This window comes from Maylandia zebra, linkage group LG9, assembly GCF_041146795.1.
Source record: "Maylandia zebra isolate NMK-2024a linkage group LG9, Mzebra_GT3a, whole genome shotgun sequence".
NCBI lineage: Eukaryota > Metazoa > Chordata > Actinopteri > Cichliformes > Cichlidae > Maylandia > Maylandia zebra.
In genome coordinates this window covers 13,266,186-13,378,218 of record NC_135175.1, presented here as the reverse complement: position 1 = coordinate 13,378,218, position 112,033 = coordinate 13,266,186, and the positions used below count along the sequence as shown (strand labels likewise).

Here is a 112,033-nt window from a genome sequence, read left to right as displayed (position 1 = left end):
CAAAGATGAGCGATTTCTCGATCAGATAGATTTATTTATTTTTATTACTTTGTTGTTTCAGCAACATTAAATTTAAAAACTGTACTTTTGAGTCAAAATATATATTTATAATTTTAATAAATGACAAATTAAAAAGGCATGAACATTTTTGTTTTGTATCGAAAAAATATCGAACCGTGACACCAAAGTATCGAACCGAACCGAACCGTGAATTTTGTGTATCGTTGCACCCCTACTTATTACTATATAATCAACTAACCCCGACTACTCACCAATCAGGTACCAATGTCATGTCGTCATATGGCACAAGACGGGCTGCACCCTGGATGGGTTGCTAGACCTTTAAACTGCTAACATACTAGCTGTGTTTATCATATTTAGTGCTGGGGACATTACCAGAGATGGGCAGTATCACGTTACAAGTCACATGTTACTGCCCATCTCTGGTAACAAGTAAAGTAAGGGATTACTGTTGCAAAAAATGTAATTAGATTACTGTTTCTTTCCTGTTAGTACGCTATCTTGCTACGTTACTAAATGCGATTTTGGTTGTGAGAGTGTCTCATGACAATGACGTACAAGCATGTGATGTCCGTGGTAGCAACAGACGTGTGTTGATCAACAATGGATAATATGGAGTGAGGGAGAGAGTGCGACCGTGCAGCGTTTAAAGCGGGGGTGGGGGAACTCCATGGCTCAAGGGCCGGTGTGCTGCAGGTTTTAGATGTGTCCTTGATCCAACACAGCTGATTTAAATGCCTAAATTACCGTCTCAAAATGTCTTGAAGTTCTCCAGAGGCCTGGCAACCAATTAAGCATTTGATTCAGGTGTGTTGACCCAGAGTGAGATCTAAAACCTTGCAGGACACCGGCCCTTGAGGCCTGGAGTTCCCCACCCCTGGTTTAAAGCTTGGAAGTACTGACATTACTTTGAGTTTGAGTCCCTAAAAAGTGACAAAAACATTAGCATCCGCTGAACACTCTGTGTGGGACGAAAACTTGTTTCTATAGTCAAAAATTAAACTTCAAATCTGAGCAAGCACCTAGCATGCTGCCACGGGAATATGAAATTCACAGAGAAATTACTTTTCCTAAAAGTAATTCACTATGTTAGCATGCTGTCTGTGCAGATGCTTTCAAAGACCTGAAGTTGTGTTAGCAGAGAAATGCAACTGTTTCTGTCCTGATTGTGCTCTTGTCCTTTTGTGTAGTAAAAATAAAAAAATAAATAAAATAAAAGTAACGTCCATATGTCCCTCCTCTAAATCTGTATCGCTCCACCATTTTCCTCCTCCCAAACTGGAACTGAAATCAGCTGATTATCAGTGTCTGACGTGTGGGGAAAAACATGTTTGTTGGACACTGTTACTGAATTCAGTACAGTAATGTGTTACATTACCACATCACTGGAAAATGTAATGTGATTACAGTAATGTGTTACATTACCACATCACTGGAAAATGTAATGTGATTACAGTAATGTGTTACTTTGTTTCTGACAATGCACTGTCCTGGAGTTTCCAAAACTTTAAACTATGCATTCATTTTATTCTGTTTATCCAGTGCAGAGGGCTGCAGCGTATCCCAGCTGTCACAAGGCGAGAGGCTGCTGGATGGGCTGCCAGGCTGTCGCAGACCTTTAAATTAATTTTACATACTTTCCCACTGTCTTTGTATTTGGCAATACCACACATTGATGCCTCCTTACTGACACATTGTGATAACTTTCTTGATTTGCTTTTATATTGTCAAGAAAGTTGTGGTTCTGATCTTGTTAACAAGCTAATTGATGCCCGTAGCAACTCTAGTCCATACAGACCTCAGCAAAACTCATACATACATGTGTGGCATACAGGAGCCACAAGTGCACTACACATGCACAGAGGAAAAGGGCGAAGGCTCGACTGTTACTGAGAACATGAACTAAAGAAATGTTAGATAATGATCGCCAAGAGAAAGAGCTGACTCTCAAGCAACCATTCAAGTACACAACAATGTAATAATAGAGTATTGACAGCAGCGCTGAGCGGGGATGGGTAATGTTATCCTCCCCACCATTTGTTACTGTAAACATCAGTTGTGTTGAGATTATGATTCAGTAAGGACATTTTGAACAGACAGATTGTGTGTCCTTGCATGCTGGGAAGGTCTCAGAGAAGAGATGTGTAACACTTTACTCCAATAAGGCTCTCGGTGTGCTCTAATGAAACTGTCCCACTACAAACATAATATTACCTGCAGGACCAACAACAACCTTGAACATAAATACACGCATCTGCTCTGGGAAATGCAGAGAAAAGAAATGACCGCCTAACGCCGTGGATTAAAAAGGAAAGAAAAAAAAGATACAGATGACTCACGTTACCACTTGAAAACATTTTAAGATGTGAGAAATAATAAGAGCATTTGCATATGACCTTGCAGAATGTTTTGCTTTGAGAATGAATGGCGCTTCTCCGCGCAGGCATCGACTCAGACAGCTTGATTAAACCCGCGCAGACCCCCCGTTGCACGAGGGCGTTGCGTCTCGCGAGTGCGAGCGTACACTCATTTAAAAATCACTTATCATATCAAATGAGTGTCAGTCAAGGTCTGAGATACACTACAAAGTCATCTGTCACAGTGTCTTTACATTAATCCTTCCACAAAAAGACACATTTCCACCAGAAGCTGTTTTTCACAGGATCTCACATGGTGTTATTTTCACTGGTACATTTCGCTGTGTTTTTGTATAGAAAAAAGTCGACCGCTCAGACTCGCACGGTTGAATGGATGTATAAAAATAAAGAGTCGGCTAATGGTGTGAAAGTGTTTCACTGTGCCACTAATGCTATGCTTTGGATGAGTCCACAGTGTACACAGTATCTGCTAATTAACCTCCCTTTCTGGCCTCACTTGAGCTCCCACTCCCCGTCACTCTCTTTTTACCCACAAACTCTGGCTGGCTCCGCCGCTCTTCCTCAGTCCCACCTCTTTTTCTGCTCTCTGTCTTACCGTTTTCCATCTCCGGTAATTTGGCCCAAGTTCTTTCTTGTCACCTAACGGATTTCTCTGCAAAGTGAAAAATGACATTTTGGGTCGGGGACTTCAAGGATGGTCAAGTTAATGAATGGCCACCAGATGGCCCTTATTAGGCTAATGTGTTCCCCCTCTCTGCAGCCCCAGTTCTCGCCTGGGGACCTAACTCGCTGGCAGCCTGCATGCGCGCGCGCGCGTGTGTGTGTGCGAGTGTGTGTGCGAGTGTGTGCGCGTCGTTCAGTTAAATCAGGTTAACATGAGAAGATGGAAGGACGAGGCATCTCAGCTGATGGGGTCAACCGTCCACTGCTGTCCCGGTCACTCCAGCGCCCGGCTGACCCCTCGCCCCACCTTGCCCCCCCATCTGACAGCCTGGCGCCGCTGCACTCTAGGCTGAAGTTTACATGCAAAAAAAATGAAGGATTCAGAGAATGAGCAGCGAGGCCCTTTCCCCTCCGATCTGACAGCACGTTAATTGCCTCATTTATAATCCCTGCTCATCAAAATGAACAATTGTTATAATGTATACATCTACCACAAAGACCTTTGTTAAACTCCAGAGTTATGCTAAATACGGTAATTAATTGAGTTTAATTTATTAGATTGTCGACAGTGTGTGCTGCTGCTGCTGCTGGGCCTTTGTGTTTCTGTAGGTGAACGCTGTAGCTGCGAGGGATGAGAGCAGAGCTGTCAACCTTTTAAATGAGGGCCGCCGTTAGCTGCTCAACAAGTTACTGGAGGCCTCAACATCTTGTCTCTGTAGCCACCGTGATCCATTATTCAGAGATCCTCACGTCTAACTGTTTGTGTGCAGAATCTAATCAGTTAAGGAAAACGTCTTCTCGTGTGTGAATTTTTAACATATCTGGTTGTTGCTTAGGGTGGTGAGCCGATTAGTGCCGCTGCCTCACAGCAAGAAGTACCTGGGTTTAAATAGCCTGTGCAGATATTGTGTGCATTTTAATTATTTGTTATTATTAATCTCTCGCTCTTCCCCACATCGTGTCTTTGGTCTTACTTCCCTCCCCTCACCCCCAACCCATCACAGAAGATGGACACCTATCTGTGATGCTGGAGGGTTCTTCCTGTTAAAAGGGAGTTTTTCCTCCTCCATGTCGCCAAGTGCTTGCTCATAGGGTGCTGTCTGATTGCTGGTGTTTTCTCTGTAATGCTGTAGAGTCTTTACCTTACCATATTTAAAGTATTGAGGCAACTGTTGCTGTGATCTAGCACAATATAGAGACAATAAAAAGTAACTGAATTCTCTCCAGGAACTCTGGGTTCCTCCTTTAATCATAATGAGTTAGGCATGATTGTCTGCATTTCCATCTTAGCCTGCAACAGACTGGTGACCTGTCCAGGTTATACCACCATATGACAGGCTCCAGCCCGCCTGTGACCCTGACCTGGATAAATAGAAAAGATGGATGGAGGATTGTTGTTTATTAGATGCTAATTTGGGCCTCTCATTGTGATGGACCAAGAGAATTATCATCCAAATCTGCAGCCAAACTTGTGAGCTTCAGCTCTTTAATAGGCTGTTTTCGTACAGTTCAACTAAATGTGGCAGCTTGGGCTCGAAACGCTCTGAATCAGGGCTGGGCGTTATGAATGATGGCACGCTCGCCCACTGTTGTGTTTAAGAGGATTTAGTGTAGTGAGGCAAATGCTTGGCAAAAAATAGGGGGTGAAAAAAAAGAAAGAAAATGGTGAGCAAACGGCGTATACCATGTGTGGCTACAACAGGCCAAAATGACTTCATCGCCCTGCTCTGTTCCTCTGTGCTTGCTCAGGCTCTGTGGGCACTAGTTATAGGTCATCCTCCTACCTCATGCAGTTGGCAGGTGAATCTGGGATCGCGCAGCCTATCACAGACCATCTGAGCCGCTTTTCCATTTTCTGCTCCCTGCTTACAACAACAATATCTAAATGTTGAGATATTAAGCTTTTTTTTCCCACAGCTCTTTAGTTTGCCGCATGAGGCTCCGTGTTGGTACACAAAGCAGTGCCTGCTGTCAGATCTTTTAAACTGTGTTTTCTTTAAGTGCTTTGCTTATTATATATTTGTAATTAGGAAGATAGTTTTTCTAATTTAAACTAAAGCCACTTTGTTTTCTTTGTTCTAGTCTGGACTCATTTTTTGCTGCAGTTGTTGTTTTTATTTTTTCTTAACTGGCTTTTCCTCCTGTTCTTGCACCCCTGTTACAATCAGAGCTTGTACAATAAACACATACAATATCAAAGCACATTATATACTACAATGTGTCTACCCCTAATCTAATCAACATTTTTATTTTTATAGTAACAAATGAATGCATGTCTCAGTTCAAGAAGAAAGAAACTGAATGAGTAGGGTGTCCATTTAGCTGCCTCACTAAAACAGCTTGTTATTAATTACACCTGTACTATTTTTAACTCAGAAGTCTTCTGCTAAAAACTCTGTAGTGCACAAAACGTCTTAAATTATGCACGGACGGTAGCCCTGACATTTGCATACAATTAGCAGAACCACATTGGTATGAAGCAGAGTTTGGGTCTGCTTTTAAATGCACCGCTGGAGCTAACACATCTGTGAGCAGTGAGCCAGCGCATAAATGAAATGCAACTGAATGAGCAATTCACGCGTGAGCTTGGTTACCACAGCAGACGAAATAGGGCAACAACATCATCATTATCCATCACTCTGAAGATATAAAACTGTAATAAGGGAGTAGGGTGACCTTAGGCAGGGGCTGAAATTTTCCCGTTCTGTTGGTGTGGTACCGTCAGTTGAGGTTGGGGCATAACTGCTGACGCCACCACATTCCCAGGAATGACAAATGGGAGCTGAATACAACTGGAGGTGCTTCAGGGGACACTGGGGAATGGGTGCGCTGTGAATGGCACAATTGCCAGTTGAGGTTTGGGGGGAAGGAGAGAGGCAGAGCGAAGCGTGAGCTAGACTCAAAGACCCCAAAATAGAAGCGCTGCCTCTCACATCTCCATCATCCCTCTGCCACACGGGCTTGGGGGTGGGGGAGGTGGGGGTAGGGGTCTGCATACATATATACTTACCAAGTGTAAGTGCATCATATCAACAACCCTGAACCACAGTCGCGTGTCAGACAAGACGCATCCTCACTGATTCTCAAAGAGCATTTAAAAGTTACATCTAACATCAAGGATCCTCAGACTTTCATGTTTCTTTATGCTATAGTTCAATTCAACATTCCTTCTGAGCAAGCCCTTGGCGACAATGTGAAGGAAAAACTCCCTTTTGACAGGAAGAGGGAGTTTTTCTTTTTCCTGTTCCAGGGCGGCCATCTGTCACAACCAGCTGGGGGTGAAGGGAGGGAGACAAGACAAAATACACTGTGGGAGAGAGAGCCAGAGATGAATAATAACTAATGATGAAATGCAGAGTGGTGTATAAACACCATACATCCATCTTCTTCCGCTTATCCAGGGCCGGGTAGCGGGGGCGCAGCACCTCCCAGAAAGCTATTGCAGCATAACTGAGGGAGGATTCAGAGTCACCTGATCCAGCCCCAGCGACAGACGTTATCAAAAAGGAAAGTTTTAGAGCTAATCTTATGAGTAGAAAAGTAGTCTGTCTCCTAAATCTAAACTGGGAGCTTGTTTCTCAGAAAAGGGGCCTAAAAGCTGAAGACTCGGCCTCCAATTCTACTTTTAAACCATAGGAACTGTGACTATGAGGTGTTTAAGAAGAAATGTGGTCTGATTACTCAAGCCCTGGTATGTGAGAAGAAGAATTTTAAATTCAATTCTGGATATAACAGTGAGCCAATAAAAAGAGAAGTCAATCTGAGAGAGATATGCTATAATATATTCACTATCTGCTGTGTCATATAAGCCAAAATACACGTAAACAAAACTAAGATGCATATTTAAAGGTTTTTTTTTTCTGTTTTACCAAATTAAAAACTTTAATAAGGGCTTATATGTCTTTTTAATATTTTATTAGCAGTATTGACGCTGCATTCATGAACGTCTAGCAAAGCAAAGAGCTGCATGTGCAAGCCCAGCAGCCAATCCCTTCTTCTCAACAGCGACTCCTGTTTAAACGGACACTAGAAGTAGGCTTTGATTGGTATGATGTTATAAGATGATCTGATGGATTGATGTAAAGCGGCTCTCTAATGTTAGCTGATTAGCCACATTTGTTTTCAATAAACGATTTTTCTCCTTCTTCCCTGGCTTTTGAGTCCTTTCATTATTTGCAGCAGCACAGATGTGAAACGTTGCTAAAGTAAAGCCCTAACAGGGACTTCTTGTTATCAGAGATCGAACTGGGTGCACCGGCTGCAGTATGAGGATCTCAAGTACAGAAAACTTCTTTTTTGCTCCCATATCACTTTTTTTCCCCATCGTCTTATTCTTAAGCGTTGATTGAAATATCTGTGACTTGAAACAGATGGCTTTGTGCTGCGTTTGTGTGTCAAGTGTTAACCAGCATGTTTTTAACAGGGCCTCCAGGGCTCTGTGCTTTTCATATTAAAAAAAAACAACACAACTATAAATAGCTGAATTCATCCTCTTTCTTCTTCCCTGTAATTGAAGAAGTACATTACAGAATTAAGGTATTAGCTAAGTGTAGCAGTAAATTGTGTCTCTGCAGCATCTAAATCATAGGGAGGGGGAAAAAACTGAACATTTATTCATGATACTGCCATAATGTCCCCACATTAAAACAGCACACTTGCTCAGAACCAAACATCTCGGTGGAGTAAATGCAATCAAGTGGTTAACATGTCAAATTAGAAATGTGATAGTCATGTAGATAATTGATGTCAGGCAAATGGCATGTCATACCGCCCGTCTGCAGCGTTCATTACAGCGGTGAGGATCCTGTAACTCAAGTTATACGCTGCCGGAAAATCCTTCCAGTCCCACTTCAATATTACAAGGCGTGATGGGCTAATGCAGTTGGAAGACAGGGGCAAATGAAATGTAACCGAGACAGTAGCTTACCACGCAGAGTGAGACCTTCCCTCATCTCCTCTGCCAAATTGGAGTGGATCATTGTGAGCTCCAGCCTCCCGGTACAAATCACAGGGGACGGAAGAATTCCAGGATCTCCCGGAGACCTCTGCTGTGATGAACTTGCACTTGTGCATGAGTCAAAACACTGATTTAAAATTTAAATCCGCTGGAGTGAAAATAAAAGGCTACTTGGAGTTCATTTACACACTTTAAAATTAATGTTCCTAATATTTCTCTTATATTCGCCCTGAGGCGGCTTCAACCCTTTCTAGCCTGTTAACTAACATCACATATATATTCTGTATCTGCGTGTCCCAGCGGTGCCTTGAAGCAATAGCACATTTGTAGTGAGGTAAATATTCCAATCTAAGACACCCATGTTTTTTTTTATGTCAGTGCCACTGCATGAGGCACTGAATTATATTTGCCCTTTAATCCACATTTTTATTTGATATTTTTGAAAACTTTTGAAAGCCTAATAAAAGTTTAAATAAAGTTCTTACTCATCTAAATTATATGAAAGTTTTCGGTTTTAGGGGATCTTATATTGTTGTAAGTGAAAGTGCTAAGGTCAAAAGGTGATCGCATGAGAAAATTCTAAAATCACGTACAAATAAAAATGAGTCAGTCACTGTAAATATATAATTAAAATGGAATTTCATGAATATAATCCACCCAAACTACAATTTTATTCTCAATTTTTCTGCATACACGTTAGGTTGCACTATATGATTGAAAGAAATGATGTCAGGTTGCAAAGCGCTTCCAAAAACTGCAGGGACACAAATGGCCAAAAGGCTTCCTCCAAATTGAGTCAACCCCTAAAGATGCTAAAATACCCATTTCTGATAGTGAAATTTACACGTTTACACCGTGGCATAAAAACATTTAATTTCTCTATAGCTAATTTCTTCTTAAGACACCAAACTGTACTTCTTGACGTCCTCTGTGTTACAGCTCATCCAGGATGTGCTCGCCTCGAGGAAAATCTAATCCACTGCTCAAAAAACCCATTAAAACATGACTTGATCATCACAGTTTAGCACAATCAGTGAAACTTCAGGGATATCATTCAGTCCAGTTAGGAAGCATAAACCATTGTGAAATTATATTATCGGCTTCAGCGTTAAATAAAGTGACAGCAGGCCACATAAAGCCTCATAACTGAATGGTTTTGCAGGTGGTGACCACAGACCATCCCCTCTTCTTGCCCTCAGCCCCAGCCAGTTGCGACAGATTGCCGCCCCTCCCTGAGCCTGATTCTGCTGGACGTTTCTTCCTGTTAAAAAGAAGTTTTTTCTTCCCTTTATTGCCAAGTGCTTCCTCACAGCAGGTCATTTGATTGTTGAGGTTTTCTCTGTATTATTGTAGGGTCTTTACTGTACAGTAGCAAGTGCCTTGAGGCAACTGTTGTCGTGATTTGGTGCTATATAAGTACATTGAATTGAATTCTACTTATCCCACCAAACCGATTTTTCTCGAGTTTTGCTTTTTTTTTGCTAGTGTCCTTATTACTACTAATAGCATGAAACAGTAGGGAAGTAGATGAAGGAATCTCCTCTCAGATCTAGATCAGATCATTAGTGAGCTGCTGGACAGTCTGTGGTGCTATTAGGGGATGTCAAATGCAGTTATATGCAATGTCCCAGAGGTTCGCAATTGGATTCAGGTCTGAGAATGTAAGGGCCGGTCAATGGCATCAATGTCTTCTTTTTGCAGGAAGTGTCTACACATTCTGACCACTGACAATAGTCAGGGTACTGTTGCTGAGAGTCTCCAAACTTTTTCACGACTGTATCTGAATCTGCTCTGATCTGAGGCGAGAACGATTGTATTCTGCAAGAATGTGCACGAGTACATTTTACACAAATGCATAGTGCATGCATGTATTATTTATTTTTCATTTATATATTTTTAAAAGCATTGTGCTTTTCTGTGGTAATTTGCTGTCATGTAGCCATGGTAACACACTGGAATGAGTTAGTATAACTTTAACTGTAACTAGAAAGTGCATTTTCTGAAGAAACTGCAGTGTGAATGCTTGAATCTGAATGTATGCACTGAAATGAATTAATTGCTGAATTTTGAGTTAAAAATATTGAATGAGATTAAAAAAAACCAAAAAAAACCCGAATTTAACCTGAAAACAAAGGTGCTGAACTGCTAAAAGCTGAAGGTTACACAGAAGAAGGAGTTGGAAAAAAACTGAAAATGTTTTAAATGTAAATTAGAAAACCCTAAGAAATGAGAAAAGAACATTTAGAGTCAGAAAACATCTGAATGAATATTAAAAGGTCATATTCTTTGAATCACTGAATGAAGAAAATGTGATCCCTCCACTTTGATCCACACAGTTTAAAAAGTTTAAATGTCTGAGCTTTGAAAGACACTGTGTTGGAAAGAGAACAATAATGGTGACAATTTGAGGGTAAAATGATGGCTGTAACACTGTGGACACAGCAGCAGTTGAAAGAGAAGTGTTTAAGATGAATTTTGGCAGAGTGGCAGAGAGAGCTCGTTAAGCAGGCAGGTGTGAGCCTGGTTGCTATAGTGACTGCACCCAATGGCTCCATACACACGACACAGACATGCACCTCACTTTTGCTGCTTAAAATGAACAGAAAAGTCAGGCCCAAACAAATTCTTCCCAAATGAAAAGTACATGTCGTATTGACAAAATTCTTTCACCGTGAGCGACAGCCATGTCTAGTCTACCAAATTCTCAGTTTTCATGCCTGTGGAGTTTATTATATGGACGTGGTGACAGTGTAAAGACACCATGCTCTTCTGATTTTCAAACGAACCTTCTGAGCCATTTTAACATTAGAGTCTATGGAAGAGTTGGAGGGAGGAGGCTGTGCATTGGTGACATTTATGAAAGAACCATAACACCTAGTACAATAGTAAACACATTGGATGAAAGAGGACAGCCATGGCTACGTTTTGAGGGTAAAATCATACCTGTAGAGCAAACGCTGTGGACACAGCAGCAGTTTTAAAAAAGATTTTAAGATTAATTTTTTTGCTCCTCTCACTCTAGCAGTTGAGCTGTCTCACTCTAGCCCCAACATTCCGTCCCATACACACCCATTATAAACTCTGAAACGGGTGAAAAAACATCATGAAACTTAAACTGGAACTGAAGAAAAAGTATAATAGATATTGAAAAGATAAATACAAGTTTAATAGTTGAATGTTTTGTCTTCGTTTTAAAGTTTGAATGGTGGCTCTATGTCAATGTATGTGGAAGTAGTAAGAGTTTAAAAATGAGTAAGTTGAATGAGGATTTGAAGGGTCTCCCCATTGAAATACATGGGAAATTTTGGGAAATTTTTGTTGAATAAAGTTGAATAAAATTAAAAATATAAATGTTAAAAATGAGAAAAATAGAAGCAGTCATGTCCAAAAGAAGAGGAATCTAATGGTGTTTGAATGGTTTTTCTAAGTTGAACGGTTTTGAAGGAGTAGGAGTACAAAAAACGTACGGAATACAGAATAAAATAGAATAAAGATTAGAAGAACAATACTGTGAATGCTTTTCAAGCATTCACACTAATAATACAGAAGGCCAATATTCAACTGAGTTCAGGTTTGTTTATACAGCACAAGACCAACAATGACAGCAGTCACCTCAAGGCGACTATATATAATCATATATAACCTTCTGCCTCTGTATTACAGCAACCTCCAGACAGCATGAATAGGTCACAGGTGTGATGCATGTGCACATGCAGACACAAACACACAATCATCCCAGGCTTTTCTTGTTTTCATCTTGTTTTTCTTGCAATGAAAAAGAAATGTTGGAGAACGAACTAAAGGGCGTCATCACACTGTAAATACTTGAGTGTGATGACACATGTATTAGAATATAACGGCATGCATCAGCTTAAGATTCTTATTATCAGGTTCGTATTTGTGTTTCAGTACATTTACATCCACACTCCCGGCTACGCGGGAAGCTTTCAGGTTGACCTTGAACGTGGATCTGGAAGGACAAACACCTCTACGACTCTAAGGAGGCTCGGAGAAGAAAAGAGCTGAACCTGTTAAATGCAGCAAGTGTAATGTGGCGAATACATTTTGGAGGGAGTCTCTGAGCTGACGAAAGGATACATTTTTAACCGTTTTGTAACGGCGGTTATTATTGAAGGCAGTTTTTCGCTACCATCTGTCATCGCCGTGTGCGTTGGGGGACGCGCTATAGATTGTTTGTGATTGCATGTGTGAATAACAGCGAAGACTGAGAAGTGAGGCTCTGAAAAGTGCACTACAGTATGCATGAGTGTATTTCGTGCAGGTGTCAGATGGAATAAATGCAATCGCTTTTGTTTCTGAGCAATGCCGAGCCATGTTAACATGCAAGCAGGGCTACAGCAGACATATGTTTCCTTAAAAAACACTGCATACATAACATTTGTAAGAAAATAAGCTAGAGGCTACAATAATGTACTGGCTCCAACCAGTAAGGAAAGCAAGCGTGCGTGTGTTTGTGTGGCTCTGTTTTTTTCTGAATGGACAGGTGTATGTGTGGTTTTATGGTGATGAGCTGTCTGAGTGTGTTCTGTAGACAGCACCTCAATGTTTATGCAGTGCTGATAGTCTCCAGGAAAACATTGGGGAAAGAGTGCTGCTTGATATTTATACACAGCAGCCATACCGTCTGGCAATGATGATGGCTCCCTCATGGCCCCAAAAGACAGCAATAAACCCAGAGAAAGCATGAGCGAGGCAGAGTGAGAAATAGAGCGGGATATGTGGAGTGCAGTCGAAGAAGTCAAAACACGGCAGCTCTTATGAAGGATTTGAAAAAAGAAAAGAAAAGAAAAATGGCTGCAGTGCTAAAGTGAAACCAGTTCAGGTAGTTGAGCAGAGTTTTGAATGGCTGGTCCTCATTGTGTTAACCTAACACAGCAAAAAGGATTAATATTATAAATGAGAAGTAACATTTCTCTCTAAAGGATAAGATGGACTTCCACTGAGCAGGCATCTTTGGGTCTTATCTTTGACAGAAATGAGTCCACCCTGTTTCCTGCAGCACATAAAACAAATATTTGCTCATCGTTAAAATCTCATATCAAGCACGACTACAGCAGTCCAAGAGTTGGGCCTAACATTCTTTCAGAGTGGCGAAGAAGGGTGATGTCATGCAGCCATCTGTCACACTGGTGGTCTAAACCTCAGCTGGAAGTGGACCGGCGTGATCCAGACTGGCCCAGCCAAGGCGAAGCCCACCTGGTGGGCATTTAGTACAGCTTCACTCTCCACCCCTGCAGTGCCAAGGGCACTGGCTGTTACAGCCCGCCACTATTGATCCATTTGGAGACCGAGCAGCAGTGGCAGGTAACCAGGCACCAGATGGCCAAAGAGACCACCGCCCACACACGGGCACCCACATATGCACAACCAAATAAACAAGACCTGATTCAGATCACTTTTACATAGAAGCCACAGCAAGCATATGGTCTGTGGCTTGTACACACAACTTTTGTACACATTTTTTTTGTTGTTTTTGACACCAATACAACTATTCACTGCGTGTTTTTGCACAGTCACAGTACTGGTAGTGTTTACCTTTTTTGTATTCATTTATTACTATTTTTAGAAGTAGAGGCTTTAGAAGTCTGTTCATAATTATCAGCATGATCACAGCAACAAGACCCACTGTTTATCCCCACATTCATTCACACTTATTAGCCAATACGCTGGTGAGAAACAGCACCCCACTGGCTGCAGGTTATTTAAGTCCTGTGGAGGAAACAGCAACAGAATGCGTCAGTGACAGCATGGGAGCTGCGCAATTTAAGCTCCTAATTTCAAGAAAAAAGTCACTTCCAGGCTGACTGAGTTAACAAAGATGAAACTGACCATAGTGAAGTTCACAGGATGTTTCATGTCCTCGTTTATTCATTATTTTGCAAGATTAAAAGAGTTAAACGTGTCAGCTAATGAGCACAGTGTGACCCAGCACGTAGTTAAGCAGTTTCCCACTAATAACACCAATATTCACAATTGTAATGTGTGCCTTAACCTTGAATATTTTTTTCAGGGTCCAATTTATCTGAAAATTCACCAACTCCAAATTATTCATCCAAGTCTTCATTAAAAGTTATGTCTATAATTGTGCTTCTTAGGTATGATAAAAATATATTCAACCAACATGATTCACTTTTTTCATTTAATAAATATAACTCATGCAGGTTTTATGTTTGCTCAGCCTTCTTTGCTTTTATTTGCTTGTATGTGGCCATGAGGTTGCCTGTTAATGTACAAATATCACGATGGAAAACAAGAGAAAGTCCGCCAAAAAAGCTTGCATTAGTAGAAGTGGTAATATACAGAAGGTTTGATTTGTGTATATTATTTTCGATGGAAATACTTCAGTAAAAATACTTCAGTTCCAGTGCAGCAGTATGATTGAGAATCATGTAGGAACTTACAACTTTTAACACTTTTTCAACACGGCTGTGACTTATGTTGCTAAATTAGGCAGACTGCTAAGCAGACTGTGTACAAAGGATGGGCAAAGCTAGTGTGATGTCACCCGTCGCTCTGTGAACTCCTGTGTTGAAGACTTAAGTTTTGCCAGCGTCATGTTGTTTCTTTGGAGCCAAAAAAAAGGTGGAGTGCTAAGTTATCAGCTAGTGCTAGCAAGCGTCAATAGATATGTGCATCCAGACTGTATGAGTGCATCACACAGATAGTAATAGCTCCTAAATATGATGTTACATGAGCTTTCATGGCTGCTTCCAACCTTTAGTGAGTGCAAGGCTACAGTAGTATGACGGTGAAATTTGGCTAACGCGGGAAAAAAAAAGGTATTTTTCCTAATTATACCTAAGTTTACAGTTACCCATGAACACCAGGCTGCTCTACTCCTATCTAACATCACCTGTTACTGTAGGCAGTACTACCGTCACTACACTGTCCAGTCTTCTAATACTCTTACCATAATTTGTTTTTCAAGATTTTTAAAAATGCATTAGCAGATGATTTTAGCAATGCTTCATGTACAGACCCACCATCTGATTACAAAAATTCCAGCGTGGATTAGTATGTTACATGTAGCTTTGGATTTCCATTTTATCAAATGTCACTTGCTATTCAGTCCCTACTTTTAAAAATAACCTTTAAAAACAATAATAACCTCTCCTGCCATTTTTCACGTCTTTCATCTCTGAACTTGTCACATATGTACTTTTCCCCACTCTAAAAAATACACACTGCACGACATTTGTAGCTAGCAGACGGACTGCGATCAAAGCTGCACAGAAACACCTGATGTTTGGTTGCACTTGTTAGACTGCATTTTAAACGACCTACCACTTCAAAACAGGTTATAATGTTCATACTCACTCCCAGTCTGTAGAGCTAACTATATCCTAAAGTACTGTAAACACAAATTTACTGACGTCAATATACATACGTTTAGCTAACCTAAGCTAAGCTAAAATAGTGTTTATCAGTCCTACAGTTGGGAAAATGCACAAAATAAAAAGCATGATCAAGAGGTAGCAGCATCCGGTTGTTCAGTGATGACGCGACGAATCCTACTTCCGGGTATAAAGTAGTCTGCGTTTAATATGGCTTTTGTGTTGTTAACATGTTTAATGTTTTGTATTTTCTTCTATTTAATCTCAAAAAGCTCCTAAAACAGTCAGTGATCACTGTTCACCTCCCTCGGCTTTTATTACCGCTAATCATTTATTTAAGCTCAGTTTTTAAAACCTTAGGATGTAACTACAGCCCAGCCCATGCAGCAGTATATGAATGACTAACCTCGTATTGTGGATGGATTATCTCAGTTGTTCTCCTGGCTGAAGTTTGGTCCTTTTACAGCATCCTGCCATGTGATTACATTTGTTCCTGACCACCGAGAACACTCACGGTAACTTTTATCGAGTGGAAAAAAAGTTAGCTTGTTTATATTATGCTAACATAGCTGTGTCGCTAGCGGTAGCACATCATTATATACCAGCTAGCCCAACTTCAGTAACCCTACAAACGTCACTGCTGTTTAGTTTCCTGTCTTCAGTTATGCTGGAAGTGATAACAGAGCTGTATGTTTTAATTTGTTTCCAAAACCCCGCAGTCAGGACATGCTATATTGTATTTAGATAGAAGCTAGCGAGCTAACTCCCTGCTAACTTCTAACTCCGTTAAATGTCATAAATTCCGTTTTCATGGATGCCTGGATGCTAAACTCAATTGTTACACCTGGTAGAGCAGAACGCTGATCATTTTATTAAAGATGAAAGACTTTAGACAGTTTTTCAACTCTCAGTAATGCCATACTGATCGTTTGATATATGGACCTTCAGCAGAGTTTAGACCCAGACACGGCTAGTGACGTCAGACTGAACAACCGGATTGACATCCACCTGTCATACAAAGAAACCACGCCTCACATAATGCATACTTTAATTCAAATTAAATATAGAGTGACATATATAAAAATTCAACCCCTATAAAGCTGTCATGGTGTAAATATGCAATAGATATAAAAATATATTTTTAATCAGACTTTAAACATCTTTATTTGTGCTGTAAAAATGTGCATTTTAACAGTGGGGATCAATTGGATTTGACTCACGTTTGGAGTCAGCCTCATGTGGACATTTGAGGAACTGACATTTTTGGCATTTGTGTTGTTTCAGCTCCAGGGCTTGACACTCAAACTACAATCTCTCAAAATTAAGAAAAATCTATTAAAAAAAGACATGAAATACAAGTGCATCAGAAGAAGCTGTGTACTGTATATCTTTATTATGTGCTATGTACATCATTTACAGTATAGTACAGCAACAATACAGGGATATGCTACACACTCAGGATTGCACAGTTTTAGAGTTAGGCCACAGCGGTTGGGTACCGTGGTTATGAGACATAACAGTAAGTACAGCATACATCTTTGGCTTCATTGAAATAACAAAAGCATGAACACAGACAATGCAAACTTTAGTCCACAGGAAGTACTGACTAAAAAAAAAAAAAAAACAAGGAAGAAAAAAAAATCCATGTTTTCTTCATATTTGAGTTGTGTTTCAGGTTAATACAACAACACAGCCCTGAATTCAGTCAAAATGATTTTCCCACGTGGGATGTGCCTGTGCATATGGAAATAATCTGTGCATACACCAAGGGGATCACAATAGCGAGAGTAAATTCTAATTCATTCTCTAACTGGCATCATTTCTCCCGGCCTATTAATTTGCGGTAAAATTAAACTAGTCCTCATTTTGCTGGGCTTGTTTTCCGATTGAGCCTCTCTGCCTCCTCGTAATACAGAATCTCCGATTCTCCTCCCACCAACACACAGCGGCGGTCACAGCCTACAGAGCGTCGGGTTGAGGGACGGAATACAGAGAGAAACAGAGGAGACGGAGATTGGATGAAAGATAGATGGGGAAAGAGAGCAGTAAAGAGCGAGTGGGAGAGAGAGGAGGGGAGTGACACGGTGAGATAGAGCAAGAGAGAGGGGAGCCGACAGAGAGATGGATGCAGCAGGGTCGCTGAGGTGAGGAGATGGTGTAATGATTAGATCACAGATACCCTTGAGCCTTCCTCCCGTCCCTCCTGCCCACAAAAAAAAAGAAAAGAAAAAATCTGGAGGCACACTTGGACGAGAGGAAAGCCTGCAGCTGTAAATGGCCCCGCTGTCAGAGTTCATCTGGGTGGAGGAGGGAGAGCAGGAGTGGATTACCAGAGTCTGCGATTAGAGGAGCCCACTCCAGTTCTCCAGTTCTCCCCAGACGGGAGAGAGGTGTGCTCCTTCTGCAGCACAACTCTCTCTCACTCTCAAATCTCATGTTTGACTGTTCGGAGACAGCAGTCGTGCTGGAGAGCAGGAGGTCCTGAAGGCTCTTACTTGATGAGAAGTTTCTCGAACATCAGAAATGATCAATACACGTCAAAAAAATAAAAAATAAAAGTCATGGTGGTATCTGCCCAAGGAGCAGTTTAAACAACCCTCCTTTTGTACTTTGATACTCTGGGCTTGTCTTTCACAGCTTCCTCTGTTTCTCACGCTCGCAGCAGCACGTCTGAGCCTGCTGCCAGCTGTTTCCTTTAATATCGTTCACCTCCTAATCAGATGATGTCATGCCCAAACTTTTGCAGAGTGAGAAGTGGCTGCTAGGCTGTGTTTAAAATGCTTCCATCTAGTGGTCACTTAACGACACTGTTGATGAGCAGAGGAAAGTGTGTCGGGTAGGCAGGGAGACGGCACAAACATATGACAACGCGATCCTTCGGTCTAGTTCTTTAAGAAAACGTCTGCATATAAAACACATTTCTCCTACATATCACAAAAGGCGTGGAGAGACGGCGCTGACAAGGAGTTATTAATGACTTTCAACTATAATGGCTCCATTAAGCGTATATAAATGGCTTGCTTCATAATAAATCGTTACTTAAATTCAGAAAATGTGATACTCAGTGGCATCACCGCAGTGCAGACGTGACAGTGGAAGGGCTAGCTCTGACTGGAAGGATTGCCCTGCGGGCTGATTCTCGAGTTAGCTGAAGAGCGATGGTTTCTTTCATCTCGTCAAATCAATACAAACTCTGAAAACTCAACGTCTACAAGAGAATTTCACCATAGTTTCCACTTAAGCTGCTCCTTAAGCTTCCCTGCAGTGTGCTCCAATGACAAATGCGATCATATTTTAGCTGAACTGCATGGTTAAAAAAAAAAGAAGGAAAAATGAAGAAATGCAGACAAACAACAACTTACTAGACATTAAAGGACTAGTTCAAAGTAGTGTTTTGACCATCCTTACATAATACATGCGATGTGGACTGCTCTATGACAGGGCGACTGTGAGGAAAGACATCACCAACCATCGATTAAATAAAAGTTTCAGTATGTACACATTGAAAAATAGAAAAAAGACATGATTTGAGGTTACAGCCAACAAATATTTCATTGCTAAACAAAGCCAGCTACTGAGGAGTCCTCCATGTCCAGCGTGCATGATCACTATGTTGGATCTGTGTCCTCTGGCACCTTTCTCCTTTCTGCCGTTGATGTTAACATTAAAAGCGTGCACAGCTTGCGTCTCTGTGAAGGTTTTTATTCCTTCAAATGTGGGAAAATCCGCTTTTACTCTTACTAAGGAAGCATTGTGCACAACCGGGGTGAGGGCGGTGGGGGAAGGCAGATATAAGCGTGACAGAAAGGTTTCTAAAAGATGACGTTAGTCCTTCTAGACTACTTAAAATATATATTTTTTATATTTTTTTTCTAGTCCATTTCTGTGAGACAGGTGTCGGTGTTAGTATAGCCTCTCCTGGTCGACCAGTGCAGCCTCTGGAACGTAATCAGCCGTGTTTATCAAACCTGCACACGATGAAACTGGAACAACAGCTCAAAACATGCTAAGAAACGATGAGACGATAAACTGGGGAAGAACAAGGCTGGGGCTGTGTATGTGCTTTTCTTTTCTGCCGTTCAGTGCTAAGGTAGCAGGTGGCTTCCAGGTAGCGTGGTTTGTCCCCTCCCCCTTCCACCGCCACCACCACCCCCGACGAGCCGCTAATGCCTCCAATAAGATAAACCCTTGGCGGATGGGCTCTTGTTGACAGAGCTGCCACCGATAAGAGCGTGGGGATCGCTAACGGCCAAGACAAGTAAAAAACATGAGAGGCTGGTCTGGAGATAAAGAATGTAGGAGGTGGAAGGAAAATAGGAACAACAGCGATCAATTGCTGGCACTGTGCAGCGATGCTATCCGACACCATCCCTCTCTTACATCTCCTGGAAGAGTGCGTGTGCAAGTGTGCGGCGATAATAATCTGAAGGGAGAGGAGAGGTGGGTGGTACGCGCGCGCGTATGTGTGTATGAATCTGGGTCATCAAGTCATCAATATCCACCTGCATTAGTGGAAAAAAACAGGCAGGCAAGGTCAAAACTGACTGAAATCCCTTCAGACATGAGGATGAAAGGGGAAAAAAAGGAAAACTGAAGTGTCTCCCAACTCTCAGATGACTCTATTCCCACACAGAGCGATAAGGGGGGGGTGTAGATGGATGAATGGATGAGCGGATGAATGGAAGAGCGGCGTTTGAGTATCTGCTGCTGACAGTTCAGGCAACGGCCGACTTGGCAAGCGGAAACAGGTGGGAGTTGTGGCGCTGCGGCTGGCTAGGGCAGGGAGGAAGGAAGTGGAGGATGAATTATGGATGGACGTATGAAGTGAGGGGGAGAGGAGGAGGGCGAGGGGGTGGGTTGGGGGTGTCTGGCGAAGACCTGTGCCCTGCTGACAGGCAAGCTGCTAGTCGGTGGAGTCGCTTAGCCACACAGAGTCAAGCAGAAATGACTGTGCATCTCTGCATCTGCAGCGTACTATAGTCCTTTCCTCTCCCAAAGGCTTCCGGGATGGTTTTAGGCAACAGGGCACCGTGGAGGTGAGCGAAGCCGTCTGCTTCACTCTGAAAAGTAACGCGGGAGCAGACGGGGGTGCAAAAGCTCACTCAGTCACTGTCATGAGATCGGTTTGCTTACTCCACCGCTGCCCTTCTTCTTTTATCTTCCTCTTTTTTCCCTCATCCGGGCCCTTTCACTCCTCGCACTCTTCAACGTATGTGGATGGAAACCAGCCCACCTGAGGGGGGAAAAGAGACTGAGATTAGTAACCAGACAGGGGTCGAATGTCGCCATCAGTCATCATTTTCTCAGTCTGCTTCAGCTGTTGCTACTTCAGACACTTTGCAGATGTAACCAGGACCCAGTAAAGAGCTGTTGCTGCTGCTTTGATGCCTTTCTACTGCCCTGTCCAGCTCTCCTCATTTAAAGCTCACCTCCTGGTATCTCCTCCATGCTGATGAGTGTGTGCTGGAAAGCACAGCAAACATTTTTAACAAAAGCACATATAGATGCGCCATCTTGGAGGAGCTGGACTACCAGTACAACCTGAATGGTTTGCAAGTACCATCAAACGCCGTCAGCAGCTACGAATCTGATTGGCCAATAGCAACTTGGTAAAATAAAAAAAAACTGTTGTATTGCTTTAATGATGTGATATTATTGTACTGATATATTGGAATTTTAAATAGAAAGAGCCAACAAAAGTAATACCAACTGTTTTTACTGGCTGCTTGCCCTAAAGAGACACTAGCAGCACTTCACAGACTCTTCTCCCCCTCCTTAGTTTTTTTAAGAGTGGCATCAGTGCACACATCAGGCTTAGTAAAAGTGAAAAGCTCCATTTACTGCAGCTGTTCACTTCACACTCGCAGCACAAACACATTATTTACACACAAGCACGCACTCAGTCCGCCGCTCGCCGCCGACCTAAACTCCAGCCACGAGTGGGAGTCGACGCACAGATTTCCTGCCTTTTCGCTCAGAATTTAACACCTGATTAGAGAGCGCTCCTGGCATTGGAAAAACGTATGCATTTAAGTGATGTAAGAGCAGCAAATGAATCCTTCCAACAGGATATGTGGAAACATAAATACTGCACACAACTGACTAATGAAAAAATAGACTGAGTCTGAACAGCCCCTTCCAGGTAGCCACAGACAAAAATATCTGCCAAATTTTTCTTCTGCAAAACGCCCGCTTTTACTGCTACCCAAAATTGGATTTAAGAATTTAGCAGCTAGAATCATTTCAGAGTGAAGACTGCTAATACAAACTTCTGTGCCTTGATTAAACAATACTGACAGATACATACTTTATATCAAGGTTGATTGTTTTTAAAGGAGAATAATGGCATGCTGCCCACCAACATGGGGATTTTTGGGAATTTTAGAAAAAGATGATATCCTGGAAGGCAAAACCAAGCCCCCCCTCCCACAATTTGCCATTGAGCACCTTAAGGTTTCCACTCACCCTGCCGTTGACCTCGCCCCTCCACCAGCCATTAGCTCCCGACTTGGTGTAGATCTTAACCACGTCTCCCTCCTGCAGAGAGAGCTCCCGGGTGTCGCGTGAGCTGAAGTCGTACCGCGCTATTGCCACACCAATCACTTTGGGGGTAAACACTGCAGGAAGAGAAAAGAAAATGAGGGGGATGCAAAACAGGACGAAAAAGAGAGAATGTGCTCATCCATGGTTTTTGCTGACGACGAGTTCAAACACATCGGTTGCAACATGTAGACGCTCATACGGACAGAGAGGTGGAGAGGCCTGGAGTTACACACGTCTAACTTTGACAACTACAGGTTTCTTTTTGGTCACCAATTTTATTTTTCTTCCTTTCACACAAAGATAGAAAGGACCTTCACCGCCCCTCCCCCACAGCGTCAATAAAATTCCAGCGTCTCTGATCCTTTCATCTAAAGTATTCAAGAAAATAAAACCACAGAGCAAATATAATGAAGGAAAAGTTTTAATTACGCAGCCAAATTCAGCCAGCTGTTCTTCATAAAACTAGCTAGAATCTAGTATGAACAAAAGGAACTATTTTATGTAAAAAACTGCCAATTTTGTACATCACGCTGGAATTTCAGCCAGGTAATTTGACTTCTGGCGACTTTGTACAAACTCACTACTCTGAGTGTAAGAGCTGTGCATAGCTTTAGAGTCATAGCTTTAGCTTTAGCAGGGTTCTGACAGCAGTCTGTGTTAGACTACATGTCTCCTGCTGAGCAGACAGCGGTGTGAGAGACACATGTGGAGCCGGCTAGCTAGCTCCATCCCACCCTGCCGGCTCTCTTCCCTTTCAGACGCTGACCGGTGGTCCGACTGGGCAAAGCTGACATGTGGAAATGGAATGTCAGACCTCTACAAGCTGGCCGTAGGGATAGAATATCTAATATAGAGGAGCTCTGTGTATTTGGACACTTCCACCTTTACTTTGACAGACAGACCTGGACAAGCACACACAAAACCCAGCCACATACCAACTGTGGAAAACATCTCACACACTCTACTCTTTTTCTTAAAGGTGCACCTCACACACACACACACAAGCAGGCACATGCAAAAATGTGGACACACATCGTACAAACATGCAATTTGTACAGAATGGCATGTATGTGTGCAAAACTACACAAGAGGTGAGACGGTTCAATGAGAAGCTACATGAAAGATGGAAAAGGCCCAGATTTTCATGCAGTGACGCAAACGGACAGCCAGCGTTCCCGAGCAGCCATCAACAGGCGAGGTGAAGAGAGAAAGAGACCCAGTGTTAAAGTGACAGGCAAAGACAGGGAGAGAGAGAGAGAACCAATACCTGTACCTGACCAGAAGGGAGCAGAGGAAGGAGGTACAAAGCTGTAGCCGGCAGGAGTTAGAAGAGAGAGGCCGCAGAGCAATGGGGCTATGGCAGGGCGGAGGCAGTGCAGGCCAGGCAGGGGGGTGGAGAGATGCAAGACGGGGTAGAGGAGGGCAGGAATGGGTAGGGATGGAAGGAGAGAGAAGCAAAGGAGAAGGGAAAAAAAAGCATGTTTTGTAAAAAAAATTTGATCTTTCTTTTTCAGAGGTATTTAAAAAAAAAACCACACAGTCGCAGTTTGATGAAAAATAAATGATGACAGGCACAGGGGGAGAGCCAGTGAGACTTATCTACACAGCCACTGGAAGCAGCTCTTTCACTGATGTTCGGTGGTTAATTAATTTGTGCCCCTAAAAGTATTTACTGTGTTTTTGGAACTATAATTATAATTCTAATCTTTTTTCTCCCAAACTCAAATATGAGATCAAACCATAACATTTATCAAAACTTGCAGCAATTTGTCGATGACTAAAGGTGAGAATTTTGAATTCTAAAAGCCTCTCACGTTCAAAAATCTTCTACAGTCACTTGATATGGAATAGAAAACACAGTAACAAGCTATCAAACGGCCGTTATAAATGTGCAAAAGCGAGAAGAGGGTCTTTGTCTAATTGCCATCGCTGAATTAAAGGAAACACTGAAGGTCCTAAAAATGTGCACTGCTCCTAAAATGTTGTTGAGACACAAAGCGATGACATATCTTGTTCCACTTTGCTAAAAGGACTTCTGCCTCGCTAATGAGGGATGACATCTTCGCTTTATTGCATTTAATTGAGAAGAACATGCAGTCTACTCACAATTACAGCGCGAAGGGGGATTTTTGCACAGTTGGAGACGTAGCTGTAATATTCTCCCCGACTTGCAGATGCTCAAAAGACACGGTAATGTACCCCGTTTCTTTATTTCACATTCCACTATTACAGGATTTTTCGAGGGTGCTCTAATTGCTTTTGTGCAGGCTGTTTCTGAACCTGAAAATGTCGCAGATTCTTCGTTACAAAGACTAACTGTGCCTTTATCTCGGCGTACAGCTTGAAAAACAACCCACCAGAGAACCACTGCATTTGTATTTCCGTCTGTCTTCCAGTCTGTCTCCTATTGGCAAAGGAGGCAGCTACAGAAACTGATCCTGTTCCAGTAACGTCTGAGAGTTGGCAGTGTCACTGCCTTGCTGTGGGAAATAGAACCTCTAACCCTGACAGTATTAGCACCTTGGTGTTCGTGGGTTTTTTTTGGAACGTAACTAAAGAAGCAGAGAAAGTTTGGCATGAGAACAGTCAGGGTAAAATGCTAACAATGAAAAGGGTTCTTTTTTGCTCAGTTGTGTTGCTAAAGTACAGAAACAGACCGCAGAGAATAAATGTAGTCGACTTAAACAGATGCCAGTGATTATTTTAGTCCAGAAAAGTTAAACTGTGGTGAACAAAACAACCAAAAAAGAAAGGATCATGGAAAACGTATTCCACATACATATAGTATGCAGAGTGCAGTGTTGCAATTCAACAACATCCAGAACAACAAAAATGATCATACATGAATCCTGAAATGACACAAACCTCGCCTAAATGGAGCTGTGTCATACTCTTATGAGCGGGGTGGCTGTAGAGCAGGTGTACTGATCGGAAGGTTGGTGGTTCAATTCCTGGCTGCCTTTTCTGCATGCCAAATATCCTTGGGTAAGAGACCAACCACCCCAAGTTGCTCTCTGATGCATCCAGAAAGCACTTCTGCACTGAAGCTCTCTATGCACTGTTCTTGAGCTAATCTGAAGGCCTCATGACGTTTGGAGGTCTGCAGAACGTTGGTGACCTCTGTCCACCACGCGCCTCAGCATCCACTCACCCTGCTCTGTGATGTTACATGGCCTACCACTTTCACGGCTGAGTTGTTATAATACCACTAACAGCTGACTGTGGAATATTTAGTAGTGATGAAATATTATGACTGGCCATCCTGGAATTCTCTGAGCTCCTGAGAGAGACCCACTCTTTCACAAATGTTTGTAGAAGCAGTCTGCATGCCTGAATTTATACATCTGTGTCCATGGAGGTGACTGGAATACCTGAATTCAGTGATATGGTTGGGGGAGTGAATGCTTTTGGCAATATAGTGTATGTCATACAGTAAGTAATTATGACCAATGCACAGTTCATTATTTCCGAGAACAGAACGAGCACTTTAAATTCAAGTCTTCTGCTCATTTTTCAAATCTGCTGCCGTTCTTTTAAAAGCGTGCCCCCAGTCTACCCCTCATTCGGGTTTCTAAAGCCACCTCTGCACAGGAGCCTACATTTCAGCCAGTGGGAATAGAAAATCTAATCCCCACAATGACTGATAAATGCCCAAACTTTATGAAAAATGTGCCGCTCCCAACAATACTGCTGGCAAGTTAACTGGCCTGGGTTATTGATATGCTGTAAGAGGAGCAGGGCTCTAGTGGTTTTTAAAATGAATACTAATCAGCGCACTGAGAGACAGCTCAGCAACCCCTAATGGTGTCTAGGTACGAGCAATATGAAGAGGGATCGCGCTCCACTTCAAACAGCCACCGAAACACCAGCTGCATCTTACATGCTTCATTTTTGCACAATCTGATTTGTGGACCACACCGGAATGCACAATGTGAGCCGGGTGAATAATAGAGGGGAGGAAGACCGACAGCGCACTCACACACACACACACACACACACTCACACACACACATACACGCTGCGGCTTCCCACAAGATGAGGACGAGAGTTAGAAACCTGCACACCACGGATACATTTCAGCTAACTAAACGCCAGTATTTCTTCCTTTGTAACGATGGGCAAAAAAGGAAATATCAATCAATCAGTTTCTCTAACTACGAAGCAGTCGACAAAAACAAAGCACAAACGTTAATTGGGAGATTTCCAGCAGTGCTTTGGGAAAGTAGAAATCAAAACACGAGTCGTTTAAAAGTGAAAGCGAGAAAAATGAAGTCTGCACACCGGGAGCAGGCTGCCTACAAGACAGAGGGGCACACCACAACAACCCTCCAAAACAAATTTGGATTGGAGCTGTCTCAACTTGTGTCTTGATGCTGAGTTTGAACAACAGGCCCCGCTTTAGAACAAGCAAACAGCTCAGTACAATCTGTTCACATTTCTGCCGCTTGAAACGTGATCGTCTGCAAGCCAGGGACTTCTCCAAAGCACGCAGCGGCATGCAGGCATCAAATGAAATCATCATTTTACCACTGACTGTGATCACTTGGTTGATTTTCCATTTAGCAGTCAATGGACAGTAGTGCTTTGCCTGGCGGGCTGAGCTTAATATTTATGTTTCTTCTTGCGTGGGGTAAACATTTATGGTTTTTAAGGCAAGGATCCCTCTCTACTTCAGTTTGAAGATTGCAAACAATTAACTGAGTGGATTTAAACCCCAGATAATGAATTTTTTCCATTTCTAGTCAAAGATAAAGGGATTTATGCATGCCAGCTTTTCCCACAACAAAAGCTTGTTTGTTTTTGTTTGTCTTTGTCTAAAAACACATTTCTTCACAGTTACAAACCCCACGCCTGCTTGAAGTTTCTTCCTGTTTAAAGGGAGTTTTTCCTTACCACTGTTGCCAAGTGCTTGCTCATAGGAGGCCATATGATGGGGTTTCTTTCTAATGTTGTGTGACCTTTACCTTACAATATAAAGGCGCTGTTGCTGTGAATTGGCTCTATATAAATAAAACTGAGTCGAACCGAATTGTTCAATTACAAAGAAGAAACCGTGTTATCGGATACTGCATTCTCCTTTATTCATTCATTATAAATCAAAGCAGCGGCTGGATACATAAATAATCTTAATCATCACTGTGTTCTTGTACAGCCCCAAACCTATCAGAAGTGTTGCTGTCAACAGCTGCTTTGTCTTGAGATGTCACACGTTTTTTCATTATGACACGGGTAGAAAAAGAAATCCTGCTGCTTAAATCGTCACCGGTGAGGATGCTTAAAGGTTTCCAGCTGTCTGGCATGTGAAATGATGTGAAATATCCCACATTCGATACAATTACTCCCATGTGAAATGCTATCTTATTATCAGCATTTTTTAAAAATCTTTCTTACTCTTAAAATAACGAATAGATTAGGGTAAAAATTAATAAAAATAATAAAAATAAAAGTCCTAATATTATATCATATTATATAACGCATGTTACATGTTCAAATTGTTTAAAAAAATATACAGAATCAGCTACAGAAGTCCTTCGTGGACTAAAATTAGCATCTATACTGACACTGTTTTAACTTCTGCAACATTTTATGTCTTGATGACCTCATAGTACCACTTTGCTCTCAGACTACAGGCTTAACTTGTGGTTTGTAGAGTTTCCAGAGTTCTTAAAGTAAAGGTAGAGGCAGAGACTTCAGCTTCCTAGTTTGGATTCAAGAGACAGACACTCTCTACTTTTATGATTAGACTTAAAAGTTTCCTTTTTGATAAAGCTTATAGTTAAGGCTGGCTCAGGTGACCCTGAACCCTCTCTTAGTTATGATGCTCAGACTGCTGCAGGACTTCCTTTGATAAACCGAGTCTCTCCTTTCCACTCGCCTCTGTTCACTCCCCTAGTGTTTATTCATCACCGCCAGCATGTGATAAAATTTTTCTCCTGTAGTTTTTGTTTTGTCCTGTTTCCCTGTGCTCTCCTTTTTCTCTCATCTTTCCCCTCTGATGGCCGCCCCTCCATAAGCCTTGTTCTGCTGCGCGTTTCTTCCTGCTAAAAGGGAGTTTTTCCTTCCCGCCATTGCCAAGTGCTTTCTTATATTGAGGTTATATTTGACCTTACACCTGTGATTTGGTGCTAGATAATCAAAACTGAATTGTACTGAATTTAAATTTTTCTTAAATAGATCATCCAAAATAACACAGATTTAAAAAGTGACGAGAAATAGATTCCATTTAAACTTAAGTCAGATTAATAGTGCAAACTTATTTAGAGTTCTAACTGGTTTCCCCCCTTTTCCCCTGGCATTCAAATTGATTTGATCTTCAGCAATCGGCCAGAGACTGTTATCAAATCTAATGACATGCTTAGTAGACTCGCCAACCACCGTTTGACAGCCGAGTCAAAAACAATTAAAGTCAGGAGGCTGGGCTGTTTATAACAGTTGTTAAAGAGCCATCCAGTTCTTTCAGGGCTTAAAAGATCCTCCTGTGTGAATTGAAGCAGTGTGTAACAGAGCTGTGAAGGATGACAGATGAGAAAATAGAAGAGAAAACAAGAGCAGAGATGGCGGGAAATCGGCAGAAACAGCAATAGCAGCGTGTTGCCGGATGAAACAAAAACTTAACAATCAAAAGAATGACTGGCTTCAGTGTGAGTCCACTGATGCTGGTGAGCTGACGGCATGTACTGCCGTCAGATGTCTCAGGCTTAAAAAGTCATGGCTGCACATGAAATTACTTAATTGCTAACTATTTTGGTTAACCAACTGTTAAAGTCTGCTTTGACGCAAAAACTAGGCAACCATTGCTTCTGGGTGGCTGTGGCTCAGGTGGTGGAGCAGATCAGCTACTGATCGGAAGGTTGGTGGTTCGATCCTTGGCTTCCCCAGTCTGCATGCCAAATATCCTTGGGCAAGATACTAACCCCGAGTTGCCCTCCAATGCGTTCATCGGAGTATGAATGTGTGTGAATGTAGTTTAGGTTGCACTTGAGTTTAGAAGTGCTTGTATGAGTGGGTGTGAATGGCTGAATGAGGCATGTTGTATAGAATGCTTTGAGTACTCCGGGAGAGTAGAAAAGCGCTCTATAAGAATCAGTGTATTTACCATTCATGGCCATGTTTGCTGTGTTTAGTATGATGGTTGCTGTCGTCCCTCAAATGCATGGAAATTAAAGATCCATAGACAATCTGCTAATGAAAACACTGAGAGCCACTAGGCTCCGATTGAGAGGGAGTCTCCACTGGACAAACAAAAGCAAACAACTATCATATTTTTACTTTAGCTCCTCTCTGACTGCGATGGCCTTTAACATGAAGGATGTATTGGGGTCCAGTCGCACTGCTTTCATTTGAAAAAATGTGGTGTTTTAGTTTATTGCGTTATTTCCATTCTAGGTCATTCTCGGTATACTCACTGTTGCCACCGGATCGGTTGAAGCGGTGCATAGCAGCGTTCTCCGTTTCTCGGTAAGGAAACTGCAGCGTGGTGTCTAGACTCCTAAAGCCTTCTCTCAGGGAGTGATGTTTGTAGTACTCAATCAGCTCCTGAACACATTCAAACACACATCCAAGTATTTTGAAATCATATCAACACATTTATGTCCTTAAGAGGATTCTTATTTTCCCCCAGTTATAGCAAATAAAAGTTGCCTTTAACCATATCCTTTTAAATTTGGTTTTGCAACCAGTATCTTAATATTATATTGAAAACCTCAGTAACTGGCACATAAATGGTAAACCTTTCCAATATGCTCTGGACTCTATAAGGCTGAAGCCCTCGGGTCAGTATAAACACGGCTCTAATCATAGCTATTTTTGTGCACATTGCTGAAATAAAATTCAGGTTTTTGACACTTCATTAAGTGAACAGGATTATTTATTTATGAACTGCAGTGGTGGAAGTTTAAAAAAAAAATAAAAGACTGAAAAATACTCACTACTATGCTCCTGAACTTTTTGTTCTCTGCAATGTAGAAGGAGCCCTCCTTGGTCAGGATCTTTATGTGCTTCACATCGTTGTTGTACCTGTGGGCCATTGAATAAGTTATGAGTGTAATTTCCCTCTCTGATCACCGCCATCGATCGGTGGCCGGCATCTAGCCCCCGTGGAGAGCCGGGCCGTCGCAGTAATGCATAGGATCCCAAAGGTTTGTGACATGTGAATGATGGGTGGTCAGGAGCGAGTGTGCGCATGTGTGTAACTGAAAGCTGCATGTTTGTGTTTGCATTAACAGGGTGGCTGATAGGGGTCTAAGGCTGCAGGAATAAAAAAACATTTTTAGAGGTGCTTTGACAACAATATCAGGGATTTTTTACTCCATTTAACATTTTTGTGCATAAATGCATGAAATCAGATGACGGTTGTTTCAGGTTATGCAATTCTTTCAGTATTTTTAGAACTGTCTTTTTTGGTGCAAACACAGATGAAACAGCAAAACTTAAAGAGTGACTTTATTCTATAAACTGATGAAACCGTAGAGAGAGCAAATCTTAATAATTAACCTGCTGTATCATCTTTTATTAAAGCTACGCTAACACCAAAGACTTGAAGTTGTGTAGTAACTATTTATGGTGGATTTGCTGTATTTAGCGCACTTACTGAAGTGTGACACAGCACTGGTACACATCCTATGCTAGCCTGTGCTAAGCTAGGCTAACGTGCTCAGCTTTAGCTACATGTGTAGCGCGCAGTCGTCAACAATATTGGGCTTTTCATCTTAGTCTCAGCAACATAACAATTCAATGTCTTTGTCAAACCATGAAAATTCAATTGAAATCCAATGAAATCAAACAGTGACACACTAGAGCTAAACATTTTCAATCGTACTAGCTGTTAGTGTTAAAAAAATAACCCTGTAACAGTTTGAAAATGCGCTCAGAAATTTTAGAATCAGAAACAGGAAACTATTAATCCCTGAGGAAATTATGTGGTTATGGATTTTAAGATTTTAGCAATATAATACTTGTTTATGATTTATATACAGAGCTAAATAAAAACCCAACCCTCTTCTCCGCGGGCAGAACTGTGTGTTATTTCTGGAAAATATAAGAGGGTACAATGCTACAGCCTAATTCAAACGTAACCGAGGCCTCATGGCGATTTGGACAAAATCATCAAAAACAATCCTGTGCCAGCTCTGCTATGACAAACAGGAAATGCAGCAGAGGGCATTTTCATTTGAGAGTAATAATTTCCAGTGGTCATTGCCACATAGCCACACGTGCCTCTTTATATCCTGCCTCTCTCCATGGGGAGGTTTTAATGACCTTGAACAGTCTTATTCATTTTCTGTGCTACTCAGAGCTCAGTGTCTGTGTGCATACATGCAATTAAGACTTCAGCGTAAAAGGAACATGAAAGCGCTCCTTTCTTTGAGGGGAAAAAAACTCAAATTAAGTCCAAAGTAGTGTCCACTGCTTGCTGAGAAGCATGCTTACTCCTTGTTAAGGAAAGCATTCCAGCTCAGAGGCTCCACAGGAGGACATGACGGGACTCTTTTCACAGCACGGAGATACGTTACAGAGATCAGTACGGTCACCAGCACCCTAAGGCTTTGTTAATTCCTCATTACCAAGATTAAAATGGCTGTATGCTTCTAATTATAAACCACTGAGGCTGTTTTGTGGGTTTTAGGTCAAACCATAATGAATACTATTACATGTGCCTTAAGCCAGAAGCTGCTCCATGATAGGCATCTGGTTTGGTAAATCTCACACATATCACTGTGGTTAACCACAGACTCAACCTCAGAGGAAAAGCCCATCATCCTTACAAAGGACTATAAATCGATCTGTCAACTTATGGAGCAAAGCTGGGAGTTCAATTGGTCAATACTGTGGTTTGGCTTAAGGCATCATCAGAGGAATCTAACAACAGTGGGGCAAGAAACACTGCCATGTAAAACAAAGACAATAAAATCTATATACTACAAAGCTCCCCACTCAAAAATTGCAGAAAAATATGAAGGAATTATTTGTTTTTTACTTTTGTGGATACTATTTTTAGAAGCTGCTTTCATAAGCGACAACATTTAATACAAAGATGTAAAATTCAAGCAATTAATCGAGGTTTCGGCACTACAGTCAAATAATGTTTTATACCCAGCTGACTTTACATACTCTGATTACACGTAATTTGTTGCACAAGCTCAACATTAAAATGTATTAAAATTAATGGAAATAAAAGCTTTGATCTGATATTTGATATTTGAGGGCCAAGAATCAAGTCTTGACTGTCCTCTGTCACAAATCTGCATCTGAGGTAGCAACTTTTATTAGTGGCACAGAGTAGCAGACTTACTTAATGCTGATGGCGTACTCTGTGTACTCTCTGCTGCGATGGCGCACCAGGTAAGTGCTGTTGACTCTGTTGATAAGCTCCGCCTCTGCCTGCAGCCTCTCCATAGGGCCTGCAAACCTACAGCACAGCAGCCAAACAGGTCCAGTTGTAAAAAAGACTAAAACTCCGACTACATGTGGATAAAAGAAGGTGAAAACAGCACAAAGTGGGAGGGCTGTTTGGTGAACCTACCAAGGTTGAGAGGAATAATCGACGGGCTTCGGGACCTGAAAAAAAACACGAACACGTGTTTTTGTTATTCTCACGATGCTGACACTTATCAGACACAACGCAGACAAACCACTCCAATAAAATCTTGGTGCCTGTTTAAAAGCGAGTGCATCGCTCCTCTATAAAACACAAGCTTTTCCACTGTGCAACCTCAATAACACAGCTTAATGCACTTCTTATCTTTACAACAGTGAGATAAGGTGATAACAGTTTGTTATTTACTGGAGGCCTCATGTTCCTAAGGCAGCTGGGACAGAGTCTGATTTTCATTTTATCAAACAGAACATGACAGTCCAGCAAAACAATTCATAGTTCCCTCGTGTCGGTGAAGATGCATGGAATTTTTCCTTCCTTCCTTCTCCGGATTAGTCTGAACAACATGAAGCATTGCTTGTTCCTTAAAAGATCATTTTGTACTTTGCTTAAATTAAGTGGTGAACTGCTCGTGTCTCATAAAACAACCCGGACTCCTCGTGCTTTAAATATAGAAGCTTGTGGGTTGTTTTTCTACTTTTGCCAGGTAAGATAAGCGTAATTCCCAATTATCTCCACACGCCTGGTGAATAAATGTAGCCAAATGTGAGTTAGAACTACAAGAGGACTGGAAGGAAATGCTACTTACGCAGGGGCAAGGCTTCACAGCATCGCTTGGAAAGAAGCCAACCTCTTTCGTTGACAGGATTTTGCCCTGAAACCACACAGAGATAATTGCGTTACATACATCTGGCTGACTGCATCTCTATAATTCAGGAACAATTAGCCTTGCAACGCAGCGGTGCAAATTTACACCAGCAGTTATCTATTGTTTAAATAATTCCTGGCATGAGGAATAAAACAGGATGACTTCCTTATTCCTCCCATGGCGAAGACTCTTAAAGCTCAGCGCCTTGATTTACTAACAGTGGGGAGATGCAGTCCAAATAAACACGAGTTTTGTGGAAGCCAGAGTGCATCCGTCTCCCTCACACAGCGCAGTCGTGACGCCGTGTTTTTGTCTCGACGGCGAATAGGTTCATTCATGAAAAATTATTATTTTTGGTATGTAAAATGATCGTGCGGGGATTTTTTAATGTGTCTCTTCAATAAACCCAGTGAATATGTGGTTAACTGTAGCGTGAAGGAGTCAAAGGTTTTATTTGTCACATGCTCAGTCAGTGTGTGCAGCGAAATGCAGGGTGGCATTCTCCTGAGGCGGTGCTAAAAAGGCAGGCGTGCAGAAAACAAAAAAAAAGTGCACGCGGCGTTGTCACTTTACTGTGTGCGACACAGAGGCTTATAATAATTATAGTACCTGAAGCATTCGTTGATATTTTGCATATCCACCTGCCTATGTAAAGCATAAATGCACGAATTCGGCTCTCTTACGGAGAAGAACGCATTATATTTATATAGATGCAGAAGAATGACCAAGCCAACAGCTTTAGCACCACTAAGCTGTATATCAGCTGCCTCCTGACTGTCACCCCCACCAATCAGAGTTTGATGTTTTAGGGGTGTCCTAGGTGTTAATTAGGTGTCTGAGGCGGCCCACCTTGGAGGCAGACTAGCAGCGAAGTCTATTTTTTTCAATGCTCTGGTCATCGCTGCCACCTCAGGACGTTGTATCAGCTCTTGCATAAAGCAGTGCTTTCTGCTGCATGGCTGCTAAGAGTTTGATAATGTTTAGAGCCGGTAACATTGACAGAGTAAACAGATGGTTGCTATTGAATGAAATGAAATTACAGGGATCGATTCTATTTGTCACACAAGCCCAGAACAGAAATGATTACGGTCTGTTTGCCACAAAGGTGATGGATATTGAATGCATACTGGCTGCCAGGCCGTAGCTGCCTCCAGTAAGCCTTTTTACACACAGTTAATTGAATTCTTTATCTATTTTGTCTGTTTTGTATGAACCGCAGTAAGAGTTGTTGGATTCCAAACTGATTATAATACAATAATAGTTTGCATCAATAAGACGCCCTTTTGAGCGCCTCAGGTAAAAATCTTACATCTTGTATAATTATTATGATGACTTTTATTCAGCTTCACGTGGACAGAGTAAGTGACTGCTACATGGCGCTGCTGCGACTTTTCAAGAAACTGTTTATCTTCCCTCCTCTTGCGAGGCTTAAATCGCATGTGCTGCTTTCGCATAATAATAATTGCTTGCTTAAAACAACTGTGTGGGAGTGTCGCTTCCTTATGAGAAGTTCCGCGTTGTGTGAATAATTGCTTGTGGGTGTTTTCGTCTTTCTTAGAATTTCACTTTTCCATGAAGCTTGTTAGCAAGAATTCTCCGCACACAAACAGCTTGCCTGAGCAAGAAATGGAATTTGCTAAAAGGAAAAGCAAAGCGCAGGTATAACTCATGAAACGTCCACAAACATATATTTGACCGATGAGGAAGTAGATGAACAGGACGTAGCTACAAACTGTGTCTTATCATATATTATTCTAAAACCATTATGAAATATTAGGCGGGGATAAAGGTTAGATGGAGCGACAGTAGGGGGGGGGAATTGAAGATTTAAACACAGCGCGTCCATTTTACAGTTCTGCAAAATGAGTGATTAAGAGATAGCGTGACCTCTGACCTGCCACCAGGGGCTGTGAATGTCGGCGCAGATTAATTCAATGATGTCACCCGTCTGGATGTGGAGCGCTGGACCTGAAGCGGGGCTTGGCGATCCAAAGTAGTTCCTGATTACCAGCATCTTGGGCAGACCTGCAAGATGGACAGCATGAGTGAAACTACTGTCTGAAAAATGTGAACAAACGTGTCTTTCGATATATTATAGGAATTAGATACAGGTCTACAGATTAGTGGTTGGAACCTGAGAGGGAGCGACGGTCATTTCTATGTCTGGTAAATTAGTCTGGAAACCTAAATATTAGCCGTCATGGAAACAAAATACTGATTATACTGACTGATCTATAATTAATCCTGTAGACCAAGGTACAACTGTTTTAAAGTGAGATCATTTTTATGAAACTTTTATGTAACACAAACAAATTAATTGATCAAAAGTAATGCCGTGACCTCAAGTCTGAGAGTCTGAGTGAGTCTTTGTTCTACTAAACTATTCATGGCCCCATTACAGGTGGTAATGAGAGGAGTATACATTTGTACACACACACACACACACACACACACACACACACACACACACACACACACACACACACAGATGCAGCTCTTGTCAGCAGTGCACTGCCCTTGCAAATCATCTCGACCCATTATTCATTATCATATTCCAGATAAGCAACAGTACACCATGGAGCATGGCAGGCTATCGAGCCCTCAGATAAAAGATAAGCAGCAATGAGCCCTGTTTACTGCTTAATGATGTTTTCTGCTAGTTTTCACTGAATTCCAGTCAGACACATCTTGTCGCATTAATGAGATGTGATGAAAAGTAATTTGATGTGACTAATACAGTAACACCGCTCAAAAAAAAAACAAAAAACCACTTCCTTATTTTCCCGACTATATTCAATCATGTAGAGCGCACATTTTTCTTCGATTAAACTGCACCAGTCCAGGGTGAGATATTTACTCCAATATACAGCAGTAAGGTTTACTCGTGCACTAAAAAGTGGAGTACATCACAATCAAGCTGGATTTGCTGTCAGCAGGCACTATTTGATTTCAATACCTTATTAATCCTATTATCCACTGAGACTGAATAATTTGTCATTATGAAGCATCCGCCCATGCCAAGCAAACAAATCCCAGGTTCGTATCATTTCCAACACAATCAAATGAACTGTGCATTTCTTTCTTTGCCTTATCAGGTGATAATGTTCTGGAGTATTATGATAAAGAAAAATAAATTAATAATAAAGCGATAGCACGAAGAAAGACGTAGGGCTACAGGCAAACAACAGAGAAGTCAACAACATTGTATTGAAAGCTAATACTGTACATCTCTATCTGTTGTGCTTCTCTTTCAGGATCTGTTCCAGTGCTGTAGCACTGTGGCTGGCAGCCTGACATGTGCGATCTTGCCTGAATAGGACTTCTAAAGACACAGGGCCATGGAGAATTGAGTCTCGGGGGCATGAATTGCATTCCTATCCACACAAGGACAGCGTGTTAATGCACCTTTGAAAATAGACAAAGAGAGGAGCATTGAAATATTATGAAACGCCGAGGGCTGGGGCAATCAAACGCCTATTGATTTTAATGCGTCTTCAGTCAGAAATGATTTTCTGCAGCATAATGGATGGAGGGGTGGAAAAATGAGTGTTGAAGCCAGGTTTATAAGAGATTAGAGCCCCTTGGTGCAGTTGTTAGTCATGTTCTTTTGCAGAAAGATTGAGAGACAGAAATCAAAAAGAGGGAGACAGGCATATGTGCAATGGCTACATTTACTGTAGGTGCAGGAGTAACTTTGCTAGCTAAGTTATGCATTCTGGGTTTGGTCTTCTTCAGTTTAACAAGGCTCTTTTAGTTATAGATTAAGACTGAGCTGCAATGGCAAAACCACTTAACAGCTGCCTGGCGCACCTTCTTCTTTCACTAAGCAAGGTTGCCTCTACTTCGAGGAAAAACACAAGCTGACACCACGCCAGCGGCATTTCACGCAAACCTACTGCCAATCCTGATGAACCACTTAATTATTAAGAAATATTTTCTGGGTGATCTCGTTATGTAAAGTCGGGGGAGAACGCAATCACGAGGAAGCCCAGCACGGACTAAAAATAACCTCACGAGGACACGACGTGGTTGTTTTTGTTTTTGTCTTTGTTTATATGGCAACTCGGTCGGGACGCTAAAGGAACAAGACGTGAATGACAGTCAGAACTACAATTACACTGGAACTACAAACGATGCTGGGTTTAAACGTTGATGGAAACATTGGTGAAGATGCAAGAACACTTTCTGCCTTTACTCATCTTAATCCAGCATGTAGTCTAATAGTTCACATTTACGACGTTTTATTTGAAGCCCGACGGGTTATCTTTTATTTTTAGTGTGGTGTGATGATTGCACGGTTACAAAGTATCTTATTCATCTCTTATTTTGATACATAGCTACTTTGTAAAATGATCCCTCCTCTGATTGGTTAGAGAACATTTACGAGTCAATAACATCTCTTTTCCCGCTACGTTCTGCACAGTTACGTGGTGGACTGGGATGAATATGTTATTTCTGGTGCTCAGATGACTCTGTGTCACCTTATTGAGAAAACAAGTTGTTGTGTCCGGACTCACAGGAACTGAAGTGACATGGTTGATCTTAGTAAAAGTCGATAACTTGTGTGGTGCTAAAAATAATATCGGGAAAATGCTATTAAACAGTGTTATCTGGATATTCTGTGAACTAGCAATTTTTTAATTTCAACTGATGCTGTTTATGTTGTCTGTTCTCCTTTTATCCTCTCTTCAATCTGGTGTCTTTTCGCCAAAAATGTATCTGACATTGGTTTTGTCACTATCACATGTACCTTCAAATACATGAAAATGCAACACATTTGTTTTTGTTCTTGGTTTTGTTTTCACAATGCCAAAGTCATTTTTAGTGTTTGTCTTTCAGGCATTTTTTGTTTTTCCTTGTTTTTGTTTTCTCTTGTACTTTTTTACCTAATCCATTAATAGGTTTGTTGGAAAAATATCTTCACATCAGTACAAAAGTTTAAAAGATTGTTATATGAAGTCCTAAAAGTCTGCGTTTAAAGGGTCTTTTTATGTTCATCATACTGTTGACATAGATCGACAACAATAGCTTGACTGTTGTGACACCCATCAAGTGAAACATTAGTAAACAAAGCTTGTTCAGCCTATACAGCCTACAGTATACAGCAGGCTGACAGACAGTATTAGTGCATCTCAATAGCTGTCTAAGATGAATAATTTCCCTCCTGAGTAAGGACAGATGGCATATGCGAGGTAGTGGGATGTTGGGAGATGTGAAATTTTCTTACCTGGATCTCGATCTTTGCCCTGTAAACATACAGAAACATCGTTAGACATAGACTTACAGGGACGGACTAACAACATTTTTTTTGTATTCATTAAATGCATTTTGGGTCAAAGTTCATCAGTTTCTCCATCTCAAGCACCTAAACAAGCAACCTGCATCATTTTGTACACGCTTCAAAAATAAATCAGTTATGAAACTTACTACTTTACACATTAAGTGTGAAGTTGCATTGAATCTGGCCTGCTAACCCCCACATACAGACCTTATATGGTTAGACTGGCATAGGCTCATGTCTCATGACTCCAGGAGCAAGTTTTAAAGTTGCAGAAATAATTAAACCTGTGCTTAAGAGCATTTCTGAATCAGAACCAGATATAAACAAACTTCAAAAGTGCACAAAACTCTTAGCCACAAAGTACAGTTTCAGCCACAGCCACAGTTGCTGTCATACTACTAAAGTAAAGTGCTGCAAGCAGTTTAATTTCCTGCTTGGGGTTACTTGTAAGCATTGTAGCAGTAAAGTGCAAAACAGTTTCAGAAGCAACACACACAACTCGAAAAAAAATCTCCCCAAACATTCTAGTTTGGCATCAGGCAGGGCTGCAACAACTAAAGTCAATTGGAGTCTCCTTGGCAAATAGCTGCAGGAGAGAGCAGTTTTCAAAGTGCAGCAAAGCTTTGGAGAGGAGACAAACAGCAGACACACACACACACACACATAGCAGAAGCTCACCTGAGTTCTGACGGAGCCGGAATCTGAAAGAAGTTTGAGAACAGGCATAGTGAATGACGGGTTAGCGGGTGCACGCAAACACTTGCACACACTCATCGGTACAAGGCAACACTCCCTCATTAGTGGAGAAGGCGGACGCTCATGTCTGACCGCGGCTCACTTTGTTTTGCTGCGCTGCCACTACCTGACAGCCAGAATAAAGGAGGTAACGAAGCAGGGGGTGGGGAGGGAAGGAGCGAGCGAGCAAGCAAGGAGGTGGGGTGTGGTGGGTGGGGGGGTAGACCTGTGGGTTTTGCTCCACCAGTTTCTTTCATTGGCTCCCTCTGGGATGGGTTACACCCCTCTGTGCATGCACACAACCGCATGCCTGTGCACACACGCAAACACACTTTGGTACCTGTGCAAACAGAACTATTGCATACCTCCACAGGCGGGCTAACTGGCAGAAAGCCACAAATATACGCTCTGTACCTAAAGCACCTGTGCACATGCAAGCAGGGTTTACACATACGCACGCCTCCCTCAGTTCCTAAAGTGAACTATGACCTGTTATGCAAAATCACAGCGAGTGAGCTGATAACAGGGACAAATGCAAGTAAACAATGGCTTATCTCTCTCCCTCTTGCACGCACAGACAGATACACTCAGACAGCACAAAAACGTTCGTTCACTGTGATTGCGTGTTTGCACACGTAGCAAAACCTCTGGTGTATTGATATAAATAAATAAATAGAATAAAGAGCTAGCTAATATATAGGATAACTATAAGAAGAAGTGGACCACTTCTTCTTATAGTTATCCTCTGCAAGGAAAGTTCCACATCTCTTACAATATTTTGATATAAGTGTGCTATGAAATGCTGGTCCACAGCCCTGCATATATTCCCTGCACCGGCAGAGGTTGAATACTGTGTGGAGTAATGAGAGGGCGAATTCAAGCCAACATCCCAGCCACTGGTGTCGCCCCAATCTACTCAGGTACACAGTGTGCCCAGGTGGGCCTGGCAGTGGCGTTATTGCCTCTGCGACCTGATAGCACCATGACAGATGCCAGGTCCAACAGGAGCTGGCAGCTTGCCACGGGGAATACAAACACACCCTCATGCAATTGCAACAGGCTGTTTCAGGCTGTAAAAATTGCTTGTAAAAATATTGTGCAGAGTTTTTTTCGTGCACTCTCAAAACCTAAAAAAGAAACTTAAACAAAGTGAATTTAGTTTTTCGCCCCTTCGCGCTCACTTTGAGACAAACACACACGCATAGACACGCACGCACTCACTCACGCACGCAAAGGACAACATGTTGGGTTTCTGAAGGCCTTTGTTTGATTCCACATGTCTGAAGTTTTCCCTCCATGTCTCTCAGAGCTGTCAGCGCTTCTGCACAGGGAGCTGAGTGACAGATACACAACAGGGGCATAATAACAAAGTCAGGAGTTTCTTAAACTCCTCAGTAAAACTACTATTAGGTTTGGGGAATATGTGCAATGACACACAGTGACATTGCCTTTAAGGTGCTCTGAAATGTCAAAACCAGCCAGGGAAGCGAGGGAGCTTCAGAATGAGCGACTGCAGTAGCGATCGAATACGTGGATGACCTTGGTGCAGAGGCGCAAGGACACGTGCAAAGTAACAAACCCTCGTCCTGTTTAGAATGCCACAGTGCAGCGCTTTCTTTTTTCAAATCGCACCGCAACAAATCCCACCCATGCCCATAAGTTGTCACAAGACACTCGTACATCAGGTTTTATGCGCCACTTTGCGTCATCTGTCATCGTGTTAATGCGGCCATAAAGGTGCAGTGCTATTCGTGCAATTAGATTTACTGTCTCCTCTTAAAAACATTTCACTCGGTGACGTGCAGAAGTGCAGAAGTTTTGCAGACTCGATCTGGGGTCGTGCAATAAACTTACCTGTTTTTCCACAGCAGCCGAAACGGCCCAGGCATTCTTTATGGGCACCTAGACCACACTTGGAGCACCAGTAGCCCTGGTAAAAGACGCCCCTGCAGACACAGGAAAGTTCATCATAAGAATACATGGCAGTCACAAACAGGGGCAGTAATGCCTGTGGAGGAACAAAATAATCGGAGCTGCGTGTTTGCAGGCGGTCAAAGGATTCAGTGTCATGTGGAAAAGTTCGCTGCCTTTTTTTCTGTCAGTTTGTATAGTTTGCAAAGCGACCTGTGCAAATAATTTATACTGACTGACGCTGCAGCACTGCCTTTCCATTTCATTTAGGGGTGCTGCGAAGTTTGACATTTATGGCAGCTTGATAGTGTAACCCTGAGGACTGTGGCGATCACCTTACTTCCATTTGCACCGACATGACTTGTGACATTTGGGGTGTTGAGTGAAATGCCTCATAAACAATTGGGGGGGAGTTGCCAGTTTAGTTGAAGGGCAGATTGTTTCAAATTTGTTACAATTACTAACTTCTTCCTCACCTATTTTAAGCGTCCATGGATTGAGGATGCCAATTGCTCAGCAGATGGCTAAGCCACCAGAGGGACATCGAGATATACAGATAAAACAGTCGCTGATCTTATGTGTGTGGTCACATGGTTGATCTGACACGAAGCATTAACAGTAGACAAGGCCTTGAATGTAAATGTTGCTACAAAGAAGCTACTAAGCTCTATGATACTTCAGCATTCAACCAATCATTTTATCTTTTTACAAGTTCCTAAAACACGGTGTAGAATTTTCATGGCCACCCTGACCTTTGACCTTTAATCATTAAAATCAAGTGTGCTTATCCTTAAGCTTGAGTCCAAGCTAACGTTTTTCACTGTGTTTCTGCTGCACACTGTTAATGGGAATAGGATGGAAGGACAACTCTAAAAAACATAACGAGATGAAAGCAAAGACTTATTTTCTTATTTGGAGAGCGAAGCAGGAAAGCGAATGTAACCTCTTAAGCCCTCCTTCTACCTGAAGAAACATCAGCGACAAGCGTAAGACAAAAATAAACAACCTTGAGCTCTGCGAGTAACATTTAAATTAAATTCTGAAATACAATAAGCCTTCTTATCCTCATCATTGGACCAAAGAGAAATTTAAAAGCAACTTTGTATTTGGAGAGCAAATAAGAGCAACTCAGCAAACACCAACATTATTTCAACTCTTTTAACACCAAACCCACTTGAATCAAACTAGTGTTTGGTGGCCTTTTCACTAAAGGTGACAGCCTTTGACAAATGGTGGCAGCTACAATAATAACAGGTACACCATGGTCCCAGTCCAGGGACATCTGAGATGTAAAGCATTAAAACACGAGGAGATCACGCTTTGTCTGTCGCAGAAAGAAGCCAGAGTGTTACAATAGCTCCCCTGCTCTCACGTTAACCTACAGATAAAATTGATGCAAGGTTAAATTCACAATCATCTAAACATTAGGCAGCAGAAGAGAAATGCTGTCGATCCAAAAATGGACTTTCTTACATCAAAATTTTGTTTCGGCCCTGAGAATTTCTGCCAAAGTAATCTCTGTATCTTCCACAGGCAGACACAGAATGCAAATGAGCATGTGCAGAATAAGTGTAATCACTCTGGCTTCTTTCTGCTTTGAGGAATTTGGTGTGTTACAATTACCCACACTCTCCCCTACACAAGGTAAAGTAGATCCCAGTCTTGTTTAAGAAATACTTTAAAGTTTTAGAAAATAATCTTACAGTCACAGGATAAACGTGACTTCTCAGTGACTCCATTCAAATGCATACACACAGCTAGAGATAAATGAAGAGCTCTGGAACAATAGCCGTAACACAATACTCTAAAGGAAGAATAACTATTAGAGGAAAAACTTGAGGTATGATAAAAGATGCAGTCCAGCGTCCTAAAAAAGAAAAGATACACTTCAGACATTTTTATTATTCTGTTGGTGAATCTGCTGCATGGCTCTGTATATTCACAGTGCAATAATCTTGTCCCCGTTCCCCATCCATTGCCTTGAAGAAGTGCTGAAGTGTGACAGACATTTTTCTTCACCGTCTGTGGAAGGTGAGACCACTCAGTCGTTCCCACTGTGAGAGAGACCATGAGCCGCAGTCCTTTGGGTGCCGATACCATTCAGTGAATTCAAAAGGAACTTTGTGTAGCCAAGGCACATGTGCAGAGAAGAAGAGGGGCAAAGGCAAAGTGACGAATAGATTGTTAGGGTACACTGGAGAGGAACAGGAAGAGCCGAGGTCTTTCAAAGGAATCCTGACAGTTGTCTGAAGGGAAAGGGTCCACAGCGCCTCAGTCTTTATGTCTGCCAATAGCCTCAAAGCAGATTTTGTTCTGCTTGTACAGTGTGTGTGTGTGTGTGTGTGTGTGTGTGTGTGTGTGTGTGTGTGTGTGTGTGTGTGTGTGTGTGTGTGTGTGTGTGTGTGTGTGGGATAGCAATCTCTTACCTAAGCAGCATGTGGCAAGAATTGCAGGAGGTGATTCTTTCAAAGGTGTGCATACGAAATTCATGGTGGTTGTTGGTCGCATTCTCTGGCCGAATGTTGGATCTAAAAGAGATACAATGCACGATAAATACTAGATTCACAGACATCTCAATTTACTCCGTATAAACCAGGCACATCGGGCACTAATGTAATGCTAAACTGCAGCTTTTGACACCACTGATCATTCCGTTCTTACTAACAGATTACAGAAATGAGATGGCATCACTGGTTTTCATCATACATTGCACTTACTTAGAATTCATATTAACAACCTCATCTGCACCCCTTCATACGTGGAGTCCCCCAGGGCTCAATCCTAAACCCATTCTGTTTTCTTTATAAATGTTACCCTGGGTCAGGACGAACATGTATAAAGGCTGATAGTGTCCAATTATGTGTGTTTTTTCTATCTTGGTATGTTTTTACTGTATTGGCAGTGTGTTTGGGATCATTGCTATGCTGAAAAACTGAGCCACTGCCAATCAGAGGCTCTCCAGATGTCATTGTATTGTATTGGTGGATCAAAATCTGAAAATACTGAGTTCAAAATTCTATCAATTTTGAAAGACCTCCAGCGCCACTGCCTGAATACAGCCTCAACCCATGACAGAGCGTCCACCAGATTGCTACAGATTGTTCTAGATACTAACTATTGTACCTCACTACTGACCTCCTCCATACATTCAATAGTTTGAACCAAAAGTTTCAAATTAAGATCTTTTGCAAAAGATTTTCAGTCATGTTCTTATCAAATTTGGCATAGCGCAGCCTACTTCAGTTTTTTTCCACATTTCTAAACATTATTTATCTGTTTCTTTAGATACTGTTTGCTACTGAAGTGGAAGACCTCTATCTCTAATTTTTTGTTCTCCACTTGTCTAATTTCCTCAACTTTTTTGAGGGTAGACTGCACACCATGCAGAGATGCAAGTCTTTGGCTAATAGCTCTTTGGGAATTAGCTTGTTGTTACAAAATTACCGTTTTATTCCTGTCAAACTGTGTAATCTTTGGCATTTTTCATAGATTCAACAAAAAAATGGGAACAAGTTACGTGTAGGAGGCTAGTTACAAAGTGCTAAAGATACCATTAAAATTGATTATTTGCTGAGGTGTCTGGAATCACAATTTAAAAAAATAATAATAAAGAAGTGCGACTCCATGGAATTAAAAAAAGAGGGGTAGCTCAAGACTTTTGCACAGTACTGCACAACAAACTTTTGTTTAACTCTAAGCCTACAAGTTATGGATGTACCTGATTAGCAAAAATCAAACTATAATATACAATGACCACTCTTCAGTCAATTAGTGAATGAAAATTAATTCTTGCTTGCTCCCCTATTTGTTACACTTTCCAATCAGCTGCGCTCTTTGATGAAAATGTCAATTTCAAAGAACAAAAAAGTACATTTTTTCCCCCCACTTATAATTGCAGCCAACAAACTCCTCCATGGCTACAGCAACATTTCCCTGACACGCTTCTTTGAAGTGGGAAGGAGAGAATTGCAAGCACACAGCCAAGGTCTACTAGGAGTGAACACGGGAGGTGTACTCGGCCCCTTGGGACATGGTTGCATGGGTGGGAGTACGGAGGAAAGCAAAAAGGAAACAAGAAAAGAAAGACATGTCTCAGCTTTGTCCATATATTTATCTTCCAGAGGTCATCTCTTTGTTTTCGGCATAAGTGTTTACATAAGAATTTAGGTTTTTATGTACAAGTGCTTAATCTCAGACTAAGGTAATGGGCTACAACATGCTCAGTGGAAAACAGGACAAACAGGGCTGAGACCGAATAAAATAGCAGAAAGGGGAATTTCAGTGCTGTCTTCTCTTCTGTACCCGGGTCAACCAAGACATCAGCTTTGAGGTCAACACTGTCACTGGCTAGAAATTGTGTACCAGAAGAAGGAGGTCTGCTTGAAAAATACAGAATTTAAAATAGATGAAATTTGTAACTGTGTCATTGTAAAAACATTTGCACAGCTTCATTTTTTCTTCGATTCGAAGCTTGTAAAGCTATCCAGTGCAACATTGTGCAGCGTAAACCTGACTTGAAATTGAGCCTCGATTTTAAAGACTTATAAACTCACAGTGTGACTTCATTTGAATTTATCTTCAAGGATAGAGCCCTTACTGTGTGCTGTTCAAGCAAAGGTTTATGTTGAATTTTCATTTCCCTGCTTCGGTACATACACGGTGTGACCACCTCTCGTGGCTGCTAAATCTTAGTCAAGCAGTAAATTCTGGGTGGTTTGGACACAAAGGCAGCGAGTAAGAAAACAACTGTTCACAGATCATCTATTAAGCATCGCCGTGGGAGCGCGTCGCTGTTTGGCAACGCCTCTCAAGTCTCATAGCTCGTTAGCTGAGCCCCAAATATTAATCAACCAAAGCTCCAGTTTTCTCAGTTTCACATCACTTCATGTTTTTGATCCTCACTTCCTGATACCTTCTTGAAGATGTTATTTCACAGATTTTGTCCTATTGTTGTCTGTTTTTTTTTATTTTTATGTTGTAATTGAGGCAGAGCCTGCAGGAGAAGCAGACTGTTGTCAACTCACTACAGTGAGAAGTGTAACAACAAACTAATACAATAACAGCTGCCCTATGCCATCGATCTATAGGAAAATGTAGTAATCCACAGATTTAATGACACTAATGCTTATTTAATGATAATAAAACTGATACTGCTTCTGTATGGAGGGCCAAGAGTGCCAAAATGAAGTAAATTTAAAAAAAAAAAATCAAAAAAAATTAAAATCTGTCAATAATTAATTAGAGATAAATACATATATTATTATTTAAATGTCTTGATGCATGCTCAGTCATCCAGGTAAGTAATTCCCAAAAGGTGATTTACACCTACAGGCCAGTGGACACTCTTTCAGTGATAAGGATGTATACATCCTGGACAGGGAGGAACACTGGCTTGAGCACGGAGTCAACGAGGCTATTTAGGGAAAAGGGAAAGACCACCTCTGAATCGAGGAGGGGGCCTAAGGGTACGTCTTTCACCATCTTACAATGCTGTGACTGACATGGTACTCATGGCCATTGATCAGTGGTCTTTGATCAATGGCCATGACGTGTTTGAGGGGAGTTATTATTTCACGTCACTATGAGCATTTAGTAACACATGAAAGGAAATCCTGTTCGTGTATTACTCACCAGAGCATGTCGCATAAAAAGAGATAAAAGAGGCAAAACCATGCGCCATAGTCAGGAGTTAACATGGGCAGGATTTTTTCTTTGTTTGTTTTATTGGCACAACAACAGGACTGAGGTGTCCATAAGTTGTTGGCATCTGTCCTACAGAGGAAAATGTCTGTACTTTTGTCATCTCTGCTACTATTAATTACTATATTAATTAATTAATTAATTAATTACATATTTAATTATATTTAATTATGTATTTAGTTAATTCATTTTGGCACTCGTGGCCCTCCACACTTCTGAGGGGGTGTTGGTCTTTTACACTTTAAAGCCACTTTCAGCTGCTCACTTATTCACAAGGGGTCACCACAGCAGGTAGCGCTGCATGTCTGATTTGGCAGATAAATACTCACATAAAGTCAGCACCACTAACACTGATCAAATACTTCGTATATTTATGTAATATATTTACACATGTTTACTCAGCTGGAGGAAAACCAGTTAGTGTGTGAAAACATCTGTATAATCTCCTCTGTGGCTCTGTAGATGTCATATTCATTTCATCAGTGTTGGTGCCCAAAACTTCACTAAATATAACACTGTCCTGCACTGTAATACTTCCCTGTCTAAGCCTCTGCCCTCAGTGTTTTTCTTTCTCCGTTCTGAAAGAGGGATTCTGGTGCACCTCTTGGTCTCGACAAATAAAATTACAATAATCCTGATTAACAGAATCACAGCTTTATTTCATGTTTGAGCCCCGTGCTGTTACACTGTGCATTATCGCATCATTGTGCAGGACTATCACTCATGCTTGGTCAGGACCTGCAGGTTTCACATTGTAAGGCACTGGGTAGGCCCTTTTAGCATCGTTTGTCAGCGTGCAGTGACTCCAACAGAGTTCAACTGGAGTCCCAAATGCAACAAAAAAGGAAAAGTCAGATAAAACAGTAAAGGTCAAGTGATACCAAGAAGATTTCTGCAGGATTTTTCTATTTTATTCTTTCACACAATGAAAATCGGCCCTAAAAAGGCACATCACTGTGCAGGGGTTCTGCTTGTGTTTAAGTATGCTGAGATGGGGTTCTTGGCCAAGAGTCAGTGTGTGAAGTTGTCACTGTAGATTGTCATCATACTTATGTGACAGACACGTCATAATATATAACAATAACTACCTGTCTTCACCAGCTCCTCTCCTATATGCAGTCTCCCATCTACCTAACAGCAGTGGCACCGCCTAATTTTGCTGTTCTGACGATCAAAACAATCACAACAACCTCAGTGATTTAAAAAAAAGGTTTTATAACAGATTGGAATAATAATTGGAATAATTACAGATTTCAACTTTTACTCCATCTCAGCAGAGGTGGGAAGTAACAAAGTACAAATACTTCATTATTGTACTTCAGGAGAATGATCAGGTGTCTGTACTTTTACTTTCACTCCCTACATTTTGAAGCAAATAACTGTACTTCTACTCCTTACATTTTCAAAACGGGCTCGTTACTTTTGCTTTGACATTGAGGGGAGTCATTATTAAATGGATTTGAGCCTAAACAGTAACACATGACAGGCAATCCTGTTTGTGTATGAATCACCAGATTTACTCATTTTCCTGTTTACAGATAAAGACATGCAAGTACACAACAGAAAATAGAGCTATTTTTGACTTTCTTTCCTTTTCTCTGTTCATTTTCTACTTAACTGATTCAAGCCGAGTACATTTATTAGAATTGAAATGTATCTACTAATATTATTTATTATTACATCAATATACCACAAGGTTCAGTTAGCCTTGCACAAACACATCAGGTATAAATGTCCTCGAAAGAGCTACTTTTTACTTTCTTACTTTGATTGCAGAGAAAATACTCAAAGTTTTCACTTTTACTTGAGTAAAGAAGTTGAATCAGTACTTCAAATTTTAGTGGAGTATTTTCCAATAGTAGCATCTGTACTTCTACTTAAGTACAGAGCTATCTGTACTTTCGGCACCTCTGCATCTGATATTCTTGTGTCGGCCCCGAATCACATCTTCTACTAACAATCTTGGTATTATTGTTTAACAGCATTTGAATTTTAAACATAACATCTCTGAATCCATCCAGTCCTGTATCTTACATCTGAGAAGCTGCAAAAAATCTGAATCAGCCAATTGGAGATTTTATTACACCCACTTTAAAGTCTGAATCACGAAATACTGTAAATGTCATAAAATTCTTTGTTTTTTAAATGTCAACTGTTTATTTAACCTTCTGACAAACTAAAAAAATTAAATTAAATTAAATATTAATTTGCACATGTGGGTTTTAATTGTAAGTTTTAATAATTTTTGCTATATCTGACACTTTGTGCAATTTATTATTTTAAATGTATTGTTCATTTTTTACACTAATGATGCAGAGGTCTACATACAGATTACTGTAACTCGTGTTTCACGTGGGCTTCACAGTCCTCCCTAACCATCTTCAGTTAGACTGAAGTATGCAGCAGCTAGTGTCCTTGTGTGGCTGCATTTCAATGATTATAATGAAATATGAAAGTAACTGTGTGTACTGTGTGATGGGATAAGACTCCATATGAAAATAAAGTCTGCTTCTTCATGTAATAATGTAATACTGCCCTTCCTAGTATATTATCTAATTGTGAGTCAGAGAATACAGCTGGTTGCGTCTTCTTTCTTGGCTCTACAAGTGAAGCACTAGTTTGACTTTCTTGGAACCAGTTTGTCACTTTGGGTAAATATGAATGCATTTCAGGGTGAAGGGTGGTTGATGCGGTTGACACCTGATGTTTTAATGAAACGCATCCAAGTTAAGCTTTCTGAGTATAAAGTTTCGTGTTAGCGCACACTATCGTCTGTTCATCTTTGTGTCACGGTGTCAAGTTCCTCATAAATGGAGATGGAGACAAAGTTCCTCATAAATCAAGTGGCCTAACTTGAATAACAGGACTAAAAGCGCTCGGCATTTTGATGTCCTGACATTGTTGTGACGCAGCTGCTCACTCACATGGCCATGCTGAACTGTTCCAACCACTTCTTTTTCAGGTCTTTGGTCTTGAAAAAGAACTCAAAGCCGCTCTGGCCCTGGTTATGAGTGAGGTAGAATCCGTAGGACCACTGCAACAGAGAAAAAGAAAAACACTTGACTCACAAGGTGCAACAATGCCAAATAAAAAAACGGAGGGTTTCGGAGAAAGACGAACAGAGCGGGAGAGAGCCGAATGAGACAGGATGCAGGGAGACAGATGGAGACAAAGAGATGCAAAATGAAAGAGGGATGCCTCAGGGAGAGCAAGCACAAAGGCTGAAGGGTTGGAGGGCAGAAGAAATGACAGAAAGAGACAAAACATCGAGGCAGAGCGTGAAGGAGAAAATGAGTGCGAGGTGGCTGTGCCATATAACTGCTAGGCATCAGACTGCATGCACAGACCCAAGTAGTGAACAGGCCTGTAATCTGTTACCATTATCCACTTCAAAGGCTAAATATTAGTCCATTAGCCTCTGTGTCAACACAGGCATCTGGGGTTTTTTTAGACAACATTACAAGACAGATGCTCGAGAGATGCACTTTTTATGACTCGCAGTTGTGGTTTTGAACTTGTAGCACTCAGTTCTGAAAGCTAAAAACAAGCCAAACTCACAGCGCTGTCAGCGAAGCACAGCGGCTCATCTTCTCTATTGAATGAAAAGAGAAAAGGAAAGCAGCGCTCTACAGAAGCATTCCCAGTGGACACCAACACTTGCACTCAGCAAAGATATCATCTAGCTACCAATTTGTAAAGAGAAGCAGGAGGTGCTTGTCTGTCTTTCTGTCAGTTCCTATGCTTTTGCTTGGCATTCAAAAGGATTACACACCAAGGCTTATAATGTCAAATATTTCTTTGTGGATCTTGCCAAAATATCAATTATTTTGACCCATGCTTATATCTTTGTCATGTGAATCAATGTCGAGAGTGAACTGTGGTATTTCAGAAAGATTATAAAATGCTAGAGACTAACTGGTGGTGGAGTTCAGACCCATGAGTACTCAAAAGTCATTGCTACATTAATACATGAGTAGATCTACTCGATACTCATGAAACATATTCAAAATTCACTCTTTATTTTTTCCCCCGTACTCCCGGAAACACTCCATTAAAGACAGAAACACCTATGATAATTAGCAAAGTGCCAGCTACAACACACTGACTTATAATTAAACATGTAATAGGCAATTTTTTTGCGAAAAGCAATATACTGTATTATTTGACAGTGTTTTGGGCATTTTTATGTGACAAAAAGATGTAACACTGTGATATTAATGATATAGCCACTCACATGTTTATACAACGAGACAAGCCCAAACATGTCTGAGAGTGAGAGCTGCATCCCAGCCTCACAACAATTTAGCATCTAGAAAGGGAGCAACTACAAAAACCTTCTGTATTATCAAAAATTGCAGTATTGCAAATTTCATTAAAAAACATCTTGATACAATATTGAGGGAATATTGTCCAACAGTAATGTTGACAGTAAAGCAGTAATCTTTCCTTACAACTAGCTGTTTACACACTCAGAAGATGCTAAGCGTCATTAGCAGTAGCATTAGCATTTACCTTTTTGAGATATAATCCAGCCTAATTTGAACTCTGTACTAGTCTGGTATTAATGTAGCACTTTTTGATTTTAGCTGAGCACTCAAGAAATTGTGGCTACAAATCCAATCACAGAGCCTTTTTATGTGCTCTGTCTAAGATTCACACGTGTTGGATCTACTGGAAGCGATGCAGTTAGTCGTAGCCAGGGATCAAATAACCGACCCTTTAGTTCCGTGCTGCCTCCTGAACCCCAGCTCCCCCTCCTGATCATCTTTTGTCCTTCCCACCCCCAACAGGTCACTCCCTGATCCTGGTTTAGCTTGAGGTTTCTTCCTGTTAAAAGGGAGTTTTTCCTTTCCACTGTCGCCCAGCACTTGCTCACAGGGGGTGGTCAAGTTGTTGGGGTTTTCTCTGTATTATCGATGGTCTTTACCTTACAATATAAAGCACCTTGAGGCGACAGTTGTTGTGAATGTTTGTGACGCCCTGCATGTAATTATTTGAGCTTTGATTATTTGCTACAAAACCGTAGGCTATAGCATTGAGAAGTTGGCTTTCACACAATGACGGTAATTTGGCAAAAGTTTTCTTATTGTTGTTTGCATTTGGCTTATGAGTTAAAGGAGTTTAAGACTCTTTTACCTCCAGATGACTTGCACATAAATGCCGCTGGTTTGATGGAGGTTCTTATTGCCACTTCCCTCAGACACCACTGTCACCTCCATCATCTCAAACATAAATATGTAATCAAACAAACTGCTTTATATCCATCAAGTCAGAGGTGAATGACGCAGAGTTGGCTGTAAGTTTCATAAAATATAACCATATAAACCCATATGGGTCTAAGCTTCCTAATGTCTGCTATTTACAGCATCATTATTACCCAAATCACTGTTTCTTGGAACGCCTTAGATATCATTCCTCATTATGATTGGCAATATTTCCCCCACTTGGCATTTAGTATTCACCGTGTGTTTGTGTGTAGTCAGGCCCAAAGCGAGGTTTAATGATAACACCATCTGGGAGGAGGCAGACTGTTGTAGTCCGACACTGTGTCAGTGTGATCCTTGCAAATGAACAAGACAATGTAAAACATGTGCTGGAATAAGCGTGCACCAAATTATTTAAGAAAGATTCTTTGCAGCTGATTATTTCATTGTTTATGTCGCGAGCTGGAAAGATTTTTTGCACAGAACCTATTTAAGCAGCACATTCAGGGACTCACGGCACAGACGGCAGCACCGGGGCGGAGAGGTTGCTGTTACAGGTGGTTAGAAAATAGCTGTGAAGAAGCAAGTTGAGTCAATTTCGTGAACTCGCATTTAACTGATAAATTGTTATGGCGCCTCATTATGCAGAACTAGCGCTGTTAATTGGTTTGTCAGGAGTCCAACGCGGTTTCGGAGCTTTGCTGACTCAGTCGTAAAGAGGCGATAATGGGCTCAACAGTGCAAGACTTGCCTCCATTATAGCTGACTGGTTGTTATATCAGATTGTTGTTTTGTTCTGTTTTGTTTTACAGCACAATAATAAGCAAGTTTTGTTATTATTTTATTACTTTTTCACATCGTCTATTACAGCAGCAGAAAAGCCACAATGTAGAATGAAGTCGAGCTAGGACAGACTCGATGGCACGGAGCCCTGGGTGAAATTAAATGTCATCTAAAGCTCTTTTTAGCTGTTATAAAATCACTGTAACTCACAGCTTAAAGTGGGTTATTGCTTTCTGAAAGATGATAACACGCCATAAAATTAAAAGCTAAATGTTCAGGGCATATTTTCTTATTCAGTTAATGAAGCGGATCAGTGCGGCTTCAACGGGACTTAGTCACAATCATACTTCTCTGTCAGCTGTGATGTGTCAGGTCAAAGAAGTTGACTGACATTTTCTTCCACAAGTCAGTCTCCAGCCTAATCAACCAGTTTTTAAAGCGCTTAACACGCTTGTTTTTGTGCAGCTGTGAGGAATAAACCCTGTGCGGCTGGTAGAGACATAAAATGCCAGCGTTGGTTCATTTTTGACAGCTTGATTGAATTGTGGCTAATGTTTCCGCGTGTCTGTGGTACAACATCACCACTGTGGCCTTGCCAAAAGTGGAATAGAGTTACTTCTTTTGGAACCAAAGAAAGATAAAACAAAAAGAAAAAAAGGACTGAGAAATGCCAATATCTTTCCTGAAAGTAGAAAAGCATGTTCCTTGGCAGGTACATGCTAGCTGAATTCACCTGAGAGACTTATTCATGAGCAGTGTGGGGGGGTCCTCGCCTGGCCATGTTCTACAACATTATAAAATTCCTCATGTCTTTACATAATAAAATCTGAACACATCTTCTCAATATTGATGCACCATTGTGTTTACTGTATTACTCCTGAGTGATTGGTATATGTGATGTGATGCACAGTTCTTCTATGTATTTGTTCACTTTCCCAGTTCCCTGACCTGATATTGAACTGCTTCTCAAATACCATTAAACACTGCTGGAGGTCATTCAACAGCCAGCTCTTTCTTACACTGAACGCCTGTCAAACATAAGTACACCTAACATCTAATAGTATTAATTAACATTATGTAGTATAGAGTCATGCGTACAAAGATTCTCAGTTACCTGTGTTTTATTGAGACATGACAAATCCGAATGTCTGCAACAAAACAGCCCGGTGTTATTTTGGCTCTGCAAAAACCTCATTTAAAATCACGTTTACCTCTTGTCCCTATTTATAACCACATACTTTTATTATTATTGTTCAAAGATTTTAGAAAAGTATGGCTGATGCCCAAGAAGGGCCTGGGTTTGAATCCACTGGCTGGAGCCTTTCTGTGTGAAGTTTGCATGTTCGCTCTGTGCCTTCATCCAACACTATTCATTCAATTTAGTTCAGCAGTTGCCTCAAGACACTTTATTTTGTAAGGTAAAGAACCTACAATAATCAGATGACCCCCTGTGAGCAGGTACTTGGTGACAGTGGGAAGGAAAAACACCCTTTTAACAGGAAACAGTGCAAGGTTGTGCATGTGAGCATGCAGCTGCCTCGCTCTCTGCGTTAGCCCTGTGACAGAGTGGTGACCTGTCCAGTGTGCACCCTGCCTCTTGCCCTGTGACAGCTAGACTAGGATCCCACATCAGCTCTTTATGGGCCCTTCAGCTTTCCACTCTGTGAAAGCTTTTCTTATTCAGATTTCTTGAAATCATTAGAGCCACACTGCTTTACGAGCTGTAATTTCTGCACTTTGTGACTGTGTTGCGCCTGCAGCAGATGCCCATATAGATCCAGGTTCAGCTCATTGCTAGTGATTTACCAATTCAATATTTGGATCAGATACTGGTTCAGTCCAGACTCACAAAGCTTGATACAGTCTCTGACACAAGGGGGCCGATCTATTCGTCAGTTCTGTATTCTGTGTTTGCTAAGCAGCAATGCACCATGTGTTAGTGGGAGAGCTCACATAGCGAGGTAACATTAAGGGGTTTGTGGTTTGGAGGCATTTTCACACCTACGATACCAATGGTTCTCCTTCATATGTTTGCGGTAGTTTTTCATTTAAGCGCACGCTGTGGTCAAGCAAGTTGACAAGATTTGAAAGCTCTAATGATTTCCCTATTGGCCTCTCTCTCTCTTGTTTTGTTTGGTGTAACACATGGGAAGCTTTTATTACACCTGCAGTAACATAACGTTTGTCATCAACTCGATTAATATCGATTCACTACACCTGTCTGCTGTCAGCTACACGTGACATGCCAGTGTGTGTGTGAACACACTCACACCAACAGCAAAGCTAAAGTAAGAAGCTAAAGCTAAAGCACGATTGTTTACTATTTAATAATGATACAAATTCAGTAAATGCATCTTAGACATATTTATTGGCTGTTCGTGTCTGTGTGTGCACAGACCTTTCGGTTCTCTTTGTCCGACGTGGGATTGTTGGTGACTTTGAAGAGGTGCAAGTCGATCACTTCTTTCATCTCGTAGTTGTCTCCTCGCCGCTTACAAACAATGACCGCAGCGTCAAACAGGAAGATGTGCCTGCAATCCAAAAATGTTCCAGTAAATTCAAGCACATCTTACTTAATAGTTCATGTTATTCACACCGAGGAGTTATGTCAAATTCAGTATTTAAGGCAAAAAGTGATTTTTATGATTCTAACAAGCTTGAAGGTCAATATTTGGTATGACCACCTTTATTCTTCAACACAGACTGAACTCTCTTTGATGATCTTCTACCTAATCACATGAGCCAAGGTGTGAAAACAGGTGAATTAGAACTGAAGAAGCTTCTCGGATGAGAGGTGAAACGTCTTCAAGCAACTTAAAGAAGTCCAGACGCTTTTCTTTCCAAGCTCCTTAGACTACAATGACCTGGATGACTGAGAACCTTCACAGACATATGTATATTCTGGCATATCTCAGCCTCTTCTCCCTGTTTCTCCTCCTTAAGAATGGCTTCTTGACAGCCACCCTTTCACTGAGACCATTTCTGATGAGACAAAGGACCGGATATATCCTTCAGGTCTGGTGTCAGGCCTTTACTTTCTAGATTTTTGCAAGATTTTCAGATACGGTTCATGTGCTGTAGGTAGTAGTTTGTGCAGGTACCACTCTATTTTTAAAGACATGCTGCACATCATGCTGAGGTATGCCACCTTTTTAGCTAACAACTCTTTGGGAGTCAGTTTGTTGCCACTGAAATACTATTTCATGTCTGTCAGACCGACTCAACTGATTCACAGTATCAACTAAAGAAATCAGAAAAAAATCCATGTTTTTAAAACTGGTTCTTTGCTAGGGTGTCTGCTTTGTGTTGACACAACGCTGGTTCATCTCTTGGGTGAAGTGCCCTTTTTATGCTTGAATTGTTCGCAGGTCAGTGTTAAGTGGTTTAACAAATAAAGCAAAAAAACATTCCTGTGAAAATGTTCAGGTACAAGGACTGGACTGAGTGACAAGGCCTGGAGAACTATTACTCAAGACAAAAGAAAGTCTGGCTCCTTGGAAGCAAAATATAAAGAAATGAGGGGTGACACGAGACTTTTGTAAAGTAGTGCATTTGGAAGCAGCCGGCTTCTGCAGTTCCTGTAATGGCTTTGCAGAAACTCTCAGGCTGGCTGTTATTTTAACAGGCAAATTTAAGTTTCAAGGCGTAGCTAACAATACAAAATCTCTCTAATGGAAAAAGACGCCCAGCCCAGTTTCATCTATATGACTGGTTCAATGTTATTGTTAAGCTCCTAAAGAACAACAGCATAAGCTAAATGCTCATAGCATGTGCTTTGTATTAACTGAGTAATAATACGTCACTGGCTTCAGTTTGCACAAATCTCACAGGTTTAGTCTGAAACAACAAGCGTAACACCTGATTCCATTTCGACTGCAGTCATCCAGCCATTCGCGGCATCTCACCTGTCCTGCTTGGCTCGTTTGTCCACCGAGGCCACCCGTACTTCCCCGTCAACTTTGGGTCTCCCGTAGTTACTCAGACGCTGATTCTGCAGGCGAGAAAAATGAAGGTTATCTGGAGGAAAGACATTCTGAAAAGCTGTCAGTCATTATCTCAAAGAAAGCTGTACCCTACCAGATTTTCAATGGATTTCTGGTACTGATCTATTTCTCGCAATGTCTCGTTGTCCCTCTTGACTTCGTTAACATACTGCGCCAAATCCTACACACACACACACACACACACACACACACACACACACACACACACACACACACACACACGCACACACACACACGCACACACACACATGCACACACACATGCACACACAAAGGAAAACAAAGAAGCATCTTTTAACTTACTTACATACGGTACAGAGTATCCAGCTGTGCCGAGGAGTTTGTTTCTTTTATGTGCAGTTTTATGTCTCTCTGTTCCAAAAAGATCTTGTGCAATGAAATAAACTTGACTTTAATTAAGCTGAGCGTTCAGCTTTACTGAACAGATTTTCAGGGCTACAAAATCAGGACTAAACACTGCATTCACTGAAGGCTTCTTTATTTATCTGCAGTTACAAAAAGTTGAGCAAGTGAAATTGAAGTGGAACTTTTTATGGTAACTTTATTAGATATTATATGGTGACCCCTGAGGTACAAAACACACAAAACAAAGCTGCGTTTATTGTTTACAATGGAACCAGAGTCCCCAAAACACATGAACAAACTAGGCAATTATATTCTGAAATGTTTTTCTTCATGTTTCTAACGACCACCTTCAGCTCTCAAAACACAATTATCATGTCAGGTACCCTAAACAAACATGAACGCACTGTGTTTCTTACCAGAAGGAATTTTGAGTACAATGTGAAGTAAAATCAAAATAACATTTTCTGATATGAGCTGTTTTTTTGTACATTTTATTAGCTCTTGATGGGTTGTTCTGTGAAACTAGTGTTGGGGGTATGTATTTCTTCATCTGCATTCAGTACTGTGCTTGAGTCTTGAGCCAATCTGCTTCCGATTGTCATTTACTTTGAAAGTGGAAACAGCAGATGAACTGAAGGACCAGATATCTGGTCCTTCAGTTCATCCACCTACTGTTCAGGCTTATACTGAAGCCTCATCGTTTCTCATCAAAAGAGCCCATGTAGCTTTGTCTGCACTTACCTTTTTAAAACTCTTATTTCTCTTTCATTTTCAGGATTAGTTTTTGTACGTTTTGGGTGAATGGCCCTGTTCTGGACCTTCAGTGCACCCAAGGATAAGAGCATATGAAAAGAAAACGTACCTTCATTGCATCTAAGGCGGTCCGTAAATTCGTCTTCTCAGTGCCATCGTGGGTGTGTTTCACAAGCTCCTGTTGGACAAAAAAAACAAACCACAAACACAAAGTAGATAAAATGTGAAAAGGAGGGAAAGGCTGTGAATCATAAAACAAGGGTTACAGAGATATACACATGCCACACGCCACGCGTGGACTGGAGGCTTTAGCTTTCCAGATACGACAGGAAAACGGCCGCTGTGGAAGTGAATCAGATACTGCGTATGTGTGCACTCATCTATTGCAGGAGTGTGTGCGCAAGTAAGTATCTGAAATTGCTTGGCGGTGCCTCGCCGCAGCGTAAACAAGACATCTAGACCTCGGCGGCAGAGGATAAGGAAGGATGCCATGCATGTCCTTCACACGGGCGCACACCCACTGTGTCCACACACACTGAGCCGCTAAGGGAGATATATGTGTCCGCTCGGCGCTGCTGAAATCCCCGGTGTCAGTCAAGCTCGACCTGGGCATTATTATCACTAGCAAGACGACAGAGGCCTATTTATCAAGGCTTGCTCCCACCTCCACGCAGCCCCCGAGATACACAGTAAGGGTGTGGTCACACTGATATCGGGGGCCCGTGCACGATGGACTCATTCAGGGAATCGTGTCGCTGCAGGTACAGCGGGAGGGGGCCCGTGATGAGCGGAGGCAGCGAAGATGAAAGAGCAAGAGATTGATGAGAAAAAAAGAGAGAAAGAAACCAGCTAAGAGAGGTACTCGGGGAGCGAGAGGAAGTGACAAGACATTAGTTGTACAGATTCTGGCTGTCACCGTGTGGGAAAGTAACTCAGCGGATGCTTTATTCGCTGCAGCTAGCTATTACCCGGCTGTTCCGAGGGGATCTCAGCCCATGTTGACACAAACAGAATCACTTTGTTCCTACAGATATATATTTTTTATTTTTGGCGCTACTTTCTTGTTGCTTTTTATGGAACCCTGTTGGAATAAGCACATTTCTGCCTGAAAAAAAGGAGTAAATGAGCGCTTCGAAGTGAAAGAAGCAGCGCACGCGTCGACTTTGCTGTCATCCAGCTGCAGACGCACAGATGACTATAATATTAATTGCTTTTCTATATAAACCCTCCTCATAGATTCAACACGTGCACACACACAGCTATCATGAAGAGAGGAGAAAGCATGATGGAGACATTGTTAACTGTCACACATTTATGCATACTCTTCCCTGCAACACAACTGGTTTGTCTCTGGGATTGTGTGAAATGTGTCAAATATGTCCAAATGAAAATAATTGAAAAACTCAACAGGCCATTATATGTGGTCCATTCAAAATGTATTATAAAAGACAAGGATGGCAAGGTTTTGGATGATTAAAAAGGCCCAAATGGGGAATGTTTTCGTTTTCGGTGACACATTAGTAACTTGTCGCTGACTCTGGCCGAGCTTCCAGCGGTTCAAAATAATACTTCCCCTTTCTGTTTGTTCGTCTCGCTGCTTATTTATCTTGTTCTGTCTGCCGCTCTCCCTTTCAGTCCCTACTTCACTTTATCTATTTTCTCTCACCGCCTCCTTGATTGTCTCCATCAGATGACAATTACGTGCGGGTCGTTTGAGACTCGCAGTCATCAAGGAGCTACAGGAGCAGAGAAGAGCCCCGGAGCCTGAGCAGTGAAGGCAAAGAGGAGGGGAGCAAAAGAGAAAATGTGGTCAACACTGCCTCTGGTGGTTGCAAGGAGTAGTGTCAGGGAGTCCACTTGCTTATAAACTGATTTTATAATCGAGAAGGAAACAAACTTCTCTCTCTCTCGGTCACAGGGATGCAGCTGTAAACTCGGTGAGCTCCCTGTCACTTACAAAGACATCCACGAGAACAGTAACTGTGCAGCTGTGAAGCAGGAGCTTAGGTAGAAATAAGAGGACGCTCATTTACACAATCCGCAATCATTTGTGAGTTATAGCATCTTTTCATGTCTCTTTTATCCCATACATTATACCACAAACTGCATCCTCGCCTTATCATTCTGCCTATTTAACAAAGTGAGTGACACAAAGCAAAGATGACACAGACATAGAAAAGTATCTTAATCTCCAGGGATACACATTTAAAATGTATTTATAGGCCAGTCCAGGTTTAAAAAATATTAACTCTGATGGTCTACAGACAGCAAGATGCTGTGTGAGGGCCTGATGTCATCTACGTGATACAAAAATAAAACATATTTTAAACACTATAAATGTTTACTGCAAAGGGTTCAAAGGTTTGTTCAAGAAAACTTGGGCTGAGATTTACAAGCGAGGATGCACTAGGACGGAGTACAGTACCTGCAGGAGGAGGTGGTACTTCAAGACTCGCTGCATAGGAACCACTAGCAGATCTCTCAGTGTGAACTTGCCATAGTTGGCTCTTTTTGAGCATTCCTGCACAAAGACAAGGATCAATAAAATACTAAATTCACTTTGAAAAAATGGTTTTATTTTACTTTCTAGAAGTAAATGCAAGCAAACTCGAGCATCACAGCTTTTTAGAGTAATTTCTGCTTCCAGCTGCAGTGTCATCACCGGCAATGTCTCAGGTAGACACTTGAGGGCGTAGTCTGACCATCCTGAGAAGCTGTGGAAGCAAACAGCTTCCACTGCAGTGCACAATAACCACTCACTCATCCTTCTTTAAGAAGAACACAAAACTATTTACCTCTAGCTTCATGCGTACGTCTTCTCTGTTTTTGCTGATGTCATCGAGGGTGGCGATGGCTGTCTCCACATGGCTGCAGTATTTCCCATAGATCAACAACCTGGGGTAGATTTGACAAGTGAAGAAACTACAGCAGGACTGGAAAGAAGTCTAAACACAACATGTAGGACTTTAAATGTTTTCTCAGTCTTCACAGTGATGATCTTAGGTGCGATACATAGGTTCACACCTACACACTGTTTACACAACACACAGAAACCTGTCATAACACAGCATATACATAAAAGTTTGCAGCTTCTTGGATGTACAGAAAGAATTATAAGAGCTTTACAGAACTGTTAAAGGATTACATAAAACACTAAATACAATAAACTACAATGTTTTTAGATAAAGTTCCCCGTGTGCACCTCTCTTTGAAAGTGATGAAGATCTGGTAAAGGTTCTGGGCACTTCTGTGGTGGACTGAATCTTGGATTTCCAGCAGTAAACACTTGTGGACTTTAACCAGGTCCTGAACAACAACAAGAGCAAATCTTCAGTGCTGATCATTAAACTCCTGCATCTAACAATTTCTTTCCCCTAAGCTACAGATCATTCCAAGAACTCCATTAATGATCTATGACTAAGAAAATCATTAGAAATGCTCATCACAGCTCACTAAATGTTGAGGTACCGCCCTCAAATATGTCAACACACAATAAGAATCTTTGACCAAAATTCTGACTTTAACTATATTCATTTAATTTTCATGCTTCATGTTTATTGAGGTTAAAAAAAAACCTTTTTTTTTTTATTGTATAGGCCTGCAGCAAAACTGATATCATGTTGCCTTTGCAAACCTACCTAAAAACTAAAGACACTGCTATTATCTTGAGGTGTTCTTGCTACTTTCTGGTCACTGTTAGCATTTCACAGTCAAACAGTGAACGTAAATCAATCAGTCAGCATATTTGATGTCAGTATGTTGGCATGTTAGCATGCAACACAAAACAGTGACCTGTTTTTGGACAGTTAAGGCTCTTAAATAGTAGTAGTAGTCTCTTTGTAATGTTAAGTTTTTATTGAATTTTGCCATGTAGGTGTGAAGCTAAGCCATCATTCCTTTCATTATTTACACTTCTACATTCCTCCTATTGTGACAGTCGGTGGGGGAAAAGACCATTTAAAGGAGAATTTTGCAACCCCCTCAACAATGACCGCTTCCAAAGGCGTTGACTTACCGGAATATTCACAAACACCTTCTCCATCTCAGCTGGGGACAAGAACGTGTTGAGGGGAATCATAAAGTGCTGCAGGAGAGAAACACAGAGAGGGAATGAATGAAGACAAAGAGCCTCGTTCCTCTAGAGTAAGAGTGGGAAAGTCATTTTGCGTGAGACGCTATTATATTATAGGGCTAAGTTGCAAAGAGCTGCAGTCAGCGAAAACAAGCAGGAGCGTCTGGGTCACGACAATAATCTCATTTTCAGAGTTTGCAATTTAATGATTTCCTCTCAGAAAACTCCCACAGTGTAGTCACCTCTACATTTCAAAGGAGCGGGCGAGCACAAACTAAATTCCACCATCCACTTCATATCGAAAGTCATCTACTGAGGCGCTCCTCTGGGAAATCAGGCGAGGTCTTTTAGCAGACGTGAACGTACACAAGAGGTAGAAGACAAGTAGTCCAAGACAGTCCTGTAAAAAGTGCCGGGTAAGGTGGAACACATCCACAGGCGAGCGGCTGCTCTCAGAGCTCTCTGTTAGGGCGTTTGTTGGAAGGAGTGCTGGGATTACATTTTACTCACGGCTAATTTCAAAAATATAAATACATCCTTCACCTCGCTTCTTTCTCTGGGTGTGCGGAGTGTTACACCGCTTTTTTTTGTTTCCATTACACCCGAAAAGAGGTCATTACAGTTTCACAGTTTCTCATATTGAAGGTGATAAAGAGGCCAAATTGATTTCCAGTCATCCTTCGTAAAGGGAAACAGAGCGATAATACTTCCACCTAATGAAATAAAGTTAGTTAGACTGACACCAATTTATGAAACAGTGCTGGCAACCTGGATATTAGTGAAAGATGTCCAAAAGCGCTTCATCCTATGTTCTTTCACAACAGCTTTGTGGGTAAGTACTCGTCACTCAAGCTAACTGAGACACACTCGCTCAGCAGGTTTAATAGAGAACTCTGGAGGGCCCGCAGCTTCAAACTAATTCAGTCATGTCACATTAAACCTGTGATCGGGGGCCGCTTTTTTACTTCTGAGATGTAACCAAATCACAATAACTGGCAGTTATAATTCTGATTACTTCAACGAGACGATGTTTCCAAGTATCGCCAGCGTACAAACTCAGCATGGGATGCAGATGAGATTACCTGCTTAAAATTTCAGTCAGCACGTAGCAATGTGAGGAAGCCTGGGCTGCACAATGACAACCACCAGTCAGCCAGTGTGTACCTTCTCTATAGACTCCAGGGTCTCAGTGTATTTCTCCTCTGTCTGCTTGATCTCTGTCAAGCAGCAACTCCTGATGTCAGTCTCTGCTTGCTTCTGGAACGCCTACGCACACACGCACACATTATACACTTGAATAGATACATTGATAAATAATCACTTAAATTTAAAAAATGTATATTTGAAATTTAAACAGCATTTTAAAGGCATTCAGAATCTGCTTTGGCACCAAGGTTCATCTGACTTTCTTTCAGTGCTTTTGTTCAAGTTTGCCAAGTTTCAGAAGAACTCTTTTGAAGGATATTTCAGATGGAAAGATAAAAGAAGGCCAATTTTTATTTTGTAAATTTTCAATTCCAAGTTTCATGGAAACCACAAAGCAATGAAGACCAGCTCCACATAATCAAACGTCCATTCAGAATTCAAAAAAGTTCAATTTCTCAAACTATATTTTCTCAAACAGATACCACATTCTGAGCATTTCATTTTTATTGCAATGACTAATGTTTTAAATGGTTTCCAAACAAGAACCTACAAAAAAATATGCCATCGGTGCAGGATGTGGTGTTATTTTTCCATACTGTCCCCAATGCTTTTACAAACCACACATTGCATTACATTTTGCCTGAAACTGCCCATAAAAGATTTATTGAGCTTAAAATAAGATGTGGTCAGCTGAACACTTGGAGACACAAGTAGGGAAGTGCCATCCATGTCTGATCCCATCACCTAAGACAGGGGTGGGGGAACTCCAGGCCTCAAGGACTGGTCTCCTGCAGGTTTTAGATGAGTCCTTGATCCAACACAGCTGATTTAAATTGCTACACTACGTCCTCAACATGTCTTGAAGTTTTCCAGAGGCCTGGTAATGAACTAGTCATTTGATTAGGGTGTGTTGACCCAGGGTGATATCTAAAACCTGCCCTTGAGCCCTGGAGTTCCTCACCCCTGGCCTAAGACGTCAGATATGATGGTAGCATCACTTCTTTCACCAGTCTTTCTTTGCAGTCTTTGACAACAAGAACAAAAAAACACATTTTCAAGTGAAGTTACAGAGGTGGACAAACCGGAGGAGGGACAGCTTCTGTCTTCATCAGGTCCTCGTAGATCTCGCCGCCTTCTTCGTCATCGTACACACAGTCATAAAGGTCCTCCTCATCCTCCACTCCATTCTCACTGCAGGACAAATGAAAGAATAAGGCAGTGACACTGCATTACATCACGCTGCTGTTTGATCCTGAGTGAGTGGGATGAAATGGTTTTCACTTCTCTTGACAAGCACACACGGTTCTGGTTTTACAGATGTGGATTTTAATACCACACTACAAATCTTGTTAGAAGGGGACAAAACTTAATCCCTTGCTGTGAAAGTGGCTGAGGAACACGCAGACAAGAAAAGACTTTTATGTGTGACGCCACCAGCCTGTTCTGACTGCTCACATCGGAGCCAATTACTGCAGCCTTAGCAGGTGGGCTAACATGATGTGACTCAGTGTTTGTGTGCGTCTTCTTTACTTTTCATACATTTATTTTAGAACCAAATGTTCCCAAGTTCAAAGAAACCTAAGGGGATAATTGGACGTAAACAATTAGCATGTTTTATTAGGGTAAGGAGCAGGAGGTGAGGTCAAGGATAAGAGATCTACAGCATAGGTGGTGGACCATAAAGGAAAAAAAAATATTTCTCTCTGTGGTTTGCTGCTCTGTTTCACCTAATGTATTATTGTCATGTCTAATGTATTATTGTCATGTCTTATAGTAAAGGGCAATAACTCAAACAGAGACGAGACAATGTGTCAAAATTCATTTAGGACTTGAGGGTAAAGTGGGCCTCTGTAAGCTAACAAAGGAGCTACAGAACATAAGGTTACGTTGTAACCTTGTTTCTCTGAGTGAGAGACTATTTCTCAGTCTCAATATGATAGAGAAAGACAGCTTAGCTTGACGTTATCGTAAAAAGAAGATATAGGTAGAAATAATCTAATCTACTTTAATTCATCTTTATCATAAACAAAATATGTAAATGCTAAGCTGCACTTCCTGTTTTATAAGCAGCTTTTGTGTGAGGGATTTTGTTACTTTTGTTAAGAAACAGTAGTAAGTAGTAGTAAAAAAAAACAACTATTTTTTTCATGCTAGGTTTGGTTAATAGTCTAGTACAAAGACTGATAGCTAACAGCCTAGCATAAGGCCTCATAGCTAACAGCCTAGCATAAAGCTTCATAGCTAATAGCCAAGCTAGTCTATTTCAATTTTAGTGTTTTAGTGGGCATTACTAGATATCTAGAATACAGAGAAATAATGCCCTTAACTATTACTTTTAACTTATACTATCTCTTCAAAAATTAGTGCAGTGAATTTAAACACTTTGTTAGCCTTGCACATTAAAACAGATTAGAACAGATGAAATCTCCAGTGATGAGAGAGAAGAATTTGCTCTTAATCCTAAATGCTTTGCACATATAAAGCTTTATTTTGGTTCTAGATGGGCAACAACATTGTATGCTTGGCTAAAAAAACCCAAATGAAATGAAACCTCTTGTTGTGTGGAACGGCGTGCGCGTGTTTCTGTTGTGTCCGTTATATGGCTGCTAAACGCTGAGCAGATGGGAGAATGTGGCTCAGTTCAGTGAGATCCAGGCTGACACATCAAACCTCCCGTGCTGGCTGCTATCAAGCCACTGTTTTGCTGTCACTACTCTTAGTGTGCCGCTTCCTTCTGTAGGAGCTGTCAGCGTTAAACACGGGCCAAACCACTGTGTCACTGTAAAGGTTTCCAACAGCATTTCTGCTGTAGGATTATGGCTCTCTGCTGACTTCAATTACCATGCAAGTGCCAGTATTTCTGATCAGAAACAGACAGGAAACTGCAGTGTTATGAGCTATGAACTGGAAAAACAGAGAAGGGACAAAAAATCTGTCCATGAATTGGCATCTGACGCATTCAGTCTAAACAAAAATGCATTCAAAAATCCATATCAGATAGGCCAGAGTCAATAGTCCTACAGCTGCATTTAGAGGAAGGCCTGTGAATGGGACTGTGCCAGACATTCTGTCTGCAACGGAGGAGGATTATGTCATGTTATTATTTTGTCCCTGCTTTATTTCCAAAGGTGAAAAAAAGGTTGGTTTTAGTTGGTATCGAACACCGACCGACCTACATTGGTTGCACGCAGTATAGCTAACACCCTCTCTATGAACTTTAAAGGGTATTTTTAGACAGAAAAATCTGTCATTTAAATCTGCTAAGCTAACAGGTGTCTGCAGAGCAGGGCTTGAACAACAAATGATTAATTCACAGTCCCACACACCCCACTTGTAGCTAACTAAGGAAAAGAGCGGGGCGAGTTGATGCTGAAAATGGCTGCCTTCCAGACAACACCCAGGGAACAAATGGCAGCTTTATCCTCACAGGCGTGGAGAGTTTTAAGAGGAAGCCGAACACTAAAGTAGAGAGACTGCGGTGCAATGGGATCACAGCGGTGAGCTGTCAGACCCCAGACTGCATCTTGACATGTGAAAGGTTTAATGACTGCATCTTGTGCAGCTATGCTGACAAAAGCTGTCTGCACACATCCGGAAAGACGTGTAAACATCTGCAAAAGAGCTCAGAAACCCCTTTTTGTTGGAGTATGCTCATTTTACATTTACTCAGCGTGCCATAATGACACACACATGTGCACATAAAGACTCACAAGGTTGCTGACTTTTTAAAATGTAACATGTGTATTAGAAATCCATCTTAAAATGTTCTTAAGGATATGGCTGGAAACAAAAGGGTGGAGAGCATACTCTATGAGGTCCTCCAGGTGGTTGTAGATGTCCTCATCTTCAACACTGTCCTCTGTTGGAAAGGGCCTGAGAGGAGAAAGCAGTCCGTGTTTTAGGATTAAAATACCTCACAAGCTTCCAGTGGCAGTATAATGCATCCATTACATTAGATTTTATTGTTCACTACTAAGATCACAAGATGCAATGAAAGAAATGCATTGTTTTGTATTAAAACATTTCACTTCCACATACCTGATTCCAGTCTGTTGTACAATCACAGTGTGGGAGAGTTTAGAAAGTGTGTCCATAACCTGAAACATAAAACACGTTTCAGGACATCACAAAGGTGCATTTCTGATAGCAGACACACGAGGGCAGCATTTTCAAACACTTCTGTGTTGCTCAACAAACAAACTGGGGCATATTTTACAGGAACACGTTCATATGCTGTGTTGTTTTCACATCTTCATGTGGAATTATTTTTGTACTGCGTTGCCTCCTAAAATACTCACTTTATATTTAAATCAAATAGAAAAGAAACAAGGAACAGAAAGAGAGAAGAGAAGTGTAATACACACAAAAAAATATTGCTTTGGCTCCCAGTCAACAGCTGCAGCAGTACACCAACAACAAAGCAGTGTCACATGACCTACTGTCAGTAGGTGTGATGTAAACTGTGTGTCAGCTGAGGCTGTTAGTGTGATATGTCATTTAAAGCTGCTTCCAGTGTGTTTAAACATCTCTACCTGTGTGCGTGTGTGTGTGTGTGTGTGTGTGTGTGTGTGTGTGTGTGTGTGTGTGTGTGTGTGTGTGTGTGTGTGTGTGTGTGTGTGTGAGACCAGATTGACTAATTACCACTGAACTCAGCTGGCTGAATGTAGATATGTTATGTGAGTCAAAACTCAACAGGGGAACTCTGTTTATTCTCCGTTTTTGAAACCTGCCAAACGGCCCACAAACCTCCTTTTTGAGGCCAAGCCTGCACTCACGCTAACACATCACAGATATAATACAGATAAATTTGCCTGGGAGCTTTCTGAGATCAATACTGATCACACGGCTCCCTTCCCCCCTCCTGAAAACAGAGGCACTAGTGCTGCGCGATACTGCAGATTTCGGTATCAGTCCGATACCAAGTAAACATAGGGCCAGTACTGCCGATACAATACCGGTACTTTTACTCTATCAAGGCAGTTCATGTAGGGTAGAGCAGTGTGGTATGACTTATGTGATGAATCATCACTGATTTTCAAAATTTGATCTAATTTTAATGGACACTGAATCACTGTGATTTTTTTTCCACAATTACTTTACACAAAAAAAACACATCTTTCAGCTACATCAGCCTTTCGTGTCTGGGGTTTTGGGGACCTGGAATATAAATGTGGGCGTCTCTACGGCACTTTGGCTCAACTTCTGTTGTTTAAATGTGCTATAGGCTATAAATAAAATAAATGTGACAGTCAACACATTTTTCATAGTGCATGTTTGAGGTATATTTTTTGATTTCCCAAAAATTAGTTTAACATAAATCAGCAGGCTACAGAGTGAACTTGGAGGACAGAAACAATGAATCCATCTCATCACGCTAGTATCGATCTGAGACCGATACCAGCGTCAGTATCAATACTATCGATATCTGGATCGATCGGCCCACCTCTAAGAGGCACACAGAGAGGACAGACAGAGAGTGTGACATATGTGCAGAACTGTGGGTTGTTTTTAATACCAGTATCAGCTGGAAAGGATGTCTGATAGATGAGTCGTCTGCTGCTTATCATTTTCACGTGATGATGGAAATCTTGTGAAATCCTGATGCGTCACGAGCAGCAACACATTGAGAATGCGCAAAATAAAGAGTGGGAGGATGCAAAGGAGGCATTTCAAATCAAACCAGCAGTACTGAAGTAGCTGCCCAGTGAAGGACTGGGGTCTTTATGTGTGTGTCAGGGGGGATTAAATGGCTTGTTGGGCTACTTGGTGCTTCTAAATCCCTCACACCCTAAACATGCGTGTAGAATGTGCTATTGTTGTTGTTTACAAGTACACCTGAAAGCCACCTCAACCTTCACAAATAAGCTATGACAGCTTGACAGACAAAATCCAGGCAAAACACAAAAAGAAAAAAAGAGTATGTCAAGCACCGCGCAGCTATTTAAGATCACTGCTCTGAGGGCACTGACACATGTTTTTGTCAGACGCTCTTTTATTTGGTTTGGACAGGTAGAACACTAATAAAACTAATTTAGTGGCAAAATCCAAACACACACACACACTGGATGTAGAGTTGTCACACAGAAGACGCAAGTCCTGAAGCAGGTACGTGAAGGTTAGACAATAATTAGCCCTTTATCAAGCAAAGAAGGATGATAGTAAGGATTCAGACTTTAGACAGCACTAATGCTTTAATGCAGTCTAGGCAGTGCTCTTGCTTGTTTTATGAATACAGAAATGGGCATGCATGTTGGTATTGCGATCTAAACAGAGCCGCGAATGAGATAATAAAGAGCTGGCGACATGCGTACAGTTATTAGACAAAGCTGATGTAGCGCTCTCTCTTTCTCTCTAATAATGAATGAAGGGCTTGACATCCGGAGAGCGTGTTGGCAGGTACAACATGTTCAAATGCTGCGACTCGGCCGCGAGCTTCTGGAGGCCCTCCAGCTGTAGCTGGCAGGCGATTTTAGGGGACGAGTTCTGCGAAGCGCTGTGCTGTTTTGGCTCCGCTGACTACATGAGTCACACGCAACTAAACTGACCATCTGCACAAGACTTTTGGAAGGCTCGCCAGCATTACATCCATCTGCAGTCGCGCCGCTAATAATAGAAATGTCAGGAAAATGTCCATAAATGAAATGGGACTTTTTACAAGACGGCATGATTTTGGTGCAAAACTTAATTGGTCAGCAAAGTAAAGATGTTATGTAAGACTGTAACACACATCGAAATCCTACGTGAAAGCAGCATCTACTGTAAGAACTCAAAGTTAAAAACACACACACACACACAGAAGATCAAGCGTTAGATTTGGTGTCCAGAGGTCACGGGCTCAGCAGCAGACACGTACTGTACTGCAGCAGCAGATGATGAAATGGTAAATGGCCTGTATTTATATAGCGCTTTACTAGTCCCTAAGGACCCCAAAGCGCTTTACATATTCAGTCATCCACCCATTCACACACACATTCACACACTGGTGATGGCAAGCTACATTGTAGCCACAGCCACCCTGGGGCGCACTGACAGAGGCGAGGCTGCCGGACACTGGCGCCACCGGGCCCTCTGACCACCACCAGTAGGCAACGGGTGAAGTCTTGCCCAAGGACACAACGACCGAGACTGTCCAAGCCGGGGCTCGAACCGGCAACCTTCCGATTACAAGGTGAACTCCCAACTCTTGAGCCACGATGAAGGCTCACAGGTCCTTTGATGGAGGCTAATAAGCCTGCCCTGTCTGACTGTGGCTGCACCCCTGGATTAAGTGATTCACATCAGGCCAATTAAAGCAGGATGAAGGATGTGTCTGCCCACAAGAATGGAAGACAAGCACACAGAGCCTGCATGGGTGGGCTGACACAGAAATCACACATGTATGTATGTATGTATGTACGTATGTATGTATGTATGTTAGGGCTGCCACAAACGATTATTTTGATAGTCGACTAGTCACCGATTATTTATGCGATTAGTCGACTAATCAGATCATCATCCACTGGACGTAAAACTACAGCTTATTGCACCAGCAGCATCTGCTCTTATATAACTATCATTAGCTTACAGCTTTAAGCTTTTAAGGTGCTAACTAAAAATAAAGACAAGATGATAGTTTATTAAATTTTAATGAAATTTGCAGATTGTTTCGGTGAAGTTTAATAAACTCCTTGCTATCTAAAATATAACAGGACAACGGAGTATATTCTCCAGCATCTCACACTTCTGATAATCAGCTGTCTGCTTGACGTTTATTCAGCTGTGTAAAAACTATAACTTTAATCTCAGACAAACCGATTTACTCAGGAACAAATAAAATACAAAAAAAAAAAAAAAAAGCCAAACAACAACATTTTTAATTTATCTAAGTGACTCATATATTTAACCTGAGTAGCGAAAGACGGCGGTGGGTTTGAAAACAATTTGCCTGGAGTCCGGTGTTCTCACCGCGCTAGTGACCTAGCCCCCGGCTAGCTAACGAGCTAGTGGGTAACAGACGTCTCCGAAAACGTCGGAGCGCTTTTGAAAATATGTGGTGTCCTGATAAACTGAGCCGATATTTGAGGTTTACACAGCTACATTCTCGGCTGAAAATATGTTAAACGTTTATTTTGTGACCCAGAAAGAATAATAAGAGTAATATTAAAACTAACTAGCTGCCGCCATTGTTGGCCGCGCTATGAATTCTGGGACACAGCTGCTTCTTCTTCTTCTTCTTCGGGGTTTAACGGCAGCTGGCATCCTTGTACATGCAGTGCTGCCATCTTCTGTTTCAGTCCGTTATTACACTCTTAAATCCTGCTACTTATTCCTGCGTCTTTTGGGATCTTACAAAGCTTCAAACGACGCGTCGACTATTAAATCAGTCGTCGACGATTTTGATAGTCGACGTAATCGTGGCAGCCCTAATGTATGTATGTATGTATGTATGTATGTATGTATGTATGTAGATAGATAGATAGATAGATAGATAGATAGATAGATAGATAGATAGATAGATAGATAGATAGATAGATATATATGACTTGTGCATTAATATTTAATCTTAAAATTGGATCACTGTCACACAGCGACGCCACTGGTTGGATTGTAATGACACGAGTGCCATGTTTGCTCTATTTAGAGGAAGATCAATAGTAACCCATATATCTGTCCTGGAGATCAATCGGAGCCTATTTCTGATCTCCATCGACGGCCTCTTCTTTGTTTATCCTCGCTCATCCTTTCCTTCCTCTCGTGGCGGAGAGCAGATCAAGCAAATGGTTGATGCATTGTGAACGTATAACATGTCAACAGCTTTATTGGTTTCACACACAGCCCAGCACGCTGTCCCAGTTTCCTGCTCTCTGCTTTTACCCCTCCTTTCTGTTTCTCCTTTTCTTTATTTCTAAATCACCGATTGCCAGCTAAAAATAGGCACCACTGTGGAACACATGAAGCTCATCATATTACATGCTTTGCATATAGACTTCCATCTACACGATCAGCTGTCTGGCAAACTCCACATTTAAGATTTTTCTTGTGTAAAACAAACCAGAGGTGTAACACTTGAGGGGCCAGTTTAAACCACACCAAACAAACAGGTGTGAAAGCATCTTGCAGCGTGTTGGCGTCGGCTGCATTCTTCTCTCGCTGCTGTAGCAGTTATTTCAACGATTGCGACGCTCGCTGTCTTGAAGCCGCCTGTGTTTGGAACAGCTTGGGTTTGCTCTCTGCACAAAGACTGTGTCTAAGAGGATGAGTTTGAGGGTGTTAAAGTGAAGGATGCTCTGTGTGTGAGTCGCTGCAGCAGAGGAGAAACTTAAAGCTCCGATTTATCTTTTGGCCCAAACAAAAAAACTAACTAGCTCTGCTAAAACATGCAAAACAATATTATAAAGTTCTGTTAGTCTCATCCACAAATGTCTTTTTTTCATATCAATCGGTCGCTTTGTTTGCTTTTTCTCCACTGCCTCTGTCAGAGGCCGCGCTTGATGAAACTTTAATGAAAGCAAGAAGCTTTCAGTACGTCCAAAAAAAAATCTTGTTTGTATTTTCAGCAAGAAAAACCAAAAAGCTCTTCCAGTTCAACTGCTTTTCCCATCAAACATTTACTGTTAAAGTGGAACAATGTAGAAGAAAAAGCCATCAAACGGCACCACAGAGAGAGTGAACACGATGCACTCTGGTTTATATCGGGTGTAGGTGTAAGTGAGACATGGGGGGTGGAGTACACGTGTTACTTAGACTAATTGATCTCAGTTTGCTTCTTGTGTTTTGTGACTGTGCTGTTGGGCGTGAGATTTATTATTGTTATTTGTGTCTACACACACACACACACGTGGATGTGGGTGTATGCTTGTTTGGGAGTACATCCAGTTGACGGATGCAGCTGGTGCATAAAATCTAATCCAGATATAAAGGGGAGAATAAAAACCTGATTGGCACAGAAAGAGAGAGCGAGAGCGTGTTTGACAATCAGTGCCACGGCTCATTAAGGCCCATAATACATCATTAGTGTGTTTGGATATACAGATGTATAGCTGATTGGAATGCAGCACACGTCGGCCATTTCCCTGTGTTTTGCTGCCCGCGTCATTTAGACAGCCATTCTCTGCATCAAGCTAACACTGCTTTCCATTATTTCTATGGCAAAAACAACTTCTTTTAAATGACAACAAGAGGCAGTCTCAGAAACCTCAGAGACTGCAGAGTTCCTCCTCTTCAGCTCTTTGAGACGGCTTCTGAGTCAAACCGCAGGGACTTTCAGGTTTAATCAAGTGTCAGACTCAAGGACTTAAAAATGAACCAGGGAACCAGTTTAGCTCAAAAGTTCAAAAAATCAGATCTCTTAAATAACTGCAGGTTTGACAGTGGTCACTAGAGACTGGCTCCAAAAGCGAGTCAGTCCCCGCACACTCCTGACTTCATAACATTAAAAACATGGACATAGCTGCCGTGATGTCACTAACAGGTTTCTAAGGTGCTATTTTGATGAGCAGTGGGTGTGGCCAGAAGGGGGCGTGAAACAGCGAGCTCACTATTAAAAGACTTGTGGTTGACAAGTTGTTAGCCGTTAGCACATTATTAGATCATCTTCCAATTTGAAACACAGCATGGACGTTACTCAGTGTGACCCGACATGAGTGACTGAGCCCATAAACTCATTAGGTCGAGACAGGAAGCGGTTTTCTCACTGACGTCCACAGGACTGGAAGTGTTTTTGCAAACACAGCTATCGCCACCTGGTGGCCTTCAGATGCTACATCCACATTTTATACCATTGATGATCACAAAACACATTTACAGAATAGGTATAAAGTAACTTTTTAAAAATCTTTTTATCTTTACTAAACCTCTCCCGGTGTTTTATTGTGCCAAACACATTTGTTTTTCCAAGAGGAGCACTATAGACTAGGCTCAACTCAACAGAGCTTTTTTTTATCTCATCCACCTTCATACTGGACTCGAGGACATGGCCACTTTGACTGACAGAGGTCGATCAAGTTACTTAGCACTTAGCGTGTATCTCTGTGCGTGTGTGTAATGTACCTATGTGGTAGCTTTTAAACCAGCTTGCTTGCATTTCTCTCTCGTTTCTCCCTATGCTCGCATATTAGTTATTTCCATCTATCGTGAAAATGTCCCACAGCCTAGCCAAGTAAAAACAGCTTTGGTTTCTATCTATTCCAATTAATAACAGATGTGCTGATAACTGGAAACAAGCAGGGATTTTCCTTACCAAAACAAGATTTTGAAAGTGCTATTAATAACTAATTAACTAATTATCTGTAAGTTTGAGGGCTGTTTGATGCTCAAGAACTTGTATTCCAGCATGAAATTAGTGTGATAGCTGACAGCTAATTTAACATCGCAGCTTCACTCCATGTCTTAATTTGAGCTCATCAGTCTCTGTGTAATCCTAGAGCAAATATTCACAACAAACAACAAGCGTCTGAGTTTTGCCTTCATTTCTTTCTCTCAGCAGAGTAAGGTTAGAAGTAAGGTCATCCTCACTGTCCAGGTAAATCACATCAACCTCCACGGACCGCAGCCCCTCAGGACACACACACACAGTCGCTCACACATGTAGTCCCAGCCTCACAAGCAGATCCTTCACTCACACACATGCTTGTCTTCAGCCTCTCTGAATGGTTGACATTCACATCAGTGGGGGAGCGTTTTTCACATGTGATCACACATTTGCATGGTTTTCACACAACGTGAAAAAACACAAAACAAGTGATGTTCCCAAATACACACATCTGATCTGCCAAATCCTCACTTTTCTGGCAGATTATTTAACTCCAGCTGAGCTTCACAGTGCCTGAATCAGCAGGCTGCTCACAACTGGCCAGCAGTAAGCAGACGCGCCAGCACATACATGCACATAGAGAGCGCCGTGAAATCAAGGAAGACTGAAACACCTTGGCTTTCTTCTTTAGGGAATACCTGCCATGCAGTGAAACCCCTGTGCACATCTAAAACCTGGGCTCTGTCATAAATTTTATGTTTTTGTACATAAATATAACTAATAAAGGTTTTTGCTCATTTAGAATCAATATTGCCAATATTGCTCATGTCTTTCATCTTGTTAACGATTCACATCTCTGTATATGAATGCTAGTTCAATGTCGTTTCTTTGGACAGGCTTTAGCATTTTATCCAGTCTGATGTCTTGAGAGCAAGCACCAGTTTTTTCAGGCTTCTAGTAGAGCAAGCAGAAATCTTTGCATCTGTCATTGTTTATTCGTGCAAATTATTTTAAAAGCTAACAAAAAGCTAAATGTTTGTCAGATATGTTCACATCCCGTTTCCCTTTAGCTCTAAAGACACTTTACCTGCATGCATCCAAAGCCTGTTCAAAGGTGTTCGGTGAATACAAACCTGACTACAAACTGACCACAAAAAACTGAAAACTTTCATACATATTTCAGGATGTCAGCGGGGCAGCTTGAGTTCTTGCTGGCAGAGCTGGGACCACATCTGCGCGGGCAGAGGAATCATTTCAGAGATCTGATTGACCAGGAGCGGCGTCTAGCTGTGCGCCTGAGGTAAAATAGTTTTATTTTACTATTTCCACATCATTAGATATTCAGTACTGCTCTGTGTTTTGAGACACAGCAAACTTATTGCCAAATGCAGCATTTGATAGGTCAGATTGGATGTTCGGAAAAAGCACCAAAAAGTTCCAAAAAGTAAAAAAAAAAAAGTGTGAACAGCTGCATTAAAAAGCAGCAAACCTGGGCGCCAGCTTAGCTCAATGCGTTGAGTGGGTGATCACATGCCAAAGGGCTGAGAGCAGCCAGGCCGGGTTCGAGTCCAACCTGCGTCCTTCGCCGCGTGTCTTCTGTCTTTGCCCCTGCTTTCCTGTCCTCTCTTCATTGTGTCTATCCGGTTGTTCAGTCTGACGTCACTAGCCGTGTCTGGGTCTAAACTCCGCTGCAGGTCCATATATCAAACGATCACTGTGGCATTACTGAGAGTTGAAAAACTGTCTAAAGTCTTTCATCTTTAATAAAAATGATCAGCGTTCTGCTCTACCAGGTGTAACAATTGAGTTTAACATCCAGGCATCCATGAAAACGGAATTTATGACATTTAACGGAGTTAGAAGTTAGCAGGGAGTTAGCTCGCTAGCTTCTATCTAAATACAATATAGCATGTCCTGACTGCGGGGTTTTGGAAACAAATTAAAACATACAGCTTTCTTATCACTTCCAGCATAAATGAAGACAGAAAACTAAACAGCAGTGACGTTTGTAGGGTTACTGAAGTTTGGCTAGCTGGTATATAATGATGTGCTACGTGACCGCTAGCGACATAGCTATGTTAGCATAATATAAACAAGCTAACTTTTTTTCCACTCGATAAAAGTTAACGTGAGTTTTCTCGGTGGTCAGAAACAAATGTAATCGCATGGCAGGATGCTGTAAAAGGACCAAACTTCAGCCAGGAGAACAACTGAGATAATTCATCTACAATACAAAGTTAGTCATTCATATACTGCTGCATGGGCTGGGCTGTAGTTACATCCTAAGGTTTTAAAAACTGAGCTTAAATAAATGATTAGCGGTAATAAAAGCCGAGGGAGGTCAACAGGGATCACTGACTGTTTTAGGAGCTTTTTGAGATCAAATAGAAGAAAATACATAGCATTAAACATGTTAACAACATAAAAGCCATATTAAACGCAGACTACTTTAGACCCGGAAGTAGGATTCGTCGCGTCATCACTGAACAACCGGATTGAATGAAGTTGAAAAAGGCCAAAAAAGAACAGGCGAGTCTAAAAAATGCTTTTAACATTCAGATAATTTGTGCAGATTTTACAGGTCAACTGTGTCGAGGTCTTAAGGTTGTCCTTGCTGTCCTTGAGCAGCGAAACTGTGGTACATTTTGATATTTTATGGCTACATTTCCACTCTATTTTTTTAATCCACTTTTATGCTCAACAAAAGTGTTTACACAAAAGATTCTCAGCAGTCCTTGCAGGCTAAGATCCTACATACAGAGATGAATCCTTCATGGAGGACCCCCCACTCGAAGTTAGTACGACACAAGCCAGAGCTTCTTGCTATTGTGTTCACTGCTGGTATTATCATTGACTTCATTGCAGCAGCCGTGCTAAAGACATAACCTCATCTCTTCCACCCACTCCTGAGCCAATCTGCAGCACAATCTCCATTGTTTCATCACGTTGACATGACAATATCAGTCCCTCGCTGCTGAAATACTATCTCGCAGTTAACTGGGGATGAAATGAAGCAAACGAGGGGAAAACAATCTCCCCAAAGCCTCTTTGAGGGGAAAATACAAACTGGTTTTAGTAGTGCTTTTCTTTAAGTGAAGCTACAAGGACAGTGTTTAAAGGCTGCACATTTCAGCTCCTAGTTGGGATCATTTGGCGAGCAGAGACTTGAAAGACTGCCAGAAACCTTAACAAAGTGTAAGAGCAAGCTCGAGTGGGATGTCTGTGCTGAAAACGACGTCCTAAGGCGGTCAGTGAAAATCCATATGGACATTCCTCGGCAATTTTTTTTTTTTGAGAGCCTTTGATCCTGCAGCGTCCTTCAAAGAGCTTCAGCATGCGCCTCAGTTTTAGTCTGCCCCGTCTCACCCCACAGGATATTATGAACCCAAACGGGGGATGTGAGTGAGTGCTGTGAAAATGGAATCACAGGCAAATTAATTAGAAAACAAGTTTGAGATCTGTTTGGGTCAGGACTGGGACACAAACACGTCCTCGAATGTCTGCTGCTTTTATGTAGGCTGACAAACTGCAGAAGCACGACGGGAGCGCTGATGAATGACAACAGCAACGATCGTTACTCGCTAAAGATTCTCCACAGCTGGCAGACTAACAAAGAAACATGTAAACCGCTTTATATAAAATAGCTGGGTTGTTTTTTAACAGCATTGGCCAAATTGACTTGAATTTAAAACTCAAACTTTTATTCGCTTTTACTTCAGTCGTTTAATTGGGGGCTGAATCCACCGGGGACACCAGGAGAATGTAATTAAGAGCTGGAAGGTCAGAAAAGTCGACAGATCTGTGGTGCACCAGAGAGCCGAGTCTTAGGAGCCACTCAGAAGAGGAAACTGTCGCCCAGTTCAGAGAAGAAACATAGAGCCGGGAGCTTCAGAAGACACATCCTTCGCTCTGCTTTTTTCTTGATTTACAGCCGCTCTGAATGTAGGTAAACAAAGACTGAATCAGGGTTATCAATCTTGTTGCACTTCGCAGAGCTATTCATCGTGCTAGTTTACATGTCAGGTATTTTACGACCTCTTTTCGTCATCGCCGGATTATACTGTCGACTGTCGAGCGGCATGAGCTAAATCCTCAATGAAATGTTACCATAAATCCAAATCTCGGTGGTATAAAGTAATAACGCCTTTCATATTGGCTCCAGACAATAAAAGCAAAGTAAATGCAGACTTTCCTCATGTCAGGCCAGAAGCGTATATTAATATACCACCTTTTATTGGTCATCTTATTATCAAGGGTAGTGTATACAAGATTCAACAAGCTGGATTAAAGCTAATCATCTCATCCAGGATTGTCAAATTAAACTGTGCAATGAAGGAGGCCTGTAAAGTGAAACTTCCCTTTCTGAGAGTGTAAAGACGTTTTACTACACATTTAAGGCGTGCTATAGTTTTTCCACATAATAAAGAAATGCTGCTTTGGGCTTAAATTGTAAAAAATACATGTGTAAAATTACAGCTCATTGCACTGAAAACCCAGTGTAAAAATCATAAATCACTAGACTAGATAGTTCTGTTATTTAATTGTTGATCCATTACTTTTTTATTTAGGTGTGATATGAATGGCCGTTTATTTCCTCCTTCACATTCTCCAAAACCTTCCAAGGGGCCAGATTGGAGCCTTTGGCGGGCCGATGCTGCCTCCTCAGCCAGGCTTGGCAAACCTCAGGTCTCACCCTGAGTCTACACACCTGAATCAAATGATAAGTTCATCACCAGGCCTCTGGAGAACTTCAAGACATGTTGAGGAGGTAATTTAGCCATTTAAATCAGCTGTGATGGATCAAGGACACATCTAAAACTTGCAGGACAGCAGCCTTTGAGGCCTGGATTTGGACACCGCTGTCCTACACCAAATGTTTTGAAAATTGTTGTGAAAATATGATTGGTAATTTTTCTGTATGCAAAGAAGGGAAGTTATGTAATCGCATTATTGGTTCAGCCCACATTTGTTATCAAAACTATATGTGGTTCACAGACTAAAATGAGTTCGACAGACCTGTGCAGATGAAAAAGTAGAGCTGCGAAAGCAGCCCGAGTTAATTCTGATGTAAGTTATGGTAATGTGGAAGCTCTTCTTGATGTACATAACATGACACATCAAACCAACTGATGAAATCGTAAACTGACTCTGAAACTGCAGCCAAAAAAAGGCCAGACTGAATAACCAAATACATTCGTATCCTCTATAATGCAACAAACGTGTCGGCACTTCTGGATCTGTGTTGCTAACGCGCTGGCCGCAAATAGCCAGCTTGTCAGATCTATATGGCATAAGTGGGTTAGCATCATTTAGCATACCCCGAGGAGTTACCATCATAATCACGAGTGCTTAAAAAGGCACTGTTTCAATCAGCCTGTGCAGATTCTGCGCATTAGTCATGCAGCTGTGTGCAATCTTGTTATGGTGTTTTACTTTTGCTTGAATAATTAAACGCCATAAAGGAAAATACATCACTCATCTGTCCATTACGAAGGCTTAGAGGAACTCAGCTACAGAAAAGCAGCTTTCTGATGAGTACATCAACTCTAATAAACTTGTTTGTAGAGGGTTATTTTTAGGGTCTCATCATATATTTGCAGTTAACATTCAATTTTATACATAGTTTTGAGTGGAAAAAAGCAGAAGAAAAATGAGAAATGAATAAAGAAATGCAAAAAAGAGCAAGAACAAAAGCCAGGCTGAGAATTTAAATGGAAAGTAAATGATAGTAGGGTGTAATCTGTTTATGCCAAATTCTGACTCTACCCTCCAAACGTCAGACCAGGCAACCTTTGAGAACTCACTCAGCAATCACAGCCTCGTGTTCCCGTTCTTAGCTGACAGGAGTTACACTCGCTGTGGTCTTCTGCTGCTCTGGCCCATCCGCCTCAAGTCTGACATGGTGTGCGTTCAGAGATGGTCATCTGCATATCTTGGGTTGAAGTTACTGTTCCCTTCCCATCATTTCCAGTCTGTCCATTCTCCTCTAACCTCTGGCAACAACATGGGATTTTCCCCCAGAGAACTGCTGCTCACTGGATATTTTTCGAGCTGCTTCCGTGTTACAAGTAGAAGCTTAAACAGTCAAACCTAAGAAAGCGAGTGCACATAAAACAGCTGCACCGTTTGAGAAATCGCACACATCAGACTCCATTGATTAACACCTCCCCGAAGACACGATCTGCAATGCATCACGCACGCCATCTTCCATCATGCTTCTTTTTATGATGACATGTCCCTAGAAACTAATGAAAAACTGTCCATTTGGAGGCTGTTGTTGAATTTACTGAATCCTATTAGGATTTTAATTGAAGTAAACACACGTTCCCTAATTAAATGAGGGCGCTTCATTGTGTTTAAACAAAAGGAATACTCCTCTGTTGCATGTCTGCCGCTAAAGTCAAGCCAAAATCATCGTTTCTTAAACTGTCTTATGTCCAACAAAAGCAATTTTAGCTGCTTCTCTTGTTTCGTGGATATTGTTTTGATGGATTTATGGATTAAATCTCATCAAATAACCACACAATGATTAATATTATATTGCTATAATCCCCATCAGAATCTTGACCACGTTCACCCAGAAACCCAAACTGCAGCTTTTCATGTAAGATGAATCACACGGCTGCCTTCATGCATTATTTCATTTACTGCGCAAACTTCTCCCCATGTGAGCTCATCAAAACTGCCTCTTTTTTGGATATTATATAACTCGGAGCAGTTGCTACGATGGGATAGAATTCAAAGAGCGTGGAGGATGGAGATTAGCTATTTAGAATCGCCCCCACTTTTGAATGACAGCGCATCCACCCACTCCACCTCCACCACTCCGAAGCAACACAAAGAGGAAAAGACCCCAACCCCCCCTTCCTTCTCCACAGTTGCATCTGGAAAAAGCTTTGTTGACACGCACACAGTCCTCTGCAACGATTCTGCACAATCTTTACATTACAGAAAAGCATCTCGGCGAAATCAGAAGGACGTAAACGTCCCTGTGATTCAGTGCCGTTAGCTCTGACGCAGAGATGACAGATGCTGCCTCCGGCACCTCTTGACAGGTTTTTGGTGAAAGTTTTTAAAGATGTGTCAGCGAGGGATTGCCCTTGTTGAAAACAAAATCTCCCTCATTCATCTCCATTCAGATGAAGCTAGCGGGCGCCCAGGGGAAACTGGCTGCACAGCGGGGAGAAAGTGGATTGAAGAGAGCGAAATAAACATGCAGAATCTAAACATTCTCGGTGAATCGCTGCTCATCTGGAAGAGAACACTGACCACAGGCAACTCACGTTCTGAATAAATTCACCTCCAACGCTCATCTGTAAGCAGCACAGTGGAGTTTGGGTGTTTCGTCTATGAATAGTGTGTATAAATACGGCTAGTATGGAGAAATCTGAGTTTATTGTGTCAGAAAACTTGAAAAAAAGTGGAGTTTCGTGTCAATTAACACATGAAACTCACAGTATGGCACCAGGTCAGCTAAACTGCAAGGATAAGATAAGATAAGATAACCTTTATTAGTCCCACACGTGGGAAATTTGTTTTGTCACAGCAGGAAGTGGACAGTGCAAAAGTTATGAGGCAAAAATTAGAATACAATAAGAATAAATACAGTACACAACTGTACAGAATAGAATAAAATAAAATACTATATACAGTAGAATAAAATAAAATAAATATACGATAAGATAAAAATAGAATACAAATACAAATACTATATACAACTGAGTAAAAATACAACGATGACAGAAAGGATTATTGCACTTAGTATTATTGCATATGTATGGATGTGTGTGCTTGATCAGTTAATCAGTTAATCAGTTAATCAGTTGATCAGTTGGATATCTACCCAGTTAGGAAATATCAACCTTTGTGAATCAATTTTAACTCCTTTGACGCACATTTAACTGACAACAGGTGCACCTGAGAGGCAAAAACTAGACAAGCTCCAAAAAGGAAACAGATTTGCATATGGTGGCCAAGGACTGCTGCTCTCTCTTTCTCCCTCCTGACTGATACCTCCTAGTACTTTTTTGTATTGTTACTAATGTCCTTGATACTGCTGGTAGCTTAAGATGACACCTGCAGCCCATTCATGTGGCACAGACAGTCCAACTTCTTCAGGATGGCACATACGTGGAGATACCCAGATCACCCACTACATGAGGAGAGCTGGATAGAAGCATTAACTTAGAAGTGGAACTGGTATATCTGGTATTTGGAATGGGAGAAGTCCGCCAGGAAACCTACAAAATGACCTTCAGGGCCACTCATATGCTTGTTTTCACCAAACCGTAAGTTTAAGTGCGATCGGTGCTTACAGTCCAGCATTGCATGGCTCAACTGGCATTTTTCGGGGAACACCAGAACTGGGAGATCCACCACCTTGTTGTTTTCACTGATGGCAGCAGATTCACACTGAGGAAATGTGACAGGCGTGAAAGAGTCTGGAGACGTCTGCCTGAAGCATCATTCACAATGACTGGTTTGGAGGGTCTCACTGACCTCAGTGTGGTGGCCGACATCACCCCGACTGCTGAATGAAATCCTGAGACCCACTATCAGACCTTACTGTATGTGGGTACAGTAAGGTCTGATATGGCAGTTTGCACAAATGTAACTGTATCTACGGAGTGATGAGATCAAAAGAGATGGAACAGTAACATTACAAGAAATCTGGATTTTGTCTTCTTTTTTTTTAGCAAACTGCAAAAATAAGACGTCCTGTTCAAAATTTGACTGTTCTTGAGTCTCCAGGGGTTGCTTACAAATCGTATTGCAACAAGACTTCAGGAACTCGAGCCACACGCTTAAGACATCTAACAGCAAAATGTGTTGTTTTAAAAATGTGAGCATCTTTGATTTTGCATGAATTGTATGAACTTTTACGTAACAGAGAAAGATCAAGTTTTTTGTTGCCTTCACAGCCGGATGAAAAGACTCCTCATTATCCAGTTTGTACAAGCAACAATCGTCCCACTACAAATTTTAAGAGCAGATCTCCAGCTACAATTTCCAGGTCCCAACAGGTATTCACGCAAAACAAGAGATAATGGAAGTTGCTTGTAAGGTTGGAAAAGACACTAAACTAATGTCAAAAACTGAAGCAATCCCCGCCGATGAAATGTAGTCCATTACTGCTCGAAATAACAGTTAAACCAAACATTTACGTCATTGTCTTAAGAATGGAAAAAAGAAAATAACAAAAATGCCCTCAAATGCATCTGTAGCATTTAGCCACACTGCGATGTAGGTCAGTAATTCCAGGTAGCGAAACAGTCCATATTGAAGCAGGGGTAAGAAGAAAATCTGTCAGAATGTAGGGCAGAGAGGGGAGGAGGGAGGTTTTCAGTCCTTCGCTTCAGTCTCTGTCGTCTTTCCTGACCGCGGTGGCTTAGCTTCACATGCTCTCTGGCTGGCCCGGTGTCGGCAGTGGCCTAAAAATACCTGCCATGTTTAAACGCCCAGGTAACCTCAATACCGAACAGCAGCCTAACACACAAAGCCTTTACCATAAGAACGCTGCAAGCACAACCGCCGTTGGCCTCTTACTGTTTCCTGATGTCAATCGACATGACAAGAAGGCCACAACTCTCATTTGAGATGCAAACGCAAAGAATTAGAATGACGGTGTTGCTTTTATAAGTAAAAAAAAACCTTCACTGAAGGATCGGTTTAGTAGTGAGCTCCTTTTAAATCTTTTTACAGTAGCACTACCTGAAGGGTTAATGTGTTTCATGCTCAACGGGAGGCTCCCTTTTGAACTGGTATGGGGCAGGGACATACAACACAATGTCTTTACACAAAGATACACACACACACACACCACTGACCAAAAGTGGCAAGAATATAAATATAAATTCCCCTTCCACCCAGTTTTCCAGTCAGAGCACACTCTTTTTCCTCTCTGTGTCATAAACTCTCCCACATTCACACACACACTTCCACTTCCAGGGCCGGAGCCCGGTCACAGGAAGAGTGCGGGCTTGATAGAGCCTGTGGCAGAACAAGACTGAGGAGGTGGAGAGTGGTGGTGGGGGTGGTGGGGAGGAGTCCAATTGTCTAGGCCTGGCTCACCAGAGCACACTTACACAAAATATACTGTAGGCCTCGACAGGCTGGTTGGCACCATGGGGCCACCATGGGTGGTTTGGATTTTAAAGGCATGAGTCAAAATGCAGCACATGCAGACAGATAGCAGTGCACATGCACCCTTACACCTGAAGGCAAATTTGAATATAGAAACAACCCCAGAGGGGTTCTGTGGTGACCGTTTCCTCTTCCTGTTTCCTGCTGCTTACTGAGACTTGAGATGAATCAGTCTTCGGAGGAGTCACTGTAGCATGCACGCAAATATAGAGGCACTCTCACACACTCGTATGCAAACACTACAACCTACACTATCAGGCAAGTTTTTCCCTAATTCAACGTTAGAAGGCCAGTGAGGCTTTTCAAATGTCACAGAATTATTGTTTGAGGGCAAGTTTTAGCTTTTCTTTGAGGACGCTGGTAGCCGTGGTGATGAGTCTTAGCTTCTGCCTCACTCTGGCCATGTGAGTGCCGGCCTTCCCCGGTTTCATCTAATTGTCCACAAAAGCTATTACAGTGAGCCTCGTGCTTCCATTCTTCTCTTAATCAGCTTAATTGCAGACATTCAGTTGCCTCCCTGATATATTTAAAAGAAAGTCAAATATGATCATAGTGGATGGAGTATAACCAAAAGCAAAGAAAGGGTTGTTGGAGAAATCTGTGTATGTTTTGTCACCTGTGAGTTGACTAAATGAAAAATGTAATCCAAGGAAAAATTTGCAATGCAGAAATTGGACAGAGCAAGAAATTAAGCATATGTTGTCTTCAGCTCACACATCCATAACCAAAAGATCCCGAGTTCCCATGACAGCCTACTCTTCAGCTCCGTTTGTGTGTGCACAGAGTAAGGTGATGGTTGCCACAAGCTAGGCTTCAACTCAGCTCACACGGAGAGCTCCAACAGACGTCCACAATCATCAAGTTTTTTTCTTTCACACTCTGAAACAATCAAAGAGCCTGCAGCCGGCAAGCAGAGCTGCGGGGGGGGGGGTCTTTAGAAAGACACAACTGGGCTCGGGCAGTTGGTGTGTGTGTGTGCGTGATGGGTTTTCTGTTTTTTGCACGAGTGCACGCGCTCATGCTTGAAGAAGCCAGTTGTTATGAGAAGTGTGTTTCCAGTGAAATCAGCTGCCGTGCAGTCAGTCACCAGGAGTCCATGAATTATCCACAGAGCTTTCAGCAGGTTCTGTCAAATTGTTTTGGGATTGACTTTAAACCCAAGTGCACAGCAAGTGAACCAAGGAAGCTTTTTCACACACGCTGGAACTCAAGGTCTACAAAAAGCACTGAATGGCCAACATTTCTCTGGTAACAAGACTGTGGAGAATTCTCTGGAACACCTACTGAACTCAAAGGGATGTAGGATATGATAGCATCCTTCGTGGTTAAAATGTTAGAGTCCTTGAGCCATTCACCTGTGTGAAGTTTCAGATATTTGTGGATGACACCCTTGCATCTCTGAGCTAATTACAGCGAGCGACGTACACAGATCTATGGATTGAGGATGAAGAACAGATTCTCTTCATGCACAAAGTCACTGCAGCACACCAAGAGCGGAAGGAGTATAAATTTTGCAGCTCCATTAAAAGTAGATGTGCCAGTCAGCCAGCATGCACAATGCAACTGGAATGCAGTGATTTTTAAAGTTAAGGCTTGCACATGCATTCTGTACGTTGAAATGTCCACCAGAGAAAGCTGTGGTCTCGAGCCGCCTGCCAATAAAATCTGATTAATTGCTTTTGCAGAGGTTTGGACTGGCTTCTCTCTCTGAAGGCCTCATTTAGCATTAAAAAAACCACACAAAACAGCCATAAACCGAGCTCCTTTCTGTGTTACTGACATCTTTGTAACCTTTTGTTGTGTTGTCACAAAGCAGAAAAGTCATTACACCATGATGGGAGAGAAGGCTACACTTTCAAAGCCAGACTAATTAGTCTGTTGTAGGTGGGCTCCCTGCTCCGCGAGGCTGAGAGTTTAATTGCAGGTTTAATCGACTGACACCTACGACACCACCAACCTCCAACGCCATGCTGGAAAGATGTTAGCAACAACCCGTGAGGTATCTCTACCATATCTGGGGCGGAGAACAAAATAATGACCAGCAATTACTCTGATCATAACCTAATTGTAGCCTTTAAAATGTGCCTCCGAAGCAGTTGCGACTCACTGTTCCTGCAGCTCAGCCCTGTGGTGCAGGGATACAACCCGAGGATCCATTAGACATATGATATCTGACCACAGTGATCAGCAGTACAGCTGAAGGACAAAGGAAATAGACAGAGAGGGAGAAATGATGGGGGGGTGGCTGGTCAGGAGATGCATCAGGCTTTAGTGGATTTCCACAGTTAAATTTATCACAGTCAACTGAGGAGGAAGACAGCAATCAATAACCCCTATCTCCCTGCTGTCCTCCAAGAAGGACAGTTGCTTTCAAGGGTCCAGACCTCTTTTAGACACCCCATCCAAAACATAAAGAACAAAAAAAAGAAATAACCTAAAACAACCTGCATCATATTATATTTAAAAAAGAAAGAAAAGCTAGAAAGCCACTGTTAGAGCAACGGACCTCAACCTTTTCTGCGCCACGGACCGGTTTATGCCTGACAATATTTTCACCTTTAAGGTGTCGTGGATAAATACAACAAAATAAAACCCGTACCAAAAAAAAAGATTTATTCATAACACACGGGAGAAGGGAAACCGGGTTAGCGATAAAAAATGACAATAAAAACCCTGAAAACCATAAATTTCACACCCGAGCCTCAACTCTCACGGCCTGGTACCAAACCGGTCCGTGACCCGGGGGTTGGGGATTGCTGTGTTAGAGGTTGATTCCTGACTGGATACCTGCTCCGTTGTAACCTCTTGCTGATATTATATGAAGACGAAATCAAACTGTAACCGTAGGACTGTGGAAACCTGGAAACCCTTGCCTGATTAATGAAACTAGAACGCGTAATGAAAACGCAGGGATCTGGAAGCAGATGAATGAGTCGGGCGCAGCTGCGAAAACAACAGCATGCAAGAGTAGTCACTCATTACCAGATGATTTACATGACACACAGCTAACAATATGCAGGTGTAGCATCTTCTGGCACATGCAAAGCTGTAGAAAATGGGATACAGTACATAATGGAGGGTTACTATACAGGGGTGGAGGCCTGAGCATCCACCAGTCATCCAGATGACCACAGAACCAAAAAAGCTTGGTCAGCGCAATACTCTTTAAAGACTGGAAACAAAAATCAACTAGCCAGCACTTCTTAAGCTACCGGTTGTTGCACGATCTTGTTTCCTTGAAGTGTAAAAACTGAAGCTGAGAAAAAAAAAAGCGAGTCATTGTTTCCAGGATAAACTGCCCACCATGTGACTGTGTGAGCATGGAAAGATCCCGTCAGCACTTTGATTCTATTTAAAAAACACAAGTTGGAATTAGCAATAAAATAGAAATGAGACAATTAGTCACTGACAGAGATGATGATGGCAGTATGTGTTTTCATTCATTAAAACTTTCCTAACATGTAAAACTTTCACACTAAGCACAAGATGGCACATTTTTCCTATGATATGTAAGGAAAAGGTCTTTTTAAAAGCTCATGCATTTTGTGCACATCTTAGCACACAAAAGAGCTTGGAGACAAAACAATATTGTTTCAGTGTGTGTGCAACACAATCAGGCTAGTGATGTCATCTGGGGCACATAAGCTTCAGGATGTAGACAGTACACTGATTACACCCATGTAATAGCTACGCATTGTATTATTATACATTCAGTGGACACACAGTATGGTAAAATGACTGTAACCCTTACAGTGAAACACACGTTGTGGATTCTTCGCCCACGCTGCCAAACACTTCCACAGATATAACAGTGAGGGGATATATCGCAGCTCTATTGCCCTAAATATCGCACACAGATCAACTCTGGAGCCCTCTCGCTCTTCCTCTCTGTCAGCCAGGTGTGTGTCAGTGTGTGCACGGCCTGCACATCCAAGTTTCTGTTCTCCCTGCAGAACCCACAAGCCCTCATGTGTCTACAAGACAGATGTTCAAACCAGATGTTCTTGCACCGAACAGAAAGGTCTGCAGACAGACCTGCTGCTTTTGTCTCTGTGACTGGCTGATATCACGGCGCTGTGCCGAGGCGAGTTCAAATTTCAAAAGCAGTCAGACAGATGCAGTTTTACAAATTAAACGCGCCCTTGATTTTCCTAGTCTGGTCATGTTTTCTAAGGATTTCTCCCTTTAATGCTCCTTCCCAGCTTCTAAAGTAGCAGAGTCAAGGACTTTAATACCTTTCAGATTACACAGTGCGACTGCTGAAGCAGACAGAGATATTCCCAGCACAGACTCTATATCTAAGTCTATAAACTCTCAAATAAACAGGCCAGCTGATGTTTTATTCAGAAGCAGGCCGGCAGCTATTTTTAAAACAACAAAAAAAATAAAATAAAATAAAAAAAACTGAAAAAGTCACGTAAATGGCAGCTTCGCTCATCGCCTGCCCGCCTCGCTCCATTAGCCTCTGCGGAGCCAGCCGAGCGAGGATTACCAACCAGCTTCCAGTCTAATTTCAGAGATGGTAGAGTCACTCAGGGCAAAGTGGGATTCACTCAAGAATCATCGAAGTTCTCCCTCCACCAACTGAAACCAGTGGAGAAAAATCCGGCCAAAATCAGACCCCAGAATGATTCTTCAGCAGCAACACCCTGAACTTATTGCTTTCTGTCTGACTCTATCAGTCTCTCACTGACAGGTTCTGTAAGCCATTGAAACTGTAACCATGCACCAAAAAAAGCTCTACCTCATGTACTACTTCCAAATAAATAGTAGCAGCGGGTTAATGTGGCCAATATCAAAAAAGCAAATTCTATGTAAATCCTTCTATGTGAGAACATTTTAATTTCCTGTTTGAAAGCTTCGAACCAAATATAGTCATGTGAAATATAGTCACAGGACTCTCTACAGTACTGTAAAAAACAACATCCCATGATTCAATAGCTGGTAGAACCACCTTTAGTAGCAAGAAGTTTTCTACATGAGTTTGTACATCATCTTAGAGGGAACACAACCCACTCGTTACAGCATCGCCTCGGCTCATTGAGGTTTGAGGCCATTCATTTACCATATGTGGTGCTTGTACATCATCATGGCCAGATATCGCCACTTCAGTCTCATCCGTACAAAGGATGCTGTTACAGAAGTCATGAGGCTTGTTCAGATTTTGATTTGCAAACATAAGCTGCGCTGCCATGTTCTTTATAGAGTGAAGAGGCTTTTTCTTGGTCATCTTTCAAAGCAAGCCATCCCTGTTCGGTCTTTTTCTAACTGTACTGTCACGAACATGAGGCTCTGACTCTACTGGGACGTCCATTCCTGTAAAGATTGTGACAATGTGTTAACACACACAATGAGGGGTGATGATTTGGTATGAATGCTTCAGACCAACAAACTGCCAAGACCGCTTTATAGAGGTGCTCACACTCACTGATGATCAGTTAATCGAGTCCATTAGAAGCCCCCGACTGCTACTTAACCTCTTAATTCCTATGGAGTCAGTAAGGGTACACAGGACCTTATACAATCCTGTGAAACTGTTCTCTTTCACATTGCTGTAGCTAGCTAACCCAGGATAAAGACTAGAAACAAAACAGCTAGCATGGACCTGCCACCAAATCGTATCTGGTTAACACAGAACTGAAGCCCTGTACAAATCTGTGTTTATCCTATTGGAAGGACAGGAGTTAACAATTGAATAGTAAAATATGAGAATGTACAATTACAAGCATAAATCAACCTTAACATTTGTTTGTTTCTGAGAAGCAAGGATACAGATTTGTATTTGTATTTCGCTCTACCAGGAAATAAAGAAAGGAACATGCCTCAGTCCAAATATCTTTTAATTATAACTGACTTAATGAATGGTTGGCTTAATTTTCTCAGCTACTTAATTCAGTTTAGTACACCAGTTTAAAAATAAAAGCTAGAGAGAAGATGGAGAAGATCTTCATTATGTTCCAATAATTCAAAGCGAGCTGTGAAAGTGTAGCTGAAACACAGAGTTGAACTCTAACACAAGGTGAGCACTGAGTGTTGTTGCTGTGCTCTTCTGAAGTACCCCATTTTAACTTTTTCCTCTCAAGTGTTGCCACCTGACCGGTGAGCTCGCAGTGCTCCAGTAGTTAGTGTTTCAGAGTAACTTTTCATTCCTATCGATGCTTTTCAGTCTTTCGCTCTCACATACACACATTTTAAGCTCTGGATTTATGACCCTGTCATCTTGTAAACACATCGTGTGCACCAAAATGCAGCAGCACCCTCTTTCTGCTCAAGCCTGGTATTTCTAAATTAACCTCCTGGGGACTTCCCGAGGGCTGCCGGAGAGCCGCAGACGCTTCCACAGCCCTGCGAGTGAAGACTGAGAGCCCTATCAAAGTAACGAACCGGAGGCCAGACGTTTAACCCCCCCGTTTAACGTCTGCACGCTGACTTTTTTACTTTAATGAGAGGAAGCGATTAAAGTGCTGGGTCATGTTGCTGACTTCAGCTTTACTCGTGATTTGGGAGTGTGAAGCAAGCCAAACTGTGGCCTCAGACTGCATTTATTAGCACCTGTGATGGGAAAACCGGTGTCTTCTAATTACACTTCAGATGCTCTCACAAAGACCAAGTCTGCCTTTTAAGAAAGAAATCACTGAAAGACTAATAAAAATGTAGCTCCAAGTTGCGTGACTTAAAGACAAAGGCAAAAGTGGGTGTAACAGCACATTTGACTAATTCAGAACAGTCTTTGGGGACAGCTGGCGCACACAGCGAGGGTGGATGCAGGCTGCCGATGCCAAAGCCTCCGTCACGTTCTTTATCGGGCCTGTAGCAGTCGTGCCTTACCTTTCCAAAGTCCCTGACGTCAAAGAGGTCAAAGGCCTCAAAGAGCTCGCTTTTCTTCATGCCAAAGACGTCGCTGCACGCTGCCAGGAAAGTCCTGATGTTCTTCAGGCACAGGAACTGTGTTGGGGAGACAGAAAGGGTTCATGTGTCAGTGGCAGGACGGTAAATTTACAGGCAGTATCGTGATGTTTCACTTTTCTTTCCAAATGGCTGCGTGTCTGTGCGCGTGTCTTTATGACATCACCGTACAGTTTCTGCTTTTTGGATAGTGCTTGACAGCTTTCACTCTCGCTGTCAAATCAGGCCACGCAGTTTAAGACAATGGAGGGCCGCAGCTCTGAGAGAGGGGGGAAGCTGTGCTTAAAGGCGTCGTGTTTCACTAATATGATGTATCTGCTGTTGAAATAAGTACTACATAATAAAGGAAAAGATAATTCAACAGAGCAGGGAGAGAAAGGCCGAGATCTTGGTTACTCCTCCCCATACAGTACATCGTCTCTGCTATCGTCATGTAAACGAAACAGAAATTTTAAGAAACGTCCTTATTATTGACTTATCAGTTGAATAGTTGGCTAACTGCACATGCCACGTGTATACACTAATTATGTCATTGCATTATCTGGATCTCACAGTCTAAACTGAGTCAAAACCTCCATAAAGTTATGATTGTGATGTTTATCTTCAGCAAATTGCTGCACAAGAGCAAATTAAAAGCTAAAATCCCAAGAGAAATTGGTTATTTCAAATACAATTTAAAAAGCAATGCTTCAAACACAGCTCATTAACAATCACCAAACATATAAGCTGGCTGGTTATAGTTGCTGCATTTCCAAATTCAAAAGTACATTACTAACATTAATGCATAGCTACATAACTCTTGTACATTTGATAATATTGGGCGCACAGGCAAGTACATCTGTATATATACTGTTGTGGTGTGTTTATGTTCAGCCTCCATTTCAGCTTTGGACAATGTGCTGCGTTAAATCACTTTCAAAGTGGCTAAATGTTGAAAGATAGTTTGAGAAAGAGCTGAAAGACGTTACACTAGCGTTATTTATTTTTAAACTGAAGGTTTATTGTGTCCCTGATATAAAGTTGGAAGTAAATAAGTACAAAAACTGAAGAAAACAGAAGCATTTATTGGTATTGGCACTAGCTATTAGAGCCAGATAATATTTAAATATTATCAGCTAATATTCGCTATTTGCCAATCTATCAGTATCAGCATTTATATTGTCCAATAGATTTATCTATATAAATTTATCTCTCTATATATATATTAGTCAGCATTGACGCAGACTGATCCGCGTTACAAGCAGATCAATCCGTGTAAGGGGTTACTCGGCGATAACAAGTTAATGTGGCGTTAACGGCGTCATCATGGCTAACGTGATTAACAATTAACCCATCTGGAGCTCAGATTGATTCAAAATCCCTGAAATGCCTCTGTCAACATATTTTGGGTAGTTTATATACGTATATATATATATATATATATATACGTATATTTTGTCCACTAGAGGGCAATTTCCCAGTTGGCAACACGTGTTTGGAACGCCACAAATACAACAACCAGCTGATTCAAACAGAGTCAGATAGAGTGTGAACAAGTAAATAATCGTACATAGTAAATGTTAAGGAAATCTGTTTATGTATCATGTGTATGGAAAAGAATTATTGGCTCATATATCGATATATCACATTGTAAAATCAACAAATATCGGTATTGTTCTTAAAAATCCTATATCTGTTGGGCTCTACTAGGTATGGACAAAGTGTTGTTTTAAACCTCACCACCGGTACGCGTAACAGACATCTGTAACATCTGACGCCATTGTTTCATTGTTGTGTTGCCAACAGGGAGACTGTGGAGTGCCCTCTTGAGGACAAATTATGCAAAATCAACACTAGTTAGATGGATGAAGGGTGTTTCTTCCGTCTCTTTTTTACCCTTTTGTTTATTGAATATTTCAGTCTGATAATGACAGATTAGCAAATAGCTGATTTGGTCTGACCACAGACTGAATGTGAATACTCTAAAGCTACTTTCAGCTGCTCTTTTATTCACAAGGTGTAACCATAGCGTGTTTGATTTGGCTCTTAATGATGCAGCCTAATGGAGATTTGTCTCTTCCGAGGACCAAACTGAGGATCTGAGGATTTCACCTCAAAATCTGCCACTATAGTAATTTTTCTGCTGAGCACAGACGTCTATTTTCCATACTAGGCAACAAGGTTATTAGCAGGCAAGCAGCACAATGCAAATACACTAATGAAGATGAAAAGAAACTCTTTCTGAGCCTTAGAGCTTAATTACAGCTGAGGGTGCACGTTGACACGTGAAAATTGAATCAAATGATCAATAAGTAACTCTACTAATAAACAAGGTCATTTACTGAGCGTGCAAGTGTTTTGCTTCATCTGCAGCTTGAAACTTTTGCTAATGATCTTAATGGAGTTCAGCCCAGAAACTGTTTATCCATATTATGTGGAACCACTGAAAAACACGGGTGGGGGGGGGGGAAGGTCTAAAGTATTAAGTAAAAGATGTTTAACACTGTTTTCGTAGAACTGCTGGCACTAAGTGAGTGAAGGGGGGTGATGTCAACACACAGGGCTTAACCAGCATGCAGCATCCGCGACTTAGCCTTCCCGTAGTTAATACAGGATGGAAGACAAAAAAAGGATGCTGATGTAAGAGATGTTTCCGAAAGTTCTGATTTTGTACTGGTTTTGGCCACACCACTATGCACCAAATTGCTGGGAACACTTTTTTGGTTGTTTGTTTGTTTTACATCCGAGCATTATTAGACGTGTTACATGACAAAATGACACTTACGTGATGGAACTATCAGTAAATCAATACTTACACGTCAGGTACTAAGACAACACAATATCACAGCCAACACAGAGTCACAACAGGAACGGCTGTGTGGTTTCAGCTTGTGCATTTGAGCAGTGACGACTTATGGTCAAACCAGGACAAAGGGATCAGAGTCTACAATGAATGTAGACAACTGAAAGCACTGCACTGCTGTGTATATATCAGCAGCTGTGAAGTAAGATAGACTAACTTCATTGCCCATCAGCACCGTCAGCTTTGTAAAATGTCTGAAAAATCTCAGGAGCATCTGAATTAGGGGCAGAAACACTCGGTTACTTTAGGTGACAGCCATGTTTAATTGCGTGGAAGCATTTTAGGAGAAATACAGCTTGTTTTTCTAAAGGCCACGATCTTTCTATAGGTCCTTTTTTTTAGTTTTTTATTTGAGTATCTTAAAAGAGACTGTCTTCTTCTTTTTCTTCTTGGGTAACAAGTTCGCAGGAAACAGATTTCATTCGCTGTTTCCTGCTTGCTAAACAGACCACATATATGAGTCCATACCTTTAGGCCTGACTGCAATCATGTATGGCAACTTTTGGTAAACTAATTGAGTCAGTGTCGCCTCAGAAAACTAGGAGCACGGGAAAGGATGCAAAGCAGCCCAGAGTTACTCTGTTATGCGTGACACACCTTCCCTCTCATGGTACGACGCAGAATCAGATTTGTCTGTGCGGAGCATGTCCACGCATCAAATATAAAATGCCTCTCTGCCGCAATTGAATTACACTTTACAGATGGCTTCACAGGAGAAAGAAAAGCCCCCAGCCAGCGAGCTCCAGATAAGAGTAGAGCAGCAAGCAAGCACTGAGTGAATAATATTGAATGTTTACACTTGTACACATCACTTTCTTTTATCAGACAAGCACATCTTGTCTGCCTGGAGTCTCTGGAGAGTCCCAAAGGACCTCACTATATTATCTAAGGGAAGCAGCTTCACAGAGGACATGCTATATGAAAGACAGCTTCTCTACTGCACTGAGCCGAAGACAGCAAAGAGGGAATTGTATTAACAAGAGTGGAGCAGGATGAGGCAACCGCTAACTGTTCCACTGGCAGCTTTTGTTCTGCAATAGTGACTCTCTGGGGCGCAAGAATCGAAGGGCCTTATGTGTAAGTGTGTGCATGCGTGTGTGTGCGTACATATGAATCCAGACTCCATGTCCAGGCCAATGAGAGAGTGAGTTCTAAAAGAAAATTTCAAAAAATCTGAATTTGCCATTAAGAGAAAGTCTGATATTCACCAGTCAGCCATAACATTAAGACCACTGACAGGTGGGGTGAATAACATCAGTCATGTTTCAGTGCGATCTTCCGCATTCACGCGGATGTTAACATGACGAGGCGACCCACTTAAACCTTAGACACCAAGAACATCAACCAAACTGCATTTCCCAGTGGCAGCAGCCTCATCCAGCAAGCACAAGGAGAGATTGTGCCTTGCCATAACGTCAAAACAGCTCAAAAAACAGACTTGAGAGCTGGAGACAATTGCATGGCCAAAATCCCTAATGTGAGAAAAGATTCACAAATCAGCAGCTCAACCCATGAAGTCCAAAAAAACTTAGAGCTTCAGAATATCCCAGTTTAAAGTGGTTTTAGCATCTGTGGCTAACCCACACGCAAGCTAACATTAGCTTGCAGGTGGAAGCTAAGTGCGTAGAGAAGATGAACTAAAAAGATGTTTCAGAAAGATCCAAGAATTAAATAGTTTAAGTAAACAGAGTCCCCTGAGATTACAGACTTCCTTTACTACTACACTCACTGGGGATCGATCCTCTGGCTGGAAAGCTAGATCGTTGCTAGCTATATCTAGACCGTAAAACTCTGAAAACCTTTACCGCAACCTACAGCGTAAACTATGTGCAATGTAACTACACATCAGGACGCTACAGTCCGCAACTATCGTCAATGTCCTGTTCGATTGTGACTTCACAATTGTCACTAGTCTGTCTTGTATCAATTGAGGTAATGTACAAAGTGAAAAACCTTGAGGATGAAATATGTTAGCCTCTAAAAAAACTGACTACAACAAAGGCTTTTTAAAAATCCCAGCAGGTTGATTGTTACTTTTGGCTGGTACTGCATATAAAACACCAGGACAGGAGTACAAGGTAATTAACAAATAATGCACCGCCAAAAGATTAAAGCAACGATGTCGACCACTTGTGTAGATTACGTTCTAGGCTCTACAAAGATTTCCTGCTAAATAAGTCTAAATAAGGGCTTGTTCGAAGTTTGTACTTTGTCTTATTTATTTGATGCTTTTCTTTTATGTCTTTTCCTTTTCAGACCCCAACTAAGCCTGGTTGAACTGAAAACGTCTTTAAAATGCTGTTAAAACAGGGTTAACATTTGCAGTATCTTTGGGGTTTTATGTCTCTCACATCCAGTCCCAAAAACAGATTTTACTCTATTTTGCAAGTAAAACTTATGACGTGACGTTGTGACACGGTGTCCCCTGCAGCGACCCTTATCAAACACGCTTGTTTTTGTCGTGTATTTACGAAATAGGACGAGCAGTAGCTTTATTTAAAAGCCTTCAATTCAAATATGTTCCTACTGAAACTGCACAGCATCCAAGGCAGATGCATCCAACGATGTTCATGCACCTATTTCTGTACTTCAGTGAAAACAGCAAACAGCTTCATTGTGGAGAACAAGGATTTAAAGACAGATTAGGCTGTGAAGTCTCAGCAGGGAGCTCCAAACACGCGCCAGTTAGGTTTGGATAAAATGCATAGTTTATACAGTACAAGACTGATGTATGGTGGGCTTAAAATCTTACAAGTGCATTTCATTTCTGAGACCAACCATGTGGAAGTCAAAGAGAAAAAATCCTGTATATCAATGTAGTGTTTTTGTCCCCTGTCCCTGTATCCACAGTAAGTCTCCAGTTTCTGCTCATGTATTCCTTGATACAAGCCTAAGTTCCATAGCAACAAGCCGGAGCCTTTTATGGGCCCTGTGTGGATTGTGTTGCTTAATGAAATCCTGGTCTCATTCTCTCATAGATATACACAATGAAATACAGCCAGACGTTTGGCCATCGCCCCACATGAACCTTGTTTATGATCAATTAATTACAAAGCATATTTTGCAGAGGGACCCAAAGCTTTGTGCAAAGAATTCAAATTCTCAGGTAAGAGCTCCCCAAATGTCATCTGCTTGCTGACAGCAAAATGGGACAACAAAGAGGAAACCATGAAATGTAGAGGAGATATATACATTAGGTGTATTGTGTTTGACTGTCTTGCCACTTTCCATCACTCAGATATTGTATCCGGTGTGAATTACATCATGTGCGCAGGCCTGATCTGTGGAGCTCTTTTGCCAAGACTCTTAAGTCATAACCGGTGGGTGAGATATCACTATCCAAGCGCTCGGGTCACATCCATGTCATGTAGGAGCTTTTGTCAGCTGTGTAACCAGGAAACGGGAGGTGGGAGGCAGGCAGAGGTCTGCTGACACTGTCAAAAACACTCCTTTCTCTCTCCGCCTGGGCTTGGGATCATCACAACAGGCAGCCTAGCCAGCCAGACGCTCATCATCTTACTCAGCCTCACAGAATATTATCAGCGAGCATACAGCAGCTTTTCTTTCTGGTGTAAAGCAATAACCCCGTTTTTTAAAGTGCACTAAAACTGCACAGCTTTTGCTTTACAATAAAATTCAACGCAGTGTCTCATTCCCCATTATTCTCCCATTCACTCGTGACTCTGAATATTCCCTGCTAGTTAACGACAACTTCTTTACCACCTCTTCATCAACAGCTTTTTTTTTTTTCATATGTGACTAGGCTCATTGGTTCCCACTCCCTTTGGACGTGGCGAGCTTTAAAAGTCATCTGTGTGTCCAGGAGCTCTACGTGGTGCTCCAGCTAATCCTTCCATTCAGTATGCAGAGTAATTGTGACGGACAAGCATTATGGTATCAACGAGAGTGAGAGAAAATGAGAATGTGCAGGTTTTTCCCAGCTGAATGACTCAAGCTAAACACTCATTTTGAACTAAGAATGGAAAAGTGTGTAATTTAAAAAGGGTAATTTATGATGGCAGAAACATGAACCTTTGTCATTATTAATCACTCTGTCGATGATGGTTGGTCACGAGCAGATGGTCCATGTTCCCGTCGCCTAGGTAACCCACTAATGTTTTTACCACCCTGTCATATCTAATCAACTACATCCTTCGCTCTCATTGGTAGTCACTTCACTCCCTTCCCTCAAAATTGAAAAAAGTTTATCTGGTAAAATAAACTGTTAAAAGTTCGTGAATGTCGTTGGTTTTCTATAGTCTCTGATCACCACATCACTTTATTGACACCCCCGTCACTCTACAGGTTCTTTCAGCTGACTGTTTAGGATCATTGATCTGATCAGCCTGAATCACAGATGAAGCAGCCAGTTATTTTCAATGCAGATGTTCTGCATCATATACAACCTTCCTAACAGCAAAAAAATACAGAAAAATTAGGTACATGTCTCATAAACGGCCAAAGAGCTGTTTATGAGAAAAAGTTGCCATGTTAACGTTAATGTTTCATTGTAAATATACAGAATAGTAAGCATCATGAGTCAAACCTCAGTCACACTAGAGTAAAAATAGGTCCACAACCACCCAAGAAACTACAAAAGAAATCGGTGGTTGGCTGATGCTTTACTTTTCTTCACATTTCAGCACCTGATTACAAGTAGTTGCAGCAAACAGAGGTGGAGCGTGCAACACACTCGTCTGGATGACCAGTTTCAACTGCAAGGTGATTGCACAGGTCGCTTTGTGGGAGGTAATCTATTTCCAAACAATCACGGTCCAATTTTGACATACTGTAAAGACTGTCAGAGGGACTGGCAAAGGTTTGCAAGCAACTGCAAACCATCGAATTTATACATACAGGCTTTAATTTTTGGATTATTCACTGTTAATTGCTGCTTTATGCAGTTGTCAACCCATTCAATAACAAACTCGTATCAGACTGACTCCATCTTATTGCCCTTTTACCACCAAAGTCATTCTGCAGACTGCAAGTGGTCTCCAAGTGGTTGCAGACCTTGATCCTGTCTTTGATTCAAAGACATGTGAGATCGAAAATTCATTGTATTTGATCGCAATAACCGAGTTTGTGCCACAGACGTAACTGTAACTCCACTCTTTGCTGTAGTGTTTTTGAGTTGGTACTAAACAGTCAACCAAGATTATGAAACAAATGGTTGATGCCCTCTTTGGATTTTGTGCAACTAAACAACAAATGATTCAAGCTTAAGTCCACAAGTCTTTCATTTTTATAAGAGGTGCTCCAAACCACACAATTGCATTAAAGTTTCCTAAAAATAAAGGCCAGAACGATCAGTAATTCAAATACCATCATGTTGCCCAGGCAGAGTTTTGAAATTCATGTATGTAAATGTCATCAGCGTCACCTGATGACATTTACATACATGAAGGTGAATGGCACTCTAAACTGCACGCTCAGCTCCCCCGATACTTAAAGTGAGAAATCACAGGAAGAAGTGAAGATGACAGGAAGTCTTTCTCGTGACATTTCTGACATCCACACAAAAGAGCCAGGCGCACGCTTACAGTACAGCTCCCCGAGCCTCTCTGTGGCAACAAAGAGGCAAAAGGGGAAAAACCCTGCTACCTCCCCCACAACACCAGTACGTGACTCGGAAGCCATTTTCCATTAAATCCTGGTTTGAACCCAGATGACCCCCACATGTACACAAAGCTTACCCCTGCCCCCACCCCTGACGATAAGCCGAGTGAATTAGTGTTACTGTGTGAGATATGAACCCTCGTGGCTGCGGCAACGCAGGTCAAGCAGTTTCAACTCAACTGTGACCGGCTCGGCAGGATTAAAAGGAGTCAGGGTTGTGGAAAGTGGAGAGTTGAATGTCATATAAACTGTGTCAAGCGCTAAATAAAACGTACACACTGAATGAGCAAACACTGAAGCGTGAATGGTGAGCAGACAGCATCCCTCCTCCTTCTCCTCCTCTTTCCTCCTCTCCCTTATTTTCTGCCTCTTGGAAGATTGTGTTCAAAAATGTGAACAACTCTGCCGTGTTACTTGACAGAGCGAGGTCAATGGCTATCTGACCCGTGCGTGTGCATGCGTGTGTGCCGCTGCCCATTCAGGCGAGTGGGCTTTGACTGATATGGGTTTGTGCAGGGCCTATTTTTGGAACCACGCTGCGAAAAGACGCGCATTTAGAAGGATAAACTGAACGTTTTTCCGTTTACACCTTCCACAAAGGTTTATTTCTGGCAAATTAGAGCCTTTAATTCGACCTTTCAGGCCTTTAATTGACCTTGTCCCTTGTCCTCATCACCTGCATGTGCTGTGTTATACATGTATTGAGTCACAACAGCTCCTAATCTATTTCAGGGACTCACCCCCTCTCTGTCTCCATTACACAAATGCAGACATTCCCATTTCCGACAGACAAAGGCCATCCATCACCTCCGCACTGTCAGCACAGGGCACCTTACACATTACTGTCCCTGCAGGAAAAGACAATAATCTCGTGAACTGCAGACGGTTTTTCTATTCCGGGTCCATACACTTGTACGAAAATGTATCTCCCTCATGTGCACAACAGATATATGCAGCTCCATTCATTTCCACCCATCTCTCCCAGCTCCAGGCTTCCTACAACAGTAAACCTGTCAGTAAAAGGTTATGAGCGTGGTTGGTGGTTGTACGCTGGTATCATCAATGTGTACATCTGCAGCTCCAGACTATCTTCCAAATAGTATCCTGACATTTCCGAGCTTGGAAAAAAGGTAAAACTGCAGTTGTTGTTTACTAATGCGCCTCTTTAAATGTTCATAATCATAGTGTACGCTGAGGGTCTCCTTGAAAACTGAATGCCACTTGTGATGATGATTGTTTGCCAGTAAAGACAACAGACAGTATTGACTTTCTTAAAGCTCTCAGAGCACTCAACAGTGATTAACTGAATCCAAAGCACCACAACTGAGTAACATAATAAATATTGATTGCAAGTACATTCTCCACCAGCGAATAGCTCCTAATTAAATCAGCATATACATTACATATAGTTTTAACGTGGAGCGTAGCCTTTACCGGTTGGCTGTGGTTCGGCTTGTTACCTTGGTGACAGGAAGAAAGGTCAGTTTGCTCTGTGCACAAGTGCGATGCAACGCAATGGCGTCTTTGCAAATGTCTACATCCATGTCACTGTACATAAAGCCGCACATGTACGTGCACGTCATCGGGGTGACACGCTGGAACAAACTAACGCGACTGCACCGGAATTGTAAATTGAAGGCCGTGGAGCCTTGCAACAACGTGGCGTGCATGAGCGCAGTAATGTGGTGTTTACACTCTGACAGGTGCAATCTTTGCTTCAAAATGAACCAACGAGGGCAGCCGAGCTCCAGCAGCTCAGATGGAGTCATCATGGGACTCATGAGCTGTCTCTGAACCCTTGCATACTGCATACTAATAGCATGCGCTTAGTCGCGTGTGCAAAATTAGCATGCAACGCGGACTCACAGGTGTGAGTGCGCATACAATAAGGATGAGAATATTAAGTATTAAGGACGGTCACTGGTGCTAATTTTCTGCATAACAACAGAAAGAAGAAGAAAAGCTGAAAAAGTACACTTCAGTGCAAAACCTTAATGAGATATGATACCAGAGAAGCAAAGTGACGTCACTGGAAGCTGGCTGAGAAGGTTAAATCCTTTCAGATATAAAACTCACACTTTCTGATTCTATGTATAAAACTCCACAAACCTCATTGTGCTTGATAAGCAAGAAGACTCAACTTCAGCTTCTTACTCCCACAAAAACATTAGAAGTTCTTTTCAGACTTGTTATAACAAGAAAAGCACACTTCGTAGTGTCCATATAACCCACAGAGCAGGTCTTTGTGAGATGCGAGTCTGTGACGCACAAATAAAGCATTTACATTGAATCTAACAGCTACTATTTAACATTTTGTGATATGCTGAGTATTGCAACAGCACATGTTGTATTTTATAACCTTTTCATTACTGGAAATAATGTCCTCAGAGTTCAGTTTTGTCAATATCTGTCTGATGTACAATATCGGTGTCAAAAAAGATAAAATTGTCAAGCACACATACACAACACTGTCACTAAAACCTGCCATAAATGTTGTCATAAGGCAGAGTTAGTCTGCTGTCGATCTGATATCAATAATCTATTGGTCTGATATCAGTCCGATGTCACACTATTGTCAGTGAGTTTTTTTGTTCAATTTTTACTCGTGTGACTGAGCCATTAGCTTGCTCTGGATTAGGACAAAGCTTTGTCCAGGTAAGCAGTCCAGCCTTTTGTTTTTCGGTTGAGATGATTTAAGTTTGCTTGGCTAACATTATCTCAGGATTGCAGTGCATAAGATTAGCCCTTTTCTTCATAGTATTTTCACAGTAAAATATCAATATTTGGTGTCTCAATATCAATATAAGGTCACTATGTGAAATATCACTATTCTGTCCTGTCTCCATTTCCCCCCATCCTTCCTGTCTATACCCTTGCTTTTTATTAAAAACTACATTAGATATTCCATTCACTAAGCTTTATTCCTCTATAAACACATTGTAATTGCACTCTGATACTTCACACCAAACCCTCAACTTTGCTACTCTAAACATTCCTGCAAATGCAAATTTAGATGCTGACATCTGAGGCACCTCTTACACGTCTTTAAACAGGATCGCAATCTGTTGTGTAGATGCAGGCCCCTTTTGCTCAGCTTATATGACTTGCCTCATTGCACAGGCACTGAAAAGAAAATGAAGACATCCTCTCTCTGTCTTTCTCATTCTCCCACTCAAATCTCTGTATCTGACTTTTGTTCTGCAACTGAAGCGCGAGCCTCTGAGTCTTTGAAGCCTGCTGTACACAGAGCTCACAGTGGGAAAGTGGCTTCTTTGATTTGCATCACAGAACTTTGGTCTGAGTCCAATAAAATATACATATGTGCCATGTATAGCGTATAATACCATTCTCTAAGCGCACCATGTGTACAAGACCTTTAAAGAGTCAGATCCAGGTCAGGTGAAACCACACACCTGTCAAAATGTATTATGGAAAATGATCAAAAATAAATACATTTGCTGTTTATTAGTTGTTTTAAAGAGTATAATGGATAGATTACATCACACTAGTCTGCATCGCATTAATAGAATTCATAAATGTGTTAATCGGGTCTTCGCTGGTATCTGCGCAAAAATTAAGAAAGCATCCTCTGTTGCTTTTTTTGACTGTTAATCAGCTTCAGTGCTCTCTGAAAACCTCTCTGCTGTTTGAGGCGTGTTAAAATTAGACCAGACTGTCATTCACACGCCGTCATTCTCTCACTTTCGCTTTCCAAAAATGAAGACTCGGCCTTGACATCTTTGAAGACAATTCTATAAAGAACAATTCTTTTTTTCTTCTTCTTCTTCTTCTTTCGTGCACTGTGAAGAGAGAAGTTTCTTTTCTCTTAATTGCGTTCTTTGGTCTGAGCTTGATCGAGGGCATGTTTAGTTTCACTTCCTTCCTCTATTCCATTTCCTGATTTCCTGTGCACGTTGAAGCTCACGGCCGCTCTGACTGACAGACTTTTAGCAGCTGGTTGGTTTTGCGGCAGCGTGCTCACTCTGAAGCTGCAGTTTAAAATCCTGTGTCATGGAACGCAACAGCAGGCTAGACAAGTTTGGGGCACAAGGACAGATTTCAACTTCAATCAAATGATATAATTATATGCTTTTAAACCCAACGCAGTAACAATTTCATGGCGTTCTTTGCAAATTCACAGCCAGTCACTGGTTGTCCTTTACCCTATCCTTTCACTATTGTGTTTTTAGTACATTCTGTGACAGACACTCAGACAAATGCAACCAGCTCACACAGGGAGGGTTTGCTGGTTGCACCATGACAAGCAATCCACGGTTCCTCTTAAAGCTAAAGCCTGAATTCCACTGAGTCAAAAACAACTACTGATTATGTGGTCTTTGTTGGGTAGAAAACCAGAATGCTGCTTGGGCTGTGGTTGAGCTGTGTCTAGACTACAATTATGGTCGTCCCTGCAATGTAAAAGCTCTGATCAAAATGGGTCAAAAACTTGCTTTATATTGACACTAGGTCCTGATACTGATATACTGATACTAGGTAAAAGCAAATGCTGTGCCGTTTGCACAATTCCAGACACACAAACAGACGAATGTCTACTTAACCAGTCTTTGTTCATTGTACTGACATCTTTTTTTTTTCCTTTCACCAAAGGGCAACCTCTTAGTTTGAAAAATGATGCCTACACACCAGTGCCAAAACATAAACTGCAGTTTTCTAGAAGGCTTAAAAACAAGTCATCCCCCACAGACTCTTCCATTGCCCAACGTCGCTTAAGAAATAAGCATGTTTACTCTCTTTTTGGACAACTTCCCTTTAATGACAACTGCAGCAGAGGTGCATTTTTACATACCTCATTTATTTATATTGTATTGAAGCCTAAATACATGAGACATCAGCCACAAAGACAACAGTTGTCTTCAAAGCTTCACCGTAGCTAACTGGAGTCAGTGAACTAGACCTCATAATCGTGTTTGTGGTGTTTTCACTGTGTCGGGAATCTTTACCTGATAAAAAAGTATTCTTTGCTGTCCAGTTGGTAGCAATAGACCACCTAAGAGGTTGATAACATGCATATATGACTGTGTTCCCTATAACTGATGGATGCACTTTGCTAACCAAGTAAGCATTAGCGTTAACTTAGCCCTCCAACTTCTTAGCCAAATATGGCCACTTCAGGCTCCAAGAACCAAGAGCAACAGAAAAAATGCTAAACTCAAAGCTTTAAAAAGTAGCCTTCACCAGAAAAAAAGCTACAGTACACATCAACTCATTTCATTAGTATGAGCTGAGAATCCCCAATAGATTGTTGCCCCTCCCTAAGTCTGCCAGAAATTTCTTCCTATTAAAAGGACGTTTTTCCTTCCCACTGTCGCCAAATGCTTGATCATAGTCGTCTGATTGCTGCTGTTTTCTCTGCATTATTGTAAGATCTTGGTCAACTATTGTTGTTATTTGGTGCTATATAAATAAAAAATATACAGACATCAGGTACTTTATTTGATCATTTCACAGCTTTTTCATCCAACATCCGAGTGACCTACTGGGTCTCTGATGGCCTGACATGGTCCATTTCCTAACAGAAATGAAACACAATATAGACCTTACCAATAACCTAAACACAATTAATGGTGCAGAGAGAGAAGCAGCCCTGATTTCGACATCATGCACATGAGCTCTCCAGAGATTCTGAAGCATCATACATTAATTAAAGCAGCCAACCTCAACGCAGCAGGCTAGCCCTGCAGGTCCCATTATGTCCTCTGAGATGCCTCTGTGGAGGCTAGACAGGCCCTTTGTAGCCCTGTCCTACCACTGCCTTTGTCTTTCCCTCTCGTAGGTCCCATGGGTGAGGCCACAGTGGCGTCCCATGTGTTATTATTGGCCAATGATAAAGTAGCTGCCACGGTCCTCATGAATTATGCAGGGTGAAAGAGGGAAGCAGCTCCACCCTCAGTTTCATAAATTTAACTTAGAGGAGACAGAGGGAGGAAAGTTGTAGGGGGACTTCTGTCACCCTTTTTTTTTTACAATTATGTGCATGTAGGAGGAGTTGGGGGTGCTTATATCCAGCCTCATGTGGTGTGAATGTGCTTGAAAGGAAAAGCTATGAGTTATGGTTTTACTGACATGCCAGCCTGAGAACAAATACTCGCTGCTCATAGTAATACCTTGTAAGCAGAACCAAAGCTTCGAGTACCTGAACCTATAAAGAGGTCGTAAAGGTGTATAACTGCTGCTATGATCTCGTAGATATTCTGTTCAGCCAATGGGAAGTAATGCACTTCACACCCTACTGCAAAAAACAAAAGGTGAACTACAATATGTGTGTTGCGTTAGCAATTACAACAGAATAACACCCACCTAGAAACCTCGGACTTAACAGAGAAAGCCATTTCACACTGTTTAACTTGAATTTGGGAAATACAAAAACACAGTGGCAACATCACCGAATGGACTTTGTAAACGTATGGGATCGTGCTCAAGCCTACTACTAATGCTCATTTGCCTTTGAGTGTGGCTTCATCACTGACTCGGTTTGTGTAAGCCATCCAACCGTGCATAAAACACAGTCTGTCTATAAATAAGCTAGTCTAGGCCGGGCCAGGCCGGGCACTGAGCGTAAATGCAGTTCATAACCTTTCCACACACAGCATGTCATTATGTCACGGCTGACAGACAACACTCAACTACTGATAACTCTGTGTTAGAGCAGTGACATTGATTCAAACGTAGCATCTGCCAGTAAATGGACTAATAGGCTTCTCTTACAGCCCCGATCAGGTTTACACAACTGACTGTGTAAGCAGATCCTTGAAAAGGATTACTTCCACTGCCCCTGATAACATTAAAATCTTCTAGGCTTTCTTAAAACGGCCACTTGACCCGGACGCAGAGCTCAAACAGCGGATTCCCAATTCAATTGTGAACGAGCGGTAACTGCATATCATATCGACTGTGCCTTTTTTCCAGGAAACAAGCCTAATCCCCTCCTCTCCTTTAGACGTGCAGTACATCACGGTACAGATATCATACCTTAATCACCTGTTTGGAGTGGATGAGAGCATTAGAGCATCGATTACAGGTAACACACGGTAATGTGTGTGCACGGCTGTGTGTGTTATTCAGGCAGCTTAATACTCCTACAACAGGCCTGCAGACTCAGTAGGTGAGTGGCTATGTCACTGTGTGTGCTGTCACCACGCCAGACGCCCAGATTCACTGTTATGAAGGTGAATATTAATCTGGTCCTGGTTCAAGCTGTCCTGTCATTGAAGCAGATGGTACCAAAATAAAAGTAGAGCCACATGGCCACATCTATCTGTCTATCTATCTATCCCATAAACTAAGGAGATTATATGGTTGCCTTTGTTAACTCTTACTCTTCCTTAGGCAAGCCAAACAAGCCATTTTTGCTTGGTTTCTCTTTTCTTTTCTTTTTTAAAGCACTGCACTCCTATCTGTCATCTTGAATCATCTTTTCTTTAAAACAAAAAACAATTCTCTAATTAGCATCGTTTACACGAACGGCTTAATCTTATGCCCTGTGTACAAACATCATGCGCAAAAGGCCTGCTGAAGAGCCCATGTTTATTTTCTGACCTGTCTCGTGTAGAGCAACCAACAACCACCAGCTACTAAGTGAAGTGACAGAATTTGAGAAAGTCAGCTTGTGGTCGTTTTCGCTCACGCTACAACTTTCATGCAGCGCAAAGTTGGCTACCAAAGTCCGTCCATTTTTTCCTATATTTTAGCGATTTCCCCCTCCGTCTGTCAAACCTGTTCACTCCGTAAAACAGCGAATATGAGCTCTCTGAAATGGAAAGGAGCACGTTTTTTTCTTCGGCATACGTTTCGCACAGGGACAAGGCCCTCAAGTTGACGACACGGCAACAAACGTGAGCTGACACCGTCGCTTTTGTGCCGCTTTCCGCCGCTGAACCTCACAGTTTGGGGATCGGCGGCAACCAAGATCTTTGGAAAAGTTCGACATTTGTTGAAACCGTGCCTTTATTTGTGAACCACGTTGTGCCGAATTACAAATGAAGGCTCTGTAGTCGAGTTAAGATTTGATGGTGTTGTAGCAGAAGTTCATTTTTTACCGAAAAGCAGTGAAACTTTAAAGACGCTCAGTTCTAACGGAGTCTGGCCCTCTCAACCGGGACCAAGTTTCGGCGACGAAAGGGAGGAACGGACAATAGGGGGGTGTCTGCGGTCCGCTTCTTACCTGTGACATTTGCGGCCGGAGGTTGATCTCCTTCAGGTTGATGGTCTGGGGTCTGAGGTTGTTGAGCAGATGGCACAGGAGGACTCCATCCCGGAGGGTTTGAGCCAAGTCAAATACCTGAGCAGAGTCCCACGTAACCCGGTGGTTAGCTGGGAGCACCTTGCAGTTTATCAGCCACAGCGCGCATTGCCTCCAGTACTCCATCATTATTGTGACTTCGGCCGGGAGAGCTTCAGGAGGTTTCTTTAAATGAAACTAATGACTGTTAGGTGGTGTCTTACGCGTTAGCCTAAATCGTATCCATGCTACAACTCTAAAAACCCGATGAAAGCTGAGGAGGACCGCTGCACAGGGTGGCGGAGATTCAGGCGACTGCTCCAGGGATGACAGTCCGACACAGTGAGAGAGGCTGTGGATGGAGCGCACCCTGCACCCTTCCTATCTCTCTCTCTCCCTCCCTCGCTCCCTCTCTCACTCACTCACGCTCTCTCTCCATCTCTCTATGACTCTCTTCCCTCCCCCTCACCCAGCTCTTCACCTCTTCCGCTTGCCACCCATAGGCTCGTGGAGATGCGTCTATTGCAATGCAAGAAATAACCACATAAAGCATACAGTAACACTTACACTAAATACACACAGGCGCTAAAGCATTTTAAACTCCTGTTCACCGTCAAGTATCAGAACTACAAACTGCAAATATTCCAGCTGCACAGACAGAGTAATGGGAGGTGCTGCTTAAATGCTTTAATGATTACACACACTAAATGAATATCTGCGTGAGACACGGAACCCACTTTCATTCCACTTAGCACACATGCATTTTTGCTTCCCATAAAATGTGATATTATTTAAATACTTTTTTTGCTTAATATCTATTTGTACCCTCTTTTGAGATAAGCCACAGTGGAGTGTTTTACAGCAGTTATATCTGTTGCATTAAGTATGTGGTGTACTACTATGTGGTGCGCCCCTGCTGATCCTTTCCCATCACCTTCCACGCCAGGACAGTATTGAACTGAAGCATTTTGTCTGCATGTGTCTGCTTTGTATTTTCTGCAGTCAAGGGTGGCCACACGCTCCTGTTCAGTGATGCATCGAGGGCGTTTGAAGAAGAAATCCTGCATGAGTGAATGCACAAGAAGGCAGATGTGCCTTATTTGCTGATGTTCAATATGCTGGAGACAAGCTGCGCACTCAACTTTTAACCAGGAAGATTTCAACGGCGCTGCCGCTGATTTGTCATCTGTAGGAAAGGAGAACTCACGCTTTTTGTCTGACTTTGTCATCCTGGAAAGTATTTTCTTATGTTTTTGTTATTTATTCCTTATCAGATGAAACCATTCCAGGAACATGAATTATTATGGAACCTGCATTACCTGATTATGAAACAAATACTTCTGTTTTTGCATCTACTTCCATCCTAATAAAGCTTCAAACAGTCACTAAATAAACACCATAAACAACTGAACAACCCAGTGATCTTTACCATAAAACAGTACAGATTGGCTTGTTTTTAGAGTTCATGTTTAATGATCATTTTGATATAATAGTGGAAAAGGCGAATGTATGCTGCAGTCTGCTATTTCTTCCAAAAGAGTGGCATGACTGAGCCAACACATGGTTCTATCTGAAGATGGATTCATTTTTTATTGGTTCTGTGTGGGGAAAGAAAGAAAAATTGACTAGATTTAGACTAGAACGCTAGTCGCTGACTCTTCAGACTTACATGCATCAGATCAAGTGTACTGAACTGCTTGGTAATGGAAATGGAAAGGATGTGGGGTAGTACAGCACGTGCGAGCTGCCTTTTCATCTTTTACCACGTGTGAGATTATTGGGTAGCCTTACACAGTTATTTGGCCCAACACACACCTAGACTCCATCCCATGTGGCTGGCATGATGTTGTTGAGCAATGCAATTAAGCTCCAGGCATGAATGTGGAGCAGGAGAGTGCACCTGTGTGAGAAATTAGACTACTTTTATTGATTCCTGTTGGTGTGCTAGCACAATAAAAAACAATACACAACAGAAAGTCTGCAGAGGAGACAAAAAAAGCCTGAAAAGTTAATAGCAGAACTATATACTGCTACAGAAAGATTTAAAAAGTGGAGCGATCTACCTGCCCATTGCAAAAACTGTATGAATTACATAACAGCGACTGGAATGTGAGAGTCCAGCATGTGAAAGTTAATACAATCCCCTAAGAAGAAAGTGCTGGTAATCTCATTAACAGGGCTACATGAGGCTGCTCTCAGAGTGGGCCCAGAAATTAGAGAAGATGAGAAGAGATGAGACGCACGTCTTCCAGTTTAATTTCGTTTTCAGTAAGATTCTCAGTGCACTAAAGCAGATAACCACTCATAAATATATATGTATATATATATATAAATGCAATGCAAAGAATGCGTGCAGATGAATACTGCCGAGTCTATTTCCATGAAATGACTGAACACATGGGGTCCGTGCAAACAATGCTGTGAAGATTAGTCTCCAGCATTTTGCGGTTGTAAACACTTCTGTGATCCCCACCCCGCATCTCAGCTCCTCATCTCCTCATCTCCGCTTCTTCTGCTCTTATTTGTGCAGATTTGGACTTGGATGAATGTCAGGGTTGGAACAGGAATGCCTGCTCGTTTGTTTATCCACATTGGATTTAGATTTAGTGTGATTAAATATGGAGGGAGGTTGTGCGGTTTGGTTGTGAGCATCCAGCTTTGTCTTCCACATGCTTCACTCTGGATGCCATGGCTGGCATAGCACAGATGACCGGAGAGATGGCTAGCAGCCGGATGCTGGCGGACCTCTCTGCACCCTTCTCCTGTTTCAGCTTCCTCTCCCAGAGTGGACAGCCATGACAATTATCAGCATACCTCTGATTAGTGTCCATGGGGACTGTGGGTAAACACACAAGAGTTTAAAGTGTAATGGAGGATTTTCTGCCATGCATTTTCAGCCTTTTTCATAAAAATTTTATATTCAGCTCAAATCGCAGCTACACGGAGATGCAAAAACCCAGTGATCTGAAGTAAATGCACCAAACCGTGGTATTACTGCCTTCGATTTTCCCTTATTGCACAAACAACTGATCTGAGTGTTTCTGGGTTATTTTGCTGCTTAGAACTGAAAGGTAATGACTAACCATTTGAGCGTCCAAGAAACAACATGATAATGTCTGGGCACATATGGCAGATGTGATCTCAGTGCCAGGATTTTTTTTAATTTTCTTGTCTTGTCACAGCACATAATTAAAGTCAACAATCAAGTCAACGAGCTGTAAGGTTCACTGAGCTACTGAGGAGAAGCAAAACCAAAAATATGGCAGAAAAAGAAGATAAAAGACTGAGCTGAATAAATCTCAGGAACAAAAAGGATATTATAAGAAGACTCCTCTTCACCAGAGATCAACTTGGTTTTTCCTCCTGCTTCATTGGGTGTTTAAAATGTTTTACTAGCTGAGCTTTTTCTACAAATAACCATGATGATTTGGATTATCTTACTGCTGTAAAACTATCAAAGACCCTTATATAATTTAAAGTAATACAGCTGTTTAGATGCAGTCAACCAGAGAAAAATGACAAGAAAAATATGTTTATATTGGTTATATTGAAATTGGGTCATCCAACAGGACAAAGATCTGAAGTGCAGCATCAACGCTAGAACAAGAAAAGAATCAAGAAGTTGCAATGGTCCTGTCAATGTCCAGACTTCAATCCGACTGTAGCAGGACCTTAGGAGAGCTGTGCATGAATGAATTCCTACAAACCTCAAAGACCTGAAGCACTGTTAAAAGGAAGATTGGGCCACACTGACACAACAGACTGATAAAGTCAAACAGAAACCAGTTATTGAGGCTAAAGGTACTGGTAGTTTTTTACAGGACTGCACAGAATCCTGTAAAAACTTTCTTTTTCACTCTCATACAAGAATCTAATGTTTCACACAGCATGGTTTACATAATATTTCTCCTTTTGACCTGTGGATATGGAAGTGGCCCTG

General features: G+C 41.7%; 1 protein-coding gene across 2 annotated transcripts; it reads right to left on the bottom strand.

Moving 5' to 3' along the window:
- Positions 1–16,750: 16,750 nt before the first annotated feature.
- Positions 16,751–108,484, bottom strand: vav3a (vav 3 guanine nucleotide exchange factor a). 2 transcript variants are annotated; one of them, XM_012924226.4, is made up of 28 exons: positions 108,037–108,484; positions 91,316–91,432; positions 67,153–67,211; positions 66,922–66,987; positions 64,197–64,305; positions 63,133–63,234; positions 61,912–61,980; positions 61,099–61,202; positions 60,692–60,791; positions 60,322–60,417; positions 58,006–58,074; positions 56,852–56,938; positions 56,680–56,765; positions 55,173–55,305; positions 49,712–49,821; positions 43,514–43,615; positions 41,031–41,122; positions 39,120–39,142; positions 38,388–38,406; positions 35,055–35,185; positions 33,101–33,166; positions 32,440–32,474; positions 32,209–32,325; positions 29,846–29,933; positions 29,324–29,453; positions 23,191–23,271; positions 21,840–21,991; positions 16,751–20,607 (listed from the first exon to the last, which is right to left on the bottom strand). In XM_012924226.4, the coding sequence occupies exons 1-28, from the start codon at positions 108,241–108,243 to the stop codon at positions 20,563–20,565; spliced, it is 2,595 nt and encodes an 864-aa protein (XP_012779680.3). In that variant the 5' UTR covers positions 108,244–108,484; the 3' UTR covers positions 16,751–20,562. The 2 variants fall into 2 exon arrangements, with proteins under 2 accessions (XP_012779680.3, XP_012779681.3); XM_012924227.4 differs by lacking the exon at positions 23,191–23,271 and having other exon boundaries at positions 108,037–108,483.
- Between the last annotated feature and the right edge of the window lie 3,549 nt (positions 108,485–112,033).

Excerpts from the sequence above, each read along its gene's own strand:
- vav3a (XM_012924226.4), bottom strand. The coding sequence starts at position 108,243 with ATGATGGAGTACTGGAGGCAATGCGCGCTGTGGCTGATAAACTGCAAG. Across the intron at positions 64,306-66,921 it reads CACCTGGAGGACCTCATAGA|TGAGAATGGAGTGGAGGATG; the intron begins GTATGCTCTCCA and ends TTTGTCCTGCAG. Across the intron at positions 29,934-32,208 it reads GAGTACGCCATCAGCATTAA|GTACAACAACGATGTGAAGC; the intron begins GTAAGTCTGCTA and ends AATGGCCCACAG.